The sequence below is a fragment of the Strongylocentrotus purpuratus genome, unplaced genomic scaffold (assembly GCF_000002235.5).
Source record: "Strongylocentrotus purpuratus isolate Spur 01 unplaced genomic scaffold, Spur_5.0 spur5_scaffold_17, whole genome shotgun sequence".
In the NCBI taxonomy this organism is placed as follows: domain Eukaryota; kingdom Metazoa; phylum Echinodermata; class Echinoidea; order Camarodonta; family Strongylocentrotidae; genus Strongylocentrotus; species Strongylocentrotus purpuratus.
Genome location: NW_022145602.1, coordinates 20446498 through 20590676, shown reverse-complemented (window position 1 = coordinate 20590676; position 144179 = coordinate 20446498). Strand labels below are relative to the sequence as shown.

The following is a 144179-nucleotide window of genomic DNA, read 5'->3' as shown; positions in this document are numbered from 1 at the left end:
AATCGACTCTCTCATTTTAATCTGTATATTAAACATCATATCCTTCTTTCATAAGCCCAGACCTTGTAAACATATCACAGCATCAGCTACAAAAAAAACAAATTAATAATCTTTTTAAATTTTGTTTTACAATGAATTAATCATATATAGTACTGCTAATCAATATAAGATTTGTAATATTGCTTCATATAATTTTAACATGTATATTCACTACTCTGAACCATTTACTGGTTTTAACACTCCACATGAATGCTATCTTGTTTACTGATTTAAAACTGTTAATTATATATTTTTTTCTAAATTTAAACAATAACAACAGAAATGAATTTCACTGCATATAGATACAATCAATATGACATAAAAGAAAAGAGAATAACAATATAACATGGGTAATATATCAAGAGAAGTCTTAGCCCATCGCACACTACACGATTGTCCTGCATTTAGATTTTTCAAGAAATGGCAGTTATATTAGATAAGAAAATCTAAACAAACATCATCCTTCCGATTTAGCTTTTAAATAACGATAAGAATACTAACATGAATGTTAGTGCATCAAAGTCTTCTGATCAGAATACAAGCCGATTCGACATCAAATCGTAGACAATCGCATTCCAGGGACCCGTTTCACAAAGCCTTTTTCAATGACAAATCTGCTGATAACCAATCAGAAGCAAGGACTCCAGTAAACATAAACTGTCATTTGTCCCTGATGACAAGTTTTGTGAAACAGGTCCCAGGGCCCCGTTTTACAAAGAGTTGATATCAACCTATTTGCGATTGATATCAATCGCAACTATGTACATAAGAGATAGGAGACTGCAAAGTTGCGATTGATTTGGATCAATCGCAACTCTTTGTCAGACAGCGTCCAGTGCTGGTATGGCGCCACTACAATTCTGAGCTGTTTCTTTTTTTGGTAGCTTTTCCTCTTCCACAGAATCATTAATTCCCTTCAAATTGAGATATTCTTAATCGTATGCCTATTCAGATCCTTGGTCATTCAGACAACTGGTATTCATGTTTGAATATTTCTTTCAAAATCTTTCAAACTCGGATTGTAGATGGATCGTATAGTGTGCTGTGGGCTTTACCGAGACCTAAATGAATTAAACAAAAAGCTCGCCCTCTAGTGTTAGTATTATACACACAGGCAGGTCCACACTGTAAAAGCTCTTCTACAAAACTTGTTAAACTAATCACATAGATGTGTCTAGCACATTCCTACAATATACTGCCTGCAGCGTTTAACATACATGTGCAAATGTCAAAGAGAAATTACCCTTCCCAGAAGTTAACTTCGGTTCAAGATCAAACATAGCACATCCGATATGCGTTGGGCTTTATGGCAAATATACTAAGTGGAGACTGACATCAGTCTCCATAACGCGATTAGTATACTTGTAATGCCCAACGCATATCGGATAGGCTAGATCAAACAGAGAAGGATATAAGTTCAAGTCTGAGAAATAAGATGACAAAGAATAAGTACATATATTTTTAGTATAAAGACGGCTGGTATCTTCAATGAAGTCACTACATGTACAAAGATAACTTTCCCTCATGTCATTTATGCCTCAGTCACAACTTTGCGTATTTGGCTTGCGAATTACCATTGCTTTACAACAGAAAATCATTTCTTGATATCAAGAAATAGGAATAAATGTTAAAACGGCTTGCCATAAATACGCAGAAATACGCAAGCCAAATATGCACAGGTGTGACTGAGGCATTAATACTCTGTACTTATTCTGTGTCAAATTTTTTCACAAATATTCTCCCATTTCAATTAAAATAACAGAATTAATATTCTCCCGTTTCTATGATACAAGATGGGTAACATATCTTTATGTCATGTTCTTGTTGCATGTTTGGTAAGTATATAATGAATATCTTCCACCCAAAGCAAATCTAATATCCAAGACCTTTCTATATTGGATTATCATAATGAATGCATGTTTATATATACATTAATGTCATTAATTGGAATATAAGATGGGAATTAAAAGATCTGTGGGTATTTGAGGGTCGTTTGTACAAGTGAATCTCCAGCTGGTCTATAAACACTTTATATGTAGCTTTCTTCACCTCTCTGCATAGTCATTTGTTTGCTAAACGTGCAATTTTGCACGAAACAAGAGCTTTGCCAAATTACCCATTTCCGGTCTTGATTAGCTCCATGACAACCCTTTTAAAGAGAAGGTTGAGTTCTGGGAAGAGGTAAACAATAACTTGTGAGCGTTATCACTGTTACAATGCAAGTGTGGAAGAACATCAGATAAAACATGTTCCCTGAAAAGCATGGCTCTTCAAATGCCTTCATATTCTAAATATGTCGTGTAACATCGTAAAAATTGGGACGGATTTTTACGCCACATGTTCTTGTAGTCCCATATCTTTCTGTGTACAGTGTTTGTAACTTTAGCAAGACTTGGCCAAAATTCTTATCATTTTGATGATTCCAGAACCTTGCAATAAACATGAATACTTATATGCTAGATAATCAACGTTTTCTGGTCGATTCCACACCGTTTCTATCACAATGCAATTGCATGACCAGAACTCAACTTCATCTTTAACACAGGTATAGATTAATCTTGCAATGGAAACAGTATATATTGATGCCTTTGGTATATCTATCCAAAGATCCATACAATGTATCACCAGGAGATTTTTGCATGTTAAGAGTAAATAAAACCCCTGAATTTTAGAGTAAAAAGTAATAAAGATTATGAAAGGGGGAAAAACAGTAACATAATTTAAGAAATACATGTATATCAAACAATGGAATACAAAATATTTGAAATCACTTTCATTGGTGATCTTTGTAAGATTTATAAAGAAATGCTTGCAAATAAATGAATTGCTTATCTATAGAAATGTTGGTTTACAACCATTCAACTAAATACAACACAGAGTGATTTCATACAAAGCAAAATATTACAAAAAATAATACCTATGTGGAATTACATATTTGTTTGTTTGATTGCTTTTTTATTTTTTTTATTTTGTGTTGTCGCTGCAGTTGTCTGTTTTTATCAAGAAATTAAACTACTGGTAGTCTATTTTTTTTTTTTTTGGGGGGGGGGGGGGTAATACCCCAATAGACTTTATATAGTTTATGACATATCAAGGAGGCATTTCTAAATAGTGGGGTTTGACTCTGACAGGTGCGCCAAGGACAGATGGACGTCCAACGTCTCAGTACGGACCCCAACATTTCAACATGAAACATAGTGCTCAGTGAAAAAAATACATGGAGGCTCGGGCCAAATTAGCCCCCGAAATGCCAAAAAGAGCCCTCGAAAGTCATAAAAGAGCCCCTCAAAATTTGCATAGAGTTCAATGCAAAACGAATTAAAGAGTGTTATTTTCATGCAAGCAAGCTTGAAAAGTAGCCCCCGAAATGTTTAAAGTATTTTTTTTCCTGATAGTGCTCATGCATAGAGACTCCAAATCTGGACCCCCTTCCAAAAGAGTTAGTATAGAGCCCTGCCCATAAACATACAAGCTTGCACTAAACACTGTATTGATACATCTCAAAAGATAACACACTCACACAAATTGTGTAGATTTAAAAGAGAGTGATAATAACATAGCAGATGAATTATATGAGATAAGACTGAATTCAACGGGGCTCAATGGCTCTCGCAGGATGAGAACTAACACATTTTCTGATTCTATCTCAACAAATTCTAAATCCGACATTTCCATTTTTTTTGTTTTTGGTAAGATATCAGTAAATGAAGTTCACTTTGATCTACTACGGTACTTACAATAAATAATGATTATATATGCATTCACCTTCATCCCCAATTCATCAAGAAGTAGAGTCTTATTTATAAATCTTAGGCCTAATACATGTATATACAGTCAAACCTGTTTTAGTGATCACCTGTATAAAAAGACCAACATTTTTGTTTCCCTTAATTAAAGGGATTGTTTAACAATGTTAAATCTGAGATACACGGCCCTACGTGTTATCAGTATCTGTGATATGGTGTAATATTGAAGCCCTAAAAAAAATTGCGCTTCAAAATGATCAAGAAGTGCCTCAAAAAAGTAAAACAAATTGAGTGACCAGTTTTACCATACTCATTTTACGCAAAAGACTGTAGTGTTATGAAAACCGTTTAGCAAACGGTTTTCAAAATTTGTAATTCCAATCATAAATATCTTGAAAATCACACAGGCGATCAGCTTGTAAAAGTTATGGGGTTCCTGACTGACCTAAAGGTATATAATTATCATTGCAGCATGAGCTAAATCAAGAATTTTGTTTCAGAATCTGAGACAAAGTTACCGGATCCCTTTAAATAAGACTTTTCATTGAAACATGTGTTACAGGAAACCTATGTTATATAGATCACCTGCCTGTAAAGACTACTTGAGTCTCCCTGTGGTGGTCTTTATATACAGGTTTCAATTTATTTTTTCTACCAACAGGGAATTCCTTGTACTATGATTGTAAGGAGGAATACATCTCAATATCCATCAATTATTGCTAAAATTTGAAACCAAACCAAGATTTTACAACATACCTCTCTACAGGTTTGGCAAGTACACAAGAAAATGAACTAGAATACCAACACTCATAATATATACATAGTCATGTACATACATATACATGTAGTTGATTAACCAGGTGATTCAAAAATAATACATACTCGTACGCTATTGGTTGGAATTTGTAACGATGTACAGATAGTTATTGCAGACGTAGGACATCCTTTTCCTGCATCTAGTAATGTAAGTTGATATCTATTGTTTTAGTCTTGTCTAAAAGGTAATCATACAATGTCAATATATGATAAATATGATGGTGGTGGTTATTTTACCTGAAAGCTAAGAAAGCAATAAATGCTTGAGCAACCAGAAGACCGACGGCTTTAGGTCCTCTTTGAGGGACCTGCTAATGAGGATTAATGCCTTACCAAAGGGCACTAGCGCATTTCCTTGGTTTCGAACACGGGTCACCGGATAACTAGATCGACGATCGTGCACAGATACAGGTACCGCAAGCAGAGACCTGGGGGGCGTTTCACAAAGCCTTTTTTCAATGACAAATAACAAATCATCAGTGACAAATCATCAGTGACAAATCTGCTGATAACTAATCAGAAGCAAGGATTTCAGTAGCTTATATTTAACACCAATTGTCATTTGTCACTGAAGACAAGTTTTGTGAAATGCCTCACAGAATGATTGACCCGCTGAAGTGCAACAATCGATCCAAAGCGATCATTTGAGAAATATCTTTCCACACCCTTTCAACGGCTAAAAAGTTTTATTCATTGTCGATCCGACGAACAGAGGCAAGGTTGGAATGGTAGGAGGAATGCACTCTCTTGGAAATACAAATATATACACAATTGTCAATCCATGTGATGGTTATTTTACCTGACTGCTAAGAAAGCATAAATGCTTATGAGTAAGCAACCAGACGGCCGACGGCTTTAGGTCTTCTCCGAGTGACCTGGTAGTGAGGATTACTGCCTTACCAAAGGGCACTAGCGCATCACCTTGGTTTCGAACCCGGGTCACCGGATTACGAGACCACTGCTCTACCGACTGAGCTATCGCGCCTCCTGTGAGAAATTAAAATAAAAAGAATAATGGTGTGTAGCTCTAATCCCCATTGCTTCCTCTCTTTTTGAATTCTTTGCAAAGGTTGAAAAAATGCCCCGCCAAGGAATCAAACCCGAGTCACTGGCTTACATATATATATGTATATACATGCACATGCATGCCAAAAACTTGCTAAAAATAAACTACTCATTTTGGTTTCGTGTACAATCAAATTTCCATTTTTAATACCTTGTACTTTTTCTAGAGTATATTTTTACAAATAAATATTCTTCAAGTGTATATTATTAGTTTTGGTGTCAGGATAGAATGATAGAGTTACTCTTCTGCCGTTTTGTCTTCCTGTGAGGTGAGTTCTTTTTCATTAGCTCCATCTCCATCGGTTCTCTCCGACATGGTTGCTGCGTCGGTGTTGTTTGGAAAGATGTGCTCATAGTTGAAGAGTATGGTGGCGATGAAGGAGTTGATCTGAGCCATAGCCGAGAGTGAAGCGGATGCATCTCGAGACCATACCAAGTTAGGACCAAACACGATGGCCAGGTTGGAGTCAGACATTTGGTTTTCACTGCTAAGACAGGATACCTTTTCAAAATGAAGCGGGAGTGAAAAGAAAAGAAGGCATAAGAAATTTGGGAGAACGATCCTATTCAGGGCATATTTCTCCAATGATATTCTTTCAACATGACAAAACTAGATGGATCCGTAGGGATTTTACAAACAAAAACAGAAGCAATATTTCATATTCAAGTTCGTTTTTAACAGGTTCTAAGAATATTGTGATTAAAAGCTATTTTTCATATACAGTACATGTATGGCCCTTTGATCTTTGACCTTAAGACCCAAAAATCTAATCAATTCATTAGCCCTGCAAGATACATATATGTTTTGAGTTTGATGGTAATCCCTCTATTGGTAGTAATGATAATGCGTTCACAAGCTATATTTTTCACATACAGTAATGAGTATAATGAGCCCCATGACCTCAAAATATACTCAGTTCATTGGCTCTGCAAGATACATATATGTTTTGAGTTTGATGGTAATCCCTCCATTGGTACTAATGATAATACGATCACAAGCTATTTTTGCATACTTTACATCTTTCCTGTGACCTTTGACCTCGTGACCCCCAAATCTAATCAGTTCATTGGCTCTGCCAGATACATACATGACCTACGTTTGGCAGGAATCCATCAATTCGTCGCTGTTTTCACGAAGTGACGGTAGTGAACAAAAATTGCATTCACTTTGCGTTATGATTTTCCTCACTACCGTCACTTCGTGAAAACAAGGACGAATTGGTTCTTGAGATAACGCGATCATGAGAAAGGAACGGACGGGCGGACAACCCGCAAACATTATTCCTCCGGCTACTTCGTAACGGAGGCTTAACAAGAATGACAACTCTTACAGATTATTTCTGATCTTCACTAGAACTCAACCTTCCCTAGTATATATGGTAACTTTGGACCATTTATTAGAGTACCTTAGCGAAAGGAAGTGGCATATAAGACATGTCTGGAGGGCAAAAGGCATAATACTTTGATCAAAAGTTCCTTTTTTTGTCAGATATCTGAATGAAAATTGAGGTAACATTAAGCCTAATCGAGACAGAACGTGTCACTATGAACATGACGGACAAAGAGAGCGGACAAAATAAACAGTTCCTCATTCTACCCTCAACAATTGCTATGGTAGACAAAGGAACATCCCTTCACTGCTATTATGTCAAAATCTGTAGAACAGGTGTCACATGCATATTCACCTGTTCCACACATTTTTACATAATAGCAGTGAAGGGATGTCCCTTTGTCTACCATAGCAATTGTTGAGGGTAGAATGAGGAACTGTATATTTTGTTCGCTTTCTTTGTCCGTCATGTTCATGGTGTGTATTTACCAGTCCTGTACCCAAACAATGTGGTTCTACCTCTGTGTAATCAATTTATGGTTTTCATTCAACAATCCCCCATTTTGCGTTACAGACGCATCTTTTAGTGCCACTACCTTTCTGCTATTAGCTACCAAAGTCATTGTAAACCAATGTACCATTCTATGTCAATAGGAAGTGGTGAGGATGTACATTAATACAAAACAAAACTTGTTATGGATGGGGTTGTAGATCAAAAGATGGGTCAATGATATGCTTCTAGCCTATGGACCACATTTTGTCATCAGGACACGTTTACCATCAGGAAAGGGTATTTCATAAGTTCCATAAGGTATGTAATATGAGCTTTCCTCTCTAAGTAGTTTCATACGTTATCTGATATCAGCTTACCTCTTTAAGTAGTTTCATAAGGTATGTGATATAAGCTTACTTCTCTAAGTAGTTTCATAAGGTATGTGATATAAGCTTACCCCTCTTAGTTTCATAAGGTATGTGATATAAGCTTACCTCTCTAATAAGTTTCATAAGGTATGTGATATGAGCTTAGCTCTCTAAGTAGTTTCATAAGGTGTATGTGATATGAGCTTACCTCTCTAAGTAGTTTGTATAAGGTATGTGATATGAGCTTACCTCTCTAAGTAGTTTCATAAGGTATGTGAAATGAGCTTACCTCTCTAAGTAGTTTCATAAGGTATGTGATATGAGCTTACCTCTTTAAGTAGTTTCATAAGGTATGTGATATGAGCTTTCCTCTCTAAGTAGTTTCACAAGGTTTTTTTTTTTTTAATATCAGTTTACCTCTCTTAGTAGTTCCATAAGGTATGTTATGTGACTTGAGCTTACCTCTCTGAGTAGTTTCATAAGATATCTGATATAAGCTTACCTCTCTAAGTTGTTTCATAAGGTATGTGATAGGAGCTTACCTCTCTGAGTAGTTTCATAAGATATCTGATATAAGCTTACCTCTCTAAGTTGTTTCATAAGGTATGTGATAGGAGCTTACCTCTCTAAGTAGTTTCATAAGGTATGTGATATAAGCTTACCTCTCTAAGTAGTTTCATAAGGTTTGTGATATAAGCTTACCTCTCTAAGTAGTTTCATAAGGTTTGTGATATAAGCTTACCTCTCTGAGTAGTTTCATAACGTATGTGAAGATGAGTCTGTTCTCCTCAGGAAGCCTGTCATGGATTAAAGTCTTGCATTCTTCTGCCCTGTCTGTGTTGTCTTGAAGATCTGACAGGAAATAGCCATCATTTCAACATTATTAGCATAGGTGTGCATTGACATAAGATGTAATTCAAACATTTGAATTCATTTATTCACATCTATTACAAAATACAATGTATGCAGAAATAAACAACATTTTACAGAAAGTAGACAAATGTTACAAATGAAACAAAATGTGTACACTGTGATGAAGTGGATGTGAGGGAGTAGCAAAAGCCATTGACCTGTCAAGGCTACTCCTCGTATTAACATTCATCACTCTCACAAATCAAAAGTTACAATATATACATGACTACCGGTAATAAACACAAAATAACAACAATAATAAGAAGAAACTAGACTTTAATTCGTCACTTAGACGAATTAGGTGATACGTATGATAATGGTTTACATAACGAATAATGCATTACACGATATATTATTTTATCAAATTCTTCTCCCATTATGATCCATCCATATGTCAAGATTAAATTGTGTCTCCTTGATCATCATGGATCTAGGGAAGATAGATTGAAACAATGACCTTTGACCCTGTGCAGTAACCAGTTACACATTTGACTCTAATTTACATCATGAAGAACACCTTTTGACGATTTTATCTTATTCAAAGAAATGAAAATGTAATTGATAAATGATTAGCATCATTATGATAATGATGATCGTGATGATCATGATCATGATCATGAGCGCGATCATGACATCTTATTGAAAAAATGAGGGTTGATTTAGATAGCATATAGTCTCAGCTACACCATACTCAAAAATCAACAAAATCCAAGCCGAAATAACGGCGATATTGCCCGCAAAAGACAGGAATGTAGACTCCAGATTTGAGAAAAAGTCATTTCCCATAGGGATTACACGCAAAAAGTAATGGATTAAGTGAAAATAGGGTAATAATAAAGTAAAAAGGGTTATTTATGACATTATTTGCGAATCTTCGTGTTTAAATATTCAAAGGAGATGGTACAGTGAAGGTCAAAAGGAAAAAAAAGTGAAAAAAAAAGTGTTGGAGACACCCGGACTCGAACCAGGGATCTCGAGGTTGGAAATCAAGTGCGTTACCGATATACCAAAACATCTCCCATAGCGATTACACGTAAACGGGAAATGGAATTCAAAAATCCTTCTTTGCAAGTGAAATATGAGCATGATCCCGGCATCTAATCGAAAAATAAAGGACACACTTTTGATAGCTCATTGTCTCAGCGACAACATATCCGAAGCTCAGCGAAAACGAAGCTAAAACAACGGAGATTTTGCTCGCGAAAGACAGGAGTGTAGAATCCAGTTTTGAGAAAAAGTCATGTCCCATAGAGAATACACGCAAAATGCGAAAAATTGACATGCCTCCTTTAATCGCAAAAATACACCATGATAATTTTGTCAAAAACAAAAATTGTGAATATTACATTTGTAGAAAATTGTCTCAGCTAGAACATATCAAAATTAAAAAGAAAATTGATCGATATTTACAGAGATACAATCAATTTTCCAAAAATATGCTGACGTCATAATATGCAAATTAAAATTTTGAGTTTGGAGGCCATTATGATGACGTCATGAGTTAATTGAGGATCAAATGAGACATGAAATCATATTTCCGACTCATAATCTATCCAAATATGAAAAAATATTAGGAGTTTCTATCTATTCTAAAGAGTTACAATGAATTTTATATAGGCATGTTTTTGCCCATGTCTTGTGGATAAAGATAACGCAAATCCGCGCGTGCTGTCAACTTTGACGGACGCTCATTGCGTTAATAAAAGGTGAACAAATTATCAAAATGCTTGGAAAAATGTACCAAATATGATGACAGAAAAAAATCTGCGATTCTATGTTGCAAAATGCCAGTACGCGCGAAAACGCGCGCGCATGCGCGTGTGCGTAATTTTTTTATCAAATGCTCCATATGGCCTGAAACGTATGCAAAAAAAATTTGGGATGATTTAGAGCATTTTTAATTTTTGCGCGCGCGTAAACGCGCGGACGAGCGCGCACGCGCGCATTTACGCACGTTTATTGACCTAAAATTGACCGGACGGATATTGATCTTAATCGTGATAAATATGAATGAAAAATTACTATTCGTTATAAAGATATGATCATTAGTTGATTTTCACAAAATGGCGCCTGGATGACGTCACGATGACTTTGAGTCTTTGAAAATTCACGCAGTTCTAAGTTAGACTAAGATCTATCATCATTGAAAGATTCATAACAATGGCTTCATTCAGTCTTGAGATATCCTGCGAACAAATTCGAGGAAGAATAATAATAAATAATAACTAGACTTTAATTCGTCACTTAGACGAATTAGGTGATACGTATGCTAATTGTTTACATAACGAAGAATGCATTACACGATATGTTATTTCATAAAATGCTTCTCCCATTATGATCTATCCATATGTCAAGTTTAAATTGTGTCCCCTTGATCATTAGGGATCTAGGGAAGATAGATTGAAACAATATATGACCATTGACCCTGTGCAGTAACCAGCTACAACTTGAACTCTAATTTACATCATGAAGTACACATTTTGACGATTTTTATCTTATTCAAAGAAATAAAAATGTTATTGATAAATGATTATCATCATTATGATCATGATGATCATGATCGTAAGCGTGATCCTGACATCTTATTGAATAAATGAGGGGTGATTTAGATAGCACATAGTCTTAGCTATATCATACTCAAAAATCAACAAAATCCAAGCAGAAATAACGGCGATATTGCTCAAAAGACAGGAATGTATAATCCAGATTTGAGAAAAAGTCATCTCCCATAGGGATTACATGCAAAAAGTAATGGATTAAGTGAAAATAGGGTAATAATAAAGAAAATGGGGTTGTTTATTACATTATTTGCGATTCTACGTGTTTTAATTATTAAAGGAGATGGTACAGTGAAAGGTCAAAAAGAAAAACAAAATTAAGGCATATATTGTGGGAGACACCCGGACTGTAACCAGGGATCTCGAGGTTTGAAGTCAAGTGCGTAATCGATATAGCAAAACATTTCCCATAGCGATTAAACGTAAACGGGAAATGGAATTCTCAAATCCTACGTTGCGAGTGAAATTTGAGCATAATCCTGACATCTGATCGAAAAATAAAAGGCAATTTGTGATAGCTTATTGTCTTAGCTACAACATAGTCGAAGCTCAGCGAAAACGAAGCTAAAACAATGGAGATTTTGCTCGCGAAAGACAGAAATGTAGAATCCAGTTTTGAGAAAAAGTCATGTCCCATAGAGAATACACGCAAAATGCGAAAAATTGACATGCCTCCTTTAATCGCAAAAATACAGCATGATACTTTTGTCAAAAATAAAAATTGTGAACACTACATTTGTAGAAAATTGTCTCAGCTAGAACATATCAAAATTAAAAAGAAAATTGATCCATATTTACAGAGATACAATCAATTTTCCAAAAATATGCTGACGTCATAATATGCAAATTTAAATTTTGAGTTTGGAGGCCATTATGATGACGTCATGAGTTAATTGAGGATCAAATGAGACATGAAACCATATCTCCGACTCATAATCTATCCAAATATGAAAAAATATTAGGAGTTTCTATCTATTGTAAAGAGTTACAATGAATTTTATATAGGCATGTTTTTGCCCATGTATTGTAGATAAAGATAACGCAAATCCGCGCGTGCTGTCAACTTTGACGGACGCTCATTGCGTTAATAAAAGGTGAACAAATTATCAAAATGCTTGGAAAAATGTACCGAATATGATGACAGAAAAAAAATCGGCGATTCTATGTTGCAAAATACCAGTACGCGCGAAAACGCGCGCGCATGCGCGTGTGCGTAATTTTTTTATCAAATGCTCCATATGGCCTGAAACGTATGCAAAAAAAATTTGGGATGATTTGGAGCATTTTTAATTTTTGCGCGCGCGTAAACGCGCGGACGAACGCGCACACGCGCATTTGCGCACTTTTATTGACCTCAACTTGACCGGACGGATGTTTATCTTAATCGTGATAATTATGAATGAGAAATACTTTTCCGTTATGAAGATATGATCATTAGTTGATTTTCACAAAATGGCGCCTGGATGACGTCACGATGATTTTGACTCTCTAAAAAGTCACGCAGTTCTAAGTTAGACTAAGATCTATCATCATGGCAAGTTTCATGATAATGGCTTTATTCAGTCTTGAGATATCCTGCGAACAAATTCGAGGAAGAATAATAATAAATAAATAAATAAATAAATAATAATAAAAATCTTGACGAAATCAAAAGGTGATACGTCTACGTACGTATCACCTAAATAGAAGAAAAAAAAAATAACATTACAAAATTGGAGACAACTAAGTGTAAATCCAGGAACTGTCACAACAGGAATATTTCATGAAGTCTAAACAGCCATTCACATTCACTTAGCAAAAACTGATTTTTCTGAAAACTGTGATCCCTCTATTTCACCCATTGCCTTCTGGAGCCGGGTGGCCTCTTTATCATACCTATGGCAATGAATGAACTTGGTAGTCAACAGGCCCACTGCATGAAACTTACCCACATCTCAACCACTCACAAAATCCCTAAACTTTTCAAACATGAAAAGATTCTGGGTGTGCAGTATCTGCAAAGTTTCTATGAACCGATGCCATTATATGAATACACTGTGGTATTGAGCATTTGATAGTTTTCCAACTTACTGTGAATTTTGAGAATGTCATCGTAAAGGTCAAAGGTCATGATTGGTTCTGGAAGTTCTCGAAAGAATGCTTTCAGGAGAAGAGCTGGAACATGGACATCTCCTACATCCGTAAAGTTGACTGGATCACCTTTTTAAAGGAAAGATCAGAAACAACTTGTCCAATCTCATTGCTACACACAAATGTTAATTTGAAATACATTGAATCAAATGTCCAGTTCACTCTTTGAGCATTGCGACAAAAATTCTAAACTTGGCACATTTGTCAAAGTGCCATTCTTCAACTTTAAACAAGTCGTGGAGCCCCGAAGATTTTCCTAAATATAGGAACTGAAACATAAAAGATACCATTCAAAGTAAATGTATGTCATAGACAAACATATTGAGGGCATAATTTGACCAGTTTAAAAAACTTGTTGTTCTCTAAATGCACTGGTAAAAGAAAGTTAGGCTTCCCCCATGACACTGTAGATGAAAACATGAGCAGCCCAGCAAGATTTGCCAGAAACTCCAGCTTACAGCCATCCAGATACTGGAGTGAAAAGTGGTTTAAGCAATGGCATGCACTTTGGTTTGCCAATGTTGGACTATTAAGGAAGTGATCTGATCATGAAGTGTTTAGTGGAAGTGCGTGGTACACGGATAGGTGCATGCCGACATTTTAAAATTACCAAGCGCCATTGTTATTTTTAGTTGTTAAAATTTCACTTAAATTGTATCATAATGTGAAAAAGGATGTCATTCAAAAAGGAAACATTTCTGCAAGGATTTTCATAACAAATGTGTATGAAATCAAATATTGAATATTCAAATATTGATAAAAGAATATTGATGAAAGAATACAAAATTTAGGTTTTCTTCGTACAACAGACAGCCCAAATTTTAGTGGTAGTGGTGGTGGTTATTTAACCTGACTGCTAAGAAAGGATAAATGCTTGTTCGTAAGCAACCAGAGGACCGACGGCTTTAGGTCTTCTCAGAGAGACCTGGTAATGAGGATTATCAATATTTGTCTTCAAACACATTTTTGGGGGAAGAAGGGGAGAAGTGTGTCTTAAATAACATCCTCTTTCACATTTTGATACAATTTAACTTTTGTCATCAAATTTTAGGCGATTTTGGGGCTCCCAACACTTTAGAGGGGCTTCAAGGTATAGCACCACCTTGGGGTGCCTACTTGTTGTTTGTTATCAATTGTGCTGCTATGTTCAGCTCTGTTCTGGGTAGCGCTCTCCCACTCGGGTTCTTCCTCACTTGTGATTTAAAGGGAACCAAAACCTTCATACTAAGTTACTTTTATTTTAAAACAAAACAAATTCTTTTGTTTTCTTCGTATTTATTTGTGTTCTTGATCCGACTTCATAACATGTTAAGTAGAATATCATTTTGCATTCTATACCTTGCTTTCAGGGGAGTAGATTATCTCAATTACAAGAAGGAAAAACATGAATTTGATGTACAAAAGGCATGGAGAGTTGTCCACAAATGATGTCATCAAATTGAATATTGCCCTCTAGTGACTAGTCATTTCAAAAAGCTTTAACTTTCTTATTCCTTGCCAGATTTTGTTCAAATTTTCACTGATTTTATTCAAATATCTTAAACTTTACAATAAAAGTAACTTAGTATGAAGGTTTTGGTTCCCTTTAAATAAAGAGCATTAAAATTGACTCAGGACTGATGTCTCTTCTCCTTCATCGCACAATGGCAGCAGTGGGATACAAACCCATGCCATCAAAGTGCCTCACATGACTTGATTCTCCGACCAATCCTTGAACAACTTGTGACAAAGCGCAACCTTGGCACAACTACTATGTGACATGGAGTGCCCATGACATTGCAAACTGAACTTATGGCACAGCATGGCAAAATTGTGTTATCGACAGTGGTGCATGTCACAAAATGGCATGACTTGGCATTCAAGACGTTTTGGCTTTGTGGAACTAAAATTCCTACAAGTATCCAGGCGGCTAAAGACAGCTGATGACATCATTTGCATATCATTTGAACATGAAGCTTTCTATTCCACTGGTTTCGAACCTGTCTCAGCAGATACATTATTTATGGGGTGTCTAGTACATGCTTACCTCTGTTGTACATTTCTTGGACTTTCTTCACAGTTATAGCATTGGGGCATCGCCTAAACAGTCCCTCCGTTCTCAAACCTGCAGCACAAAGATATTATTGTAATAAATAATGATAATGATAATAATAATAATAATAGTTCCTTCTTATATACCGGTAACGCTTTCCAGGACCGCAGGCCCTCTCAAAGAGCTTTACAGATATATATTATTACCCCGGTCATCGGATTCAGGCTAACCCGCACACAATGTATGCACACTCTCCACTCCTTGGGGAGCATTCCAGCCAGGCGTCATTCTTACAAGCGCACACTTGCTCATCGAACCACATTAACTTTCACATCCTACTGGGTACCCATAAACACCTGGGTGGAGAGTGGCAAATTTAGATCAATGTCTTGCAAAAGGACATTAGTGCCGCGAGGGGACTTGAACCGCTGACCTTGTGATCCACAGTCTGTAGCCATATCCACTCAACCACGACACCTCTACATATAGCGCAGCTACTATATCAATTTGCTCTAATGCGCTGATTACAAAGTATCACATTATTACCCCGGCTGTAGCTGAGCTGCCATAATAAAGTGCTAAAGCATTAAAAGAATTTCTTCCTACCATGTACTCATTTACTAGTATGTCATATAATCTTGCACAGTACTTGTAGTGACACTCCAAAAATTAATGAACCTGAATAGTTATTCATCTAGAAATCGTGCCACTAGCTAAACCATCTTATATATGAACTTTATTCACTAGCTAAAAAACATCTCATATATGAAATATATTCACTAGCTAAACTATCTTATATGAACTTTAAAGAATTAAAATTGAGATTAAAGTTCTCTACTTCATCAGTGTTAAATCATCTTTCAGAGAACAAACCTTCAACCTTCTACCTCTTCTTGACTCGATGAGGAAAATGTGTTTTTTAGTCTAAACTTCTAGCAAAAGATTTAAATACTTGGGTGGAACTTGTAAATATCAATGTTTGGTGTGTAAAAAGCAAGGGCATGCCACAGGAAGCAATCCCAGACACTGCATTTGCCATTTCTCGTGTTTTATCCTGAATATCTTAATATGAAGAAGTGATTAGCATCAAATCTCTCTGTAAAATGTCAGTACTCACTTTTGCATCTTTAATTTGACATTCAAATATCTCAATTCAATTTGTTTATTTCAATTCCAACAAAAACATTGAAAATACATAGGTAAATACATGAAATAGATATAGAGGTCTATACAAGTTTACAACATATACAGTAGGTATAATAAAATACAAATTTGAAAATAAATGGTAGTATGGCAATGAGGATGGCCATAAAAGACCAAGTTGGGGTTTTGTCCAGACGGCCAACAGAACAAAACATAGAGCATTAAATCTCCCTCTCTGATAACTAAAGGGATTTAGTTTCTTCAGAAATCTAGCCATCTGATTGGTCGAAATTGGAGTCCTGATTTTAGCCATTCCCGTAAAGAAAAGAAAAATGCCAGTAATGGTCAATCGTTCATGAGTGAGATTCCCCCAGGATTCCAGTTACCGGGAAAATAGTTAAATTTTGCTGCGATCCCCATTGGTTTACGTGTTAAATTTTTCTTTATGCGAGCGTGAATACCACGCAGTGCTTTTTGTCTGCGATTCCCAATTGATTGTAACATTCAGTCATCTTTCCATTAAAGATTAACAGACAGTGTCTCAGATTTTCTGTGATGTTTTAACCAATCTTTACTCAAGAAAAGGATAAGGTAAGAATTCTTGGTAAATTTTTGTGTCAATTCGGTATATAAAAGACGTATCGACTGCTTTAATATTCAAGGCCTTGGGGATGTGCACAACCCGACGACTTCGGGGTCATGGCAGAATGTGCACGTCCCCTTGAGTCTAAAAGGCTGCCAGGCCTCTCATGGTAGTCGATATTTCTATACTATTTGTCTTTTCTGGAAGCAAATAGTGCTCACCATTTCTCTTCAGGTATTCAACTGTCTCTCTGACAACTTTAGGGATAGCTTCTTCAGCTCCATTCTCTCTCAAGCTGTAGAGAGAGAGAGAGAGAGAGTACAAGTAAAATATCATTGTTTTAAAATTATTATCACAAGTAGCAGGTTGTCAAACTGACTAATCACAATTAAAACATTTCTGTAACTTTGCATGCCCTAGGATGTCTAGCTGTAAAACATTTGGAGGGCGGATGCATAAAAATCTATGTCCACTATCTCCGAAGATCCAGTTGCTTTTGTGTCATGCAATGTCGCCTTTCCCTGAGATAAGTGCATACTTTGATACCATTACCTTTGTGTTCCACAAATTTCTTATGTTGCAAACATGTCTTAGAAATTGTGTTTGTCAATATAATAGTGATACATAACATCATCTGAGCAGCAGCGAACAAATCTGATTGGCCTATTTGAGACCCTCCTTACAGGGACTGCTGATGTGACCAGGGACCTGTTTCACAAAGCCTTTTTTTCAATGACAAATGACAAAAATCAATGACAAATCTGCTCATAACCGATCAGAAGCAAGGATTTCAGTAGCTTAGGTATAACAAAAATTGTCATTTGTAACTGATGACAAGTTTTGTGAAACGCCCCCCAGCTGTCAGCAATTGTCTGTTGATACCTCAACTGGCTTTGTCTGCAATTGCACGATATATATTTTGGTCTAAACACCAAAATCCACAATAACATCAACACAAAAAAGCTGAGGCAAAACTGGTCCACAGTATTTGGCTGAGGGTCCGGTTTCATAAAGCTTGTTATCAGTTACAAGTGCCACATCTCCATGACAAATCTGCTCATAGCCAATAAAATGTAAGGATTTCAGTAGCTCATAACACTCAACATATCTTGTCATTCATAACAAGTTTGGTGAAACAGGGCAGCAGGGCCCTGTTTTTATGTAGTTTGCTGCTGTATGAGGGATCAGAACAAAAATAAAAACAAGTGGGATGTATAGAGTGGTGAAGTGTGACGTCATCAAAAGTCTATTTTTAGAATTTCTCAATTTTTTCTTCATTTTCCGAAAGAGCATCAAAAATAATGTCCAAATGACGAAAACCAATTGAATATGTTAAGTATTGGCTGAGATATGATCATCTGAATGAATACTTTTCCTATAGGAACTCAGTGTTACATGCTCTGGCTCCTAATAACTATGAAGAAAAAATTGAGAAATTCTAAAAAAAGATTGTTATGACGTCACAGCTTTGGTACTCTATGTACTCACAACTCCAACGAGACTCCAAACTGCTGTGTAGGAAGTGTCTCTTTAGTAGGAACTTGACCGTCTGTGCTGGTTGCAGATTTTGGAGAAGCAGTTTGTTTGGCCTTGTAATAAGCAACCAACTGATCATCATGACTATTAAAAATATAGAGAAAAAAAGGTTTAAGTTTATCATAACCCTCATAATGGGCATTTACATGTGTTGTAGTCAAAATGGCATTTGGCTTTAAAGGAATCCGGTATAAACTTTGTCTCAGATTCTGAAACAAAATCCTTGATTTAGCTCATGCTGTAATGATAATTATAAACCTTTAGGTCAGTCAGGAACCCCATGACTTTTACAAGCCGATCGCCTGTCTGATTATCAAGATATTTATGATTGGAATTACACACTACAGTCTATTTGGAAAAACGAGTACCATATATGGTAAAACCACTCACTCAAAGATTGTTAGTTTTTCGAGGCACTTCTCGATCGTTTTGAAGTGCAATTTTTTTAGGGCTTCAATATTACACCCTTTCACAGACACTGATAACACATAGGGCCGTGTATCTCAGATTTAACATTGTTAAACGATCCCTTTAATAGCAAATGCAAATTATGCTACCTGCTCAATCATGTATGTGAGACTTCTCTGGTGATTAATGCTTCATAGGTTCATATGAAAGAAGGGAATATTAGATTTTGAATGATGTGTATATTTAGCGATTATTAAAGGGCAATCCTACCCTCGTAATAAGTTGATTCGTATGAAAGCAGAAAAAATAACAGATACAGAATGGCAAAAGTTTAAAATTAATCGGACCAATAGTTATGAATGGAAGTTATGAGGAAGTTATGAATGTTTGAAATATGAGATCACTAAGTCTTGCGAATCTCAAATTGGTAGTTTGGTCAGTGGATTGTGACGTAGGACGTGGATAACTCTCCCATTTGCTGTGTACAAAAATATCACTAATTTCTGTTTTTCTTGAAATTTCCTTCTCCCTTGGGGCTCTATTCCAAATATATTATAGATATCATATTATTATACGTCCTCTATAAAAGAATACACCCTCCTTTATATAGCCATGATTTTTGACAAATCTAATTTATAATCATTTTACATGTTGGACCAGATGGGCTAGTAGTCCGGCACTACATCACATTGACATTGTACCGCTTCAGCCAATTTGAAGTGTCCATATGTATAGTGATCACAACTTTCAAAATTTCATAACTTTCTTAAATGTATTGTAGAGATATCTACATATGATCCTTGAGACAATGTGGTAATTTCATGGTTCTTTGTTTATTAACACTCAACTGAACTCCAATCAATTCCATACACCGGAATGTACAAAGTAGCAATAGTAGTAGTAGTTTAGTAGGTAAAACAAAGTTTTCCTTCCTTGAATCCGTGCCCACATCATATCATATCTGTAGTTTCCATGTGACAAGCCTAGCTACGTTTGTACAACAATTCCAGTCAATCTACGGTATCCTCAAAACAAAAACTAAATTTGGCTTCTTATATCTTGATCCTTACAGAAATTTCTAACTTTCTATGTCAACAAATACACTGTTTTCAAAACACTTTCTCCCTTTAACCCTATTTGAGTTCTCTCTTTCTGGTATGTTTTATATTAACAAAATGTATCTGATTTTAACTCTGAGGCTAATTCAATCATTACCTTGAACAAATTTTTAACAAAATATTCTCTTTTAATTATTTGTGTACATGTATGTTCAATCATCCTCAATTTAAACATCCCAATTGTGATAACACAAAGAAATATTGAAACTCAACAAACTTACATAATGTACATGTATGAATATAAAACATCAAATTTCAAAACAAACATTTCAGTCATGAATAGCATTTCACAGAGTTCAACTTAAACAGTTTGAAAGTTCACTAGTTCGTTCCAGTTCCAGTTCATATCCTTTATCGTTCTTGCAAAGCATAAACAATATTCGGTGCTGACTTATCATAATTAAATGTCTTAATTTGACATCCTTTCATGGAAGCGTCCTCTCTTGAAATCGCGTAAAACTTTGCTCTCTTGCAATTCGCGTGTTGACAAAATCATCCTGTGTAAATTCGCGACTTGAAATGTTGATCCAATCCAAATTCGCGATTAAACATGTGTTGATCCAATGCAAATTCGCGATTAAACATGTGTTGATCCAATGCAAATTCGCGATTAAATATGTGTTGATCCTGTATTGGCTCATTATCACAAATGATTACCAATTACTAGCCAAAGGGCTATTAATATTTTACTTCTCACTTTAACACAAACACAAAATTTCACTGGCGCTCTGAATTCCACTTGTTCGCTTGATCCAAACACAAATTGCTCCATTTGCTTGATATCCTCCTCCAATAATGATTCAAAGCACATCCACTTAAAGGCACTTTCACATATTATACATATAGATCCTTTCATAAATTTGAGACAAACTCCATTCAAATTTCCTGCTCCAGTAGAATACACAACTTGGTTACTGGTCTTACTAGCGATGTTGTTGCAGTTTTCACTTTCGCTCTGCGGACGAACCCCTTGTTGTCTGGCATAACCTCTTGCACTCGGGCCATGGACCAGGAACATCTGTGCGCTGTTTCGTCTATGATGAGTACAATGTCCCCCACCTGAAGGTTACGACTTGGCTGCAGCCACTTTTGTCGGCGTTGTAGAGAAGGCAGGTACTCTCGCACCCACCTTTTCCAGAATAGGTCTGCCAAGTACTGCATCTGTTTCCACCGCTTCTTTGCGTAGATGTCCTTGTCGTCGAAGATCCCTGGAGGTAGCGTCGTTGAACCCTTCATAGTCAGCAAGCTGTTTGGTGAGATTACATCCAGATCATTTGGGTTGTCTGAACATCGGGTAAGAGGCCTACTATTTATGACGGCCTCCACTTCACACATGAATGTATGGAGCTGCTCCTCATTCTGGTAGGACTTTAGATACTGCTCTCTCATGACTGCACACAGTATTTTTCTGACTGTTCTAATTTGGCGTTCCCATACTCCCCCCTGATGGGAAGCAGCAGGAGGATTGAAATGCCATTTCATGCCATGGTTTGCATGAAAGTTGATCAGCTGGTCTTGATTCAGCTCCTTTAATGCCTGCTTCAGTTCCCTTTCAGCTCCTACTAAATTTGTACCATTATCCGAGAACATCTCTTTCATAGGTCCTCGGCGGCTGATGAAGCGACGAATAGCCTCAATACAGGAGCTTGTGTCTAGACTCGATGCAACTTCAATGTGCACCCCTCTGCAGGACAGGCATGTGAAGATTACGCCATATCTTTTCCTTATGCTTCTTCCACACTTTATTTCAAAAGGACCAAAATAGTCCATGCCAACTCTGGTGAACGCCGGCTCGTCACTCTGAACTCGACTTCTTGGAAGTTCTGCCATTTTCTGATGACCAGCCTTTCCTTGGTTCTTTCTGCAAATGATGCATTTCCTTGCTATGTTTCGTGCTAAAACTCCAGCTCCTACCACCCAGAATTTCTGTCGTAATTCAGCTACCATGTGATTTTGTCCCTGATGACCAACTCTCCTATGGATGTATTGCATTAAAAGAGTGGTTACATGATGCTTCTTTGGTAGGATGTATTGATGTTTAGCACTGCTTGGAATCTGGGCATTCTGCAACCTTCCACCTACTTGAAGTAACCCATTGCTCAATTCTGGATCAAGGTTACTAAGGGTAGAGCGTTTTGGTACTCCTTTCTCTTCTCCGTGACCAGCCAGTCGTTTCATTTCCTCTGGGAATGATTCAAGTTGCAATTGTTTAACAATTGCGACTTCGGCATCTTCAATGTCCTTATTTGTCAGGCTGAACATTTCACTGGAATTGCCATCTATTCCTTTCCCCTTTCCTTGTAGCATTTTCTTGAACTTCAATATCCAGGCAACTCCTCGTTTCAGCTTATCCCAATCAGAATAGTACGACAGGAGTGCACTTATTGGATCCTCCTTGTTTATCATTGTGGCATGAATGTGAGTCTCATCCAAATCTCCTGACATAGTATCATCAGCTTTCTCCATTCTTGCTGGAGCTTTCACACCCTCAGATGGCCATATTTCTTCAGACCGCTTTAGGAATTCTGGGCCTTCAAACCATTCCTTCTTCTTGGTTAGTTCACTGGCATCCAATCCCCTGGATGCATGATCTGCCGGGTTTAATTTGGTAGGAATGTACTTCCACTGATTTGTCTCTGATCCATCTCGGATGATACTCAGTCTGTTTGTCACAAATACTGGATATCTGGCAGTTTCGTTGGCAATGTATTTCAGAACTGTTTGACTGTCCGTCCAAAATACTGTCTCATCCAACTCCATATTCATTTCCCTCTTGATCATACTGTCTTGCTTTACTGCCAGTGTTGCAGCAGTTAACTCCATCTTAACAATAGTGTGAGGCTTCAGTGGGGCAACCCTGGCTTTGGCTGTCAAAAATGCCACATGAACCTCTTCATTCTCATCTGTCTGTCTCAAGTAGGTCACAACACCATAGCCATCCATGCTAGCATCGGCAAAGTGGTGCAGCTGTCTGTTTGTCACTATACCAAAGTTCTTTGGTTTTAAACATCTTTCAGTCTTCACCTGGTCAAGATTTTGTAGCTCATTCATCCAATGTTCCCATTCCATTTTCTGCTTTTCAGGGATTGACTGGTCCCAGTCCAATTTAGCTTGGCACAATTCTTGCAGAATTATCTTAGCCTTCAGAACGAATGGTGCTGCTAGCCCGAAGGGATCATAGACTGAGCTCATTACTGATAGGATGTTTCGGCGAGTAGCCTTTCTTGACATTTCTTTCAATTTGAAGCCTAACTGGTCATTTTCTGGATCCCATCTTACACCAAGAGCTCGTTCAGTTGGAAGAACTTCCCTTTGTAAGTCCAAATCCTTCAATTCAACGGCATGTTCCTCCTTTGGAATGGAATCCAAGACCTCTCGTCTGTTGCTTGACCATTTGGTTAACTTGAAGCCTCCCTTGGACAACACTTGTCTTAATGATTCAGCTAGATCAATGCCTTCTTGGGGTGTTGATACTGACTTCAGAAAATCATCAACGTAAAAGTCTTTCTGAATGGCATCTAGGACTTCTTCCTTTGCACAACCTTCATTGTCCTTTGCTGTTCTTTTCAGGGCATAATTCGAACAACTGGGAGAAGATGTAGCCCCAAAAAGATGGACTAGCATTCTGTAGGCTACTGGCTCTTTGGTGATATCCCCCTCAGGCCACCACAAGTAACGCAGCATGTCGCATTGGTCTGGTGTAACTTTCACCTGATAGAACATAGACTGTATATCTGCCATTATAGCCACTTTCTCTTTCCTCCATCTGAGGAGAACACCAAGCAATCTGTTGGTTAGATCTGGTCCTTGTAGGAGTTCCTGATTAAGAGACTTTCCTTTGTAGCTGATAGGACAATTGAAGACTACTCTAATCTTTCCTGGCTTTTGGGGATGATACACCCCATGGTGAGGGATATACCATACCTTCCCATCATGTCTGTCCAAGTCTGCTTCTGGAACCTTCTCTGCATAGCCTTGCTTTTCCAGATCATTCATGAATGTGGTGTACTGTTCATGGATTTCCTTGTTCTTTGATAACTTCTGTCCTTGTCTTTCCAGAAATCTTTCAGCTTGGTCCTTGTTGTTGGGCATAGCCACATCTCTCTGCTTTAAGGGCAGATCCATCTGATAATGATTGTCTTTCTTAGTGATAGATTTCTCCATTATGTCCAAGAAATTCTTGTCGTCAACTGACAGGCCCTCTCTGTGATCACTTAGTCTCTCTGTAAATTCCATATTGCAGAAGTCCTTGAATTTCCGTTCTAATTCCTCTTGTCTAGGAATGATGGAAACTTCCTCCTGTTTACAAAAACAGACTTTGTGAATATCTGCTTGCTCTTGAGCTTGTATACCATACACGAGCCAACCTAGCCTTGAGCGGATAGCATATGGTTCCTCGATGTCACCAGCTTTGATTTCTAGAGGCATCGATGCTGACGGAACGTTGGCTCCAATCATGAGAGTTACCCTTGGAATAGAGTTGCTGTTACTTATTTCGGGCAATTCTATGTCCTTCAGATGTTTCCATCATTTCAGATCCTTTTGAGTTGGAGCATCTGAAACTGTCACTGGTATACCATCTTTGACATAGACGGGCGGAAGATTGATGAATTCCTTCTCCTTTACTCCTGCGATCTGCAGCTCATCTACAGTGACTTCTGTATCTATCACTTCTTCAAGATTCAATGTCTTGACTATTAGCTTGGTTTTCCTAGTTCTTGCATGCAGCCTTTGGGTAAGTTCTGTGTCACAGAAGACTGTTCCGCATCCATTATCTATGAATGCATAAGTTGATATGCATCTGTCATTTCCTTTGTGCTTCACGATGACTGGAACTATCGTCATGCACGTCGATGTCTGGGGTTTTCCTCCAACACTTTTCTTCACATTGGTAGACCCTGAAGAGATCTTTCCAGCTTCACTTTGCACATCGGTAGATGTTGAAGCATCATTGGTGGTTTTCCTTGTATTTCCTTCTCCGTCTTTCATCCACCTGGGATCATGCATTAGAGTGTTGTGCATCCTGTCGCAGACATCACACTTGATCTGACTTTTGCATTCCTTTTTCAGATGTTTTGGTTTCAGGCATCGGAAGCAGAGGCCTTTCCTTTTACATTGCTCTGATCTTTCTTCAACTGTCAAGGCTTCAAATTTTCGGCACTCGTCAATGATGTGCCTTGAGTTGGTGCCACAGAAAGTACAACTGGGTTCCCTCTTGTCCTTCTGCTCCCTATCCTGTTGTGTAGCTGTACCAAATGCCTTTGTGCTTCTTGATTTTTGTAGTTTTTCTTTCTCATCTTTATTGTAGGAAGCATTTTTCTCAGTCCTCTGATATCCCAATCCCTGTACCATGGGATCGTTAATGTTTCTTTCAGTCTGTATGACGAACTGTGCAAGGTCGTCCAGGGTGGGATTCCTATTGGCAATATCACGAGTCAGGCCTACTCGTGAGATCCACTTCTGTTGGAGATACAAGGGTAGTTTGCTTGCCAGAACTCTCAGAAAACTTGCACTATCCATGCCTCCTAAGTCCCCTGCTGCTCTAACATGTGAGCAATTATTGAGGTATATTGCGAATTTTCGCAATCCTTGCCTATCTCCTGATCGTATCTGCTCCCAGGCAATTGCCCTTTCCTTGTATGCATTTATTATGTTACTCTGCTTTCCATAGTCTCTGTGTAGCATGGACTTGGCAGTCTCATATGCCCTCTTACTTGGTTGTATGTGGGGGCATTCTCGAATAAGCTCATGCGCTTCTCCTCGTGTGTATTTTAGTAGAAGCTCTAGTCTTCTGAAAGGTTCATCAGTTCTCTTTTCAACCACATATTCAAAATTCCTTATAAAGGTAAGGTAATCAAGTGGATCCCCATTGAATGGCTCGAGATCTGGCGATGGTAGACTGTTTTCTGCAGTGAATCTAATCATCTCCCTAAGCATCTGTTTGGTGGCTCCTTCTTCATTGCTCACAGGTTCCTTGCGAAAGGCTTGTTCTTGTTCTTGTCTACGACCACCGACAAAATCACCTCTAACTCGTTCTTGTCCACGATCACGGAAAGAGTCACCTCTAACTTGATCTCGTTCTTGTCCACGATCACCGACAAAATCATCTCTAACTCGTTCTCGTTCTTGTCCACGATCACGGAAAGAGTCACCTCTAACTTGATCTCGTTCTTGTCCATGATCACCGACAAAATCATCTCTAACTCGTTCTCGTTCTTGTCCACGATCACGGAAAGAGTCACCTCTAACTTGATCTCGTTCTTGTCCATGATCACCGACAAAATCATCTCTAACTCGTTCTCGTTCTTGTCCACGATCACGGAAAGAATCACCTTCCACTTTCCATTTCTGTAGCTCTTCCTCTGAGTCTTGTTGTAGAAGCTTCAATTCTGCTTGCAAGAGAATAGCAGTCTTTTGTCTTTCAATCTCCGCTTCTTCATCCTTCAAAAGCTGACTCTTTCTCAAATTCTCAGCCTTTTCTTTTGCAATTCGTATTTCTTGTTCGGCTTGTTCCATTTCATGTTGTTTTTGAAGTGTTCTCAGTTTCTTCTCAAGTTCACTCGTTTGATGTAAGGCTATCAACTTTGCTTTAAGTTGTCTTTCCTTCTTTCTCTCTCTTTCTCTCCTCTTTGCAGTACTGGCAGAAGAGGCCGATGATCCACATAATGACAATGTGGATTCTGAGTCATCTTGATCTTCTTTCCCATTCTCTAGATCTCTTTCTCTAGTAAAGCTCCTTGTTGCACCACTCTCCTTATCATCAACATGATCAATATCATTGCCACTGGCATTGCTCAGTTCCTTATCTTTCACGACATGATCGATATCATTGCCATTGGCATTGCTCAGTTCCTTATCTTTCCCACCTGGGGATTTGGGAGTAGTATTCCCATCCAGCATAATTGCAATTTACTTGATAAACATTCCTTTCAAATCAGCAGTAACGTGTAGAGCTATAGAGTCTAGCCGATTTCACTTCAAAGTTTCATTTCATTCAGCCGATTTCACTTCTGAGTTTCATTTCATTGAATTACTCACTGTGTCACGTCACGTCAGAGACTTTAGTACTTGTGCAGTGTTCGCGAGTATCACGCCCGGGGGCTTTGCCGTGTCGAATTCCTTCATCCATGCAGTATCCGTTGAAGAATCGACTTTGTTTTACTAATGTAGAGATATCTACATATGATCCTTGAGACAATGTGGTAATTTCATGGTTCTTTGTTTATTAACACTCAACTGAACTCCAATCAATTCCATACACCGGAATGTACAAAGTAGCAATAGTAGTAGTAGTTTAGTAGGTAAAACAAAGTTTTCCTTCCTTGAATCCGTGCCCACATCATATCATATCTGTAGTTTCCATGTGACAAGCCTAGCTACGTTTGTACAACAATTCCAGTCAATCTACGGTATCCTCAAAACAAAAACTAAATTTGGCTTCTTATATCTTGATCCTTACATGTATATTTAGTCAGATTTAATTAAAGCTTTCATCAGTTTGCTTCTCTGATTTTTCTGCTTTCTTTTTTAGAGTAGTTGTCTATTTGGGTTGGATTTTCCTTTAATTCTACATCATTTTTAGCCATAATGACCCAAAGGTAACTGTCATCCGCTTCTGACACTGCCACTTCAGGCTTTTGAAATTAGTCATGTGTGACTTCTTAATCCTGATTTTGGTGTCATATGAAAAAAGAGAAATTGAGCTTTACAATCAATGCAATGAAGACAGAATGCTTAAAGATAAGGTTGAGTTCTAGTCTCACGATTACATTGTAAAAGAAACGGTGTGGATTTGATTAAAAAACGTTGATCATGTAGCACATACTGCAAGGTTCTGGAGTCATTAAAATGATAAGAAATTTGGCCCAGTCTTGGTAAATTAACAAGCACTGTACACAGAAAGGTGTATATGGGTCTACACAAACATGTGGCATAAAAGTTGGGCCTCATTTTTAAGCTGTTACTTGACATATTTAGAATATGAAGGCATTTGAAGAGCCATGCTTTTCAGGGAACATTTTTCCTTTGATGTTCTTCCATACTTGCATAATAACAATAATAGCGCTCACAAATTATTTTGTTACCTATGCCCAATACTCAACCTTCTCGTTAAAGCCCAACTGCACCACTTATGGCTTCTTGCGCCCTCTATATAGCAAACAATGCCTAATCGGTACCTGTCGGTCCCCCATGATCCCCTTTTTTTATGTTTAATAATCGAGAGCTGCTTTGATGAGATAACATGTCAGTGACCTTGCAGGGAGGTCTAATCCCCCTGGTCAACCTAGTACAGACAGGCTTTAAGTGGGATCCTGGGATCAAAGCCATGACCTTTGCATCTTCAGTCGAGTGTTCTATACAGCACCTGACAAAGCACCTCGACCTGAAGTGGCTCAGGGTCTACCAGTATATATAATAGGGACTTTAAGATTCTGCATGACGAGAACATGGACTGCCCTTTTAAAGGGATCCGGTAACTTTGTCTTAGATCCTTTAGAAATAATCCTTGATTTAGCTCATGCTGCAATGATAATTATAAACCTTTAGGTCAGTCAGGAACTCTATGACTTGTACAAGCCTGTCTGATTATCAAGATAATTATTAATGATTGGAATTACAAATTTTGAAAACCGTTCACCGAACGGTTTTTATAACACTACAGTCTATTGGGGGAAATGAGTATGGTAAAACCGGTCACTCAAAGATTTTTACTTTTTTGAGGCACTTCTTGATCATTTTGAAGCGCGATTTTTTTTTAGGGCTTCAATATTACACCATATCACAGACACTGGTAACATGTAGGAGCGTGTATCTCAGATTTTACATTGTAAAACGATCCCTTTAAGGCAATGTGACGTCCTTTTAAGGCACTGGCAGTGACGTCACATTGCCTAAAAAAGGGCAGTCCACGTTCTCGTCATGCAAAATCTAAAAGTCCCTTTAATCTCCAATGTTGACATAAATACCTTTGGATAACTGCAGGAATCTCAACTTTCTTCATATCAATTGTTTCCCCAAGCTCTGACAGGAAGTGGATGTATGTAACCTTGCGACTGAATTTCACACTGACGATGTGGCGGAAAATGCCCCAAATCATCTTAACAATTTGAGATGGATGCACAATGTACAAGGCCTTCAAGTTCTTCTTGTACCTACAAACATAAAGGATACAAAAGGGTGCATAAATCAGCTTCAAGTTTAACATATGTTCTTTTATATTGTACTCTCCTCTTGCTTTTGACCAATTTCAACTCTTTTTTCATAAGGGGACTTTCTTTACAAGACCTGGGACGTGTTTCACAAAGCCTTTTTTCAATGACAAATGACAAAAATCAGTGACAAATCTGCTGATAACCAATCAGAAGCAAGTATTTCAGTAGCTTTTAACAAAAACTGTCATTTGTTGCTGATGACAAGTTTTGTGGAATGCCCCCTGCTTGGTCTTTTATGGTACCCTTGATTCCATGTATAATGATGTGAATTTGTGCTGTATTTCTGATTTATATATGCGTTTATTGGAATTACATTAAATTAAACTTTAACTAGAACTTGAAAAAATATATATGCATGCATAAATATGCAATGCATTCACAAATCGCTGACAAATGTGGAGAATAATTATTTTGCAACTGACCTTTTCTGCACGTTATAACGTGTACAAAAGTGAATTTGATGCATGGGGGTTGTTATAACGTGTACAAAAGTGAATTTCACGCATGAGGGTCAAATGAAGCGTAAATGTAGGTGAGTTTTGTCATCCCTCTGGATCCAAATATGGCCGAAAGTATTCTTGAAGTGTATGTAAAGTACACGTATGTAAAGTATATGTAAAGTATATATGTGTACATGTATGCATGCCTGTAATTTGAATGAATCCAATGATTTTTTTTTTGGTACCTGGCTGCTAAGAAAGCATGTGTATGTACATTGTACATGTATGCATGCTTGTAATGTGAATGAATTAAATCTCATATTATTTGTTTACCCGACTGCTATTATGTGTATGCTTGTAAGAAAACAACAATTTCTTGTGTACATAGTTGCTATTGATATCAATCGCCAATGATTTGCAATTAATCGCAACTGTTTATAAGACAGGGCCCCAGGTATGAAGGTATGAACAGTATGAAATTGCTGTATGTTTTAACCATCAAGTCGCACGCAAGGGCGCCTCAAAATTAAAGTCCCATAACAAATAGCAATTTATATATGGTGAAAACTGTGATGAAAAAGTTATACTAGTGAAAGCTGTGATGCCAGAAAAATATAGTATCATCCACCTGTCTCTCATAGCCACCAATGCAAAGCATGTACACAACATGATACCAGCACAAGAGAGGGGACCATGATCACACCCTGACTACACATCAAATAAACTATACAGTGCGTCCCAGAAAAAACGTAACCGAGAATTATCAATGTTTTATCATAACTTAATCACAATTATAATTGACAAATGACACATATTTGGAAAGCTTACTCCTCTTTCATTTGATGCAACTCATATGATGCATGTATTTCAAGCATTTATTAATTATAAATGTGACTAAGTTATGATAAATCATAGATAATTCTTGGTTTCTTTTTTTCTGGGACGCACTGTATATTTACATTCTAAAGTAGTTTCTCGATCTCCAGTTTGTACTTAACAACAAATGAGATTTTAAAAAAAGCTAAATGAGCCCAAGTATCAGTTGACATACATTGTACATGTACCTGTATCTCTTTGAAATTAAATCATAGACTATTAAAACCAAAGATAATTCTATAATAAACCTATACATTCATTGCCCTGTGTTTTACTGTTACACCACAATAACCTACACGAGACCTACACAGGCTACACTGTACCCAAGACAGGTTTCCAAAAGACTGGCCCATAACACTAGAGATGCTAACCTCTTGACACAAAAAACAGACTGAGTATCCTAAAAAATCAGATTTTGAAGAGAAAAATCAGATTTTCACAAAAACATGACACTACTACTGGCCCGTTGGCCTCGGGCCAGTAAAATTTCAGAAAAATGTTTTACTGGTAAGTATGGTCAAGTAAAATGTTTGCTCTTTCATTAAAATTTAATGAGAAAATTGAAAAGCAAAGTTTTTTTTTTTTGGGGGGGGGGTTGCAGGGGTTTACTTGTATGTTTCTCTGTGATTCAGCTGTTTTTATGGGTTTTATGGGTTAAAAAATTAAAAAATTAAAAAAAATGATATGGGATATCGTATTTCACTCTTATTATCGTACTAAATACGATTTAATCGTACTGGTTGGCATCTCTGTAACACCCAGTTGGTCCAATCTTCATTTCGTCCAAGCATCACTTGGACTGATATCTACATGTAGTAGGGCCAATGTCCATTTTGCTATTCGGTCTTATTGCCACTTTGTCCAATCAATATTTTTGCCACTTGGTCCATTACCGCGTTGGTCCAATTGCCATTTTGCATTAAATCAAATGGTCTAAACCCATTTAGTCAAATACCAATTTGGTCCAAGAATCATTTCATCCATAACTCGTTTGTCTTGATCTAGTTGATTTCATTTGGTTCAATAGCAATTTCTTCTAATATGGTCAAAAAACATCGTCTAGTTACCATCTGGTCTGAACACCGTTTAGGCCAAATAAAAATCAATCATGTTTAGCGTCCTGCCTTTTTGAAAAATAGGAAGGAGGAGGCCCCTTTTTCTTTTCTTTTTTTTTCTAAAAATGGCCCCTCGGTACATTTTCCAGACAGTCTGGCTATTTTTCAAGATGGCCGCCTGTGTTTTTCTTCTTTAAAAACAAAAATCAGAAATAGATAATTATAGCAGTATTTTTTTAATGTTCTAATTCATTGAAGAAAAACAAATTATATCCACATTTTTAAAGCTCTGCTTTTCAGTGGATCCCTCCATTTCCACAGGTTTATCTTAACAAAACTTTAAAAAAAAAAAAATGCTGGATATTTATGTACATGTATACTTTTTATTTCATAACTTTAAACTACAGTATGTAAATGTATTATATAGGTTTTCCCGCCCAATTTCATCAGAGTTGTATCCGATTTAACGATGCGATCATTCAATTTCGAGCGAATTTGAATGATCACCGAGATCAACATTCAAAAGCCTAACTTGTTCATTCAATTTAATTGTATTAGCATGCGATTTCATGGTTTTTTCACATAAACGTGTAAAAAGCGCGTTCAAATTCAAAATGCACGTTTATGCATTCAAATTCGCACCTGCACCGCCCCGATGAACGTTAAGGTGTTCAAATTCACGAATAGGCAAGCATTTATAGCATTTGGGAATTCATTTTCTTTTGTTTAATACTGTTTATGTTCTTTGCAATCTGCATTTGTTTGAATAAATTATGCAAACTGTATGTACCTTGAAATGGGACCTTTGCCTTATATTGAAATATCTCATTCCTCTGACAAACCGTCATCGAAGCAAGAGCTCGTACAACTCATTACATTAACTATGGCGGCGGCGCGAGGAGAGTACATGGATATCTCGAATACGGACAGAGCTAGGTTGGCTGAAGCATTTGACAACCAGCAAGATTACCTAGAGCTGGCCGACACTCTGGGAATAAACAGATCTACGGCTAGGTCGATTGTGGCGACGTATGTGGACACGGGGAGGGTCCAAAAGCTACCAAGGGGTGGTGCCCGAAATGTGAAAATGGATGTGGACATGCGCAACCATTTGGAGAACATCATAGATGCAAACCCACTCCTAACGCTACGACAAATGAAGGAGAGTCTTGCGCACAACCTCCCTGACAAGCCCGCAGTCTCAACATCATCAGTAGCCAGGGCACTGGATGGAATGATGTTGACACTGAAAATGGCAGAGGATGTTCCAGATGCCAGGAACGCCCCAAGGGTAGTAGAACAGCGACTGGAGTATGCTGAATGGTTCCTCGAACACGGCGTTGTGGGAAACTGTGTATTTATCGATGAAACAGGGTACAACATCTGGACCAGGCGTACTCGTGGGAGGGCTCCACGGGGTGTGCCGGCTAGGAGGGTGGTGCACGGCCAGCGAGGTCGCAATTGCAACGTGACATTTGCAGTGTCCGTTGCCATCGGTCTTGTCCACCACAGAATCGCATTCGAAACCGTTACCAGGGAGAGGTTCGAGGACTTCCTTGCTGAAACCGTCGCGGAATGCAACCAGATGTTCCCGGCCGATGAACCCATCTACCTCATCTATGACAATGCCAGACCTCATGTCCGCGCCCAGCTGCCCGACGGAGCCAATCCCATCATCCAGACGAAGCGACTCCCTCCCTATTCCCCATTCCTCAACATGACAGAAATGGCTCACTCCGCCTTTAAGGCCGCCGTGAAGAGGACCTTGGCACAGCCAGCGTGGCAGCTTCGTGTTGGGGACAGGCAGGCAGCTCAAGACGCAGGAATCAACCTACAGCAATGGCGTTGTGACATCCTCAGAGATGCTGCTCTCCAGAACATTGACGCCATTACACCCGGAAAGTGTACACAATGGTACAATCACTCTCAGACATACATGTACTTGCCAAGGTGCCTGGCGAGTCAACACATTGACGGGTGAAGAGACTGAGAGACTGTACATCAATTATTATGAATAATTATGTAAAGAAAGAATGTCCCAATGTATCCAACCCCAAACGTGACATAAAGCACAATCGATTACAAAAATATACATACTACACTTACATGTACAAAAATGATGAGTTATAGCGATTTTGTATTTGGAAATTAAGTTAAAAACTGGTAGTGAAGCTTAGAAAGAAAATAAATATATAAAATATGATTAAAATAAACATTATGAAACTTGAAAAATGAAAATGAAATTATATGATTAAAAACAGTTTAAAAAAACGTAAATATGACGTGAAAGAAAGACAGAACTTGTTTATGTTAATTTAATTCGAACGTTCAAACTGCGAAAGTGTGTGCCCATAAATGAAATTGAAATTGGTATTGAGGACGAAACTGAACGTCTATCCAGCAGGCACGAAATTGAATGACAACTAAATTGAACGGACTTCTCTCTAAACTAAATGAAATAAAATTTAAAAGGAATGAGATAAAACGAAATTGAATACTCAAAGAATGAAAATGAACCATGAGAGCAGAGAGTTGACGAAAATCGTTCGAACTTGAACGTCTATTCATGAATTCGAGTGCAACTCTGATGAAATTGGGCGGGAAAACCTATATTATTGAATGTTGAATTGTATAACTGATTTCTTGTCAAAATTACTGTTCTGTTGGAAATGAAAAATAAAACTGAACTGAACTTAACTCATACATGTACATCCTAATCAAACCTGTCTTGGGTAGGTTAGGGTTACCAAATCAAAACCTTCCTCAAAATATATACCAAGAACAAAACCTGTTCTTTCATAAATTATCTTTTGATGATCACAAATTGAACAAAGGCAATCCTTGTAAAGTGTGGACTTTGCATTTTTTCACAAAAGCGGCTTTGGTTCACTCAAGCATAAAATATCTCCAGATATTTTGGTGTGATTCAATAGACCATTTTTGTAATGTAACCAAATTTAATGCACACAAGTCTTTGGAAGTGCCTCGATACAAATTATTTCATTCACCTGATAAGAATAATAGTAATTCAATAGTCAGAATGCGAACTGCATATATCAAGTGTTGCTAGGTAGGTCAAGCCATAATGTTTGTCCAACCTGGCAACAACTAATTTATGCAGTTTGGATTATGTCTATTGAAATACTATTATTCTTACCAGGTAAATGAAATAATTTGTATTGAGGCACTTCACAAAGACTTATGCATTAAATTTGGTTACATTACGAAAATGGCCTATTGGTAGAGATCCTGAGCTTTCCATATTTACATGTATGAAAACATTTACATATATTTATATGTCACATCTACTTCAAACTTTAGTTATGTATCACTACTAACCAATGATTGTAGACTAGAAGTAGATTGTAGCTATTTAAAGTCACATTTGCAATTTCTTTTCATTCTCAATTTTTTTTAATGAAAATTCTATATTCTTTAAAAAAAAAAATTGATATTTTGTTACGTTGTCTAAAGTTGCATTTACACGGCAAGCTAAAACACTTTTTTTTCACATTCAGGGACCCGTTTCACAAAGCCTTTTTGCAATGACAAATTACAAAAATCAGTGACAAATCTGTTGATAACCAATCAGAAGCAAGGATATCAGTAGCTTATATCAAAAACTGTCATTTGTCACTGATGACAAGTTTTGTGAAACACCCCCCTGAATTATCAAACACTGACAATTTCTTAATGGCTTTTTTCAAGTAGTGTAAATGGTACAGTACATGTAGTTTTTAAAAAAAACGATGGATTTTTCAAATTGGTTTTTCTGCAATATAAATATGTTAAATTCATAGACCATTATCCTGTTTTGCTGAACACACAAAGCTGACAATATCTAAAACCCAACATAAACTCTACCACATGGATGGCAAACAAATCAAAATCAAGCAAAATATTAGACATACTCCAAGAACTTTCCCAAATTACAAAAAAAGGCAAAAGTCTATTTATTTCTTTTTTTAAGAAAAGGAAGAGCGTATTTTTACCTTGTATCGGCATGACTAGTAAAGATACAAAACATACATGTATGTTTTATGAAATACTCTCGAGGGACAAAATTCATCCGAGTTGAAAATTAACTGTAATTAATAAACAGCTTTAGAGCATTAACATTAAAGGTAATTACCACAGAAGAAAAAAAAGCTTGATTTTCAGTGTTGATTTGTTCCTCAAATCAAATCAAAATCAAATTGATTCATGGTCGATAGGTTTTGAAGAAAAAAAGGAGTGTAATCAAGTATTTAAAAAAAAATGAAATGAATAAAACAAATAAACACACAACTAGACTTGAAAGCAAAAATATTAAAATAAATAAATAAATAGTTAATAAATGAATGAGAAAAATAAATGTCAAACTAATTACTAAATAAATCAATAGATAACTATAAATAAATAAATAAATTCAATAAAATACACAAATCAATAACAAATTAGTGTTTGACATGTACATGTACTTGTATAGCAGGTGGGCTGGACGAGAACTAACTTACATCGTCAAAATTTCACCTTAAACCATTTATGATTTTTTTTGTTTTAATAGGGAAAGTCCATCCTGATATTTTTATTGTTTTTAAAGAAGCAGAAGTTTTTTTTACAGTGACATACATGTATATTATAAGCAAAAAGTTTGAGCAAGTTGAATACAAAATAAGAAAGTTATATGTATTTTTGAAGTGTTCAACGAGACACAAACTAGGAACTCCATGATGTACACGTACATGTACACATGTTTCTATTATAGTCATCTCTTAATTTCTATTTGCTTAAATTTGTCATAAATTTCTATTTAATATATATTGGTGAAGGAACATCTTTGTAACATACTGTGTCTTGTAAAATCATATTCTCTATTATTAAAATTTAGGGTACATCTATCCTTAAAAGTTTTCTTTAGAGTACCAGTAATTTTTTTCTTCAAATTTTGAGTATAAAGAAAGTGGGGGAGGATACATGTAGGTCACTGAGAAACACATTTTTGTATCATCAATTTCAACTTCAAAGAGAAACAATGTTTTATTTTTTTAATAATAATTTCCTCAAAGTTTAATTGATCTTTTTTGGTAACTATTCTGCTTTTCAACAAATCAACTTAATTGTTCAGATGAGAGAAAATGGTGCTAAGGTACATGTAATGACTTCAATGCTAGATGTGCAATTAAAGATAATCTGAAAGTTTGAATGAAAACAGACCATTATTAATGATAAAAATTGGTAACAAATGATCTGATCAACTTAATTGTTCAGATGAGAGTGCTAAGGAAATGACTTCAAAACTAGATGTACAATTAATTATAATCTAAAAGTTTGAGTGAAAACAGACCATTATTAATAATAAAAATTGGTAACAAATGATCTGATTGATTCCTAAATTCTCCCAACTATATTATTATAATTTTATTGAATTTTAGATGAATGTAAATCGTCATAAAGCAATGATTGGCTCCATACCATTCATAACATTTAAGTGTTGAAACATTTTAAAAGCCTGTTTTATGTTTTATTTTCATGGAAAAAATGGTTGGAAAAATTCAAAAAAGGATTGGGAGAACAGAATTTACGGTTAGAGGGGGTAACACATTGAAAACCATAAATATCTTTTTGATTCGAGAATTTTTTCAGGATTTTTTGCAAGTTTAATAGAGGGTTAGTACAATAGAAGAAGTTTAACTAGTAACATTTCATACAAAAATTATACATTTTTGCATCAACCTTCAACAATGTTACCAGTTCAATTTAAAGATAAAGGCCAGTTATGGTCATGCGATTGCATTGTGAAAGAAACGTTGTGGAATCGATCAGAAAAGGTTGACCATCTAGCATAAAAGTATTGGCGTGTACTGCAAGGTTCTGGAATCATCAAAATGATTTGGCCCAGTATTGGTAAAGCTACAAGCACTACACAGAAAGATGTACAGTATATGGGACTAGACACATGTGCGCGACACATGCATTACATGTATCTATCAGGTCCAAGTAGATATAACATTTTACCAAATATATCAATTAGTAGGCGGTTTCTCGGCAAAATTTGTATGATCACGTATTAGTCAAAACATATTCTTTCACATTATTGGTTATAAGAGCTTCCATTTCATTTTTTGAGAGTGGGGCCTTTCCAAAACTGGTCTTTACCTTTAATATCAGGTTGGACTTTCCCTTAACCCGTTGACTACTGAATTGTATAGGTCCCATAGGCTTAACACAGGGACCACCAGGTTCCCGTAAGCAAAGGGTTAAATTTGTGTGCCCATGTCATTGACTACACTGTACAATCAAAACAAAGTAATTTTCAATGCACTTACTTTCTCTCCAGATTTTTGTATGCCTCAACCAAGAATTTCCATGAGGGCCTGTTCTGTCTGGTCAAGCCATACTGGAAGATCACCAGGCTATAGTCATTCTCCACATACTTATTTAAGGTGTCCTTCATGTACCTGTTGTCATGGTTATAAATGATTAATCAGCCATTGAGTGGGCAACTTGCAAACTTTTCTACACAGAAAGTAAATGTTCTCACAAACAGGAGTCCTACGCATGCAAATCAATAGTATGTCACAAAATTAATTTCCTAGTAACATAAAACCCGCCCCCCCCCCCCCCACTCAGTGTTATTAAGGGTACGCATATGCATGTTCCCTCCTTTTGAAAACACCCCCCAAGTCCGGTGTGTAAAACGGGCTTTTGTGTACTACAAGCCAGACTTTGGTGCGTGAAAAGTACCCCTTTACCGGACATTTTGGTAACACGCATGGTATCCCTCCGATCACGGAGTTGGGGGGGGGGGGGCCGGGGATAAAACACTAGTAATAAAAATGACTTTTCCCAGGGTATGCTGTCAGGCATGTTTATACAGACGAGACTGGGTCGGTGTGAGGCCAGCATGGCAAGATGGGGCTATGCCCATGAAGATGATACTCTCTGCGACTGCTGAGAGACTCAGACGATGGACCACATCTTGCAGTGCGGCGAACGGGTTGCACAGATGAAGACCTGGCCCTTGTTAATGAGACGGCCATCGCAGCAATCGGGCGATGGCAGAACTTAATCTAATGTAATTTAATTAAGGAACTTTAAATAACTATCTTGATCTAAAGAGACACGAACGAAGGATATGGATTATAAAGGATACCGGTACACATGTGTACACTTGAATTATCAAACTGGCTTGAAGGCTGACGTTTGACATTTCGTTCAACTCTTGCTTCCCTGATGTCACTGTATACTGTTAGGAACAGACTAGGTATTTTCAATCGAACATTGCTCCCAGGAAAAAAAAAAAAAATTATTTTTCGGGGGCTACTTTTCAACCTTGCCTGCATGAAAATAACATTCTAAAATTTGTTTTGCATTGAACTCTATGCTAATTTAAGTACGCTCTTTTCTGATTTTCGGGGGCTATTTCGCCCTAAACCCCCGTGTATTTTTTTCACTGATTACTCCACAAAGAAAAGGGTGAGAACCCCCGTCGTTCTCAGTGGATCATTCTTTATAACTTAACGGTTTATGAAAACGTAAAAGCTTAAAAGTAGGACGGTACCGTATGAACATAACCAATGCACTCACCCAAGTAATCTCATCTGGTTGTAAGACTTGCTGGGAGGAAATCGGCTGCAATTGATAAAGATCAGCTTTCTCCCTGCGCTATCGTCTCCTACATTTAGCACACACAAAAAAGGATAATTAATTATGACAATTATAATCTGGATTTATATAGTATTTATTACAAATACCGCCTCTAATGCAGGCAGTGAAAAAAATACACAGGGGCTCGGGGCGAATTAGCCCCTGAAATGCCCAAAAGAGCCCCCGAAAATCAGAAAAGAGCCCCCATGAATTTGCGTAGAGTTCAATGCAAAACAAATTTTAGAATGTTATTTTCATGTAGGCAAGCTTGAAAAGTAGCCCCCGAAAAATAAATATTAATTTTTTCCCTGAATGCAGGCATAACAGTGAAGCCTGGACCCACCCTCTTCAGAGATTGCCAAATATCAACATTGACTCGATGCCGAAGCTTCAGCTCAAGACCGTCAATACATTTGTTGATGTAGTCTCAACGTTCTGTTTAAATAATTGGGTGAAGCTTTCCAATAAAGTTGATAAAAGGTGTGAAGCTTTGTGAGTAATTTGTGTTTTCTGCTGATACTACACCGGTTGTGTCGAAAATATGTCAAAGTCGTGGCGTTTCAACAACTACTGTATACGGTAAGCTGTTATTTTTATCGTACAGATATTTTTTCGCGAATGGCAGGCTAAGAGACATTTTCGCAAGTCTTTGCTTTCGCGAATGATACTACCTCTGCACAGTCTGCAGTACTTCCGTAAACACTACACTGCCTACACTGCCTAGACTCCATGCTACAGCTTCACCTATGGAAAAACATGTAGCTCAAAGATGAAACCTGGACGAACACATTTGCCGATTGAGTGATACTTTGCCTATGTTTTTTGTAAAGCAAATGAAGTGGTGGTGAAATCCTGACCTTATAAATAATTGGCTCAGGTGAAAAAAGATGATGACTTGACGAGGGTGGGTCCTTGCTCCAAATTGACGCCTGCATAAGCACTTTACAGTTATTATTGCCCATGGTCATCAGATTCATTCATGCACAATGTGCACCATCTCCACCAGTATTCCTACCAGATGGACACAGTGGGGTCTAATATGGCATTTAATAACACAAATGATTTTGTCATCCTTCCAGTTTCCCATTTCTCTCCTTGGTATGGAGTGGTAAATATAGATTAATACCTTGCCAAAGAGCTTAGTGCCTTGTCTGGGATCGAACCCTTGACCTTTTCATTTCAAGTCAAGTGCTAGCTTAAACAAGTGGACTACGACGCCTCTACAAAAAACTTCCCAATTGTCAACTAACATAATACTACTTACTCTCCCAATCATTTCAAAATAAATCTCAATTACAAAACAGTTGAATGCAGACAGATCAGCATAAGCTGAAATGAAAGAACAGGAACAAAATTAAGAATATTTTACTTCTGCATGAGATAACAGAAGGAAAGCAAAGGCCTACATGTTATACATGTACATAATGTTAGTTTTCGGCATTCTGAAAAGTTATCCAAGGTGACAGCATTGGTTTGATGGTTTGGTGTACCCGACTGTTAAGAAAGCATGTGTATGTTTGTAAAGTTAAACAACCAGGGGACAGACAGCTTCAAGTCCTCTCCGAGGGACCTGGTAATGAGGATTAATGCCTTACCAAAGCGCACTAGCACATCAACTTGGTTTTGAACCAGGGACCTCCCGGTTATGAGACCCCTGGTCTACCAATGAGCCATCGAGTAACGTCTGCATCGACGGCTCTAGGTGTATGATACCCAGTTATTATGCAACACTCTATACCATGTCATGCAGGTCAGTAGGGCCGGTATTCAATTCAATACTAAGATTAAGTCAGAAATTTTGCCAAGTATTTATCTAAGCTGAAGACTACCGGTAAGTTAAAATAAGATACTCAAATTTCAAACTTAAGTATTGAATTGAATACGGGCCCAATTATACAAGCCACTCTGACATGACATTTTCCTTTTAAAGGGAGGCTTTACTACTTCAGCAAGAAGAGATTAGACCACCCAGTGAGCCATCGAGGTCACTGTGACAGGTGGCTATCTCATTAACTCAGCTCTCATTTAACATAAGAAAAAGAGGATCATGGGGGACCAACAGGCACCGATTTGGGAAGTTTTCTATATAGAGGGAGCAAGTAGCTACAAGTAGGACAGTGTGCCTTTAAGCTGGTTAGAGAAACCCAGAAGACCTACCTCCAACTTGAATGATATTATGTTTGGCTATGTCTTCATAGTTATCAGGTTCCATTGCTTGATCTGCCGTGGCTTCTGTCACCCCTCTCTGCTCCTCAGGCTGATCCACCCCCAATGTTGCAATGGAATCATCCGATGGAGACTGAAGTTCTACATGCAAGGGGAGAATAGTCGAGCCATATTAAACAATTTGGTATGAACCTTGAATAGCATTTTGTCAAGTGTGGTGACAGTGGTGTATAAAAATAATTTTTTTTTTTTTTTCACGACTGTAATAGCCACCAATGTAAAAATAAGCACACAAATTCAGCAAACTCTCTGAGCATCTCTATTCAAGTACATTAAACTTATCGCTATTGTCGTAAAGTCAGCATAAAAAGATATGGCAATGCAAAATCAGACATTTTAGCGTACATCGCATGTGTACCAAGAAATTGGGTATCCGGACGGCTTGTGACGTACCGGAGTCCAGACAGTTGATTTTCAAGAATATGAAGAAATTAATTTGCAATGTAGACAGAAAAGGATAAATATTTACGATAGTTGGCATGGTTGGTGCTGACATAGAAATAGCGCGCCTGCATGTGTGAAGGATCTGAGACATTACCGTAGATAACTCTACACAGGCGCGCGCCCGCCCGCAACCCACCATCGGTATGCACTTGTATTTTGCAGCGGTTTGCCGTGAAACCTGTGAAAAAATGTATATTAATATCAATGTTTTCCCAAAAAATTCTCCAAAAATAACAAGAAAATTGACAAGAAAAACAGGTAATAAATATAACAACTTATGAAGTTATCTACCGTAATGAGAATCTGGGATATTACAGTATATTACTTCACACAGGCGTGCGCCCGCCCGCTAATCCACCATCAGTATGCACTTGTATTCTGCAGCGGTTTGCCATGAAACCTGAGAAAATGTATATTGTTCTTCCGAAAAATACTCCAAAAATAACAAGAAAATTGACACGAAACAGGTAATAAACATAACAATAGGGTGTCTGAACGATTTTTCAATTTTCAATTTGGGATCGTTTTTCACTATTTTTGTTTGATATTTGAATTAAAAATGTAATCAGAATAATATATTTCAAATTTCAAGTCTCACCGATGTTTCTATCAAAAGATACAGCCCCTTCGAAACGCTGAAATATTCATAGCATTTTGCTCAGAATCGACGAAAAAGACGTACACGCAAAGTTATGTTGTTTTGCTAAATTCAGCCAAACAGCTGTATCGCGCGATATGCAAGCGTATGCATAGCGTACGCATGTCATGCGCAACTTGCAGCTTGAGCCACGCTGTCTCTGCGATACGTGCCATTGACTAGTATGGCTAGCCATTCGCGCCATGGAACCCGGAAGTGAATACACGTTATAGTCAATGGCAATATCGCGGAGTCTCCGCGATATTGCCATTGACTATAACGTGTATTCACTTCCAGGGTTTATGGCGCGAACGGCTATCCATACTTTCATTCACTATATGCGCAGATGTTACGCGATGTAACCATGGTTTGGACTGAGCGGAGCTCACGCCTCCCTAATTAGCTGATTCCAAAAATGTGGGAAGGGTATTTTCAAACTGTTAGAACAAATGATCCCTTGGGGCTAGCGAAAAAAAAAGCACCTCGATATTATCCTTACGTCTAGCCCTGCTTAAGCCGCGGGGGCGCAGCTCAGGAAAGTGGCAAATTTTGGAGCTAGGATGCAAACAACATTTCAATCGCTGTTTTGACCAAGATATTTTTAGAATTCTGGGGGTGGCCCCCTATGGGGAATATGGAGAAAAACCTGCTCTTTCATACGACACCTCATTTATTGAGTTTCACCTTCAGGATCATTTGTTTGAATTTCAAATTTTTTCATAAAATCATTGACCAATTTTGCATGGTCACGTAGGGATGCGTATAATCTCTATGGGAAGGGTTTTAGCACACAACATTGGGTGCGCGATCAGACACCTTATTAAAGGTAAAGACCAGTTATGGTCATGCAATTGCATTGTGAAAGAAACGTTGTGAAATCGATCAGAAAATGTTGATTATCTAGCATCTAGCATCTGCAAGGTTCTGGAATCATCAAAATGATAAGAAATTTGGCCCATTTTCCGTAAAGTTACAAGCACTATACACGGAAAGATGTTTATGGGACTACCCTATATCTCTCACAGACCATGAGAGAAACAAATTTACCAAATATATGAATTAGTAGGCGGTTTCCCTGCAAATTTGTTATCATCATGTATTAGTCATTCTTTCACATGATTGGTAATAAGCTTCCATTTCATTTTTTGAAATTGGGGCGTTTCCAATACTGGTCTTTACCTTTAACAGTTAATGAATATTTACTTCATTTTGGGTATTTTAGTAGGGTAACTCCACGCCGGAGTTACGGGTCATATTTTTGATACCTTACTGAACAAGCGCCTGTTTTAATAGGGTATCTCCACGCCCGAGTTATGTGTCAAATTTTGGATACGTTTCTGAAGAAGCGCGCCAAAAAAGTAAGATGATTTGTTTACATCATTCTTCACCAGTTCACACAGGTAAATTGATCCAAATTAAGGCTAGCTCTAGGTGATATCAATATGATATATTGATGAGTTCGAGGGTCTTAGATTTGGTAGATACTCATGATAATAGACGAGTCGGCAGTCAGGTTTGTGATGATGGTGACCATGTTTATTGAACTACGACGGATACCGGATATATCGGATATCGTATATCGTAACATCCCCCTTCCTCTGGAAAGATTGGGAATCAGTGAACATCACTGATCGATGATTAATGACATATTGCTTTGATAACAATACTTTTGGTAGTATGCAAGTTTTGGTTATTTGCTTCCTAATAAACCTTTTCCAATCAGGTTATATAACATAAAATCTTGAATTGTTTTCAATACGTTTCTTTTGTATTGTATTAACGAATGAGTATTTAACTGTCTATATAATTATATCGTTCCACTTTCAACTTCACAGTTGATCTGCAAGATTGAACATAGTTTTGATATAACTTGATTCCTTTATAAAATGAATTTCCAAACGAAACATGTTTGGGCTAGCATCTGTTTAGACTTATAAACATTATGCTTGTCATACCAAAAATACTGTACAATGATTATACATACATATGAACAATAAACTTCTTAGACTACATTAAACTAAGCGTCTTCTGTGTTCTTCTTTATCTTCTCTCTTCTTTGAAGAAATTTAAGAGTTCAGTTTCAATCTTCAAACATGTATCTCGCTGGTGTACGGATGTTGCGTCCATATCTTGTTGTGGTTTGCGAGTTTGATGTTGGTCCTTTAGATTGAATGTTCTGAGTTTCTGGTGTTGGCTGATGGTTGTTGCCATTCTGTTGTGGTGTTTCTGCTTGAGTAGATGAAGTGTAGTCTTCGTCGAACCTAACACGCTTTGGAGTAGGGTTGGTTGACGATGGAATCTCCCTCAGGTGAGATCGGTTTCGTCTCAGGATTCCTCCGTTAGGTGTTGATACTTCATACGACCTAGGCTCGTCGCAGACTTTGGATACTTTGGCTGGTATCCAAGTATGATCTTTGGGATGTAGGACTCTGACTGGTTGTCCTACGTGGAGTGGTGGAAGATCTGGACCCGCATGTCGATCGTGCGTTTCTTTCATCTTACTCTGTCGATTCAAGAGATGATCAGTGGTGGTAGATTCTCTTGAAAGATGATGACTTGGCAGTGTTGTTCTGATGGGTCTTCCAAACAACATCTCTGCAGGTGATCTCATGTGACTGTCAACGGGTGTTGCTCTTAGGTGTGACATAGCCAGTTGACTGTCTTGGCCAGTCTGTGAACACTTTTTCAACAGATTCTTGACGGTACGAACCATTCTCTCAGCTAGTCCGTTGGATCTTGGATAGTGAGGTGAAGAGGTTGTATGGGTGATCGACCACTTCCGGCACATGTCCTTGAAGTGCTTCCCGACAAATTGTGGACCGTTGTCGGATACGATCTCCTCTGGTGGACCAAATAGACTGAAGATTCCACTCATCACGTTGGCTACTGCAGCACTTGATGTGTCAGTCAGCTTGTAGACTATCGGATACTTGGAGTAATAGTCAGTGACGAGTAAATAGTCTTGTCTGTTGAGCATGAACAAATCTGTTCCTAGTCTAGTCCAAGGTGCTGAAGGTACATCATGGGGAAGTAACGGCTCTTTCTGTTGCCTTGCCTGGTGTTCCTGGCATGCAGCACATTGCTTTACGATCTGTTCAATGTCCTTGTTGATGTGTGGCCAGAACACTGTCTCACGAGCTAGTCGTCTCGTGCTCTCGATTCCCATGTGTCCAAGATGAAGTTGTCTGAGGATATCTTCTCGAAGTGTCTTCGGTATGATGACTCTGCTTCCTTTGAAGAGTACTCCTTGAGATACTCCAATCTCATCTCTGTAAGACCAGAATTCCCTGAGGGATGTCGGCAGCTCCTGAAGAGTTTCGGGCCAACCCTGAGTGACTGTCTGCCACAATGACCTAAGAACAGGGTCATTGGATGTTTCCCTCTGGAGTTCTGTTCTCTTGTGTTGTCCGAAGAAGATCAAGTCGATTTGATGAGTGTCTTCTACTTCGGAGCAGATTGATTCCACTCTGATGTCTAGTGGAACATCGCGTGCTTCCTTGGGGTTAGGAAGACGGCTCAAGGTATCTGAAAGAATCATTTCTTTCCCAGGTCGGTACTTGACTTGGCATCTGTATCCTTGTACCTTGATCAATAGTCTCTGTAGACGAGGTGGTGCGCTTCTTAGAGGTTTCTTCCAAATTGTCTCCAAAGGCCTGTGATCTGTTATCACAGTGAATTCCTTCCCGAATAGGTATGTATGGAATCGGACGATACCAAACACTAGGGCTAAGGTTTCCCTCTCTATGTTCGAGTAGTTGGACTGTGCATTGGAGAGACTTTTGGATGCAAAAGCTACGGGTTTGCCATCTTGGAGCAGGCATGCTCCCAGCCCTTTCATTGATGCATCTACCTCAACGGTTGTCTCTTTCTTTGGGTCAAAGAACTGCAGGCATGCACCCGATGAGACTGCGCTTTTCAGGCTGTTTAAGGCATATTCGTGATCCTCGTCCCAGACGAATGGAATTTCCTTGTGAAGGAGTTCACGAAGTGGTGCTGACTTCTCTGATAGATTAGGAATGTATGGTGCTAGGTATGTGAATAATCCTAGGCATCTCTGAACATCTTCCTTGTCCTTGGGTGAAGGCATTGTGTTGATAGCTTCAACCTTGCTTGGATCTGGGAAGATTCCAGATCTTGTGTACATGGATCCAAAGTAGCTGATAGCTTCCTTCTTGATAGTACACTTGGAGCTGTTGAACACGAGTCCTTCCTGTTTCGCTGTCTCCATGAGTAAGTGGAGATTCTTGTCGTGTTCCTCCTCTGTTTTCCCGACAATGGCAATGTCGTCTGCGATACATACGCAGCCAGGCACATTCTGGACGATCCTATCCATGTGTTGCTGGAAGATGTCTTGGCTTGTGCATAAGCCGAAGGGTAATCTTTGGAAACAATATCTTCCAAATGGTGTTCTGAAGGTGGTCAGGTCTTGGCATTCCTCTGCTAGGTGTACTGACCAGTATCCAGCCTTTGCGTCTAGCTTGGAGAAGAATTGAGCTCCTGCGAAGATTGGTTGGATTTCTTCCAAGGTTGGAATTTTGTGTGGACACCTTTTCAAGGCATCGTTCAACCTTCTGGGGTCAAGACATATCCGTATGGATCCATCTTTCTTCACAACGGTGGTCATCGAGCTACACCAATCTGTGTGGTGTTCTATCTTTCTGATGACTCCTTGCTTCTCCATGTTATCTAGTTCGGCTTTGATCTTGTCCTTCAGATGGACACTGCACTTTCTAGGTGCATCTATGGTTGGCTCTGCATCATCTTTCAGATGCAGCATTGCTTTCCCGCTAAAGCTTCCTATGGCATCAAACTGATCTGGGTATGTTTGTTTGAGGTCACTAACACTTGTGATAGGTGTATGTGTAGGTGTGTCCTTGTGCGTTGTGTGGATTGTGATAATCCCGAGATCTGTGCAACCTAACAACCCTAAGATAGCTGGTCCATTCACGTCTGCTACGTAGAATGTATGTGTATACCATTCTGGACTCTTGTATCTACACTTTATGTCTAGTGTACCAACGCATGGTATTGATATTTCGCCATATGCTACTAGCTTTACTGGTGTACGTTTCACTACTTGCCTCCACTTGTCACCATATATTTGTTTGGCTGTGCGTACTGTGATAGTATTAGCGCTTGCCCCAGAGTCTATCTTCAGATATAGGTAATGCTGACCTGATTTCTGTGGGCATATGATGTCAATGTTTGCAAAAGCTACTGTACCCTTTGAGTTGATCACTGTGTGTGTTCCGATCGTGTGTATGGTGTCAAAATGTTCGAAGTTTGATGGACCTGCTGATTGTTGATGTTCATGATCTGTGCTAGTATCATGTTCAGTGTCCATTTCACTTATCGGTTTATACTTTCGACCCTTTGATTTTGATCGTGATTGGTTACCGTGTTTCGGTTGACGGTCATCAGATTTATGGTCATCTGATCTACGATCTGGTTTTCGACTACGATCGTTCTTAGCCTTTCTACAGAACTTGGCCCAATGGCCCTTTGTGTCACAGGCACGACACACATCGTGGTACGCAGGGCACTGACGAGGTTTGTGGATACGTCCACAGTTTCCACACGTCTTTCGTCCCTGGTTCCGCTTGAATGAATCTATACTTTCTTTAGCCGGCTCAAGCGTTTCTAGGCATTTTCTGCTCGCCGCAACTGCCTCGTATTTTCGACCCTCTACAAGAATTGCTTCGATTAGATATCCTTTAGGCTGGTCCAATAGGAATTTCTGGAATTCTAGACTTGGTGTTGAGGTGATGACTACCTCCATTATCCGCTCGGCAAGCTCGGATTCCTCAAAATCGCATGTGTTGGCTTTGTCTCTACATCGAGTAACGAATGCGTCAATGCTCTCATCTTGTCTCTGCCGATATCGCATCAGCTCGAGACGATGGACCCGAAAATTAATGTTTACCTTTATTTGTTTCTCAAATAATTTCCACAGCTCTTGTGGTTTTTCTTGGTCGGCCTCTGATAGCCCAGACGCATTGATTCTGCGCAAACCTTCGTTGCCTACAGCGATTTTGATTTTTATAGCCTTTTTTTTGTTTTCAGTTATTTCTTGATCTGCCAACACGAGCTCCATTCTCTGCTTAAATAGCTTGAACTCTTCGGGTAGGTCTGGTACCTCCCAGTTCATCTCTGGATACTTAGTACTCATTGTATATGTCACGTGTGCGTATTGGTTACGACAGATTATATGAATGAGTGTAAATCTTTGTGTTGTTTATCTTAGTGTGAACAGGTCCTAACCGGCTGGTGTTGATAAGGTTCGTACACGTAAACCTGTGTACGCTCTCACACCTGTGTGAATGTCATTAGGTGTCTCATGCAATGAAAATGTTGATCACTCTCACTCAATATGTCCGACAGTGACAATTCCTCACACACCAGATATTATTATTAATATTATCTGAAAACAGGTTTAATGTTCACACCTCTGATTTAGTTTAATTTTAGATTTACTTTACTAGTTTAGTTATTATGCAGACCCCTGTGTCAGTGATTGAGCACAGTTATAACTTGATTAGGCTATTCTGAGCAGGCTTTATGAACCTTTATATGCTCATACACACATCACCATTCACGTACGAGTTCATCGGGATTATGCAGTAGCATCAGTGTCTCGGTACACTGTGCGGTATGTACGATGCACGTACTATGCATACGAAAAAGTGCGACGTGACAAATCGCTAATCGACGATAATTTTGCTAATTATACTTCCCAACTGTCGTGAACTGGATCAATTGTGTCTTCAAAAATCAAACTTGATTTCGAAGATCCCAGCAGCTGCCACCATGATGAGTTCGAGGGTCTTAGATTTGGTAGATACTCATGATAATAGACGAGTCGGCAGTCAGGTTTGTGATGATGGTGACCATGTTTATTGAACTACGACGGATACCGGATATATCGGATATCGTATATCGTAACATATATCATATTAATAATCACCCAGCCCTTAAACCAGGCTTAACTTTTTAAAAAATTAAGTTAAGTTGTTAAGTTTAAAATAATAAGTCTTAAGTTAAGGCTAGCTAGGTCATCCGTCAAACTCACTCAACACTTTATGTGCATCATCCACAGCGCCACCAAATTCTTCCTCTGTGTCTAACGTAGCTTCGATGTCCGCCCCATCTTCATTCTCAAAAGACTGACCGACAATGTCACCTTCTTTGATTGTGTCTCTGGGCCCATCCCCACTCCCATAAGCTTCCTCAACAACAGGTTTCTCTGTGACAGTGTCCGCCATGTTTATATACAGCAAAACACAGTCTATTATTGAATACCGTACGTACATGTACGTACGCATCCCCGATACGTAATACGTACTGAATGTACGTTAACGTCTACGGCATAGGGAACGTGTATTGGATACAACGCCAGATCTGGCATAATTTTTACCATTTTAGCATTTGGCATTAATATGCCTGGCATAATTTGAGCTTTTTAAGCATAATTTCAATACATTTTCCAACATATTCCCTAAAAATAATTGGACCCAACAAAATATAATTGCTTCTTACACCCCCCCCCCCCCCCCCCCCCCCCCCCCCGCTTATTCAGCGGCCCTGGCTGAGTCGGCGCAAAATATTTCCTAAAAATATTGGACCCCCCCTCCCTCCCCCCCCCCCCCCCCCCCAAAAAAAACTCTCCTCACTCGCTTCTTCGAAGATGATCCCGGCCTGTTAATTATCGGCGGAGCTGGAGGAGCTAGAGTCTTTCAAAGTGGGGGAGGGGGGGGGCACCAACATAAAGGAACCTTACACAGGGGTATACCTCGATCAAAGCGTTATAGCAAATGTCCTACATCAGAGCCCCCCCCCCCACTTTTCAAGTGCCCCCAAAAGTGCCACCTTTACCTTGAAAAGTGCCCCTATTAATGTGTAAGAGTGCCCCCTCCCTTTTTTTTTACCTCTGATAAGTGTCTCTTTTCCCTTTGCAATTATAGTGTCCATTTTCCATTCCCATAAGTAGCTATAGCGACCCTTGTTAATCTCTATAGTAACTGCCCCTTTTCACTTCAGATAATTTCCCCTATTCAAATCTGAGAGATACTAGTTTTACTTTGACAGTGTCCCTTCCCCTCCTGATAAGTGCTCTTTTCGTCTCTGACGAGTGTCCTTTTCACCTCTAATAACTGCCCCTTTTATGTTAACATGTGCCCCCTTTCCTTTCTAATAAATGCTCTTTTTTCTTCTTATAAATGCCCCTTCCCCTTCTCATAATTACCCCTTTTCATCTCTGATAAGTGCCCCGTTCATTTTAACATGTGCCTTAACAAGAGCCCCCATACGTGCCCCCCTTCTCGTAAAAGTCTCCTTTTACCTCCGATCAATGCCCCTATTCAAATCTGATCGGTGCCCGTTCTTTCATGCACATTTTCCTTCGTTAAGTGCCCCTTTTTCTTTCTTATATAAGTGCCCCTTTCTTTCTCATAAGTGCCCCACATCACACAACTGAAAAGAATGACGCTTAAGCAATATCTTGTAAGGTGTATATTGATAAACAAATATTTAGATCATCCCTGATAATGTAATCACAATGTATAAGGTTATATACAATGTCTTAAAACATTGCATATTTTCGCTTTGAAATTTCCCTTTGTAGGTGCCCTTTTCCAGAAAGTGCCCTTTTTGGAAGTCGATCCGCCGCCCCTGTCCTACATTGTAGGGATGATCTTCAAGATTTTAACTGGCTCAGCACACTTTCGAGTCATATGAAGATTCATTTACGAGAGAGCACAGATTTTTAAATTTGATGATGATGATCCACAGCACTTGTATGTCGCCATGTAAATATTCAAAGTCACCCGCTCCTAGCTCTTATAAGGCGCGGATCCAGGATTTTCCAATAGGGGGGGGGGGGGGGGGGGGGGGGGGAGGGGGGAGGGGGGGAGGGGGGAGGGGGGCAGGAAATTTAAAAATTGCGCAGACCATTTTTTTCAAGGTCATATATTAGAAGCACCATACCAGTACAATTTTTGACATTTTCATCCGGGGGGGGGGGGGGGCTATAGCCTCTTGCCCGAAAACGTAATTTTCTGGTTTCACAATTCGGCTAGTGAGCGAAGCGAGCGAGCAATTTTGTGGAAGTGTTATCTATCACCAAAATAAACGAGAAAAGATATCAAAATCTCATTAATCGGGCAGCTCGCTGTCCCCCCCCCCCCCATTAAGCTCGAAGCGCGGAAGCTTTGACCTTTCATTAATTATTAGAGAAAGAAGACTATTTTGTTGCACCATTCTCGACTCGTATTCCTTGTCTGAAATCATTTTTCCCCCTCCCGCGCAAAGCGCAGAAGCTTAACGTTTCATTAAATTATTAGAGAAAAAAGACTATTCGTTGTACCGTTCTCGACTCTTAATCCTTGTCTGAGTTCAGTTTTCCCCCTCCCGCGCGAAAGCTTTTACGTTTCATTAAATTATTAGAGAAAGAAGACGATTCGTTATAACATTCTCGACTCTTAATCCTTGTTTGAAAGCAGTTTTCCCCCACCCCTCTCGCGCGAAGCGTGGAAGCTTTGACCTTTCATTAAATTATTAGAGAAAGAAGACGATTCGTTGTACCATTCTCGACTCTTAATCCTTGTTTGAATTCAGTTTCCTCCCGCCCGCGCGAAGCGCGGAAGCTTTGCCCTTTCATTAATTATTAGAGAAAGAAGATTTGTTGTACCATTCTCGACTCTTATAACTTGACTGAATTCAGCCCCCCCCCCTCTCGCGCGAAGCACGGAAGCTTTGGCCTTCATAGTTTAATGAAATTATTAGAGAAAGAAGATGATTCGTTAATTGTTCCATTCTCGACTCTAAATCCTTCTCTGAATTCAGTTCCCCACTCCTGCACTTTGCGCGGAAGCTTAACGTTTCATTATTAGAGAAAGAAGATGATTCGTTGTACCGTCATCGACTCTTTATCCTTGTCTGAATCGAGTTCCCCCTCCCGCTTTGACATTTCATTAAATTATTAGAGAAAGAAGACGATTCGTATACCGTTCTCGACTCTTAATCCTTGTCTGAATTGAGTTCCCTCCTCCCCCCCCCCCATCCCGCGCGAAGCGCGGAAGCTTTGACGTTTCATTAAATTATAAGGGAAAGGAGACGATTCTTTGTACCATTCTCGACTCTTAATCCTTGTCTGAATTCAGTTTTCCCCTTCCCACGCAAAGCGCAGAATTATTAGAGAAAGAAGATGATTCGTTTTACCATTCTCGACTCCCGATCCTTGTCTGAATTCAGTTGCCCCTCTCCCGAGCGATGCGCGGAAGCTTTGACATTTCATTAAATTATTAGAAAAAGAAGACGATTCGCTGTACCGTTCTCGACTTGTCAGAATTTTCAAAAATGTTTCTTTGTCTGCTCCTTTTTCGTCCTATGTCCTCTCACTGCCCCTACCGCCCCTGGCTACGCGCCTGCTTTAAAGGGAAAATGAAACAATCATGATTGTGATAGCACACAATTAGGTTAGTAGAAATGAAAGGGAAAAAAGATCTATTACACCAACCATGGATAAATCACGGCCAGGAGCGTCATAGTTTTGTGTTGTCGGCCGAGGGCCGGGGCGTAGCGACCAAGCGAGATTTTGCAATGTTGAATGCTGAAATTATGCATTCTAGAAAAATCCCTTAGCCCAATATGTACGTTCTTTTCGCTATATTTCTTTCTAGCTATATATTTCTAAATTTCCTGGGGGACGTATCCCCCTATCGGGCCCAGGATTGCCGCCGCCCCTGTCCATGATTACTACCAACATGAGTTCAAATACAAGCACAAGCGAGTTGGTATGAGCTGAATCCAAATGAAGTGCAAAATAAGAGTTGTGAAGCGGCCCTATACCGTTAATTTGACTGTTGGTTATATAACTTCTATTTAAAAGACATCCACAATATTGTGCCCTTTTCAAATTTCTCACTAAAGAGTGATGACCGCAGGGGCTGTTCTTAACGTTTAAGTTTGAATCCGCGGCTCGAGATTTTATGCGGCTGGCCCTGCCCCCCCCCCCCCCCCTATTCAATAACGATTGCCAAGCCTTCTGGAATTACCCCCAAATCTCCCAATTACAGTTTTCCCTTATTCGTCGTTACTGTCACTTAGCGCCATTTCCTTGTCTTTCCCCCTCACCCGACTTTTCTTTTCCCCCACCCCCACCCACTCAGTGTTATCTAGGGTACGCACATGTATGTTCCCTCTCTTTGAAAGCACCCCTCTATGTCCGGTGTGTAAAGTCAGTACGGGCCGGATTTTTGTGTATTATGGGCCGGACTTTGTTGCGTGAAAAGTAACTCTTTATCGGAAATTTAGGTAACACAAATTCGGTCCCTCCGACCCTGGAGTGGGAGGGAGGGGGGGGGGGGGCTTTCTTCTTTATCTTTTCTCTTCTCTTTTCTTTACTCTTCTTTTTTTCCTTTCTCTTCTCCTTTTTTTTCTCCTCTTCTCCTTTCTTTTTTTCTCTTCTTTTCTTCCTCTTTTTTTTTCTTCCTTTTTTTTTGCGCCGCCAATAGGGGGGGGGGGGCCGCGGCCGTTTCGGCCCCCCCCCCCTGGATCCGCCACTGCTAACTTAGTGATTTCTAAAGTTAAACAACTGTTTATTTAGACACGACTTCAGAATACGGGCCAATATGTCTATCCATGTTCATATGCTGGTCAAAATAGACACCATGAAGATTGCGTGCACTTTCATTAGAGGGGGACAGAAACTTGATCGACCGACACATCCATGGAAGATCTTACTTCTCATTCGAGGAGAGCAGACCCCTGTTACACATGCGTCGGCTTTTAAAGCGGGCCCCGGAGGCGGCCTCACGCCTGCAATTTGAAACCACCTCGAGATAATCAAACCCCTGTTACACATGATCTCGGGCCCGCAATTTTGCGTCTACACATAGGCCGGCCTCACGTCGCCTTTTCACGAGCTGACGTTTGAGCGGACTCCAGAAAGACAGAAAGAGAAAGTGATAGAATGATAAAAACAAAGAATAACATAAGAGAAGTTGATTGAATGATAAAAAACAAAGAATAACATAAGAGAAGGTGATTGAATGATAAAAACAAAGAATAACATGAGGAAAGACGGAAAGAGAAAGTGATTGAATGATAAAAACAAAGAAAACATAAGGAAAGACAGATAGAGAAAGTGATAGAATGATAAAAACAAAGAATAACATAAGAGAAGGTGATTGAATGATAAAAACAAAATATAACGTAAGGAAAGACAGAAAGAGAAAGTGATAGAATGATAAAAACAAAGGATAACATAAGCAAAGACGGAAAGAGAAAGTGATTGAAAGATAAAAACAAAGAATAACATAAGGAAAGACAGAAAGAGAAAGTGATAGAATGATAAAAACAAAGAATAACATGAGGAAAGACGGAAAGAGAAAGTGATTGAATGATAAAAACAAAGAATAACATAAGTGTAACTGCAGCCAATCAATAACGACAAGTTAACAAGGTTTTTACGGGAGTGTTCTTTTATTCTTTGGTAGGAGCGTAGCTTCCTTTCTTTGACTCCTTTCTTTTAACTCTGTTCTTTTCACTCCGTGAAAACTGTGAGAAAACATACAACAAAAAATGGGCATTAATTAAAATGCAATAATAATTACAGGTTCCTTATCCATGTAATAATTACAGGTTCCTTAATACAAATTTGGGCGTGACCCATAGGCATTATACCAAACCTTGCCATTTACTTAACCTTACTATTTCTTTGTGTTTCCTGAATAGTCTTCACACTTCTATAAATTAATACAACTTAAGTTCTTATACACAGATTCATCAACATAAATTCTTATACATGGGCACCTGCCTCAAAGTTATGGCATGAATATCATAATTATACACATATTTCCCACAACTGAAACACTGCAAGCTAATAAGTACTGACCTTCTTGCCTCCTTTTAGTCAATTAACTTGTCTGCAGCTAAGAATATGTTGCAATTAATCATCGATTTCTCATTGTTCTTCATTGATCATTGTTTGACTTTGAAACTCTGTCTATAAAAGTCTGTCGCCGAAGATGGCGCTCTAACCTTTTGGTCGACTAAATCAAATACACTTACATGGCTCCTTTAAATTAGTACAACTAATTTACCATAATAAACTATTTGACATACCTGCGATAATTCTTACGTGTTCTACAGAACTAACATTTCTAACTTTGTATATATACAAAGCACATCTAGAAGTAAATGTAATGCATCTAGCTATACTCACTAGCTCCATTTACTAGCTTCAATCTATAAGTTTAACTGGTTTTACAACTTATAATGTTCAATTCTAATCCTTCTATAACAGACGTTCAGAGATCAAGAATCTAAACTAATGCATAAATTTGACTCTGTAACCAAAACACCATCCATGTATTGTATAGTAATACATGACTTCAAATTTTGTTTCAAATTAGTCTTAGCCCTTAATCTTAAAAATTATTTTATGCATGTATAAATTTTGTTAAATAACATTAACTCCTTAGTCTTGCATCAGACACATAGATATGATTTAATGAGCATCAACCTTATGTCCACAATTCATTTTGCAAACAAATGAAATGTCACAAGGTTACAAGTCTGACTTCAGACCCTAGTAAGTTTACACTGAAATGAATAGTCTTAAATATAGTCTCACTTGACTCTTGGATGTAGTTTTCATCTCAGACACAGATATACCTTTATTAACGAGGGAATAGTTTTATATTCCAAGTTGACCCTTTCAAAAAATAAAGCATGTTTAACCTTAAACATTTCAATTTAGTCTTACATCCAGACTCTAGCATTATGATCAAACCAGTATACATATACATAAAACAAAGCGGCATTTAGAAAATTGAAGGTATTCTCCCTTTCAGACTTTAGAATTTTGGTTGAAATCACATTTATCAAACACAATGTCTGCGAAAATTCAAATTAGTTTCAATTTCAGACACAATGAACAATATCAAATGATAACATAAATTAGTCTTAATTCAGACCCCTTGGCTCCTTGTTATCCAAATTCAACCCCCTAGCCTTGTGGCTCCTTGTCAACCAAGTTCAACCCCCTAGCCTTGTGGCTCCTTGTCAGGGAATTTCCCCTGGTCTTCATGCGCGACTAACAAGATAAGCTTATGTATTGGTCGTTCAAAATAACGTTGTTGGAAGATTCGCTTCCCGCGACTGTTTATCTTGGGGTCACCCATCACCAATTTAACCTTACGCACATGATTGTCCGAGGATGGGTAAACATCAACTACTCTGGCTAGCGTCCATTGGTTTCTTGGATTGTCGTCTTTCATTATTACGACATCACCTATACGGGTTTCACGCTGTGGGCAAGTCCATTTCTGACGTGATTGGAGACTCTGGAGAAACTCTCGCTTCCAACGCTTCCAGAATTCGTTCGCGAGATGCTGAACTCTCCTCCATCTTTTCCTAGAGTACAAGTCCTCTCGTTGGAAGTGTCCTGGAGGCGGCAACAGCACGTTGGTTTTCATCGTCAGAAGATGATTCGGTGTCAGGGGCTCAGGATGTGTAGGGTCATTCAAATTGTCGACAGTCAGAGGTCTGCTATTTACGATAGCTGCTGCTTCGTTCATGAGGGTGCGCAGGGACTCGTCATCAAGCTGCTGTCCAGCTTCATACAGCAATGTTTCTAGCACACGACGTATACTGCGTATTTGTCTTTCCCATACACCTCCCATGTGACTAGCCGAAGGGACATTGAATTTGAAGTGAATATAATCACAGTCTTTCCTCAGAAGAAATTCCTGAATCTTGTCCTGGTGTGTATTACTACCTTCTCCTAGCTCAGCTTCAGCCCCGATGAAGATAGTGCCTCTATCTGAACGAAGCTGGCGCACAGGACCTCTAATGGATAGGAATCGTCGAAGAGCGTTGATGAAAGAGTCGGTTGTCATCGAATTTAGTGTCTCAATGTGCACAGCCCTAGAAACCATACAACTGAAGAGGAGGCCGTACCTTTTCAGTTCCTTTCGGCCTTCTTTGATTACCCATGGACCAAACACGTCCATACAGCTGTATGTGAAGGGTGGTGTAGGCTCTACTCTGTCCTTAGGCAGGTTTGACATCTTCTGCCATTGAGATTCGCCACGTAGCCTACGACATGTGACACACTTCCTTATGAGTCTAGAGACTGTTGAGCTCCCAGATAAGACCCAGAAGCCGCTGGACCTCAGTTGGTTGATGGTCATACCTCGTCCCTGGTGAGCTGTCTGAATGTGACAATGTCGTATTATCAACTCTGTAATATGGTGGTCCTGAGGTAGAATAGCTGGATGCTTACTTTCATAGGAACCTTCAGCACAACTTAGGCGTCCACCTACTCTCAGTATCCCATCAGCGTCGATGAAAGGGTCAAGACGATGAAAGCGACTATACCCTTGCTGCTTACGCCTGTGTCTCTTGTTTGCATTCATCTCATTACCTTTACCAGACTGGTTCTGTATAGCTGTCAGTTCATTACTGAATGCATCTCTCTGTACGGTCTTCAGGATTTCACATTGTGCTTTGTTGAGTTCCCTTGTAGTAAGCTTCTGTAGCTCACCATGGAATGAAGTCTTTCCAGTGGTGGATGACTTGCTCAGACCTCGCTCTCGACATCGCCTTCTCAAATGCGCCTTCAGTCTCATGCAGTTTGCTACTGCCCTTTTAGCTCTGTGCCAAGAGGAAAATCTGTCCAAACGATCGATCTCAAAGGTACAAGGCTTAGAGTGACCATGTACAACGTTTGCATGAGCTTTCTTCACTTCTGGATCATCCAACTTCACATCAAACTTATCACCTTGAATGAACTTCTCTGTGTTGCTCTCCCACAGGAACTTTGGGCCAGTAAACCAAGAGGAAGACAGGAGTTGGTTGACTGTAGCTCCTCGAGAAGCAATATCAGCTGGGTTATCCTGTGTACCCACATGTCTCCATTGTGAGGGGGAAGAGTGTTGTCTAATCTGATGCACACGGTTGGCAACAAAGACATGAAAGCGCTTCGAGTCGTTACTAACGTAGCCCATTACTACATTGCTGTCCGTCCAATAGAACTCTTCAGTGTCTGAGGGTACAAACTCTCTCTGAAGAAATGCACTGACTCTAACTGAAACAACTGCAGCTGTCAGCTCCAGACGTGGTACAGTGATTGGTTTGAGAGGTACAACTCTGGCCTTCCCCATCAGGAGTGTACAATGCACCTTTCCTTCATCATTAGTCAGCCTTAGATATGTGCACTCGCCATAACCAGTAGTACTGGCATCAGAAAAGTGATGAAGTTGCGTTGTCTTTACTTCTCCGAAATGTGCAGGCTTGTAGCATCTTTGTATGGAGATTGAGTCCAGATTATGCAAATCAGCTCTCCATTTCTCCCAGCTGCTTCTCTGTTCATCAGGCAGTTGATCATCCCAGTCTACTGCTTTCCTGCATAGTTCTTGCAAGATCTGTTTTCCTCGCAGTACAACTGGCGCCAGCAGACCCAATGGATCGTAGATTGACATAACTGTGGCTAAGACTCCTCTTCTCGTCAGGGGTTTGTCATGTAGAGTGAGCCTGAACTTAAGTGTGTCGGACTCAACACACCATAGAACTCCCAGAGCCTTTTCCATGGGTGAATCAACTCCCATAAGATCCGTCTTGGAGACTCCCTTCGCTCTATCAGGCTCCGGAACAGATTCCATTACTTCTCTGCTGTTAGATATGAACTTGTGTAGATGCAGTCCACTTTTCTTACACAGTTGTCTTGTTCTCGAAACTAGGTCGATAGCGTCCTTTGTAGAAGGAACGGATTTCAATCCATCGTCCACATAGAAATCCCGATGAATGAAGTCCTTCACATCATTTCCAAATTCGTCTGCGTGATCAGTAGCTGTCTGCTTCAAGCAAAAATTGGAGCAGCCTGGGGAGGAAGATGCGCCAAACAAATGGACAGTCATACGCAGCTCAATGGGTTCTCGAAGAATATCTCCGTCTTTCCACCACAAATATCTCAAGTAGTCACGGTGGTCTTCTCTCACCTTGAATTGGTGAAACATTTCCTTTATGTCGCAACTGAATGCAATCTCGTCTCTCCTGAATCTGCAGAGTACGCCTACGAGAGCATTTGTCAGGTCTGGTCCAGTGAGAAGATAATCGTTAAGGGATTCCCCCTTGTACTGAGCACTGCAGTCATATACGACCCGAAGTTTGTTGGGCTGTATAACACCGTGGTGGGGAATATACCAGACTGGACTATCAGCTGTCTTGATTTCTGGTGCTAACTCTGCGTACCCTTTCTCTAAGAGTGCTTCCATCTTCTCTGTGTATCTACGGTGGTAGTTTGAATCTCTTTCAAACTTTCGTTTGAGATGTTGTAGTCTCTTGTCTGCCATATACCTGTTGTTTGGCAGATCTGGTTCCTTTTCCTTGAAGGGAAGTGGAGTTTCGTAATGTCCGTCTTCTGTTAAGCGAACATTATTCTTCATGATGTTCATGAATCTTACATCATTATGTGAGGAAGGTTCGCTGTTGTCTCTTAGGTCCGAGAAGTCTGCTTCCATTATCCTCAGCACCGATGAAGGACTTATCTCTTCCTTGATGGTGACGTTGTGTGAGAACATCACCTTTTCCTTGGTTGCAGTTTTGCTTTCAGTCAGCTCAGGGAGTATCTCACAGGTGATCAATCGATGACTGAACCCTATTCTGTCGTCGGGGCTGACAGCAAACTCCTTCTGACTTGATATACCCACAACACACCAACCTAGATCTGTCTTCATCCCAAAGGGTCCATCATCATCATCAGGAGAAAGAATTATGCTGCGAGGAATTAGAGCACGTGCACAATCATATCCGATCAGCAATCCTACCTCACAGTCTTGTAGTGGTAGCAGTTCCTCTGCAATTTCAGTCAGGTGAGGAAAGGACATAGCCACTTCAGGCACTGGAATATACTCCCTATTTGCGGGCATGATGTCTCGTGTATAGACTGCAGGGAGATCAATCGTCTTCATACTGTTGTGAGCACGAACCGTGAGTCCTTGAATTTTCTCACTAGGGATCCTCTCATCCTTCTTGGACATAGTAGAAAGAAGAAGATTCACCTTTGAACCTTGTAGATTCATGGCTTCCTTGGTAGATTCCAGCAAGAATGTGGTGTCCGACTGAGTATCCAATAATGCATATATCAGCCTTTCATCAAATCTGCCCTTCTGTGATATCCAGACTGGAACAACTGCTGAACACTTTACAGCCTGTTTCTTCAAGGTCATGTGGTTTACTGTTGTGTGAGAACTCGATGACCGGAGTTCTTCTGTTGCGTTAGAACTCTCATGATCAGACGATTGGATCTCCATTCTCACATCTCTCTCTTGTACTTGATTACTCCGATTCCAGTCTTCATGAAGAGAAGTGGGATGTCGCCGTTTGCAGACACTGCATGTGTCTCTCCTTCTGCATTCTCTTGATGTGTGTCCTCTTATGAGACAACCATAACACAGTCCATTGTCTCGTACGTAGGTCTTTCGCTCCTTCAAAGTCATTGAAAGGAACCTTTTACAAACTCCTAGTTGGTGGTTTTCCTTACAGAGCACACATACATACTCCTGCTTCTTTCCCTTTCTTGGATGCTGAGGGCGTTGATCTGTCGAGGCATACATGGATGTTGCGCCTGGAATCGTCCGCTGCTTGTCTACCTTCAGCTCCTTTACACTATACAAAGAGGTAATTGGGTCGCATGCGATATTGGCCTCCTCCTCAATGAAGTCACTGAACTCATGAAATGATGGGAAATTTCCATGAGTTTTCTTCCAATGAGCAACTTTCCTACCCCAACTCACAATCAGGTGGTCTGGGAGTTTAGCCAAGATCTTCCTATTTTCCCTCTCATCATTCAATTGAGCCAGATTTCCGATGGTTGTCATTGCTGTACAGCACTGTTTCACAAAGTCAGACAGCATTCGAAGACCTTGACCATCTCTGTTGCTGATTCTGGGCCAAGAGTCCAATTTATCCCTGTAGGCGCTAGATAGGACAAAGGGATCTCCGTACCTCCTTTCTAGGGCCATCTTCGCTGCAGCATAAGAGTTGGTATCACCTAGCAATGCGTATCCTTGTACCAGTTGCAAGGGTTGGCCCTTTATGTACTTCAGAAGATAATAGAACTTATCTGCTGCGTTTATCTCTCTTCTTTCTATTAGGAGGTCGTAGCTTCTTTTCCAAGTTGGATATTGGAGGGGACTTCCATCGAACTGAGTGGGCTCTGGAGGGGGCAGGTGACTTATCCTCATCTGGTCCACTAAACTCGCTGCTAACGAGTTTCCCGTTTCAATGTCCTGAGCTCTTGGGTTAATCTTCTCCATCGTAGGTGGGTCATCTTTTGGTTCGGCGTTGACCCACTCTTCACAATCATTCTGTCGTTTTGGAGAAGGTTTAGAGGAGTGTCTGGATGACGTCGATTGGGTTACAGAGCCTCCTTGTAGAACCTTCACTCTTTCGTGGGTTTGTTTCATCAGCTCTGCATGCTGCTCCTCCACCTCTTCAATCTTGTCGAAGCTGTCATCATGCAATTTTAAGGACACCTTAATCTTGCTGAGAGAATCCTGAACTACCGTTGCCTTGTCCATAGCAGCTTGGACTTCATCTCTCTGTTGCTTGATGACCAATACGAGTTCTTCATCACTTAAAGCAGCTCTCAACTTATTGGCCGCTTGACGCCAACCTCTTAATGAATAACGAAACTCCAGTTCACGTTGGTCGTTTTGGTGCTGGAGTCCAAGTTCGGTTGGCTTCGGGTCGGATCTCGTTCGCTTAGCCTCTTCTTCCTCTGGCATCTTGTCGACAGTGAACAGTAACCAATCTTAGAGCCAGAAGTTTTCACTGTAACTGCAGCCAATCAATAACGACAAGTTAACAAGGTTTTTACGGGAGTGTTCTTTTATTCTTTGGTAGGAGCGTAGCTTCCTTTCTTTGACTCCTTTCTTTTGACTCTGTTCTTTTCACTCCGTGAAAACTGTGAGAAAACATACAACAAAAAATGGGCATTAATTAAAATGCAATAATAATTACAGGTTCCTTATCCATGTAATAATTACAGGTTCCTTAATACAAATTTGGGCGTGACCCATAGGCATTATACCAAACCTTGCCATTTACTTAACCTTACTATTTCTTTGTGTTTCCTGAATAGTCTTCACACTTCTATAAATTAATACAACTTAAGTTCTTATACACAGATTCATCAACATAAATTCTTATACATGGGCACCTGCCTCAAAGTTATGGCATGAATATCATAATTATACACATATTTCCCACAACTGAAACACTGCAAGCTAATAAGTACTGACCTTCTTGCCTCCTTTTAGTCAATTAACTTGTCTGCAGCTAAGAATATGTTGCAATTAATCATCGATTTCTCATTGTTCTTCATTGATCATTGTTTGACTTTGAAACTCTGTCTATAAAAGTCTGTCGCCGAAGATGGCGCTCTAACCTTTTGGTCGACTAAATCAAATACACTTACAATAAGGGAAGGTGATTGAATAATAAAAACAAAGAATAACATAAGGAAAGACAGAAAAAGAAAGTGATAGAATAATAAAAACATAGAATAACACAGGGAAAGACGGAAAGAGAAAGTTATTGAATGACAAAAACAAAGAATAACATAAGAGAAGGTGGCAAAGGGCGCGATGTATTATGTTGATTTATGATGACAGGTCACGTCACTTCCGCTTATAAGCCGGCCCCGAGTCCACTTTGGTGTTACACCTACTGATTGCGGGACTGAGGCCGGCCTCTAACCACATCCAGAGGTGGACTGAGTCCACCTGGCCTCAGTCCGGTTTTTCAAAAAAGTTGGTGTTACACATACGTCGAGCCGCCTCCGGGGCCGGCCTCAGTCCACTTTCAGACTGACAGTTAGATATTCTGTCTGATCGCTATTCATGACCATTGTAGCTAGGGGCGTAAATCCCGGGGGAGGGGGGGGGGGAGGGGGGAATGGGGGATGGCCTGTTCAAATATCCCCCCTGAGATTACCGACAAAAAGAGAGAAAAAAAGGAAGAAGAAGAAGAAAAAAATAAATGTGATTGTCTCAATTTCAGCATAATGCATGAGAAATGAGTTATTTTGTTTAATGTATGTATAACTGTATAGCCTACACGTATACAGTATGTCACAATCGTTAAGAGTAATCAGAATAATTTTTTTGTTATTTTGCAAGGTATTATTATAGCCCAGACGTAAAGTGCGCCAGTATGTACAGTAGATGCCCGGCTCCCCCCCCCCCCACTCAGTGTTTTTAGGGTACGCATATGCTCGAACTCCCTTTGAAAGCACCCCCCTATCTCAGGACTGCCAACATTTCTGAATCCCCCTTTCGCCGGCTTTTCGCTGGCTTTTCCTGCCTGGGAGACCCCCCCCCCCCCCAATCCGGAACACTGCTAAATGTACCACCCCCCCCCCTAATTTCAGGTGAGCTCTAGTCGATCGAGGGGGACCGGGGGCCAATGTTTTTACTTTTCAAAATGAAATAATCCTGAATGAGCTTTCAAAGCTAGCAGGAATTCAGGAATTTGATCCCGGGACTTGATAAATTTTTCTATGATATTCAAGATATTTTATAACCTCCTTTTTACATTTCTCAGGAGTCCAAAGAGAGAAAGAAAAAAAAAACCACCCCCCCCCCTTTTAAAGAAATCTCCGGGTGAAAAGTCAAATACTCCCCCCCCCCCCTTTTTTTTAACAATTCTCGGGCCGGATTTTGTTGCGCGAAAGAGTACCCCTTTCCTGGGGATTTTAGGAACGCGCATGCGGTCCCTCCGACCCCGGAGTGTGTGTGTGTGTGGGGGGGGGGGGGGGGGGAGAGTGGGGTAGATGAAGAGTGAAGTTCCAGACCTGGCGTGTTCAAGACTTACAGTGGCCGTTTGTCTCTTCAGTTATTTCAAGGTAAGCCTGCAAGGTAAGTCCTTTGAGAAAGGATTTGGCTGAGGAAATTAAAGAATTCATTAGATTTAATTAATAAACACAGTACATGTATCATTATATGAATTCCAGAAACATTTTTAAGAGGTGTGAAAACTGTGAATGCATCTGATTGAGAGTGATAAATAATACGGTAACTGTTGCATTGCCCAAGTCCGACTCGGTGGTTGTCATTTGTCCACACCTAAAACTTAAGGGACGAGGGGGTGATATTTAAGGGCTGCAATGCATGTGATGTTTATGTAGGTCTATGAATGAATTAATTTGTTGTTTATATTGAATGAATTGAATTGAATTCAGATAAATAGGTATTAATAAGAGTCGAAAGCGGTGCAACGAATCGTCTTCTTTCTATAATAATTAAATCAAACGTCTAAGCTTTCGCGCTTCGCGCGGGAAGGGGGAAACTGAATTCAGACAAGGATTAAGAGTCGAGAACAGTACACCCAATCGTCTGCTTTCTCTAATAATTTAAAGAAACGTCAAGGCTTTCGCGCTTCGCGCGAGAGAGGGAAACTGAATTCAGATAGATAGGGCTTATTAAGAGTCGAAAACGGTACAACGAATCGTCTGCTTTCTTTAATAATTTAATGACTCGTCAAAACTTCCGCGCTTTGCGCGGGAATGGTGAACCGAATACAGACAAAGATTAAGAGTCGAGCACGGTTTAACAAATCGTCTACTTTCTCTAATAATTTAATGAAATGTCAAAGCTTCGAGAGAGGGAGAAACTGAAATCATACAAGGATTAAGAGTCGAGCACGGTTCAACGAATTGTCTACTTTCTCTAATAATTTGATGAAACGCCAAAATTTCCGCGCGGGAGGGGGGCCGGGGGGGGGGGGGGGGGACTGAACTCAGACAAGGATTAACAGTCGAGAACGGTACAGCAAATCGTCTTCTTTTTATAATAATTTAATGAAACGCCAAAGCTTTCGCGCTTCGCGCGGGAGGGGGGGGGGGGGGAATTCATTCAGACAAGGGTTAACAGTCGAGAACGGTACAATAAATCGTTTTCTTTTCCTAATAATTTAAGGAAATGTCTGAGCTTCCGGCGCGGTAGGCGCTCTTTGAGTGATTCGCCTGCTCACTACCGCCCCTCCCTAAAATGAGATCCTAGCTCCGCGCCTGCATTAAAATATATAGTTATGATGCTGACTAAGTTGAAGAAATAATTCGGATATTTATGTCGTCGAGGAAAATGCATACGCAAGTACTATAGATTGTCCGTAGGAAAAACAATCTAGCCTTCGGCCCCGGGTATATAGGGTTAAATTTGTAAACATTGGGACATTTAATTTTGTCGGTAATTGGGGGCTAGTTTTGTCGATAATCGTTGGCCTCTACACCCCCCCCCCCTCCCACTAAAAAAGGTCTGGCGACGCCCCTGACCATTATACATCATTTTCTAAGTGATGGGACTCAAAATAAAGACTTCGCATCTTCCTGACGAAATACTCAATCTTTTTGTTACTACTTGAATGTGTGTCGTCTTATTTCGGAATTCATTATAATAAAACACTACAGTTTTCTGCTGTCAGTATTTCGAAATATGTCCAATTCTTTTACTTTATGGTTGTCAAATTTGGCATGTGCGTGCCTGCATGTATAAATTTATGTACATGTGTTTGGGTAAGTGTGTGTTTGCTGTTTGTTCGTGTGTGTGCGTGGTGTGTGTGTTGTGTGTGTGTGTGTGAGTGCGTGAGTGCGTGAGTGTGTGAGTGTGTGTGTGTTGTGTGTTTGTGCGTGCGCGATCGCGCGCGCTTGCGTAAATTAGTGTGGGCGTGTGCTCGTGCTTGTATGTGATGGCTATCGCCGATCATCCCCCCCCCCCACTCGTCGGTACGGATTTACGCCCCTGATTGTAGCATTCTGTTCTCTGCTTCTCGGATCAGTCGGATTTTCCAATACAAATGGGGTGTTAATATAAGCACATGCAGTCTCGTAATGAAATAATAAAATAGACCTTTAATATATTTTTTTAATGAAATAGACTTATAGGATGCGAGCGAGTTTTGGGGGTCAATCCGAGGGGGTAAAATTGCACTAGGTCGCTTTAAAGAAGGAGCATAATGCGGGGCTAAAAGATATTAATTGCTTCGGGAGTGATTTAGGATAATAACAACATTTTGTTATAGCATGTATGGTAAGTATGTTTATAAAAAACAAACATGAATGACATTTGGAAATGTAAATGCAATTGAATTTGAAAGCTCCTTCATTGCCTAAACCAATCCTTTCTTTAACAAAGAGCAGTTAATTACCTTGGTATTTTATGAAGTTCTAGTGGGTTTAAAGCATGATTGGTTGGAAGCAGGGGCGTCAATCTTTTTAAACGAATGTGGGGGGGGGGGGTACACAATCAAGTAAAATATAAAGTGGCGCTGACGCGTCACTTTCCGCTCTTGCGCAGACAGGGGTGTCTGAGGGGGACGTGGGCCCAGTGGCGGATCCAGGGGAGAGGCCCCCACCCCTGGGAAAAAACGTGTAAAAACACGTTAATTTTACTTTTTTTTGGAGTTGAGCCCCCTCCCCTGGCGCTCAAGGGGGGGGGGGGGGTCGATTTTTCAAATTTTCCAGGGCCCCCCCAAACAAAGTTTGGGCTCACTCGGCCGGCTGTTTCGCAGCTAAATATTTTCTCAACTCATTTTGGTCGATTTGGTGCATATTTTTTAAAGTAATATTTGATTGAAAATCATCGACTACATTCCAATTGATGTTTTTTCCTAAAAGGTAAATATCTTATGTTACTATTACAAAGACAAATAGGCATATTGCTATACAAGCTTATTATTGTCGGTATTATGTGAAATGAATCCATGGAGTAACTTGATAACAACAGTTAGGTTTAAAATTAGTTACTACGTGTACCTGCAATTGTTATTCATTATCACCGTACGTTTTGGTACACTTTTATGGTATATTTCAAAATATTTTTTTCATCACTTTCGTCAAAACATTGAGTGTCTATCCATTGTGCCACGGTGTAAGACATAACAACACAGGCAACTTGTAAGTGATAGCTGTAATTGAAGAACAGAATAACGAAGCAAAGCAAAAACATTTGGTTCATACTTTTAACTCATCAAGACTACCACTAACAAATGACACAAACAATGTTTCTCAAATAATCAGTTTTATTAAATGCTATGAACTTGAACATGCATGGTGCAAAGTGAAACACTATGTAACACATTCCACTCGCCCCATCCACTTTGCCCAGAACAAGTGAAATTTTACAGACATGTATTACTTCACTCGGGCCAATGATTACTAGCGGTGCTAAGATGTATAAAGTTAAGCTGAAGCCCATGATCCATCATTAATATTGCTTTCGTGATAATTCGGCATGAACTCAGTATTTTAGCAGATAATAACTATCGTTTTTTATGTATGAAAATCGGACATTTTCCGTAAAAAGTACACTTACATGACGTATTGCGCTTTATACTATAGTAATATTATTCATAACATTTGAGATTTCTTCAAATCAGTATATTACCGAACATGTTTGTTTAAAATAAAATACACACAGATAATACATCAAATAAATCAAGGATTCTTTTAAAGTGCAACGAACGGTTTTGACCTATGGCAGTGACAATTCGAAATATTAATGCTGAATTGTAATTCAGATCATGTCTATAATCTACAAATGAAATACAATTGCAAGTACATATTATGCATTTCAAAACGTTTTCTGTGTTATCGTTTTCTCAATAAAGTGATTCAATTAAACAATCCCTCTTTCAAACAAGTATCTATCAAATATATAGTTTTTCCATGTATACATATATTCCGATTATTAAAAATAATTGGATCCATAACCATCAAAATATTTTAAATCCCCACTGCACTACTTACAGCTACTCGGCGCCCTCTATAAAGCAAACAATACCTAATCGGTGACCATTCGTCCACATTATCCTCTTTTTCTTATGTTAAGTGAGAGCTGATTTTATGAGATAACCGCCTGTCAGTGACCTTGCATCTCTCCTGTAAACTAGTAAAGATAGGCTTTAAATTATATGTCTTTTGGCATGCTTGCAACATTTCCATACAGTACGGTGGAGTATCTAAAACGATTTTAATCTTTTTATATCATAATCACATAAAAAATAAATCTACCACCCACAAACTGTAAGCAATAATCAGAAACAATTTCCATCCCAAATTTTGTCTCTCCAAACAAAAGACATTTGATCCACACATTTCAAAATTAATCTTTCTTAATCCTCCAAAGTCATAATACTGATACAACATTGGCCGTTTAATTCTACATTTCCCCCTCCATATAAACTCAAATGAAATTTTTGCAACTTCTTTGAATACCAAATGAGGGACAATAACGAAAGATGAGATATTCACTGTTGGTCATAATTGATTGATTGATTGATTTTTATTCGACAAGCTTCCAACATACAACAATTTACAATAATAACAGATCAAAAATAAGTCAGCTTGAACAAGATAACCCACGAAAGCTCGAGAGCTTATTTCCAGTGGGGTCAGTTACAGACATGTATAAAATTAATAAGTTAAAATAGTAATATTTACAGACAGATAAGAAAATTAAAAGAACTACTTATTAAAGATAATAATAATAATAACAAAATAAACTGATGATATAAATGATATTAAGTACAAGAAGAAAAAGAAGAAGGAGAAGAAGAAAAAGAGGAGAAGGAAGAAGAGGAAAATAATGATGAATTTGTAGAATTTCTATAACGTACGAAAACATAAGTATATACAACATGAACAAGTATGAACCGACAGAAGAATAAAAATTTCAATCATATAACATGTCATTCACTTCTCTTCTCTGACTGTCAAGTATTACGTATTCCTTTAATTTCCTCTTAAAATGATCATAGTTTCCTATTTCTTTTACACCATTGGGAAGGGAATTCCAATGTTGTATGGCATTGTAATAAAACGAATTTCCAATACTACCTACTCTTTCTGGTAAGTTAAAGTTGAATCGGCTATTTCTTGTATTAAAATCATGTAAGTCAGTAACAAGATCGAAGTTGGATCGAATATAATGATTCGACCTAGTATGATATATTTTATGCACGTGATGCAATACGAGTTGTTTTGATCTTTGGTCGACTTCAAGAAAACAAGCTTTAGAAAGTTCGCTGTAGCCAACATGAGTTCTTGGACCAGAACAGTTGATAAATCTCACCATTTTGTTCTGTTTAATCTTCAACTTCTTTTGATCTGACTTGTTTATGTTACTATATGATGCAGGGTTAGCATAGTCAAATAAACATTGAATAAGAGCAAAACAGAGTGTACGTCTTGCTTTTAAATCCATACAACTTTGATATCTGTACAAAAATTTCAGACGAGAATTTGCTTTTTTTACAACTGATTCTACTAAAGATGAAAATGAAATTGCGCTAGCCAAATCAATGCCTAAATACCTCACAGACTCTTTTCTCTTGATTGCTTGATTATTGTGTGTCACTTTGAATTCAAATGACTTTTTAGAACTACTTTTAGAACAAAATAAAATGCTTTCTGTTTTTCCCAAGTGTAAAGAAAGCTTATTATCAGTCATCCAATCGACACACGTAGACAGCTGTTCACTGAGCAGTCAAATGAATTAGACATGTTTCAGTCGAATAATCATGTCGAAAACCAGATTGATATTCATAAATTATATCATTTTCTTTGAAGTATCTTTCAATTTGAACACAGACCGATTTTTCTAGAATCTTTGATGCTACGCTTAAAACACTAATAGGTCTATAGTTGCTAACATCAGTTTTATCTTTCTTTTTATAAAGTGGAGTCACTTTTGCTATTTTCATATCCTCTGGAAAAGTACTCGTCAAGATAGATAGGTTCATTAAGTAACTTAGAGGCTTAAATAAAACCTTCGCACCATCTTTTAGAAATTAAGCTGGAATCAAGTCTAACCCAGTACTTTTTGATACATTCAACTTACGTAACTCTTTTGAAAACAAATTGTTCACTGATTGGTAATAACTCGAAGCTGTTTTAAATGGTGGAATAATTATTTTTACCCCAATTTATGGAATGATTTTGACAACGATTTATTCCTAATAGATCTAGATATTAGTATACATTGTCAGATTTTATTTAATAATAATTTGTGAGTGTTTGTTTCGCGTGACTGCTAAAGCATGTGTATGTTACTATGGTAATCAACTAGGGGAACTACGTCCTTAAGTCATAACTGACAGTAATGAGGATTAATGCCTCATAAAAGGGCCCTTATATAGCTGATCGACACGGTTTTGATCCTGGGGGCTCACAGTAATGAGGCCATTGCTATAAAGCCACTGAATCATTACTGTACTCAGCGGGGGCTAGGGTACGTCGCCGCCCCACAAAATACAAAAAACAAAGAAAATGCAATAAATTATCAATAATTCATTGCATTTTGCCCCGACCCCTAACATAACAAAATCCTCTATGTGGGCATGCCTGGAACCATTATGCATGGCCCTACAGCGGAATTTGTTATTACGTAAAAAGAAAAAAAGCCGGTCAGTCACTCAATGGTGTCTGACAGTGAAGTCTAGCAAGTAAATGGGTTTCCTTGCATAATTTGAATATTAGGACACTGCTAATGTTTAAATTTCACAGATAGAACATACATGACATATTCATAATTCCTGCAAAGTTCTACAGAATTTGTTGTTGACTGCAAAAGGTATCCATAGCTTTTTTGAAGGTTGATGAAAATAATGTGTAATTTTCGTATAGAATGTTACTCATTATATTCCTTCTGCTGTACTAACCCTCTGGCATGCTAAATATCCTGAACAATTCTCAAACCACAAAGATATCTATGGTTTTCTTTGAAGGCGTCACTGTGCATCTAACAGTAAATTCTCCCAACCATGTTTGAATTTTCCCGATCGTTTTTCCATGATAATAAGACTTAAGACAAACATCTTTCAACACTTGAATGTCTGGAATGGTTTATTCATTGCTTTGTGACTTTTTACATTCATCTAAAATGTAAGTAAATGGTAATAATATAGTTGGGAGAATTAAGGAATCGATCAGACCAGTTTTTCCTAATTATTATCATTAATTATGGTCTGTTTTCACTCAAACTTTCAGATTAATGTTAATTGTACATCTAGCATTGACGTCACTACCTTACAGCACCATCCTCTCTCGTCTTAACAATGTTACCAAGTCTCTTTATATTCTAAACGTCTAATATTTCTTCTCGCATAAGTCGGTGTGAAAAACGTTGTATTGTTCATTAACCGTAATCTAATCTAACTATAATTATATATCCATGAGACCCGATTTTCTACTGAATTATTCATGTCTAGACCGCATAGATTGTGTGTGTGTGTGTGTGTGTGTGTGTGTGTGTGTGTGTGTTGGGATTGCCCAACTAGGCTAGTCTGCAAGCACAGACCCTAATTTGACACTTTATCAAAAAATCATTGTGCCTTGAGAGATTACTTTTAACAGTTTGAAGTGACTCGGTAACATTGTTGAAGGTTGATGAAAAATTGCATAGTTTTTTCCTTGGATGAAACGTTACTTATTATGTTCCTTCTACTGTACTAACCCTCTAACAGGCAACAAATCCTGAAAAATTCTCAAGCCACAAAGATATCTATGGTTTTCTTTGAAGGCATCACTGTGCAACACACTCTAACAGTAAATTCTCCCAATATTTTTGAATTTTCCCAACCATTTTTCCATGCAAAAAGACATAGGAAAGGCCTTTAAAAATCTTTCAACACTGAAATGTCTGGAATGGTATAAAGAGTCAATTCATTGCTTTGTGACAATTTACATTCACCTAATGTCCATGGGATAATTAAGGAATCGTTCAAATAAGTTTTTCCTAATTTGTATCATTAATAATAGTCAGTTTTCACTCAAACTATCAGATTATCTTTAATTGTAAATCTAGCATTGAAGTCACTACCTAAGCACCACTTTCTTTAATCTGAGCAATGTTACCAAGTCCCCTTAATTATGGCATCACCAAGTTACTGATTGATGTGCGCCGCTTCATGGTACAACTCCTATTTTAAAACCCGGATTTTTCTCTTTTTCACGTTAAATAGGGGGTCAAACATAAATCTGGGCTAGATTTTATTTTTAAACTGGAGCAGCTATATAGTACTATATCGATTAACCCTTCTATACGCATTTAATACTCGATGCCTAGTGGCAAACCACGCCCCTTTACCTTGTCCCATTTTCATGCAGTTGAGACTACAGCTAGACCTTGAACCGAAAATCCGTCAGAGATACGTGCACTGGGGTTCCTGAACGTGACAGATCCGATCCAACATCTGCTCATTATCTTTAATTCCGGAGATATTCTAACAAACAAATAAAAGCTGACAAATTCAACACAGTTTTCAGGCATCTGTGACACAAACAAGTTGGTTATTTGAGTGACCTTCCACTTGTAAAGCGGATTGTTTCTCGTTTTAAATTTTGTGCACCGGATGAAAATAATATCATTTAAATATTATTAATTTTTCCAAAGGTAGAATCTATTCAGGGCGAAATATTCCTACATAGGTGAATTTTGCTCAATTTTCCATGCTTGGGGTATCATTTATAACAGAAATTGTGAAAAAATAACACTTTTAGCCGATGGTAAACAAGAAGAGCCTAGTTATACACTAGCAGGTCTTTGTTGCCTTTATTTTCCACTCCATACCTAAACAAGAGAAATGTGGACCTGGTAAGATGACGAAAGCCTTTGTATTAGTAATTGCCAACTGCCCTCATCATTGTGAGCGTATGTTAGGAATATTTCCCCCAGTGGTGTGGAGGTCGTTCACACCTTGAACGGGTCAAACGAGCTTATTTGATCCCAGGGTTTGAACGCTTTTGAAAACGTCACATTCTTTTAATAATAATAATAATAATAGCTCACATTTATAATGCGCCTAATACTTTGTTTCTAGGCGCGGAACATATTATTACTCCGGTCATCGGATTCAGGCTCACCCGCCCACAAAGTATGCACATTCTCCACTCCCTGGGGAGCATTCCAGTCGCCATTTTACAAGCGCCATTGCTAATCAAACCACATTAGCTTTCTCATCCTACCGGGTACCCATTTTAATACCTGGGTGGAGAGTGGCAAATGTAGATCAATGTCTTGCCAAAGGACATTAGTGCCGCGGCGGGACTTGAACCGCGGACCTTGTGATCTACATTCCGGTGACATAACCACTCGTCCACGACACCTCTACAAATATGAATGTGCAGATTAAAGATGTTGTAGAACCTGATAACAAAATTATGCCCAGTGACATATCAAGGGGTTGGGGGTATTCGCACCGGACGGCTTTTGTATGGGTCCCAAAAATCACGAAAGAGAGAAAGAAAAAGGCAAAAAGGAAAACAAAATATAGTCCTGAAAGATTATATGGGGCCCCAATGTAGTGCAAAAGGCACGACAAAATAGTGTTTTCAATGGCTTAAAATGCGAAGCTATTCTATAGATCGTTCGCTTTGCTCCCTTACTTACTTAATGTTTGTTTCAAGATTTCGCCCTCCTTCCTTTATGTAAGATATAGTGCATTGGAAACAAGGGTGTAACTTTCGAAAAAATTATAACCCTCGCTCCCAAGTATCAAGTTTCATCAGTACGTTGTCAACATTGCCCCCCGAAAAGAGGACTTGCGATTGATTTGGATCAATCGCAACTCTTTGTAAGACGGGGCCCTGAAGTCAAAGAGTTTTTCTAATTCTTATTTTCTAACTAATACATTTTGGATGGGGAGGGGTGGTGTGTATGCTTACGCCGCCCTTCACCTTACTTGCAAAGAAACGAGATGTTTTTCAGATCAAGTGGAGCAATTACGTCAAAAGAATAACACTAGTAATTGATATGAAGCAAAAATATACGAGGAAAAAAGATTAGAGACAAAAGAACATCTGTGGGGCAAATAGTTTATCTCCTTGCTCTTCAACCACGCTGACCCTTCAACTATTCACAAAACAAACCTCCAGTTTTTCACACTAAGCTCTCCATTCGCAATATTGGTCGGTTTAGATTTGTTGTTCTGGGAGGCGTTTCACAAAGCCTTTTTTTCAATGACATATGACAAAAATCAGTGACAAATCTGCTGATAACCAATCAGAAGCAAGGATGTCAGTAGCTTATAACAAAAATTGTCATTTTCCACTGATGACAAGTTTTGTGAAAGGCCCCCCTGGTCTTGGTGCTTCCAAAATTTCAGATATAGGGAGTGATGTCACGTTTCCATCGGCTGTTTAGACAATCATCCAAATTGACGACAATTTTAGGTGTTCTCAATGCCCATGAAAAATATAATATGTATCTGGAAATATTTATCTGGTCAAAGCCGTTAATAATGTGCAAAGTTTTATACACGAAATGTGATATGATACGATTCATTGTTATTTAATATCTTGCCCTTTCCCCCACAAAGTAGTAGCTAATTTGGACAGATCGTATATTATTATTTTTTTTGTATTGAGTGATTTTATTGATCATAACAAAATATTTTAAACGATTTTATTTTCCTTTTTCATAAATGTAAGTGGAACATACTATATAAATAATTGGTAATCAACTGGTACATACTCTTTTGTGAACATAGTAAACAAATTGTTTCTCTTATGTCTAAGTGCTACATGGGACATTACAAATTAAATTTGCATACAAAAACAATCACAGGGCATTCCACTTTAAAAAACAAAAACTGAACTCGGGCGAGGTTTTATAAAGTACAGACAATTCAAACAGACGGAAAAGACACTAACGAAAACAACAACGATAACAAGGAAAACCATTAAACAAGAAATAAATAAGAAGACAAAAACAAAACAAAACAAGACAAATTAAAGTAGATATTCATTGATTTTAAAAACTAACTTTATTTTCATTATTGCAAAGTTGAAAATTTGATTCGACAAGGTAATCAAAATTCAATGCTTGGAAACATTCGAAGTTATGATTATTATAAATTACAACACGCTTAAATTCAGCCCCGGCATAGCACCTGAAGAGCTCTCCGAACGCTGCTGAGATGTGTGAGATCACAGGATGAACATGATTAGTAAGCACTTGTAAGCAAACGATGTCCCATGACATCTCACACATTTTCAGTGCCTGTTTTTTATCTTCTCATGGGTTCTTTCTCTTACTTCACTACCGTCAGGCTAAATGTACAGTGCGTCCCAGAAAAAACGAAACCGAGAAGTATCGATGTTCTATCATAACTTAATCACAACTATAATTAATGAATGATACATATTTGGAAAGCTTAGAGTCTCTTCTTTCATTTGATGCTACTCAGATGATGCATATTTCATGCATGAGTGATTAAAAGCAATTTGAAGGAAGGAAACCAAAAAGACATTTGGCGGGCGGTATCTGAATTTCGAAGAACAATTCACATTTCTAGAAAGTTGAGTTTTGCTTGCATTTCCATAATTTTATTAAACGAATTCGTTTTCACTGGCCGCCTGCCGTATCAATAAACGAAATCAACAAAAGACTTAACTCCGTTACGTTGACAATCAGCCGTAGACGAGAGTCTTCATGCATGGCTGATTGTCAACGAAACGGAGTTAAGTCTTTTGTCAAATCTGCTTTTTGCTACGGCAGGCACCCAGTTAAAACGAATTCGTTTGTTAAAATTATGAAAATGTAAGGGCTACTTTAAACAAACAGAACTTTGTTATTCCTGGCTCATTTTTCTTGATTGAGGTATCATATGAAAGAGCAGAAAATGGACTTTCTAGAAATATGAATGTTTCTTTGAAATTCAGATACCGCCCGCCAAATTAATTTTTGGTTTCCTTCCTTCAAATTGCTTTTAATCACTCATGCGTGAAATATGCATCACGTGAGTAGCATCAAATGAAAGAGGAGACTCTAAGCTTTCGTTTTTTCTGGGACGCACTGTATAATATATTGCCGTATTTTTTCGTGTTTTTCGTAACTCAAGAATGAAAAGTGAATTTGTTTAATTAGGGCCTTTGTTGAATACCTCTAGATGTAAACATTAATTATGTCACATTTTCCAGAATCATAAATTGGGACAAATCAAATTGTCACATTCTTAAACAAATTATAAGTACGGGAGCCAGCAGGGGTTAACCTAGCTGTAAAGGTAACCAATTTTCATATTTATAACATGATTCCCTATCTATTACAATAAGGAATGGGGCGTCTGGCATATCCTAGCGGGTGGGTGTGGCAATGGGGGTCCTAAAAAAGGGGTCCCCAAAAATGAGCTGGATCAGCTGGAAAGGTAAACCTATGAAGCGTATGCGGACATTTTCGGCATAGTCCACTGTTATATAAATGACCATTGCCAGACATTTTAAGTGGTGGGGCGTAGCCGGCAGACGACCCCAATCGAGGCCCCCATAACGAGCTAGATCAGCTGGAAAGGTCACCTCATGTAAGCAACAGGAAAATGTCTGGTATCGTGTACTGGTACATGAATGTCCATTGCCAGACATTTTAAGTGGTGGGGTGTACCCGGCAGACGCCCCCAAAAGCCCCGACCCCCATACTTTAGCTAGATCAGCTGGAGACCTGAAGCATATTGGAAAATATAGTATCAGGTCGTTTACTTTACTGTAACAGTGTTATATGAATGAAATTTGTCATAATACATATTAGAAAAGCTACTTGCATTGGTGGCATTTCACCAACAGGCACTCATAAAGAAGCAGTCGATCGCAAAATAGCAGCGATGTCTTCCGATGTCATCTACAATGTTACGCGGGGGACTGTAAAGCCATTCCAGGGGGGCTCAACTTTCAGGGGAAGTGGCGTAATGAGCAAAAAACGTTTAGGGGAGCAGAAGAAAAATCTGCATCACCACCAGTCCACCACTTTTACATGTTACATGCAGGCACCGCGGAACGTTTTTCAACATAATAACATAATAACGTGCAGAATCGGGCAGCCAAATCTGGTATAATCTTAAAGCTTCGACATCACAAAAAATGTTGGTAATAAAATTTAAGCGAAAATCCCTGGAAATCCAAACATTTCCTCTGGATTTATAAAAAATAAATCCCCAAACATGAGTTTTGGCGCACTTTGGTTCCTCCCTGGCCCACTGTGCGCCGCTCGCAGACTTTTTTCGTTCGAGTCTTGCGCATCTTTTAATACAATGTTTTTAAAAATTGAACGTACAGTTACAAAGTTACGTGACATTTTGTCGTTGCAAGTTTGCCCGAAAATCGCTCATTTTCGTGATTTGTGTACAAAACATATGGAAATGTCATTTTTCCTAAAAAGAGATAAAACATTAGTTTTGGGATCTTTAGAGTAAGTTTCGGTGTTTGTTTTGGTAGTAAAAAAAGTTGAGTTGTAGTTAAAAATGAAACAAAACAATAAAATACATAAGTTGAATAAAACAATGAAATATATAAGAAATTATCAAAACAAGAGATAAAATAAGGAATAACCTGCAGTGGCGGATCCAGGGGGGGGGCACAGGGGGCACGTGCTCCCCCCCCCCGGTCCCCCAAAAGTGTTGAAATCAGCCCCAAATTCCCAAAAAAATTACTGGCAAACAGGGACGTGCCCCCCGGCCCCCCCAAAAAAAATTATTGCTCTTACCCCCCTCCCCCCGCTTATTCAGCGGCTGGCTGAGTCGTGTGCTTCCCGTGTGCCCCCCCCCCGGGAAGAATTCTTGTAACCGCCCCTGACCTAGCTCTTCCAAATTTGGTGTATTATTTTTTCAAATGGTCTAACGTATACATGTAGTGATAAAGAATGCTAAAAATACAAAGAATACATGATTTATGGGTAAAAAGGTGAGTTTTATGACCTTATTTGCATAAATTATCATAAATATGCAAAAGAATGAATTTCATGATAGGGGTAGAATTAATGAGCTATAGTTCTAGATGAGTTGGCAAAAACAAATCTACTAAAAATGGGTGGGGTTCAGGAGTGCAGAGATATTTTCTTAATTACTAGATTGTGTATTGCTTATTTCTTGGTGCATTTGGGTTTAGCTAAAATGTGTAGAAGGATCATGGGTGCTTGTGCAAGGGATGGTGGTGGGGTGTGTGTGTGGGTGGGGGTGGGGGTGGGGTGTGTGTGTGGGTGGGGGGGGGGGGGGGTGGGGGTGGGTGATTGCAATATGCAGGGTATTACACTCAAATCCAAATAAGTGGTTGCAAGCTGGTTGGTTGGGGCATATTCCCCCCCCCCATCACCCCCATCACCACCACTATGGCGTTGATGAGCATTCTTTCAGGCTACCTTCAATTTGATGAAGCTATAAAATATTGGGGATCAAGGGCTTTGGGGGCATCTGCCCGCTACACCCCACCGCTTAAAATGTCTGACAATAGTCATTAATGTAACAAAAGACTATGGCCAACTTTCTCCAACTTTCTCCAACTGTTTCAAATGTTACCTTTCTAGCTAATATAGCCCAATTAAGGGGTCGGGTGTTTTTGGAGGAGTCTGTCAGATACACACTACCACTTAAAATGTTTGGCGATGGTCATTCATGTAATAGTAGACTTTGGCCAACATATTCTCTAACTGGCTTCATGTATGATGCACTTCTCATTTTTGGATTTCAGATATTCATTCATGTTGAGGAGCATGCTGCGGGTAGCTTGCAGGGCTCCCTTGTGCAGCAGGCACTCCGTAATTCGACTAACCTGTTTTTTCAAGAAACCATATTAAATGAATAAATAAAAGATTAAATAAATAAAATTAAAATCTTCAAGTAAGGCAGTGTATAGTCCAGCATGAGAGCTTTAGCTGTGCATAGCTTTCTACATAAGTGGTATATAGTCCAGTCAATATAGTGCTTGGCCCACCACTAATTGCCAATGAATGCACTGCATTGCATTTCAGTAAGGTCCCCCTAAACACCGTATTAAAAGTCTCAAGAAATCCCACTATGGGATATTTGTGAGAAAATATATTATATCAAATAGCTGTTGTCACACAAAAAAGGAATAGATAACATCACGATAATGCCATGAAACTGCATCTCGATGCTCGATTTAAATAATTCAGGTATTGAAACCAACTTTCCCGGGGTCATTTAACATGATAAGCACACTGTCACAATGGCATTTCATATAAAATTTGCATAATTTCCATATTTTGCACATTAGCATCAAATATAAAGGAAAATTGAGGGTAAATTATATTTTCCTCAAGGATATTGTATGTATGTAGGTATAAAGCAAAACAATCTAACTGTATTTAAAAGGAATTTGTAGCTTTGCAAAATGTGAGTAAATCCGTTCGAAAGGGACCGAATGGTGTAAGATAATATTGCTTTGAGTATAATTAATAACATCAATAAATGAGGTTCTGGAAGGAACATTTTGACCGAACTTACTGCAGATCATCCAATATGGTTGGGGTTACTATATACATGATGAGTATATTTCAGATTATTAGCATCTGCCATAGGGGAAGATTAAGGGAAATACTTTCCTCATAAAACATATAATATTTTTCATGGGCATTGAGAACACCTAAAATTTTCGTCAATTCTGACAACCGATGAAAATATGACATCACTCCCTATATCTGAAAGTTTGGAAGCAGCAAGACCAGACCCAAAAATCTAAACCGATCAATATTGCGAATGGGGAGCTAAGTGTGAAAAACTGGAGGTTTGTTTTGTGAATAGTTGAAAGGTCAGCGTGGTTAAAGAGCAAGGAGATAAACTATTTGCCCCACAGATGTTCTTTTGTCTCTAATTTGTTTCCCCGTATATTTTTGCTTCATATCGATTACTAGTATTTGTTGTGTTCTGTTGACGTAATTGCTCTACTTGATCTGAAAAACATCTTGTGTTTTTGCAGGTAAGGTGAAGGGCGGCGTAACCATACACACCACCCCTCCCCATCCAAATGTATTAGTTAAAAAATAAGAATTAGAAAAACTCTGAATTCAGATATTATGGTACTGCGTAAAAATGAATTTATGGACTTGTGTCATAGAGCTTGATAGTCAAATGTTGATGCATCGCTATATCAGCGATGTGTAAAACACGGTAGCATTTTCAACTCTCAAAAACGCTATTTTTAACGCATTTTACCCAAGGAAAAAGACTCACGAAGGAAGCATTAGCTGCAACCAAGTAATAAGGATTCTTTCATGGTTTTGAACAAGGCAAAACGCTATTCTGAACAACTGTCTTTTATAATTTCAAATTTCTTTCGAATGTTAAAAGCACTATTTTCCCACTTTCCTCCTCTATTCGGGGGAGCAATGTGGACAACGTCCTGATGAAACTTTGATACTAGGAAGCTCCGTAAGGGTATGAATAATTTAGTTGACAAAGGGACAAATAAATAGTTAATAAAGGTAGTTTTGTCTTGTAATGTTTGTTAAATAAGATTGCTGCTTACAACTGAAAGACTTGAGTTGTGTATTATCACTGAATCATGATTGAAACCTACAGAAAATCTTACCGCTCTTCATAAAGCTAGCCTAGACAACAATCACCGTTTTAGCCTTATTAATTTGTTAGTTAAAAAAAAACTAAAAACATATCTAAATATTAAAATATATACCAGGCATTTCAAGGGTAATTCGTACAAAGTATGAAGACTAAAAGGGACCATTATAAAAGCCTCTTGAGGCTTGACAAGGTTGACGGTTCCAAGAATTGGCAGGTAATAACACCATTATTTCGGCGGAGCAGAAAAGTAAGTTTAAAAAACACATGTTGGGAGTATTACGTTAGTCTGTAAATAAAACTGCTAATAATGATAATAATTGATAATTAGTTCAATTTAGATAGCGTAGCTACTATACAAATATACTCTACTATGTTGTGATGAAAACAGAACTCTTTACAGTGGTACTTTACAGACATACAATAAAATGATAACAATCTATTGATAAAATCATGTTCTAATGTCTTGATGAATCTTTTAATTTGCAATGTTTTGCATGCCTGCCCTTCTATCTGTCAATACCAAATCCAATCGAGGAATTTGTAGAGCGCCAACATCTGGTTGCCTAATAAAACGCGCCAATGAAACTGAAAAAACTACTGAATATCTGGTCATGATTCACCTTAAAAAGACGAGTAGTGAATATTAGGTGTAAACATGGCGTATTTATGTAGGTATAGGTATGTCTTTAGCTAGGCTTTCAAATTGGATAGCAAGGTCACAAGAGCGATGATACCGAAGAAGACTGTTCGACAACTTTGGTGCAGAAGACAGTGAATGATATATATCCCATATATATTGAATATGGGAATAAACAATCAAATAAAACCAATGAAGTCAAATTTGTAAAAACCTATATTGCAATTAAACTTGTCACATATAAATATATATTCCAAGATTCAGTTTACATGATTAAACCTAAAAGTGCAACACACCTGCATTGCTCCATTCATAATCACATTTCGTCTGTTGGTAGCAACCATCCATATTAGTCTATTTTGACTCGATTTAATTTGACTTGCTTTGATTACTTTGTTACATAGACGTTGCTATCTTCGCACATGAACTACACGATTATTACATGCTATATTCATTTTAAAGGGATCCGGTAACTTTGTCTCAGATTCTGAAGCAAAATCCTGGATTAAGCTCATGCTGCAATGATAATTATAAACCTTTAGGTCAGTCAGGAACCCTATAACTTTTATAAGCCGATCGCCTGTCTGATTATCAAGATATTTATGATTGGAATTACACATTTTGAAAACTGTTTGCCAAACGGTTTTCATAACACTACAATCAATTGGGGAAAACGAGTATGGTAAAACCGGTAACTCAAAGATTTTTACACCATATCGCAGACACTGATAACACGTAGGGCCGTACATCATAGATTTAACATTGTTAAACGATGCCTTTAATGTAATGGGTGATAATGAGAAAATGTTTGTAGTGATGAAGAGGAGTGAGTGTAATATAAAAAAAGAGAGAAAGAGAAGAAGAGAGAGAGACAGGGAGAGATGATGATAATAATATTAGTAATAATAATGATACAAAATAATAAAAATGATGATAATAGTAGTAGTTATGATAATAATGAAAATGATAATATGATAATAATAATAAAAATAATAATAATAATAGTATTAATAATACTAATGATGGTGATAACAATGATAGATACTTGTAACTACGTTTATATTGCTTATTCAATTGAATTATCCATCACAAGGGAAGCGCGAGGTGCCTACAAGTAAAGCCCAGCATTCAATGAATAATTCCAATCGAATACACCTGGGAAGAGAGTGGCAAAAGTAATTAATGATGATATTAGAGATAGAGATGAAAGAAGCATTGGTAGAAAAACCATTGAATATCGCTTGTTACAAGGCCTAGATTAGTTCATGTACAATCATGGAAGTTACATGACATGAGGGGAGTACGGGAAAGGTGTAAACAGCTTCTATGAATCCCAGTTTAGTAACATAATAGGTCTATTTGTATAGCGCAGCAACTATTATGAACTCTACTGCGCTATTACCCCGGCTGTAGCTGAGCTGCCATAATAAGGCGCTAAAGTATTCAAGCAATTTCTTCCTACCGGATACCCATTACTTCACCTGGGTGGAGAGTGGCAATACAGATTAATGTCTCGCCAAAGTACATTAGTGCCGCAGTGGGACTCGAACCGCGAACCATGTGAGCCCTAGTACGGAAGCAAATGGTCCTCAAGAAAAGACAGTCATAGGCAGTGTCATAAGCTACACGAGGGTATAGAGGCACACGCCCCATTCCACAGGCGTCGCTTGAGGACAGGGGGGGGGGGAGGGGTAACAGTCACCCATTTTTCGAAGTACCCCGGCCAAAGTTTCCCTCTTCACCACGGAGGACGGCCCTTTCCCTCTTAATTACTGCCCATTTCACTAAGTAATAATTTACTATTTCTCCACTTTATTAGTGCCCCCTTCCTCTTCTAATAAGTGCCCCTTTTCACATGTGCCCCTAATTTAAAGTGAATGAGACCAAATATGTTGTTTTCCAAAGCTCGCTCGCCCTACGGAAGCTAGCATTTAATTCATGTAATTATGTATCCTTAAAGGTATTAGCCGTTCCCCAACAGGAATATCTATTGTCTCTACACTAATCTGTCAAATATCGTTAAATGTTTGGACTCCTTCTACACCCTTCCTATAATCATCTACCTTGTTAACATTATTTTCATACACCAATTAAATAAGACTTGTCCCCATCTCCTTGATATCTGGGCCCCATCACTGTCTAGACACCACCAGGCCACTGGTCATAATTATATGCAAAATAATTTCAGATCAATTTCACTTGAGAAGTTTTGGATAGACCGGAGTTTTGAAAGTTGATTACATTTTCCTAATTTTCACGAATACATGGTGAAGGTGACGTCAGTGACTTTACCCCAGGGATGTGACCTCGAGACTCGAGAACTCCGGATCTTACCATAAAAGAATTGTTGTGCATTGACACTCGATTGTATGACCATCTGATGCCCCGTTACTTCCTGACAGCTGGTGATGTTAGTGTTAATACGCCAGCGTCCCAGTCCATCTGCGCATGCGCTGATGAGTGGCAGTGCGGCTTAGCGAACCAATGAAAAGACAGCATCACACTACAACGGAGGATTGATATGTCACGATCACTAACCTGTTTCTTCATTCAGGCTAGTTAACTCCAGTCGAAGACAACTTGTTTTTCTGTTCCTCTCATCTGGTTTTAGACTGAGTCAGATTTGCCGATTTCAGTATGCGTTGGTTCCTTTTACTAGGCCTCGTGTGCGTGGCCAAAGCCAACTTGATTGTTCCAGGCAAGTATCCACATCATTATTAATGATAGCTTCTATCAATTTCCTATAAATTGTTATTTCAATGTATTCTTATTTAACCAGTGTAACGTTTTAAAAACAGTTAAATAAATTTTGCAACAACTGAAATGTAATCTACAATACAATGTTGATTTGAAGGGCGTTGAAGGGATTTTCACTGTAAAAAGTCCATAATGTTGTAAAATCATAATTGAAAACTTTCCTAAGAGTATGGTGAAAAATATTCATTATTAGAAAAATAACAGTCATTTTTCTTTTCAAATTAGAATTTTGCAACTGACGGTGTTTGATTCACTCCATCTATTGTTAACGAAATTGAGGCTTCAATTTTCACTCATAGAGAGAAAACCACATAAGCCTATTTTTGGGGTCTGAGATTTCGCACATACTTTCAATTATTCTTCTTGCTACTACAAATACATTTTCAAGATAATTTTATGAAGGTTTGCTAATCCATGATAAAGGCTTTAACCAAGTTAACTGGCGATGATGTAATGTATAATGAAATGATGGTGAAGATTGGATGCCGTGGGTGGACTATAAAAAATATACATTCGAATTAAATCATCTTTGAATTTAACTCAGATATGTCGCATAGATTCCTATAGTTTTACTATGATAATACCACAGACGGGTTTAGGGGCCGTTTCCACCCCTTCCTTTTTATCCCTTTTTAATATATATATATATATTATAGATAAAGCTTACTAGGACTCAAATTTATGAGCGGAAAAGGAAGTATATATATATATTGGATATATATATATATATATATATCATTGTAGTAATGGACTCCGTATCACTTTCTATTCATTTCCCCGTTCTTTATTTTCCCCCTAATATCTTGGCTTTCTCCCTCTCTCTCTCTGTCGTATTATCTCCACGCTCTCTCTTTATGTTTTCTTCTCACTTTACTGACTTGTTTATTTATGTCCTCTCCCTTGAGCTTCCGTTCTCCGTCTTCCTTTGGTTTCTTAATGACGTATCATTACACCATACTTCTTTCCTACGAGTCGTTTTTTACTTCCTGCCTTGTTATTTCTTTGAGACGTAATCATTCCTGTCCTTTCTCTCTTTGATCATTTTATGGGGATAGGGTGCTCATATTTTGACGCGTAACAATTTTGAAAGTCAAATCAAGTCATTATTATTTTGACGAAGCCCCAATTGGAAAACAAATTTCCCTTTACGGAGGATCATCAATAGTGTGTTTATATACAGTGCGTCCCAGAAAGAACGAAACCGAGAAGTATCGATGTTTTATCATAAATTAATCACATCCATAATTAATGATTGATACATATATCGAAAGCTTCGAGTCTCCTCTTTCAGCTGATGCTACTCACGTAATGCATATTCCACGCATGAGTGATTAAAAGCAATTTGAAGGAAGGAAACCAAAAAGTAATTTGGCGGGCGGTATCTGAATTTCAAAGAAAAATTCATATTTCTAGTAAGTTCATTTTCTACTCTTTCATATGATACCTCAATCAAGAAAAATGAGCCAGGAATAACAAAGTTCTGTTTGTTTAAAGTAGCCCTTACATTTTCATAATTTTAACAAACGAATTCGTTTTCACTAGGTGCCTGCCGTAGCAAAAAGCAGATTTGACAAAAGACTTAACTCCGTTTCGTTGACAATCAGCCATGCATGAAGACTCTCGTCTACGGCTGATTGTCAACGAAATGGAGTAAAGTCTTTTGTAAATTTCGTTTATTGATATGGCAGGCAGCCAGTGAAAACGAATTCGTTTAATCAAATTATGGAAATGCAAGCACTACTTTAAACAAACAGAACTTTGTCATTCCTCGCTCATTTTTCCTGATTGAGGTGTCATACGAAAGGGCAAAAACTCAACTTTCTAGAAATGTGAACTTTTCTTCGAAATTGAGATACCGCCCGCCAAATGTCTTTTTGGTTTCTTTCCTTCAAATTGCTTTTAATCACTCATGCGTGAAATATGCATCACGTGAGTAGCATCAACTGAAAGAGGAGACTCTAAGCTTTCCAGATATGTATCATTTATTAATTATAGTTGTGATTAAGTTATGATAGAACATCGATACTTCTCGGTTTCGTTTTTTCTGGGACGCACTGTATATATATATATAAACCATCCTCAAGCAGCTATTGTAATGATGTCCCCTAAAATCCTCCTAAGTTTCACTACAAAGTTATGTATGTTTTTGTCAGACGTACCATTTATACCTGTCACTTCTACATTTCACGACAAATGTTTCCATTGAAGGCATTCTAGCTCTCACATGGTAAAAGTACCTCTGACATAGTAGATTGATATTTATTTGTAAAGTGCAATAAATACACTGTTGGTCATAATGGTGGAATAATTATTTTTACCCCAATTTATTGAATGATTTATTCCGAATAGATCTAGATAATAGTTTACATTGTCAGATTTTATTGAATGACAATTGGTGAGTGTTTGTTTTGCGTGACTGCTAAAGCATGTGTGTGCTACTATGCTAATCAACTAGGGGACCTACGTCCTTAAGTTATAACTGACAGTAATGGGGATTAATGCCTCCAACCAGGGGGTACTATCCCTCCCCCTAACATCCTAATAACAAACCAACGCTATGATCTGGTCATAGTGTTGTAAGATGTATTGAAACAAACGTAGACGCCGCCCATCATAGGAAGGTAGACAGATACAAACCAGACCTGTCGTAAAAAATTATACAAACCTGCTATCTGCCTATTTTAAGAAATGTATCTGGTAGAATTGCAACTTTTCACTTTCATGGTTATGTCACTACTTTGTTTGTTTTTCCCTCTTTTGTTCTTTTTTCTAATTATTCATACTATGTTTAAAAGCATTCTGGCAGATATATCACTTGGCATCTTTGGTTGAACTTTGACCTGAAGAGAGTCTTACAACGCTGCCGTAAGAATCTGGAAGCTTTTTTCGTGACTACTTCTCTTACGATTTTATTCCCCTACTTGTAGAATATCGTGGTTTTACAATGTGAAGTGATTTTAAAGTCAATTATCATTATTTCTTCTAGCTTGCGAGGATCCAGGAGAAATCGACAATGGCAACAAGCAAGGAACCAGCTTCTTTATAGGCGACAAAGTGACGTACAGTTGTAATGCAAACTACCGGATGGACGGCAAAGCTGAATTGACCTGTTCCGAAGTCGCTAAATTGACATTCGAATTCCAACCAAAAAAGCCGTCATGCGAACGTAATATATCTTCCTCATTATCAAATTACAATTCAATTTGTTTACAAATGGTAAAAAAGCACCCATTTACCAAATAGTTGATTCTTTTTTAACCATCATGATTTAACGTGAACACCCATGTACTATTGTATCTATATTCTGTAATATTTAGACGGTATATAAAGATCAAAGACCCACTTGTAATAGAAATATACACCGTCATAAGTGGCCAACCTATGGTATTATTTCCCAATAAAATAATAGGAGGAAATAAATGCACTTTTGATCATTGATAAACTAATAAAATTTATACTCGTATCGAACTGACTTAAAAACGTAAACAGTTTTTCACACGCTAAACCCTCATAAACCATTATAATTCCAATCACCAAATAATCATACAATTTATTTTCATCAATTTCATCAACAACTTTGTCGAAACTATAAAGTAATATATGAATTTGTTGAAGGTATAGTGTATCCCTTTTGCAGCCAACATCAAATTATGTAGAACTTTGCAGGAATTATGATTTTTTTCACGAATGTCCTATTTGTGAAATTTAAACGTTAGCAGTGTCCTAATATTCAGATTATGCAAGGAAACCTGTTTACTTTCTAGACTTCACTGTCCGACACTATTGAGTGACTGACTGACTCCTTTTGTTCTTTAGTAATAACATACATAACATGGGCTGTAAAGGATACATGAGCATTATTTTGTCCACATCAATTACCCACTTCTTGTAATGGCCAAAGTTAAGCTGATTAAATCTTTGCATAGCACAATACGTACGTCCATTCGGTACAAGGGTCTGATAATCAGACTATTTGATTAAACGACTGCAGTCGCTATTTTTTTCTCGACAACTAACGGTCGTTATTTTCACACAAAAAGACATTTTCGAGCCCTTCTGTTTTGAGGGAAGTTCTGAATTAGTATTATCTTTCAAATGTCATTGGAATTTAACCTTAATCATTTTTTTGGCCTGCAAATGGGACATAGTACCATTACCTATTAAAGAAAGCGATACAATTCACTTCATATGAATTTGCGTACAGTAATTAACAACTAAATTATTCATTCTCTTATACCAAGATTTATAATCGAAGAAGTATGTACAAATTAATTTGTTTTTCTCAATTTATGTTTCTTGAGAATGTGACGTACTAAGCTTACATCCAGTAGTATTCAACAAAGGCCCTAATTTAACCAAATTTACAAGGGATATGAATGTACTCTCACGCGCCAAGTGTCCAGAAGGTTTGTAATGTAACATCAATAGCCAACTACTCTTATAGAAAGCAGAAAAAAAGAGAAGCAGAATAGCGAAATTAACAAAGTTTATGATGTCTCTGTACACGACAAACAGGAGAGTTGTCCGTGCATTTGCCATTCTTTTTTTCTTTAATTTTTTTTTGCGCGCATTCAAATGAACTTATTACAAGAGATAAAAAGGGCTTATTTTGAACAAAATTTAAGGAAAAGACGTTTTGTACGTCTGTCATTTATATCATGTGAAAGACTAGGAGAATTTTGAAATGTTAAAATTCCCCGGCAAATTATAATGCACACAATTTTCCCTTTTGATTTTTTTTTTAAATATCAGAGATCGGTTTTGGGAAGGGTCTGAGATTTTAATCTACAAATCGTGATTATAATGCACACAATTTCTAAACATTAATAGATAAACACATCTTATGCATGTATATGAGGATGGGGGGGGGGGGGTTGGGTGCACAAACAAATAAATAATGGAGTTATTATGCCCTCGGAAATGATACAATGCTCAGATATCATTTTGCAAGATATAAAAAGGATAAATCCTGGTGAGATTCGAGAACGTTTTGTATTTGAGTCCATGTAGGGTATAATGCCCTAAAACTGTGTGTCTTAAAAAGGTGCCAAACAGTGAGGGTAGATGTTTGCCTCCATCAAGAGGGGGGGGGGGGGGGGTTAAATAATGTTTGTCCCTTCACAATACCAACGGGCCCCATAGGAAGACAATAGAAAAACTAGACTTTAATTCGTCACTTAGACGAATTAGGTGATACGTATGATAATGGTTTACATAACGAATAATGCATTACACGATATATTATTTTGTAAAATGCTTCTCCCATTTATATGCTTCTCCCATTATGATCTATTCATATGTCAAGATTAAATTGTGTCTCCTTGATCATCATGGATCTAGGGAAGATAGATTGAAACAATATATGACCTTTGACCCTGTGCAGTAACCAGTTACACATTTGACTCTAATTTACATCATGAAGAACACCTTTTGACGATTTTATCTTATTCAAAGAAATGAAAATGTAATTGATAAATGATTATCATCATTATGATAATGATGATCATGATGATAATGATCATGATCATGAGCGCGATCATGACATCTTATTGAAAAAATGAGGGTTGATTTAGATAGCATATAGTCTCAGCTACAACTTACTCAAAAGTCAACAAAATCCAAGCAGAAATAACGGCGATATTGCTCGCAAAAGACAGGAATGTAGACTCCAGATTTGAGAAAAAGTCATCTCCCATAGAGATTACACGCAAAAAGTAATGGATTAAGTGAAAATAGGGTAATAATAAAGTAAAAAGGGTTGTTTGTGACATTATTTGCGATTCTACGTGTTTTAATAATCAAAGGAGATGGTACAGTGAAGGTCAAAAGGAAAAAAAAGTGAAGAAAAAAATTGTTGGAGACACCCGGACTCGAACCAGGGATCTCGAGATTGGAAGTCAAGTGCGTTACCGATATACCAAAACATTTCCCATAGCGATTACACGTAAACGGGAAATGGAATTCTGAAATCCTACTTTGCAAGTGAAATATGAGCATGATCCCGGCATCTAATCGAAAAATAAAGGGCGCACTTGTGATAGCTCATTGTCTCAGCTACAACATATCCGAAGTTCAGCGAAAACGAAGCTAAAACAACAGAGATTTTGCTCGCGAAAGACAGGAGTGTAGAATCCAGTTTTGAGAAAAAGTCATGTCCCATAGAGAATACACGTAAAATGTGAAAAATTGACATGCCTTCTTTAATTGCAAAAATACGCCATGATGCCTTTGTCAAAATGGAAAATTGTGGATTATTTATTTGTAGAAAATTGTCTCAGGTAGAACATATCAAAATTTAAAAGAAAATCAATCAATATTTACAGAGATACAATCAATTTTCCAAAATTATGCTGACGTCATAATATGCAAATTGAAATTTTGAGTTTGGAGGCCATTATGATGACGTTATGAGTTAATTGAGGGTCAAATGAGACATGAAATCATATCTCCAACTTATAACCTATCTAAATATGAAAAAATATTGGGAGTTTCTATCTATTCTGAAGAGTTACAAAGAATTTTGTATAGACATGTTTTTGCTCATGTATTGTGGATAAAGATAACGCAGGTCCGCGCGCGCTGTCAACTTTGACGGACGCTCATTGCGTTATTAAAAGGTGAACAAGTTATCAAAATGCTTGGAAAGATGTACCAAATATGATGATAGAGAACATTCGGCGATTCTATGTTGCAAAATGCTAGTACGCGCAAAAAACGCGCGCGCATGCGCGTTTGCGTGATTTTTTGTCAAATGCTCCATATGGCCTGAAACGTATGCAAAAAAATTTGGGATGATTTGGAGCATTTTAATTTTTTTCGCGCGCGTAAACGCGCGTACGAACGCGCACGCGCGCGTTTGCGCACGTTTATTGATCTGAAATTGACCGGATGGATATTGATCTTCTTCCTGATAAATATGAATGAAAAATTCCTTTCCGTTTTGAAGATATGATCATAAGTTTATTTTCACAAAATGGCGCCTGGATGACGTCACGATAATTTTGAGTCTTTGAAAAGTCACGCAGTTCTAAGTTAGACTAAGATCTATCATCATGGCAAGTTTCATGATAATGGCTTTATTCAGTCTTGAGATATCCTGCGAACAAATTCGAGGAAGAATAATAATAAATAAACTAGACTTTAATTCGTCACTTTGACGAATTAGGTGATACGTGCTATTTTGTTATCATGAAAGTGTGCCGATGATGATCTAATGATAATGATCATAAATACGATAAAGACCATGATTAAGAGTGGTATAGCGCCCCCTTCAGGTATTCGATAGAGATTTGTAGAATCAGGATTTCAGAAAAAGTCGCCTAACACGCAAACTAAGAAAATTCTGACATGTCGCCTTTAATTGAAATTTTCACTATTATGATGTCATCGAAATGATAAATGATGTACGTCAATATTGTAGATAATTTATTAGCTACACCGTATCAAAATTTGGAAGAACATAGAATACAAATGAGCTAGATAGTGCTCAAAGATCAATGTCATGAAGATTTATGATTTGAACGAAATTCACCTTCCTTAGGCATAACACTCCAATTAAGAAAATTCTGAAATGTGGCCTTTAATTGAATTTTGTACTATGATGACGTCAATGAAATAAAAAGTAGTGTGTCTTTATCTTGAAGGCAATTGCCTCAACTACAAGATACCGCTATTTGAAAGAAAATCAGTCAATATTATGAGAAATACACTAAATTTTCCATAAATATAATGACGTCATAATATGCAATTTTGTATTTTGACTTCCAAGGCCATTATGATGACGTCAAGATGTATTTAATGGCCAAGTGAGCTATGAAATCATATCTCCGACTCATACTCTATCAAAATATGAAAAAAACTTGGCAGTCCTTATTCATCCCAATGGACTTTTTTATAGGCATGTTTTTGCCCATATATACTATGTAATACATGAGCTCGCGCGCACGGATATTATCTTGAACAGACGTTCATTCCGTTATTATTAGTGATAAAGAGATGAATATGGTATCAAAATGCCTGGAAAAATGTGCTCAACATGATGACAGAGAAAATTTGGCGATTATATGTTGCAAAATGCCAGAACGCGCAAAAAACGCGCGCGCATGTGCGTTTGAGTGATTTTTTGTCAAATGCTCCATATGGCTTGAAACGTATGCCAAAAAAATTAGGGATGATTTGGAGCATTTTTAATTTTTGCGCGCACGTAAACGCGCACACGAACGCGTACGCGCGAATTTGCGCACGTTTTTTTATCTGAAATTGACCGGAAGGATATTGATCTTATTCATGATAAATATGAATGAAAAATTAGTTTCCGTTATGAAGATATGATCATATGTTGATTTTCACAAAATGGCGCCTGGATGACATCACGATAATTTTGAGTCTTTGAAAAGTCATGCAGTTCTAAGTTAGAATAAGATCTATCATTTTTGAAAGTTTCATGACAACGGCTTTTGCCATTCTTGAGAAATCCTGCGAACAAAATTGAGGAAGAATAATAATAATTTCTTCTATACAGACACAAAATAAATACTAGACTTTAATTCGTCACTTAGACGAATTAGGTGATACGTATGATAATGGTTTACATAACGAATAATGCATTACACGATATATTATTTTGTAAAATGCTTCTCCCATTTATATGCTTCTCCCATTATGATCTATTCATATGTCAAGATTAAATTGTGTCTCCTTGATCATCATGGATCTAGGGAAGATAGATTGAAACAATATATGACCTTTGACCCGGTGCAGTAACCAGTTACACATTTGACTCTAATTTACATCATGAAGAACACCTTTTGACGATTTTATCTTATTCAAAGAAATGAAAATGTAATTGATAAATGATTATCATCATTATGATAATGATGATCATGATGATAATGATCCTGATCATGAGCGCGATCATGACATCTTATTGAAAAAATGAGGGTTGATTTAGATAGCATATAGTCTCAGCTACAACTTACTCAAAAGTCAACAAAATCCAAGCAGAAATAACGGCGATATTGCTCGCAAAAGACAGGAATGTAGACTCCAGATTTGAGAAAAAGTCATCTCCCATAGAGATTACACGCAAAAAGTAATGGATTAAGTGAAAATAGGGTAATAATAAAGTAAAAAGGGTTGTTTGTGACATTATTTGCGATTCTACGTGTTTTAATAATCAAAGGAGATGGTACAGTGAAGGTCAAAAGGAAAAAAAAGTGAAGAAAAAAATTGTTGGAGACACCCGGACTCGAACCAGGGATCTCGAGATTGGAAGTCAAGTGCGTTACCGATATACCAAAACATTTCCCATAGCGATTACACGTAAACGGGAAATGGAATTCTGAAATCCTACTTTGCAAGTGAAATATGAGCATGATCCCGGCATCTAATCGAAATATAAAGGGCGCACTTGTGATAGCTCATTGTCTCAGCTACAACATATCCGAAGTTCAGCGAAAACGAAGCTAAAACAACAGAGATTTTGCTCGCGAAAGACAGGAGTGTAGAATCCAGTTTTGAGAAAAAGTCATGTCCCATAGAGAATACACGTAAAATGTGAAAAATTGACATGCCTTCTTTAATTGCAAAAATACGCCATGATGCCTTTGTCAAAATGGAAAATTGTGGATTATTTATTTGTAGAAAATTGTTTCAGGTAGAACATATCAAAATTTAAAAGAAAATCAATCAATATTTACAGAGATACAATCAATTTTCCAAAATTATGCTGACGTCATAATATGCAAATTGAAATTTTGAGTTTGGAGGCCATTATGATGACGTTATGAGTTAATTGAGGGTCAAATGAGACATGAAATCATATCTCCAACTTATAACCTATCTAAATATGAAAAAATATTGGGAGTTTCTATCTATTCTGAAGAGTTACAAAGAATTTTGTATAGACATGTTTTTGCTCATGTATTGTGGATAAAGATAACGCAGGTCCGCGCGCGCTGTCAACTTTGACGGACGCTCATTGCGTTATTAAAAGGTGAACAAGTTATCAAAATGCTTGGAAAGATGTACCAAATATGATGATAGAGAACATTCGGCGATTCTATGTTGCAAAATGCTAGTACGCGCAAAAAACGCGCGCGCATGCGCGTTTGCGTGATTTTTTGTCAAATGCTCCATATGGCCTGAAACGTATGCAAAAAAAATTTGGGATGATTTGGAGCATTTTAATTTTTTTCGCGCGCGTAAACGCGCGTACGAACGCGCACGCGCGCATTTGCGCACGTTTATTGATCTGAAATTGACCGGATGGATATTGATCTTCTTCCTGATAAATATGAATGAAAAATTCCTTTCCGTTATGAAGATATGATCATAAGTTTATTTTCACAAAATGGCGCCTGGATGACGTCACGATAATTTTGAGTCTTTGAAAAGTCACGCAGTTCTAAGTTAGACTAAGATCTATCATCATGGCAAGTTTCATGATAATGGCTTTATTCAGTCTTGAGATATCCTGCGAACAAATTCGAGGAAGAATAATAATAAATAAATAAATAAATAAATAAATAATAAAAATCTTGACGAAATCAAAAGGTGATACGTCTACGTACGTATCACCTAATAAATAAATAAATAAATAATAAAAATCTTGACGAAATCAAAAGGTGATACGTCTACGTACGTATCACCTAATAACTCTGAAATAATTTGTTCATGTATAATGAATAATAGCCTTTATTTTGCTCTTAAACGCAAAGTTTCAACATTAAAAACTCAACATTCACTCGTTTAATCGATACACTCCCTCACACATGAAAGCATCATTTTTAGGCTTACATTCGAGGAGCCTTCATTTGCCGAGGCCCTGAAAGTGTGAGGATTTTATCAAGGCCCTTTTATCAAGTGGAAGAGGCCAACTCGTTTCGCCTCCTTTCATGCACAAGGTTTTTACTGTTCTGCAATAGATTTTCTACATTTCGGAAAGCAATATCAATATATATATAGGGGGAGGTGGGATAAGTCCAAGGAGTTAGGGAGGAGGAAAGGAAGGGGGATTTTTTTGGGGGAAATTGTGATTTAATAAAACAAAACAAAACTCATGATTTCAATTCTGTATAATGATACCATGGGAAATATGAAACTCATTTAAAAAAAAGTATTCAGTCTTATCCTGAAGAAAAGAGCAATGCTTGTTCTAGTTTTTTAGATGTTATAACTGTGTAGTGCGATAATACTTTCCTATTATGTAATTGTGATATATTTTAGTTATTGTTCATTCTCATTGTACTGTGCTGTGTGTTTCCCATTCCTATTCATAGTACCATCGCGTTAATCGGATTATCTCAACATAAATTTGGCACGGGGGGATTTGTAGCTTGGCACTATGGGGATTAACCCTGTGGCATGATAAGTGTTAAAAATGAATTATGTTGTATTTATGTTGATTATATAATGATAAAAAAGCTTTGTTATAAGTATTTTGCAGTTTTGTATAAATTAGGACTATGGAGAAATATTTTGTTTCTATGTTGTGTACGATAAAAAATTGGAGTTTCAAGAAATAAAATCAATGAATACAAAAAGGTAAGTAAAGATAGATTTAGCAGAAGAGAGCGCTTTTGAAAATAAAGCTTGTTAATTCAGGCATGAAAACCATAGGGAAAATGTACAATCAAAAGTTTAATATATAAACAAAGTTTCAAAGCAATCCAAGTCTTAAAGAAAAAGTTATTAGGAAAACGGAATTTAGATGAGTGACCAGTCATTCATTTAAGCTTGTAAGGCAATGGGCTAAGATAAGGTTATAATATCCAATACAAACATCAGATAAAGGCAATATTTAATACAGATTATAATGATAAAGAAATTTGGCAGAAACAGGGCCTTATATCAGTAAGCCTGATAATTTATGTGTGAAATTCGTAGAATACATCGACAATCATTAGGAAAAGATATGAGCCAAGTTTCAGAACAATTCAAGCCTTGGTTCAAAAGTTATTGTTAAAAGGGGGGGGGGCGGTGGCGGCGGTCGTCCCAAAACGCCGGCCAAAAAAGAAAGAGAGAGAGAAAAAAATGAAGAGGACGTACGAAGAAAAAGGAGCAGACAAAGAAACATTTTTCAAAATTCAGACAAGGATTAAGAGTCGAGAACGGTACAACGAATCGTCTTCTCTGTTGCTCTAATAATTTAATGAAACGTCAAAGCTTCCGCGCCTCGCGCGGGAGGGGGAAAACTGAATTCAGACAAGGATTAAGAGACGAGAACGGGACAACAAATCTTCTTTCTCTAATAATTTAATGAAACGTCAAAGCTTCCGCGCTTCGCGAAGGAGGGGAGGGGGGAGCCCCCCTCCTTAGCTTCACCCCTTAAAATAAAATCATAGCCACGTGCCTGCCGTAATGCACATCTAGACATACATATCTATAAGCCTAAAAACAATTTGAAGGAGATTGATGACCAGGTCTGACGGGGCCAAAAAGCGAAGGCATATATTCGTATTTCATGCGTATGATACACGAGTGTTATCGCAGTTGGTTAAAGGAGACATGCAAACAGAATAGTTGGTTAACATTAAATGAAACCTAACCCCAATGCATAACTTTAGTTGTTCTGAGAGATTTATTGCATCCTTGCCCATCAATCTACAAGATTCTCCACCTAAGTGTATGAGAAAGGCATAAACCAAGTACAGTTTTTCAGCAAGACATGGGCATTGCCATTTTCTTGTTAGCATGACGCACTATATTATGCGAAGTCGTTTATCAAATAAATGTATTCAAATTTATGGATGCTTCCTTCCCAGGTGTTTGTGGTGTTGAAGCATTTCATTTTACTTGCGATTATCATTTGTACTACAATTGCTAGAACGCACAATCAGTTGGTGCTGTTCTAGGGTAAAGGTATCGCATAAATAGAATTGATTTTCAACCACTATATTTTAGTATTTTTAAACAAATTAGTTAAAATTGTTACCCTAATGTATATTTTTCACCAAATGTTATTTTTACCTTCCCGGCTAAACGGTTTCACAATGAAAAATAAATTATGTTTTTGAATTAAAAAGTCTTTCCAATTAAAGCTTGATGCATGATACATGTACAACTCCGCCAGCCTGTTACGTCACGTTTTCAAGAAAATGGCTGCGCTCATGTCATGCTAAAAGGCATTTCATCATGAAAAGATATCTTCATTTATATATCTCTTGTATACACGTTCGTAAGATTTATTGTACATCAAAAGGTAGGAATTCATCTTGTTTTTCAGAATACCTACACTTATTCTTTGGGGTTAGGTTTCCATTAAGGATTTATAAACTCTTCCAAAAACAGTTTGGAAACTCACATATATACCTAATTGATTATCATCGTTAAGTTTTGTATAAGTAAAAAGCGTGGTTATTCTTCTTGTTAGTCATAGAACTTGCTATACGTCAGTATAAGGGGCAATGTCAAATGGGAAATGTTGTAAAATGACTGCTCTTGTTCGGCTGTGCATTCTTCTATAAATTCTTTGAAGAGTGTAGGGCTGCTGTGTAGTACAGTCCTGTACAACCGAATACCAGTGCTTACCAGTGAATTTAGCAACTGTTCACTTTTGACCTTGCCCCTTTTCTGATGGACTGCTCATTCCATGGCTGCAAACCTTTTTGATGGGTTTACATCCTCACCGTGTAAGTAGGTAGTCATCTAGTGCTATTGTTAATTTTGTCTAGATCAAAATGAACTTTGACGAGAATCATGGCCATGTTGTAAATCACGTATATGATGTTCATTCAGTGGTAACACATTTATGTAGAAAGACCTTAAACAAAAATAACAAAATACTCAACTTAATAGTCTCCAGTGATTGTAAGATATTGGTAAATTTAGCCTAATTTATTGATTGTATTAACTCCAGTAGACTGTTGAAAGTGTTTGTTAAAGGTACTATATGTCCCATTTACAGGCCAAAAAATTACAAAGGTTAAATTCCAACGGCATTTGAAAGACAATACTAATTTAGATTTTCCTTAGAAACGAAAGGGCTTGAAAATGGCTTTAAGGGGGGAAATGATGACCATTAGATGTCGAACCGACTTAAGTGATTGCAATAACCTAAGTACACGTAAAAGTCTGATTTTCAAACCCTTTTACCGAATGGTCCTACGTTTTGTGCTGCACAAAGATTCACTCAGTTTAAGGTTGGCCATTACAAGTAGTAGGTTATTAATGTAGACAAATGCGCATGTACCTCCCAATAAACAAAATCACGTGAAAATCACGTCAATATCAAGGTATCGACTTGAGGAGAGTAACGTTCTTCAAACACCTGACATTTACGTAAATGTGTTAATACGTTTATTGCACTAGGTCACTTAAAACACACGTACACTAAATAACGCAATTGTCACTGCAATATCACCATTATAATAACGTGATTATCCCTACCTTGGAGACCATGGTTTGTAAACCTGATACTCCCGTTTTTGTTTGGTTAGGAAATTACATCTTCATAAACGAAATTATCACATTCTTTAGAAGTTTTAGAATCGCATCACAGAAACAAGTGAAGCGTTAGTGATAGTTTTAGTCAGAATATCTGCGTGAAATTCACGTGAATATTACGAGGCTGACTTGAGATGAATCATCTTCTTCATTCACGTGAAATTTACGTCGAAGAGGAAATATGTTACTGTAACCTGCGTTCAACCCAATAATTACGCAGATTTTACACAATAAATGAACCAAAATAATGACGTTCTCATCCCGTTTCTGAACATCGTGTTTTGGATCTTCCTTAATTACGTCCAGGCGCGCCGGAAGCAGTTTGGGATTAGAGGGGGTGTGTGTGTGTGGGGGGGGGGGGGGGGCGGGGGGGGGGGGGGGGGGGTTGGGTGCAAACATCCCAGAAGAGAAAGCTAGTTGCAACTGGTCCAGTTGATGAACCAGTTAATGCCAACTGGTAACCCTGGCAATTGAAATAGGCTAAATGATCCAGTTGATCCAGGCCAGTTAGAATTCAACTGGTCTAGCTGAGCCATTAGAACCATTTGGTAAAACTTCCAACCAGTTGAACGGCAACAACACTGCAATACTGGTACGTCTGTATTCCCAATGTAAAGGCATTGGTAATAAGTAGACTTACATAATTTAATTAATCGAAATGTTTTCATATACTTATATTTTATTGCAATCATTTTAGTTCATAGTTAATGTTTTCCTTATTCATGTTTAATTAAATGTAATTTATACGAAGTAGCGAAATGTCCCCATTACTGGTAATTAATATTTGTAGTATTTTCGAAATGAATTGCATATAACTAAATCATCAGTAATTAAAAAATATGCTGTAAATTCAGATAAATTGTTTAAAAACATTGATCTGCACGCACCCCATATTCAATATGCAAATTATTTGGTGTCAGCTGGTTCAACTGGAAATATGCAAACAGTCAGTCATCAACTGGTGCAACTGGAAATATGCCAACAGTCAGTTATCAACTGGTGCAAATAGAAAAATGCAAACAGTCACGGGATTATCACCACGGAACTTAAATGGTAACTGTGAAACCATCAAGACACCCCAAAATAACTCATTGTTCACACCTAAATATCACGGATTCACAGCTTAGAGTAGTAATCAGTTTGAGTCACGAGATCATCACCACGGAACTTATGGTAACTTTGACCACCATTTAAAAGGGTGTTTTCAGACACCTAAGAATTACTAATTTTTCACACCTGGAAATCACGGATGCCCAGCTTATATTAATAATCCGTTTGAGTCACGAGATCATCACGGCGGAACTTATGGCAACTTAGACTACCATTTAAAAAGTTGTTTTAAGACACCTAATAATTACAAATTTTTCACACCTAAATACCACGAATTCACAGCTTAGAATAGTTAGTAATCAGTTTTAGCCACGTGATCATCACCAAGAACGTTATGGTAACTTTAAAACCATTTAAAAAGGTGTTTTAAGACACCTAATAATGACTAATTTTTCACACCTATAAAGCACGGATGCCCAGCTTAGATTAATAATCCGTTTGAGTCACGAGATCATTACCGCGGAACTTATGGCAACCTTGACTACCATTTAAAAAGGTGTTTTAAGGCACCTAATAATTACTAATTTTCACACCTAAATATCACGAGTTCACAGCTTAGATTAGTAATCAGCTTGAGCCACGTGATCATCACCAAGAAAGTTATGGTAACTTTGAAACCATTCAAAAGAGGTGTGTAAGACACCTCAAAATTACTTATTTAATACAACCAGAGATTCACGGACAGAACAATAAGACGATTAGCCGGTGTAAGTAACGTGATTATTACCATCAACCTTGGATAGCCTGTGAAACCAATCGATAAAGGTGCTTAAAAGACCAAATAATTACCTATTTATTACCACCATCGGTTAACGGAAAAAAAACTCGTTACTTGGTCAAGTGGTTATTTGGTCATAAACACTTGATTTACAGAGGTAAGTGGAATCACGTTACTCCAGTCGCGTGATAAAACTGTTGTTTTTAGGTTAGATGAAAACGTGAACAGGATTACCTTTTTTGTTTAAAAGAAAGCACGTGTCGATAATGTTTAAATCTAGTTCAAAAGTCACCATACTTTAAAATCACTTAAAATACACTCCCAAAAGAGGTTATTTTTTAGTGTTCTGTTTATTGGGCTGTAACAGCTCATTTTATGTTATTACCAAATAAAAAAGTCAGTCAGTCACTGATCAGAAGTCTCTGAGAGTTGAAGTCTAGAAGGTAAACAGGTTTCCATGCATAATTTGAATACTAGCACACTGCTAATGTTTAAATTTCACAGGTAGGACATACATGACATATTCATAATTCCAGCAAAGTTCTACAACATTTGATATTGGCTGCAAAAAGGAAATAGTATCTTTAAGAGAAAGCGGTTTTAAGAGCAGAGGCGTGATCGTTCAAAACAATTTATCTTTGGAGAGAAAACGTTGTTTTGTAAAATGACCATTAGAAAATTACGTCATGACAAATCAAATTTGTGTGTATGATGTGCATGCACACTACTAAATCATAATATTCCTGTTTTTCTTATTTACTCAATGTACATTGTAGTCTTATCATGTGGCGACGCACCTGTTGTAGAGAACGGAGTGGGAAAACCAAGCGCCACGCCCTCTGTTCCTGGTAGTACTGCATGGTATGATTGCGATGATGGCTACAGGAGGGATGGGCCAGGAGACATTAGCTGTCAAGATGACGAAACGTGGCAGACGGCACCAACATGTATCCGTAAGTAGCTTCTCTATTCCTACGATAAGATATGTAAAGCCATATTTACAACTGGCCGAGCATCTACGTGTCAATAATGTGTCCTTGCTATAACACAGTTGACAAAGCTAGACAGTACATCAATGTTGAAACTTTGTTATGTGGATGACACATTTGGCACCTCCTTTATTCTTTACTACCCCTAATGATGTAATCTGTCACAGTATTTTACTGAAACTGTTCGGTGCAGGGTATGCTATGATTTTCGTCTAAAAAGAAGGTCATAGCCCGTAATTTTGTAAAGACAACCCAGCTGGTCTATTGTAAACCAAGATTCTGATATAGCAGCGATGTCAACACTGTTCAAAGAAGGAAATGTCTATATATTACAAAAGTCATCAGTAAAGATAGATTTAGCAGAAAAGGGCGCTTTTGAAGATAAAGTTTGTCAATTCAGGCATGAAAACCATAGGGAAAATGTACAAATCACAAGTTTAAGAAATGAGCACTGTTTCAGAGCATTCCAAGTCTTAAAGAAAAACTTATGATAAAAACGGTATATAGATGAGTGATCAGTCATTCAATAAAATAATAAGGCAATGGGCTAAGATTAGGTTAAGATCTAATAAGAAAATTAAGAGAAAGTCAAAGTTTGATACAATGATTGTAAGATATTTGTAAATTGAGCCTAATTTATTGATATTGAAAACTCCAGTAGACTGTTGAAAGTGCATGTTTAAGCTACTATGTCCCAAAATTTGCAAATTTGACCAGAAAACTGAATCGTATAACGAGTAGAATTGAAATGTGAAATGGAAAATCTTCTTTTAAAAGTATGGACAGAGGTAATCATTTTAAAAGTCAAACTGATTAATTACTTAAGTGCTACAGTTTATGCATACCTTGTCTTCACCCTCATTACGTACCGATGTTTCTTATCTACGCCTTTTCCCTCCCTCGTGCCAGCGCACCCTTAGATCAATATACACCTAGCTATAGGTGTATAATGTTCCCCATTGGAGTGTAGATTGTGCATTGTAAAGTGCAGAATCGGCATTGAATCCAGTGACCGGACTAATGATACTGTAAGCTCTTTGGTCGGCTAACTTGTAAAGTTAAACTTGTAACTTGTAAAGTACTTCATTACTATTGCTGTTAATATTATCGAATATACCAACATGATAGGATGATCAATTTATAACGTTACTGAAAGTTACAATTGAATGGGGTTTTTTTTTATACAGAAAAAACATGTGGCGACATCGATGTTGTAGTTAATGGAGCCTACGCGGCTGATACCATTCCTGCCACTCCCGGAACCCAGGCAACTCTTTCGTGTGATGCTGGATACGAAGCAGTTAACTCAAGCCCCATTGACTGTGAAGCAACTGACGGAGGTAATGGCGATCCATCATGGACAGGTGTAAGCTCTTGCCGATGTAAGTTCACATATTACTCCATGCCGAGTATCAATCTATTCATTACAACACGGAGTATGAGAAACAATCGGCCAAATTCAAACCTTCAAGTGCTTCCATGCACCCTAAGTTTTATTGCATATTCCCGACTTTATATATTGCTTGCTCCTCTTCCTTGCAATGATTTTACTAATGACCGGTCATTAGCATTTGGTAATGACCAGTCATTATCAAAATTACGTGTTAGGCAAAATAAATGCCTGGTCGCGTGAACGCTCTCAACCAATCATTTGATTAGGATCCGCTTCATCACCTTATAAATCGCTTTGTTTGGTATGAGTAGAAAATGTGTGTATTCCTCTTTAACATGATACCCATGTTATGATTTTTTAGTCATGGAACTTGCATTACATCAATATAAGGGGCAATGTCAAATGTGAAATGTCGTAAAATGACTGCTTTTGTTCGGCTGTGCATTCTTCTTTAAATTCTTTGAAGAGTGTAGGGCTGCTGTGTAGTACAGTCCTGTACAACCGAATACCAGTGCTTACCAGTGAATTTAGCAACTGTTCACTTTTGACCTTGCCCCTTTTCTGATGGACTGCTCATTCCATGGCTGCAAACCTTTTTGATGGGTTTACATCCTCACCGTGTAAGTAGGTAGTCATCTAGTGCTATTGTTAATTTTGTCTAGATCAAAATGAACTTTGACGAGAATCATGGCCATGTTGTAAATCACGTATATGATGTTCATTCAGTGGTAACACATTTATGTAGAAAGACCTTAAACAAAAATAACAAAATACTCAACTTAATAGTCTCCAGTGATTGTAAGATATTGGTAAATTTAGCCTAATTTATTGATTGTATTAACTCCAGTAGACTGTTGAAAGTGTTTGTTAAAGGTACTATATGTCCCATTTACAGGCCAAAAAATTACAAAGGTTAAATTCCAACGGCATTTGAAAGACAATACTAATTTAGAACTTCCTTAGAAACGAAAGGGCTTGAAAATGGCTTTAAGGGGGAAATGATGACCATTAGATGTCGAACCGACTTAAGTGATTGCAATAACCTAAGTACACGTAAAAGTCTGATTTTCAAACCCTTTTACCGAATGGTCCTACGTTTTGTGCTGCACAAAGATTCACTCAGTTTAAGGTTGGCCATTACAAGTAGTAGGTTATTAATGTAGACAAATGCGCATGTACTGTAACAGCTCATTTTATGTTATTACCAAATAAAAAAGTCAGTCAGTCACTGATCAGAAGTCTCTGAGAGTTGAAGTCTAGAAGGTAAACAGGTTTCCATGCATAATTTGAATACTAGCACACTGCTAATGTTTAAATTTCACAGGTAGGACATACATGACATATTCATAATTCCAGCAAAGTTCTACAACATTTGATATTGGCTGCAAAAAGGAAATAGTATCTTTAAGAGAAAGCGGTTTTAAGAGCAGAGGCGTGATCGTTCAAAACAATTTATCTTTGGAGAGAAAACGTTGTTTTGTAAAATGACCATTAGAAAATTACGTCATGACAAATCAAATTTGTGTGTATGATGTGCATGCACACTACTAAATCATAATATTCCTGTTTTTCTTATTTACTCAATGTACATTGTAGTCTTATCATGTGGCGACGCACCTGTTGTAGAGAACGGAGTGGGAAAACCAAGCGCCACGCCCTCTGTTCCTGGTAGTACTGCATGGTATGATTGCGATGATGGCTACAGGAGGGATGGGCCAGGAGACATTAGCTGTCAAGATGACGAAACGTGGCAGACGGCACCAACATGTATCCGTAAGTAGCTTCTCTATTCCTACGATAAGATATGTAAAGCCATATTTACAACTGGCCGAGCATCTACGTGTCAATAATGTGTCCTTGCTATAACACAGTTGACAAAGCTAGACAGTACATCAATGTTGAAACTTTGTTATGTGGATGACACATTTGGCACCTCCTTTATTCTTTACTACCCCTAATGATGTAATCTGTCACAGTATTTTACTGAAACTGTTCGGTACAGGGTATGCTATGATTTTCGTCTGAAAAGAAGGTCATAGCCCGTAATTTTGTAAAGACAACCCAGCTGGTCTATTGTAAACCAAGATTCTGATATAGCAGCGATGTCAACACTGTTCAAAGAAGGAAATGTCTATATATTACAAAAGTCATCAGTAAAGATAGATTTAGCAGAAAAGGGCGCTTTTGAAGATAAAGTTTGTCAATTCAGGCATGAAAACCATAGGGAAAATGTACAAATCACAAGTTTAAGAAATGAGCACTGTTTCAGAGCATTCCAAGTCTTAAAGAAAAACTTATGATAAAAACGGTATATAGATGAGTGATCAGTCATTCAATAAAATAATAAGGCAATGGGCTAAGATTAGGTTAAGATCTAAAAAGAAAATTAAGAGAAAGTCAGAGTTTGATACAATGATTGTAAGATATTTGTAAATTGAGCCTAATTTATTGATATTGAAAACTCTAGTAGACTGTTGAAAGTGCTTGTTTAAGCTACTATGTCCCAAAATTTGCAAATTTGACCAGAAAACTGAATCGTATAACGAGTAGAATTGAAATGTGAAATGGAAAATCTTTTTTTTAAAGTATGGACAGAGGTAATCATTTTAAAAGTCAAACTGATTAATTACTTAAGTGCTTCAGTTTATGCATACCTTGTCTTCACCCTCATTACGTACCGATGTTTCTTATCTACGCCTTTTCCCTCCCTCGTGCCAGCGCACCCTTAGATCAATATACACCTAGCTATAGGTGTATAATGCTCCCCATTGGAGTGTAGATTGTGCATTGTAAAGTGCAGAATCGGCATTAAATCCAGTGACCGGACTAATGATACTGTAAGCTCTTTGGTCGGCTAACTTGTAAAGTTAAACTTGTAACTTGTAAAGTACTTCATTACTATTGCTGTTAATATTATCGAATATACCAACACGATAGGATGATCAATTTATAACGTTACTGAAAGTTACAATTGAATGTTTGTTTTTTTTATACAGAAAAAACATGTGGCGACATCGATGTTGTAGTTAATGGAGCCTACGCGGCTGATACCATTCCTGCCACTGCCGGAACCACAGCAACTCTCACATGTGAGCCTGGATACGAAGCAGCTGACTCAACCCCCATTGACTGTAAAGAAACTAACGGAGGTGAAGGCGACCCATCATGGACAACTTTGAGTTCTTGCGAAGGTAAGTTGACATATTAATCCCTGCCGATTTATAGAGGCCAGTTTTGTTCTCACGATGTATGGCCTGTTTGGAGATGTTCAACCAGCGATATGAGAGTTTAAAAAAGTCCTGATCGATGTTTACTTTATGATTGCTTTCACTTGCTATTCAAGCTTAGACCAAAGTATGATATTGATATAAAGATATGAATATTCAAGTTACATAGTCAAACGGATTGATATACATTTTTGATTTGATTTGATTTTGTATACATTTCTGTTTTAATATGAATTTGTTTTTACATGTACAAAGTACATATGAATTCAATAATGACATAAAACAATGAAATAAGATTGTATAGAAGACAAAATAGAAATTTTGAAGAACTGAAAATGATAACGAAACACTGTTGATTCAAATGTCAACAGTGAAACTGACGGGCAGGCTATAAAAATTAATGCTTTAGGCCCATACAGAGTAGGAATTATAAAATCAAAATCCGGTGATTAGAGATTAGTATTAATAGGAAAATAATGTAGCAAATTTGACCAGAAAACCGCATCGTATTACGAGTGAAATTGACATTTGAAATGGAAAATCTTCTGAAAAAAGTTTGGACAGAGGTAATCATTTTAAACAGTCAAACTGATAAATGACATGAGTGATACAGTTTATGCATAACTTGTCATCACTATCATTACGTTCCGATGTTTCTTATCGTCGCCTGTTCCGTCGCTCGTGCATGCCAGCGCACTCTAAAAACGCCGAGCATTATACACCGAGCTATAGGTGTATAATTAATAATATAATTGGAGTGTAGATTGTAAAGTGCAGAATCGGCATTGAATCCAGTGACCGGACTAATGATACTGTAAGCTCTTTGGTCGGCTAACTTGTAAAGTACTTTAGAAGAAACATTCATTACTATTGCTGTTAATATTATCGAATATACCAACATGATAGGATGATCAATTTATAACGTTACTAAAAGTTACAATTGAATGGGTTTTTTTTAAACAGAAAAAACATGTGGCGACATCGGTGTTGTAGTTAATGGAGCCTACGCGGCTGATAACGATCCTGCCACTGCCGGAACCACAGCAACTCTCACATGTGAGCCTGGATACGAAGCAGCTGACTCAACCCCCATTGACTGTAAAGAAACTAACGGAGGTGAAGGCGACCCATCATGGACAACTTTGAGTTCTTGCGAAGGTAAGTTGACATATTAATCCCTGCCGATTTATAGAGGCCAGTTTTGTTCTCACGATGTATGGCCTGTTTGGAGATGTTCAACCAGCGATATGAGAGTTTAAAAAAGTCCTGATCGATGTTTACTTTATGATTGCTTTCACTTGCTATTCAAGCTTAGACCAAAGTATGATATTGATATAAAGATATGAATATTCAAGTTACATAGTCAAACGGATTGATATACATTTTTGATTTGATTTGATTTTGTATACATTTCTGTTTTAATATGAATTTGTTTTTACATGTACAAAGTACATATGAATTCAATAATGACATAAAACAATGAAATAAGATTGTATAGAAGACAAAATAGAAATTTTGAAGAACTGAAAATGATAACGAAACACTGTTGATTCAAATGTCAACAGTGAAACTGACGGGCAGGCTATAAAAATTAATGCTTTAGGCCCATACAGAGTAGGAATTATAAAATCAAAATCCGGTGATTAGAGATTAGTATTAATAGGAAAATAATGTAGCAAATTTGACCAGAAAACCGCATCGTATTACGAGTGAAATTGACATTTGAAATGGAAAATCTTCTGAAAAAAGTTTGGATAGAGGTAATCATTTTAAACAGTCAAACTGATAAATGACATGAGTGATACAGTTTATGCATAACTTGTCATCACTATCATTACGTTCCGATGTTTCTTATCGTCGCCTGTTCCGTCGCTCGTGCATGCCAGCGCACTCTAAAAACGCCGAGCATTATACACCGAGCTATAGGTGTATAATTAATAATATAATTGGAGTGTAGATTGTAAAGTGCAGAATCGGCATTGAATCCAGTGACCGGACTAATGATACTGTAAGCTCTTTGGTCGGCTAACTTGTAAAGTACTTTAGAAGAAACATTCATTACTATTGCTGTTAATATTATCGAATATACCAACATGATAGGATGATCAATTTATAACGTTACTAAAAGTTACAATTGAATGGGTTTTTTTTAAACAGAAAAAACATGTGGCGACATCGGTGTTGTAGTTAATGGAGCCTACGCGGCTGATAACGATCCTGCCACTGCCGGAACCACAGCAACTCTCACATGTGAGCCTGGATACGAAGCAGCTGACTCAACCCCCATTGACTGTAAAGAAACTAACGGAGGTGAAGGCGACCCATCATGGACAACTTTGAGTTCTTGCGAAGGTAAGTTGACATATTAATCCCTGCCGATTTATAGAGGCCAGTTTTGTTCTCACGATGTATGGCCTGTTTGGAGATGTTCAACCAGCGATATGAGAGTTTAAAAAAGTCCTGATCGATGTTTACTTTATGATTGCTTTCACTTGCTATTCAAGCTTAGACCAAAGTATGATATTGATATAAAGATATGAATATTCAAGTTACATAGTCAAACGGATTGATATACATTTTTGATTTGATTTGATTTGATTTGATTTGATTTGATTTTGTATACATTTCTGTTTCAAGATGAAGATATTTCAACATGTACAAAGTGCATACGAATTAATTAATGACATAAAATAATGAAATAAGATTGTATAAAAGACAAAATAGAAATATTGAAGAGCTGAAAAGGATAACGAAACACTGTTGATCCAAATGTATACAGTAAAACCGAGGAGCTTGCTAAAGAAGCAATGCTAATGTGGCGTAAACCCTAAAACTTAGTTCCATAATGATAGAAAGAAGTGGTCAAAATGGAAATACAAATATACGGTATGCCAATTACATGTATAATAACATAAGGAGAGAGATAGAGAGAGGGATAGAGAGAGAGAGAGGGGGGGGGGGAGGGAGAGAGCGAGAGAATCACAGAGTGTGAGACTGGAACGTGAAGATCGGGGACAAGAGTGAATATGGGATCGTTATGCACGTGTTCAAAATACCAACCCCCCCCCCCCCCCAAAAAAAAAAAAAAAAAAAGTGACCTATTATTACGTTTGAAGTAGGTCGGTCCAGGAGATTCTTACATTTTTATGAGAGAAAAATAACGCGTTATTTTTGTTGTTAATAGCAATTAGTGATTATCATTACCTTGCCTAGTTACATTACCTTGAATAATTATGTACAGTGTTTTTCTTGTGAAACATATCGGTAAAAATGGAGGAAGGTCATTTTTACCTGATTTTATACGCGAGTTGGCCTAGTTAAAAAAACAATAGGTATTCTTCACCTTGAAAGTTTGTATTTAAACAAAATGTATCCATATGAGATCTGTAGTTTACATGAAAAACAATCCTTAAGATTTTGTTCTGTAGCAGAAGTATCCTGCTTAAATGTGCTCGTCCCGCACAGCCCCATGCCAGTGTTCAATAATTTATATATGGTATATCAAGGTATGATATACAGTGAGGAGAGCAGAAGAAAGGAGGTATTAAAGTTTATTAATAGCTCCGGTGGTTCATGAGAAGGTTTTACATATATATTATGGTACTGCGGATTCCAAGATGTGACGGACCCCTAAGAATTGAGTTGTAGAAACATTTTGACGAACAGTATTATCGAATAAAATGTTATCTGGAAGACTAGTGATTCTGTTGCTAAACCGCATAGGCCTATAATTAGTTTTCTGCATGTAAAGTTTGTTTACCTTGATCCGATCTGTTGCTTCTGTAAATAGTCTAATAATACAATATAATTGCTTTGATGTAGCGCAAAATCCAATAAAATATAGCTCTAGGAGTCTATGTGATTTCCATGGTACTTAATGCTAAGAAGTGTGTTTGTATTAGACTGGGAGTGAGAGATGAAAAGGTTGGAGTCATCTGCAAAAAATATAAATGAAATAATACTCAAGGATTTTTGAATGCCCTTAAGTAAAGCCTCGGTCACAAATGCCTTTACGAACTGCTACGAACGCCGTATGAACGATTTTCAGACAATGGAAATTCGGGAAGACAATGGAAAAACAGGGAGATTCGTACGAAATGATCGTTCGTACGAACTTTTGTGACCGTAGCATAATTCAAAGAAGATGACCTGGGAAGCTCCACCGTTAACCGGAAGTGTAGAGGAATTACGATTTTCCTATTTTACAGATACAAATTGTGTTTTATTTTGAGATAATTCCTGAACCACTTAAAGGCCTTTCCTTATTATACCTTAGTGTGAGAGTTTATGAAAAAGAATTTCGTTTTTGATCAGTGCACTACTTGAATTTCTTACAAGTTCATGAGAGATACATATACGATGTGTATGGCATCGATAAGTAAAAAACAATTATGCGCCTTTTATTTACAGATAAAACATGCCCCGCCTTCGAAGCGCAAGAAGATATCACAATAAATCTTGCTGCTGGTGAAAATTACCGTGAGATCAACATTTTTGCGATGACAGCCACCGACGAGGGCAGTGGACTACGTGATGTTATCTGTACTCCTGAGCCTGGGACATACCCCGCAGGAGCAGGGCCGTGTGTTGTCTCGTGTACGGCTACAGATAACGCAGGCAATTCCTGCGATGGATCTTACACTATCAATCTTGTAAAAGGTAAACTAAAATACTATTCTTGAATTCTTATTTTTTTTCAAACAATAGATTGCAGGACCTATGTTACCATCAAAGCTGATGAAAAGCGACCCGTTAATAATACCCTAGTTATATTTAATTTCGAATCAGGTGATTTAAAAAGGAAAAGGAAATTAAATGTACAAAATTATTGAATTAAACTATACTCATTGACATCTTTCATGAATCTGGCCATGTAATTAAATGCAAGGGGAAAAATCAAGGTTGGGAGGGAGTTCCATAATCGACATGACCTTGGTATGTCAGCAAAGTGATTTGCGAGAGCTTATATCCTTTATCGATAATAATTTAAAGCCAACAAATCTCTTTTCACACCAACATATATAATCAAAATATCAAATAATTTATTCGCCACTGACTTTGCTCGTGCTTTTCATTCAGTATCAAGTTAGAACATTATTGAGGAGAAAAATGCAACACTATGTGATTGTGCTCAATATCATATATCACCCCAGCAAGTTTAAACATCTCAAGAAAGTTTGTGTAATGTAAGTGGGTTCAGAGAAATAATAGTTTTCAGGGCTGATAGTGCTGGTGACTGAATCGCCACTCGCTTCCTGGTCCAGATGTAGATATTGGTGGGACAGAATGAAACTTTATGTCCGACTTGAAAGGCTTAGCTAGATGCAATTGAATTCAATTCAATTTCGGTTTTATTTTTTAAAAATGGACATGGCAATAGCCCAGACTAAGAATTGTCATATTTAAAGTAAAGTACAAGATAACATGAAATAAGGTTATATATCTAACATTAAAATATAGTAGTTCAACAACAACTAAACGGAAGAACAGGTAACTATCATGGTGAATTCAATCGGATATATTTTTTAAAAGATTAGGGGAATATATAGTGGATGCTGGTAGTTTTCATGACAAAAGACAAACAAGTACATTTATAACAATTACAAATTAAAATACAGTGTAGATCTAGTTGATACATGGAATCATATATTTATCTCACCAGTTCAAAACAAGATTTCAGGAAACAAATTATTCCATGCACATGAAGGACTATGATGAACCTCCAGCCTCTGATGGGACATGATCATACATACAATAGAACATCCATCTTGGCTCACAATTCTCGCAAATCCACTCTAGAGGCCCCGTATTATATACAGGGGCGATTGACTAGGTACCACACAACTTGGATAACCAGCCCCCGGCCACCCACTCAGTGTTACTTAGGGTACACGTATGCTTGTTCCCTCCCTTTGAAAGCACCCCCTATCTCAGGGCTGCCAACATTTCTGACCCCCCCCCCCCTTCGCGGGCTTTTCCTGCCTTGGAGACCCCCCCCCCCCCCTCCCCCCTAAATCCGGAACACTGCTCAATGTAACCCCCTATCTATGATATTCAAGATATTTTATAACCCCCTTTTCAAATTGTCAGGAGTCCAAAGAGAGAGAGAGAGAGAGAGGGAGAGGGGGGGGGGGAGAAAACACCCCCTTTTTGAAGAAATCTTAGGGTGAAAAGTTAAATACGCCCCTCTTTAAAAAAAAAATTCTCGGGCCGGACTTTGTCGCGCGAAAAGTATCAATTCAATTCAATTCAACAAGGGTTTATTCACATGACGTTCTGGCAGCTGAAGCTGAATTGCAGGTCATTTACAATGTAAAATACATCATGATGGTTAAAATACAGCATTTTACATGTACACATCAAATAAAATTAATGACATATAAAAGGATAAATATACTAGATATATCCCGTCACTCATCCTCTCCAAGCGCTATATAGTTCTCCTTAAAACTAGAAGCTAAGATAACCAACAGTCCTTTTCAGGACTACAAAACCCTCAAGAAAGATTACCGAGAGTCCTTTTCAGGACTCCTCAAACCTCCCTCTCTCTCACATGGTGCACCCGCAAGCCTATTGTATAGATACATTCATACGCATAATAAGCAGCATCATTAAACATAAAAATATACAAAATGCATGAAGCTTACTTTTTTGAATAATAATCATTTAGTGAGATGCAAACAAAACAGGGAATAGAGCTATTTTTAAATCGAATGGTTTTACAAATAAATTTAGAATATTTCTGTACACTTCGTTAATTAAAATTAACAATTCTTTGACTTAATAGCCATATAGAACAAAATTCATGCTTTTCTACGTTAATAGCGAAATTAAAATAAAGTTTATTCCTACGTTCTTCCAACGTTAACAAATTCCACAATTCTAGAGCATGATTATATGTTTCATAATTAAGTCCCAAAATAATTCTACATGCCCGTGTTTGTATTCGTTCAATATTATCTATTTGTTAACGGCTTTACGCGTTAGGTTGGAATGAAAAAGTGGTGCACAATACTCTAATATTGGTCTTATGTATCCAGTATAAACAATAACGAGATCACTAATAGGCAAATTAAAACGTTTCAAGGTACGTAACATATATAACTTTCTATTGCACTTCTCTAACGTTTCCTTTACTTGAGTATCCCATTTTAAATCACATTGAATATAAACTTTAAGAACTTTGATTATATTTTCTCCATTTAAAAGTGTCTAATCAATATACAACAGTTGGTGAGTTAGATTTTTCATAAAAGAGACCGTCATAGCAATGCATTTAGTTGGGGTTAGTTTTATATTACTGAGTAATAAAGACCCCTTTACCGGAGATTTTGGGAATACGAATGCGGTCCCTCCGACCCCGGAGTGGGATGGGGGGGGGGGGGGGGGGGGGAACCCGCCTTGTGAAATGCCTTCATTTGAAGAAAAATAAACGCTATAACAGCTAGCGCTTCAACTAGCAAAGGTGACCGTGAGAAATATCTGGAACTCAAGAATCACCAGCAAACAAGCCTACAATAGGTACATGAAAGACATTGTCAGCTCACCTGTAACCCAAAGCGTTTCTGGAGTTTTATACATTTTTTATATATTCTTCAGGTGTGGCTTCATTGAAACCGCGTGATGAATTAACTTACTCGTTCAGCCTCTTAATGCCGAACATCCGAGTTGACAGTGAAGACATGACCGACAAACGGTCAGATTAACACTCACACCACGAATCACATACTATCTCTCCATTAGGGGTTTCGAAAAATTCTGTCCGAGCTTGGAGTTCATAAAGCCACTATGGCCCTGACCATTTCAATGCCTGACTTCTGAAGGGATATTCCGCTGAATTGGCACCTGTGTCCACTGCATTCTTCCAAGTCCCCTCAATCAGGGAGTTATACTAGGTGTGTGGAAGATGCCAATGTTGCTCCCATCTTTGCCGAAAAGGGACCGTAGTATGCCGACATTGGCCCGATGCTCCTTTTCCGCTTCATCGACGATTTACCAGAGTATCTCTCACCAAATGCAACCGTAGGCTCTTCACTGATGATTGCAAGCTTTACAGCAACATCAAAGCAAGATGCCCTACATCTCCAGGGGGGTATTATACAAAGATTCCAAGTCGAACCTAACTCTAAGTTGGACTTAAATATTATGGAGAGCCTTTTGTAGCTTTATAATGAAATATATTACAAATTAAAAAAAAAGCAAGTATTTTAGACTTTTCATAAATTCCACAGTAAGAACATGAAATCTCTCATGATAATAGAAAATATGAATGATTTAAATCAACATTTTATGCTTTTTTAAATAACGCTTACCAAATATTTTCAAGGATGCTAATGGCTTTCCATAATTGTTAAGTCCAACTTAGAGATAAGTTCAATTTAGGATCTTTGTGAAACACCCCCCTGGAGGATCTTGAATCGCTGCAAAGCTAGGGGCGTGATTGGCTGAAGGAGTTCAATCCACTGATATGCCGGGTTCCCCAGGTTACCAAGAAACGCAAACCCATCATCAAATCCTGCTCCATCTACGTACAGATCATAGATGACAAAAAAATACATCAACGTTTTAGTAGTTGAGTTGCACAAGACCAAATACAACTGGAACCAACACGTCATCATTTTTACCGAAAAAGCCAACTCCCAGTCGTGCCTTTCTTCAGAAGAATGTTCGACCATGTCCTAGGAAGATTACAATTTCAATGTTTTACTTTGTTTCAATTTTTCATTTGCGAACATTGACTAGATCATCACATGTTTGTATGTTTTTTCCTCAATTGTAGCCGCGGTCAAGTCATGTGGGGTTCCACCTCAAGTTGATAATGGAAAGGTAAAGGCAAGCGCTGAACCCTCTATTGCTGGAAGTACTACTGCATGGTATGATTGCAATGACGGCTACAAGTTGGAAGGACTAAATGACATTGAATGTCAAGATGATGCAACATGGCAGGAGGCACCAGAATGCATCGGTAAGTAGCTTTATCTCTATTCCTACAATAATATAGTTTTTGGATTGATTGAGAACGATCAGTAAATACAAAGTACTACGAAAAAGGGCAAAATTCGAATTAGTAATAATTCTGATTAGTAATAATATTAAATGTTTATAAAGCGCTTAATACAAATGTCTCTAAGCGCTTTACACATATACTATTACCTTGGTCAATGCTTGCCCGCACACAATGTTTGTACAATCTCCACTCCCTGGGGAGCATTCCAGCCAGGCGTTACATGACGCTCAAAACTGTTTGACCAACAATGACGGTCGCATCCTACCGGGTACCCATTTAACACCTGGGTGGAGAGTAAGCAAGTGCAGGTTAATATCATGCCAAAGGATATTAGTGCCGTGTCGGGATTCGAACCCTCGACCTTCGCATCTCCAAGTCAAGCGCCTTAAACCACTCGACCATGACACTCCCACGACACACCAATAATCATGACATTCATATTTCGAGATGTAAATTGGAAAGGATATCTTGAGTGCTGGAGTTAGATGGGGATAGACTACACACGTAGAATAAAAACTCTGCAGACACATTTATAATCCCTAACAGTCGCATGTGGCTGACGGGAAATCACTCAAGTGATGTGTATTCCACGAATGTAAGCATTTAAATAGGTAAAAGGGGCGGGCAGATGATACGCCCTCTCGTGTTCATCCTGTGTCTTTATAGATCACAATAATTATAGCCAGTTTTGACACTCTTTACAGAGAATTTGTGCTTGGACTCGGTGGGGTTTAGTGATAGGAGAGCAGTTATTTTTAACCTACCAGAATTATCATTTGAGATGAAGCCATTACGAAATGAAAGGAGGAATAGAAACTCAAATTTGAAAGAACATAATATTTAAATGACAAAATCATCTTTGAACAAAATCGGTTCAGAGACGGCTGAAATATAACGATTTCTAATACTTGTGTACCACCACAAATATTAGATATTTTGAAAAATTTGAAAAAACCGGTAAAAAAAACGAAATAACGCCTTTTTACGTCGTATTTCAGCCAATGCCGATGTTGGCTTTTTTGTTGGCATTTTCGTGTTGCTTATATTACCCACAATTAGCTGGCTCATGTTTTGTTATTTTTAATTAAATAATTAATCAACGGTCACCATGTTTTTTTGAAAGTGGAGCTGAATTGGTAAGATCGTATTGGCTAATTTCACATATTTTGGAGTCTAAAATTACCTTCATAGCAATTTTAAGTTCTAAAAGGGTACTATAAATGTGATAGATAAGAATAAGAGCAATAACCATGAACTTTGAAGGCATTTGCGGTCGGAAAACAGAACTCAACTAACCCTTTAAAACCTACAATGACCTCAAGCCTCAAGACTGGAAGAGAGAATTCATGTATGGAATTTTATTTTCCTTATATTTTACTTCCCCTTACCGAGCAAACTGGACGTGTAATAAAGTTTATCCTGAGCAACATTTTTGATAAAGTTTCAAAATGAAACAAAAAAATTTAAAATGTTGTCAATTTGTCCACCTAGTTTAATATACTTTCCATCATCAAACAGAACCGTACATTGCATAATCCTGAAAAACAGTGGAACCTTCCTTTAAAAGTGAGGCAATCCATGAGCCATTGATGTTAATTGCATTTTTGAAAACAATTCACTATCAGAAGGTCTTCTTTTTTTTAACCAATACTTTTGACCTGATAAAAGTTATGATTTTTACGTAACTAAATGCGTTTTTATATTACGGAACTGGTGACAAAGCGTCCCTTTTTCAGAATGGGTGAGACATCGCCCCGTTAGGGCACTTTATAGAGAAAAGAGGATCTACAACATCGGGGCAATGCCATCGAAAATGTTCGCTAGCCAAAAATTAAAAAAATGGCAATGGGTGGTATTCTCATAAGTTAAGCTGGGACTAAGTCCAGACTAAACAATAATTTTAGTTCACACTTCTATGGAATGCTAGGTTTCATCTTCCTCCTTCAATATTCATGACAAAGATAATCTACCAAAGACTTTGTTGAAATTCAGGTCATACTCATATTATCTTTTTCTTCCCATTTCATTGCAAAATTTATTTTTTGGACACTTTTCATTGAGGGATTAAAATAATCTGTACAGGGTAAATTAGTTTGCAACAGGCACTCCATAAAAGTGTGAACTAACTAAGTACGCGCTAACTTAGTACGCGCTACCGGAATACCACCCAATGGGTGGTATTCTCATAAGTTAAGCCGGGACTAAGTCCAGACTAAACAAGAATTTTAGTTCACACTTCTATGGAATGCTAGGTTTCATCTTCCTCCTTCAATATTCATGACAAAGATAATCTACCAAAAACTTTTTTGAAATTCAGTTCATACTCATATTATGTTTTTCTTCCCATTTAATTGCAAAATTAATTTTTTGAACACTTTTCATTGAAGGATTAAAATAATCTTTACAGGGTAAATTAGTTTGCAACAGGCACTCCATAGAAGTATGAACTAACTAAGTACGCGCTAACTTAGTACGCGCTACCGGAATACCACCCAATAACTCTAGGATTATGTGTTCCAATGCGGCAAGTTAAGTACCACATACAAGAGCTCAACAAATGTTTTACTTTTAGTGGTTTATCAGTAGAAATAAAATATACCGAGGCACGACATTTTTTTGAGGGCAAAATTGTGTAAGAATTATATTCAAAACACATAATCTTTGGCTATTATTATTGCAAACGACAATTACTTTAGATTCGATTCGTTGGTAATAAGTTCTGAGGATTACTGATTAGAGTTTCCATAATACATACCGAACGTGTTAAAAGCAAAACTATATAGGGGTGGTATTCTCGAAAGCGGACTAACTTTCGTCCATGGTTTAATCCACCGACTAAGTATGGAATGCCAAGTGTCCTTATTATAGTCTCTAAATTACTATGATAACATAATTATGTAGTGGTACGCTCATTTGGGCTAAAGGGGGCGCTAGAGCCATAGAAGAGCCGGGAACGGGTAAACAACCCCTGGTTTTGAATTCTTGCATTAGATTAAAGTGTTCATTTCAATAAGCACGTTGGAAATGAATTCCTGCATCAAGATGTACAGGTGTTCATTTCCAATAACACGTTAGACAATAGACTGTTTTGCCGGGGACGCGACATTCTCGCGAAGATATAGACTCCTCCCATATTTGTCGGTGACTAGTTCAGATGACACTCATCTATTATGCTTTGTCATTGGTTATAATTAATTAAAGGTATAACTCCTCTCTTAATTCTCGCTACCCCAAATAGCGATTCTGCCGAGATCCGGGGAAAATCCTGAAAACGCGCATTGCATTATGGGATAGCTTTTCGACATTACAGCTTCCTGTGCAGGCGCTATATTACTAGGCGCGATAGCGCAAACGTAAAACGCCGTCGCCACACAACGTGTATGCACCGAATATGTCGTCTGCTCGGTCTTGTTTTTTTTTCGCAAATATTTCAACGTTTATTTGAACATTTCATTCGTTGTTTTTTGCGTCTTTTGACATCAGTGACGATGGTTTTCTTTTGTGAGGCTGCACAGTGCTGGGCTCACGATTTTAGCGTGCGTGAAAACTCTGCACAGCGAACACAGGCGCTAGCGCCAGCGGGATGGGACTCTATACCGGAAGTTGTAGTGACGACCCGAGAGAGTGAAAATTACCTCGTCTCGCGAATTTCGAGATTTTCGTACCTATTTAGGGTAGCGAGAATTGGTCGGATGACCTAAGGGTAATTTGATATATCCCGTCTTGTAATTGGTTGGCTTCGTAAGAGTCCTCCTGGTTGGCTGGCAATATCATGTAATATCTAAGCCTCATCGGGTGCCGCGGTATTTAAATGCCAGGTGCGGGATTTTGAAGTCAGTTTTTAGTTGATATTATTTGAGAGTATATTATTTGATAGTAGATATTATTTGAGAGTTTATTTCATTCCGTTATCATGTTTAGGATGTGCTGCTAGTTTACTGTCAATATGGCTGCCCAGCCTCTGAGAGAAGCAGCTTATTTACAATGTTTATATAATAATAATAATACTCTTCGTTTGCAACGATTGGAACTTCGGCTGACTTATATATTTAATAAAGTGGACTTTAACTGTAATTCCGAGCTTCTTGTGTTTTCATTTATATTCGAACTTGTCATCTTCAACTCATTAACTGGCCCACCACAATTATATCATAGTTATATACTTTTTTTTTTTTATTGATTATGTTATTACATTTTATTTTAATTTAGTGACAGGTGAAATTATTCAAAAACATATTCATATGGACACTTGGCATTCCATAATTAGTCGGTCGATTAAACCATGGACTAAAGTTAGTCCGCTTTTGAGAATACCACCCTAGGGGCATATAAGAAGCAGACAACGGAGTCATGTCTGTTACGTTTGATCTGTCATGTCCGGCCGTTACGCTACATTTATCAGCTTTTACGAGCAAATGTATAACACGATTGTTCTACAACGTAAATCTATGTTAAGCGTGTGATTATAAGCTTTTCTTACCTAAATAAGATCTTTACCCCCCCCCCCCCCCACCCATTTTGTGTCATGTCCGCTACGGTCACAAAGAGTCATTCTTTGTCTTCAAATGTTGTTGTCCAATGATCCTATTTGTTTTGAGTATAATCAATAACATTTGAATTAAATTAAATTGAGTTGAATTAAATTGAATCAAATATTCAGTGCAATACTGTGAATGTTGCTATACATGTGATTGATAGTTAAGTGTGTCTAAATCACAGACTGGAATATATGTGTTTAGGTCTCTCAACTTTGTTTAAAAGTGTCTTAAATAACTAAAAAGGATTCTGAATGTCATGTTTGTTACGCTGGAATTGCCTTTGAATTGAGCTGAGGTTTTCAGACCCCTATATATACATTAACATCTTTATACGACTTAATTTTTTTTAAATATAAAAGTAAACAAGTGATAATAGGTGTATTGCCATGTTTTGGACACGATAAGCTGGTAGTCTTAGCTATTTGCAAACGAGCAAAGCGAGAGAGTTAGATAGGAGAATGGAGGTGACAGCACTATTGCATTCTGTCTCCGTTAATAAAGCTCTATCGGGATTATTGGATTTTGTTAGTAAATAAGTAACTAAAGTCGTGTTGTATTTTTTCTGCCACCAAGCTATTAAAGGCAATACAAAGTTTTTGTATTGGGTCATGAATTTGGTTCAAATAAATATATAAGAAGCATATGCAAGTTTACAATAGTCAATGATCGTTGTAGCGGTTCAAATCGAGTCTAAAGTAATGAAATTGTAAATAATAAACATGTTATGTTGTGTAGCTCACTATAGCTTTACAAAAAAGTTTCTTGACTACAATACACCGATTTGCTATTCCCGTTTGGAAAATAATATATCAGAACTGCATATTCTGAGATTGTCATGGTCGCAGCTACTAAGGAATGGCCTTAGGCGCTATTTGAGATTTTTGAAATTTACCGAGAGCACCGGTAAATTTTTGATTATTCAATTTCTCGAAAGCAGAAGTGTTTTAGGAATACGTTTTCTAGTGCTAATAATACATTTACAGGGGCATCCAAATATATCAATATTTTAAAGAATTACTATCCATCCAATTTTCAGAATTTCCCAAAACTTTGCATTACCTTTCATCAAACTGATCAAATTTATGATATTTTGAATAAGAATACCATATAAAGGGACCATAGTGTCGTTGCTATACATTTTAATTTCTTGTTTACTTCCTGTAGCCTACAAGTATTGATCCAGTATTGATGGATTATCATTGATGAATGTGAATTTTGATCTTCTCATCACATAGCTGTAGCTGAGTGTCCCCTGGGATTTATCAGGGACGGACCATCAGGCAGATGTTTCAAGCTGGTAACTGACCAATCCTTCTTCGACGCTGCTTGCAAGGTAAAATCTCATTACAGCTCAAGATTCCACTATAGCAAGCAATATATTTATTTATTTATTTTCAGTTTAAAGATATTATGTCCCTTTTGCAGCCATCATCAATTTCTATAGAATTATGAATATGTCATGTATATGTCCTATCTGTGAAATTTAAACGTTTAGCAGTGTCCTGATATTCAAATTATGCAAGGAAACCCGTTTACTAGCTAAACTGCACTGTCAGACACTAGTGAGTGACTGACTGGCTTTTTTTCTTCTTGTTTTGTAATAATAATAACATACATACAATGAGCTATAAAGGGTACATGAGCATTTGCCTACATCAATAACCAACTTCTTGTAATGGCCAAAATTAAACTAATTGAATGTTTGCGCAGCACAAAACGTACGACCATTCGGTACAATGGTCTGGAAATCAGACTATTACTTACTGTATTGCTATCACTTAATAAGTCGATTCGACAACTAATAGTCATTATTTGCCCACTCAAAGACATTTTCAAGCTCCCTTTTTTTGATAGAAAAGTTTTAAATTAGTATTATCTTTCAAATGCCGTTGTAATAAAACCTTTTCATTTTGTTTGGCCTGCAAATGGGGGGGGGGGGTAACCTTTTCCACAGCACTGTATCGGCAAAGCAAGATGATAAGGAAAAGAAGACAAGCCTTTGTATGTTACACACACTCACATTATAGTTTGTCATTTTAGTAACGTTTCATTTCTATCTTTGATCTAGATTGCTCATTCTAATTCAGTTCCAAATTGGCTTTAAAACATATTTTGTAGGGTAATTTTCATTCATGTGGTCCATTCAATATACGGTTTCATGTTTTAAATGATGAAAGAGTGGAAAATGACCAATATGAGAAAGAAAAGGTGATTCATTGAGACCTTCGGAAAACTCTATTTGTGACGTCATTATACTATATTTATAACCTTTTTTTAAAATTTTACCTTATCCTTGTAGAGATGCAAGGCCGAAGGCGGGTTCCTAGCCCTGGCTTCAACCACGGAACAGGCTCAAGAAGTGACAGCATTCCTCTCAGCTCAACAGAGATCTGCCAATCATTGGATCAACCTTAACCAACTCTGTGGTTCGTGGCAGACAACTGAATTCGCCGAGTAAGTAAAGCAGCCTCTTCCTCTCACTTAACAACCAAAATCAGATAACAGAATAGGCGCTCCTGGGGGGGGGGGGGGGGGTAAAGGGTCACAACGCCCCTACTACTAAAGTACCCCTAACGTGCCCCATTTTACTTTCGATAAGAGCCTTTGAGAAGTGCCCCTTATCACCTCTGAGAAGCGCACCTATTACATCTGACAATTACCCCTTTAATTTACTTTGACAGGTTCTCCTTTCTAGTAAATATCTCTCCCCTTCTGAAAAGTGCCCTTTGCTACTAAGCCGTGTCTTCTTTTTCTAATGTGATGAGTATCCCTATTAAAATGCTAAGAATGCCCCATTCCAAATATGACAAGTTCCCCCTTTCGCTTTGGATAAGTGTCTCTTTTCATTCAAATAAGTATTCCTTTTCACCCATATTTTCCATAATTGCTTACAAATTCCTTTTTTGGTCATATAAAGAGCCATATCTGCCTACAAAGAATCTGAACACCTTGGTGTATTAATAGGCACCTTATTGCTACCAGCACAAATGTAAGGCGCTCGAGCCGCGGGGATGCACGAGTGCAGATGCACATGTAAGGTCAAATACCAACTGATGGAATTCAAATCAATAATTGATTGTTAACAGAGCAACTGAAATCGATGCCTGATATGTATTTTGCTCCAATTCAAGACCAGAGGGGTGTTTCACAAAGACTAAGATCGACTTTAAGTTGGACTTAACTATGGCAGGCAATTCATGCCACTAGTTCCTATTACCATTCCTGGCATTGGTTTATCAAGGGACGTACAAATCATGGTCACGAAACTACAGAATTTACCTTTTTTGATAGTTCATTATTCAAGTTAAAAATATTATCTACAGATCAAAGATCATAATTGAGAGACCAATGGTGAGAGCAACCAGTGGCATGAATGGCCTGCCATGGTTAAGTCCAACTTAAAGTCGATCTTAATCTTTGTGAAACACTCCCAAGTTCAACGTCATTTTTGCGCAATTCGGTTTCCGCGAGTTTGTTTATTATTAGCCAAAACTCACTCAAGCAAATCATACTGTCAACACTGTTAGTGCCATGGATTGAATAGACCCTTTGCCATAATTTCATTATCATGCAAATGTCGTGAAATTATCAATTTAGGCATATTTTCAAAGTTAATGAGTCAATAACGGATGTTACTGATTGATCATGATTTTATCTTATTCAGACAAACATGAATTTAATTGGTTGTGTTATTTATTAAGCAGAAGAATAGTAGTGGCTACATAAAAGAAACACCAATCAACACTAAATCGTTTAGGTGAATATGGTATGCTCAATGCCTGGAAGCGTTTCGCAAATAATACCACTAAGATCATGATTAACATCTCCACTCCTTGGAGGAGAGAATTCCCGCCAGGGCCTGTCTAATACTAAACGGGAGTTCAAGTAGCTTCATAGTGCAGCACATTCGTGAGAAAATGATAGTTTAGCCATTTGCATGTGGTGGATCAAAACTTTGGAACGCTCTCCCAGTGTCGCTACGCTCAATGACTGACGTTGAAGTTTTTTAAATGAGCGCTGAAAACTCACCTTTTTGATGAATGCTTCGAGTAATTATTATGTAAACGTACATTGTACATTGTAAAGCGCCTTGAGAGGGCCATCGGTCCTGAGATGTGCTATAAAAGAGCGAACTATTATTATTATTATTTTTGTTCATGTGCATGCATGGTAGTAGGTTATAACCTGCAAGGTATCCCCTTCGCTATAGGCGTGGAAGAATGGCACACTTGGTTTGAAGGGTCCATGCAATGTAGGCCAAAGTTTACAAGTCGGCTCGGTGTAATAATCAGGACCCTTGTTTCATAAAACTTGCTATCAACGATAAGTAACAATAACTGTTATAAGCTACTGAAATAATGGCATCAGTCCTTGCTTCATACAAATTGCTATCAATAATTAGTTACGATAACTGTTATAAGCTACTGAAATAATGGCATCAGTCCTTGCTTCATACAAATTGCTATCAATAATTAGAAACGATAACTGTTATAAGCTACTGAAATAATGGCATCAGTCCTTGCTTCATACAAATTGCTATCAATAATAAGTAACGATAACTGTTATAAGCTACTGAAATAGTGGTATTTGATCGGCTGAGAGCGGATTTGCAGAAATTTAAATTTGTTATTGATAACAAGTTTTATGAATCAGGGTCAGATACGCTGCCAATCCTTCTAACTTATTTTGAAATGCATAAAAGCGATTCTGTTTACATTACAATTCACATGATTTACACCATTAGCTGCGATATTAATAATCATGTATTGAAATATAGAAATCACTGATGTACGCTTGAGCTCTGATAGTAACGTGAATGCTGGTATCTTTACAGAGTCAGCTCTTCAATTACCTGGCGCAACAACAACAACGCTGATTGTGCTGCTTCCAACAGGAGTGGATTGGCACAAATCTGCTGCTGGAAGAGACTTCCAGCTGTTTGCGAAGCTTCATAGGTAACAGAAACTTATTTCTTGTTTTCTTCTAGTATTTGTATTATTTTTAATATTTCAAATAGCTGTTATATGAGTTTTATTCAACGATATAATACTTTCATGTCATCATCCATTTTTCTCTTTTCTATTATGTTTAAACGGTCTTACCTTTAAATTGAATATAATTTTGTATAATTGTGCGGTGTCACTTGGTATGACAATTGTATTTCATTCCGGAATGTAATTACCTACAATGTATAGTTTTATCAAAATGCAAAAATTATTCAAAGAGGTCATAATTGAATTAGATGCCAATTCACTGCCTGTCACTATGAATAGGCATTACAAATTTACATCTTCAAATTTGGCATTTGGTTGAATACAGTTATACGTGTATAAAATGAACCAACATTCACAAACCCTCTTAGGGAAGAATAAAATACCAAACAATTACATTTCATGTTTATCTACATGCCTACAGGCTTACATATAGTAATTTTTTTTTTTTTTTTTTTTTTTTTTTTGGGGGGGGGGGGGGATTTCGGAGTTCTGTAAGCCAACTATATTTTGTTGAGATAGTATACATGTATACACAATATAGTATATTTGATTTTATAAGATGATGACGTGGATCCTAATAAAATGATTGGTTCAAAGCGTACACTTGACCAGGCATTTATTTTACCATACGCGTAATTTGGATAATGACTGGTCATTATCAAAATCATGTTATAAAACATCATTTTATAAAACGAATAATACACATCATTTTGTTCGGTCTTTAGTAAAATTACCCACACTCGGTACCTTCGAAACAGTCCAAACACCCTCGGATATCACCTCGGGCGTGTTAGACTGTTCCAAAGGTACCTTGTGTGGGTAGGTTTTGTAAAATGCTTGTATATAATTGTAAATATACAAAACAAAGCAATTTGTGATAATTATTGCTTTGTAGGTTTACCCTCTACTGTGGTTTAATTTAGTGTGTACTTGTAAGACACAAATACACAGTTATAGAAACTATGAATGCAGGATGAACGATAGCAAACATCCTTTGATCCTCTGAACCTCTTTTTTTCTTACATACAATCAGTCTGCTATACGTAATATCAAATCCTTTTGTATTTTCTCTGTCATGTTTTTTTTTTTTTTTTTTTTTTTCAAATTTTTATTGATTTTCGAAATTTTTTGTAACATTACAAAAACAACAATCATACAAGAATTAAATAATTGTATAACATTAAAAGAACAATAATCAAATACGAATCACTGTAACAATTACCCAAAAAAAACAACAACAATCAAACAAACAAACAAACAGACCTGATGTAAAAACTAAAAAATCAGTCTCGGGTGGTTTGAACTATATCATTATCAAAATATAATTATGGATAATTAAAATAACTTCTCAATAGGGGACCATTTTCTATAGTGCATGTTTTCTTTGTGCTTTTGTTTAGCAATTACCAATTCTATATGTCTGATTTTGCAAATGAACGTTTCAAAACCTATGAAACTTACTACTAAATTCCTGCATTTCTGAATATAAATGTATCTCTTCAATAAGATAATTAAGTGATTTAATAATATTTTATGTGGTCCCTTCCAATCCTTTATGAATCCAAACATCATTCTTTTCCTAGATAAATCCTCATATCTGACAGATAGCTTTAGACCAATTTTATCAACAAAAGCTCGTCTTAAATCTTCAGCAACCTTACACTCATAAAAAAGGTGTAAAGGAGTTTCAACAGAGGTCTCGCACAATGTGCAAAGTTCTGTCTGAACTTGCTTCATTTTAAATAGTCTCTCATTGGTGTATAGAATATTATGCAAAATTTTAAACTGGAAGACTCTCATCTTAACTTCTATTGTGCATTTAAATGGGAGTAGATACATTTGTGGCCATTCCTCCTCTTCTATCCCATATTTAGTGGAAAATAGGGGTTCACAGACAGGTCTACATGTCAATTTACTAACTAAATCAACATAAATATTTCTAGTTTTTAGTTTTTGAATTTCTACTGTCAAAAGGTCAGACTGATCATGTTCAAAATCTATTTTCTCCAAGAACATTTGTATCAATAATTGATTAAATGAACTTCCCCATTTCTTCCTGACTAGCGATACTATTGCCAAATATATCATGTAGTATTTACCTGGTACTCCTCTTGCTTTCCAAAAATTAAATTGCACAATGTTTCCATGTAGATCAAAAAGTTGATATACATAACATAGACCTGCCTCATGAAAGGCCTTACAGTAAACTGATTTATTATCAATAAGAATATATTGATTGTTCCAAACAATTTGACTAAGTACACTTGCTTGGGCTCCTTGATCATCAACAAATTGATTATACTCCTTTGTCTTGGACCATGCTAACAACAAGTTATGATAAAATATGGGAATTCCAAGAGAATTCAACTGGTTCATAGAATAATTACTCATAAAAATCAATTTTCCACCAAATCGTTTACTATAGTGGTCAAAGAACAACTTCCAATGATGATCTGATTCTGTATAATATCTCTGAATCCACTTAACCAGCTGTGTCTCTATCATGCATTTTAGTTTCGGGAATTTAAGACCACCTTCAGTATAATCTGCAATCATTGTTGCCCGTGATATCTTATCTGGACCTTTCCATATAAACTGAAACATCAACTTTTCAACCTCCTTAACAAAATCATCAGGTATTTCAATATTGGAAACTATATACATAATCTTAGACATAACAAATGTTTTCAACAGTTGAATTTTTCCTATTAAAGTTAACCCCCGATTCTTCCATCTTAAGAAAGTACATTTTATTTCATCCAGTCTCTTATCAAAGTTCAGTTTCCTGACTACTTCCTGATCATATGAGAAATGAATGCCTAAAATTCTTATGCTTTTGTCTGCCCAATGTATATCATTTGTTTTTTCTCCATTGTGCCTATCTTTCCCAACCCATATACCTTCCGTTTTTGTTTTATTCAAATAAAGACCTGATATGATTGAGAATTCTTCAAAAACTTTGAAAACCATCTTCATTGATTGTATATTCCTACAAAAGCAAGTTATGTCATCAGCATATGCTGTATACTTTATTTGTTTTCCACTAAATTCAAAAGCCTGAATATTATCATTATTATTAAGTCTTGTAAGAACAACTTCCAAGCTCAGTATAAACAGTAAAGGAGCCAGAGGATCACCTTGTCTGACTCCTCTAGACACTGGAAAATATCCAGTGGTAAATCCATTCACCAATACACAACTACTTATATTAGTGTGCAATGTTCTAACCCACTGTATGAAAGATGGTCCAAAATTGAACGCTTCTAAACAATTTAGCATGTACCTGTGGCTTATTGAATCAAATGCTTTTGAAAGATCAAGGGCTAGCATAATACCTCTCAAATTCTCCTCCTTAGTATATTGTAAGAGGTCTGATATTAATCTTATTCCTTCCCCTATGTATCTGCCTTTAATAAAGGCAGTTTGTTGACTATCTACTAACTTTCCTATCACCTTAGCAACTCTCTTTGCCAAGCATTTAGAAAGTATTTTAACATCTACATTTAAAAGAGTTATGGGACGCCAATTGCTCAGTGTGTGTTTATCTCTATCAGGCTTAGGGATGAGTTTAATTGTACCTTGTCTTTGTGACACAGACGTTACACTATTTTCATATGCAAAATTGAAAGAATCAATAACTTCTTTTGATATCAAAGGCCAAAACATCTCATAAAACTCCACAGTTAACCCATCGTTCCCAGGTGTTTTATTTCTAGCCATTTTTAACAATTCTGCCCTAGCTTCAGAGCAAGTGATATTTCCTTCACATGAATTTCTTTCTTCGTCTGTGAGTTGCTTGATGTTACTCTGACTTATGTAATCTTTGCTCACCTCATCTTCCACCTTATCTTTGTTCTCAAACAAAGTTTTATATGATTTCTTAATGAAATCCTGTATTTCAGACTGTTTATCAATACGTCCTACATCTGAAATCAAAACATCAATATTGGAATTTGCTGCTTGACCTTTTTCCAATGACAAAAAATATTTAGTACTCTTTTCCCCTTTCTCATACCATGTACACCTTGACCTCAAGATTGCCCCATCTGCAAAATAGTCGTATATTTTAAACAACTCCTGTTCTATTTCCCTTTTCTTTTTCATTAATTCTTCATCTATATCTTCTGCTGCCATCCTGTCATCTAATTTTTTCAATTCTTTTTCAAGAGCCTTTCTTTTCTCTTCCCTTTCACATTTCTTCTTCTTAGAAAATGGTACAGTAAATTCTCTAATTTTAAACTTTAACCAATCCCATAGCCCTCCTTTATCATTACTATCTGTAAAATCACCAATCCATTCTGAGTATTTATTAGCTAAAGCATTAACATAATCCACCTCATTCAATAGACTATTGTTAAATTTCCAGTAGGACGGACCAGAATTTTTTGTCTTAATTTTCATGTGCAAACTAACATGATCATGATCAGACAAAACACACGGTATGATATCATTTTCACTAATTGTATTCTGTAAGGATTCATGGATTAACCAAAAATCCAATCTAGATTGCACCAGTGGGTTATACCTTCTCCATGTAAATCCTTTTTTGCAGGGGTTTCTGATTCTCCAAACATCAACCAAACCAAAATATATTTTCAGATTTTCTATAAGATTCACAGAGTGCTTCCAAATGCTTTTCATTGAGCCACCTGCCCTGTCCAGATCGAGGTTTTGAATTAAATTAAAGTCCCCACCAATTATTAGAATTTCCCCATTTTCAACGTTATCTTGTATGGTCAATTCTACCTTCTTAAAAAACTCAACCTGATCCTTCTCATTATTTGGTGCATATATGTTGCATATCACATAAACTTTCTTCTGAATTTCAACTTTTACCAATAAAAATCGTCCCATTATATCTTTAATGGAGTCTAACAATTTAAAATCAGGTGTCTTTCTTAATATAATGCATACTCCTCTGCTCTTAGAAGTTCCATGACTGAAAATAATATCAGATCTGACTTGATTTCTCCATAATGATTCTTCCTTTTCTACAGAATGGGTTTCCTGTAAAAGGATAATATCTTTGTTCTGTTTAAGCATATAATTAAAATAACGTTTCCTTGCTTTAAAGTCCCCCAATCCGTTAACATTATGTGTCATCAGCTTCAAATCCATAGTTGAGATATGAATTACTTAAAAATACCACCATTATAAGATCAGGTTTAACATATATTAAACATTCAGGTTCAACAAACAAACAACACAAAAAACAAATCATAACAAAGGCTAGTTCTTCTGTATGCCTTAGGGAGATCAAGGTGGCGCTCTACATCGTGGTCTTTCCTTTTATCCTTTGAGTGCTTTTTCCACATATTCACCTATAAAAGTTCACTCTCAGAGTTAAGTTCTTGTCATTAACCTAATCTAAGTATTCCTTTTTCACTTTTCTTCTTGTTTTTAAGTAGGCAAGGTAAGTCCAGCTCTATAACATTATTCATGTTTTTTTTTTTTTTTATGTTTCCAGCATTTCGATGTGGAATGATAATATTTTCTTTCCTTTGACGTTTTGAGTTATTTCATCTTGTATTCTTTCTCCTTCCCGTCTTTTCCTTCTTTGTAGAAGATGCGAGCAGGATACTTGAAGTACACTGCTCTCCTTGTATTTTCCTCTTTCAGCTTCTTCTTGATGTGAATCAGCTTCTTCCGTTGTTCACGAATTTCCTTGGGCAACATTTCATCCACGTAAATAGGATGCTTTCCATTGTGCTCAAAGGGTTTCTCCTTCAAGAAGCGACGTGCATTTACCAGGATCATACTTTTGGTCGAGTACCGATTAAAGGCTGCAATAATCGGCCTTGGTCGAGGTGATGAGGTGCTTCCGCTGCGATGTGCCCTTTCGATGATTACTTCAGCTTCAATCTGCAAATGCGACTTGGCAAATGACTGGATCAAATTTTCACAATTCTTGTTCTCAGCACCCTCTGGAAAGCCTTGGAACACAAGTGTGTTTCTCATTCCCCTGGCGGATAGGTCTGTCAGACGTTCGCGCAACTTCTCATTCTCCTTTTCTTGTGCGTGCAATTTCTCTTTGATTGAACCAATGTCAAACTCAATCCCTTCTTGCTTTTCCTTCACTTCTTCTATCTCTCTCTTATTGTTATCAATCTGAGTAAGGGATAAGTCTAATCTGGCCACTATGTCATTGAATTTTGAGTTCCTTTGATCCATTCTGTCAAGAAGCTTTGCTAGTAAATCTTCAGTGGTTGTACTTGCCTGCACCTTTTGATCTCCATTGATCTTTCGCTTCTTCTCTGCCCGCGGTTCGTCTTCGTCTTTTTCCTTCTCCTTTCCCCGACAGCTTGTGGGTGCGACTCCTGCGAGTCCTGGCCTGCTTCGCTGGTTCCAGTAAGCACTGACTGCTGAGTGAGATTTTCAAGTTGAATGTCCGAGTTTTCATCGATATCCATCTCTGTTCTGCCTGAAATCGAGCCAGAAGGGGTGAAGTATTGGGAAATCCTTGGTGAAACGTCCATTTTGTCCATCTGTCTTTTCTTTCCACTCATTTTTAAGTGATCTTACAGAAATTTTCCACGATGAGAAAAAAATACGGTTTGACTTAGTAGGGCGCCATCTTTCTCCCTTTCTCTGTCATGTTACATATCAACTTTTTTCCCATATACAATTAAAATGCGTTACTGTTTTGGTTTATAATTAAATAACGTATCTTTTATGATATATATCAATACCAGGATATCTGTATTTGCTGTATCTATGCATATTAAGTTACGTGAAGTTGTATTTATAATGTGAGCAAAGGAAATTTCCATTGAACAATACAAAAATGAAACTGAAATTGATATTCACACTGAATATAATATTTGCAATCGTAACAGTGTTGAAGGCAAATCAAAGACAAAGAGAAAAAAAATGACTTTTCTTCTCATTACAGATACCATCTACTGGCGGTTGCTGTGCATTACCTGTATTGGTCCCACTTCTGATTCAACAAATTATCAATCTTTAATAGATGCATCATAAGAAATAAACCACAATTTATTATGAATTGTCTTCCTCATCATGAATGTATAAGGTACTCTACCAGATGAATAGTTTTCAAAACTTGTATCTCTTAATCCCTAAAACACAAGAGCGTCATGAAGCTCGATACTGTAGTGGTTCTGACAGTGGTTTTCAATACCACCTCAAACGTATGTTTCACTCCCCTGAGTTGTCTAGTCTAACTTTCAATTTTAACAATGCAGCACATGTACAGCAACAATTACACTTGCATTCCAGGACAAGATACGTCTTGAATTATCTTCTTTTCAACTGGACAAACTTTGCTAAATCTTATGAAACATTTATGTCTAGAGGATTCCATGCATTGTTTACCAGCCTTTATCTTCATTAATGTAATCACTCTTAACTATTAACAAATCTTTTGGAAATTGACATGCCACTACGTGTGTTAATTTGTCAAAAGATAATTGGTTCTTTGGGAGACTCTACTTTATTTCAAATTAAAGCTGCTGCTATTAACTCTTAACTAAGTTAACTTGTATCTATCATAATGGTATTGTTTAATCTTTCTTTACATGTTAATGTAATCACTCTTAACTAAAAAAAAATCTTTTGGAAATTGACATGCCACTACATGTATTAATTTGTCAAAAGTTAATTGGTTCTTTGGGGAACTCCACTTTATTTCAAATTAAAGCTGCTGCTATTAACTCTCAACTCAGTTAACTTGTATCTATCGTAATGGTATTGTTAATCTTTCTTTACATGTTAAGCATTGGAATATATGCCGACGTCAAAACAAGGAATCTTCTTAATTTAATTTATGAAGTCTATTATTAATTGCGGATAATATAAAAGATTAACATAATTTTTCTTTTTGTTCAATTAATTCATTACTAGAAAGTGTCAATGATTCACAAGAATAGGCATGAGGGGGGGGGGGGGTAATTGTTTCATCTTAATTATTCTTCTAAAAGGAAATATAAAAATATTATTCTGTTCTTAGTGTATTTCATTTTTCAACTGCATTAAATGCATTTCTTTATTTTCGGAAAAAGTAGTTTTCAATCGCGTTTTGTCGTATTCAATGAGTTGAGAACAAAAGAGAGCGTATATCAGACTGTACACGACAGGGACTGGAAATCATTCACAGTGGTGTATCGAGGGATTATAACGCCCGGGGCAAGTGATAAACTTGAACCCCCCCCCCCTCCCTCCGTCAAAACTTATCAGCTGAAGAAAACAAACTATAATAATTCCCACTTTGTATTCAGAAATTATGGAACTATGTTACAATGACATCTTGTTAATGTATTTAAAAATCGAGTGGTAGTTACATGTTTGATAATAACTTTTCAATCGAGGTAGCAAGAAAACAGGGTGTTTGGTTTTGTTTGTATTTTCAACTCCCCTCAAACTCAACTTCTCATTCATAATACACTTCAGAGAAACGCGCAGGAAATTAGAAAGCGATTATGATTTAAAGTTTCTTTAAAAAATTGACAAATGTTATTTATTCGATATAACTATTCGAGAAATTTCATAAGTTGGACTTAAAGTCTGATTAGAGAGAGTTTTCTGAAGGTTTAACCTCAAACTGAAATGTTTCGTTTGGTTTTATTGATGCACTTTAGGCTCCACAAAAGAGCAAAATTGAACAAAATCCAAATTAATCTTTTTATGCACGGGAAGCTGAGCAGCCAAGCTTAAAAGATATTTTTTACATTTCAATCCTTTAAAAACACCTTTTTTGGTGCAATTAAACCTAACTGAGGGAGCATAGTTCCCTTTCCCTGTTTCCCCCTCCGCCCCCCCCCCCCCACACATTTCAATATTAATTAACAATTTATTTTTGAAGTACGACTGATGAAAGAGGGAGAGAGAGAAAGAGAGAAGGAGAGAGAGAGAGAAAGAGAAAAAGAGAGAGAGAGGGAGAGAAAGAGAGAAGGAGAGAGAGAGAAAGAGAAAAGGAAAGAGAGAGAGGAAGAAAGAAAAAAGGGAGAGAGAGAGAGAGAGAGAAAGAGAAAAGAAGATAGAGAGAGAGAAAAAAAAGAGGGAGAAAGAGAGAGAGAGAGAGAGAAGGAGAGAGAGAGAGAGAGAGACCCAGGTGAGGGAGGGAGTAAAAAGGGAGGGATAGATAGAGAGGATATGTAGAGAGAGAAAAAAAACGGGGAAGAGAATGAGAGATAGACGAGGAAGTTGGAAAATAATGATAGAGAGAGAGAGAGAAGGGAGGGGGTGAGACCAAAAATATAAGGATATATATAGAGATAGATCAAACATTTTGGACAGAGAGAGAGAGAGGCTAGGGTGGGGGTAGAAGGGAAGACAGAGATGATAGATATGAGACATATATACGTGGCGATTCACGATATAAGACTAAGAGACAGAGATAGATGATATTACTTATCATCTGTTTAATGCTCAAAATTGGACTTAAAGTCGGATTAGAGAGTGTTTTCTGAAGGTTAACCTCAAACTGTAATGTTTCGTTTGGTTTTATTGATGCACTTTAGGCTCCACAAAAGAGCAAAATTTAACAAGATCCAAATTAATCTTTTTATGCTCGGGAAGCTGAGCAACCAAGCTAAAGAGATAATTTTATGAATTTCAATCCTTTAAAAACGTTTTTTTGGTTGCAATTAAACCTAACCGAGGGTGCATATTATCGTTGGAAGTTTCCTTTCCCCGTTTCCCCCTCCGCCCCCCCCCCAAAAAAAAATACGACTGATGAAAGAGGGAAAGAGAAAAAGAGAGAAGGAGAGAGAGAGAGAGGGAGAAAAGAGAAGGAGAGAGAGACCCAGGTGAGGGAGGGAATGAGAAAGGAGGGGTAGAGAGAGAGAGAAAAAAAAAGGGGGGAAGAGAATGAGAGATAGACGAGGAAGATGGAAAATAAAGGTAGAGAGAAAGAGAAGGGGAGACAGAGATGGTAGATGGGAGACATAATATAATAGGTGATTCATGATATAAGATTAAGAGACAGAGATAGATGATATCAATTCTCATCTGTTTAATGTATTTTAAGCGTCTTAAAAAAAGTAAACAAAACAATCTTCAAAACTGAATATTCTCAAGCCGATGATACAAATAAATGCCAATGAGCGTTCAATATTTCCAAAGATGAATCCACATTTTATTTCAAATTGCTTTCATTTCATGATACATGTAGTTTGAACAAAAGAACCTTAATTCGCAAAGGGTGGTTAGCCCCTAATGCAGGGCTCCCACTTAGCCGAGTTGGAGCCTCGAGTTGTGGCGAGCTGGCTCGATCTTATGGCAAGCCGTTTTATCATTAAAACATATTTCTTGATATCAAGAAATCAATTCTTGATATCAAAAAGTAATTTTACGTTGTAAAGCAATGGTAATTCGTGATAACAAGAATATGATTTCGTGATATCAAGAAATATGTTGTAATGATAAAACTGCTTGCCACAACATCGAGCCAGTTCGCCACAACTCGTTGCTCCAACTCGGCTAAGTGGGAGCCCCTAAGGACATCACACAAGCAAGCAAGCTTATGGTAGGAAAGAAATCGCGGGTTCAGCCTTCATCATATAATTTTTTCATTATTGTTCTTTAATTATTTTATTTATGTGTTGATATAATCCGTTCTAATACTGAATTTTGTCCCAGTAACATGTAGTTTCACTACTAAGGAAAGGGATAGATGGGTATCCAAAACAGACTGGAAAACTGTTGAAACTATTTTGTCTTAAATTTACACAATCCACTACGAAAGTTAGTCAATGTAAACTGTCTTGACACAATTAAAAGCCTTTGGCTTGGATGGCCGCCGCGTGATGAAGTTAATGCAATTGAGATAAGAATATACTTTTTTTGGTGGACAGTTGCTAAAATCGATTTTGATTTATCATTATTGATTTACCTTACGTCATGCACAGGAGCGTTGCTGGAAGGGGGAGGGGGTTAACACCCCCTCTCAATACGCCACCTCTGTCAGCAAAAGGTGGGGGGGGGGGAGAGAGAAAAGGACGAAAGAAGAAGGAAAAAGGGAAAAAGGAGAAGGGAGAGGAAGAAAAATAGAATGAATAAGGAAAAGAATAGGCAAGGGGTTAGGCTAATTAAAAAACTTACGAGTTTCTCGCCCCCGCCCGCCTCCGTTTTCCCATTCAGAAGAAGAAGGAAAAAAAGGCTGTGATGTACATTTTTAAATAGCTAATTCAAGCTGAACACATGAACATTTTCACCGTTTCTGAATTTCGAAACTTGCTTAGCAAGTGGACTAAAATGATACAAATCATTTGTTTTGTGATACATTGCATAAGTATACTCAAATAGCACAATATATGTGAACAAATAATATACCTTGGCAGCCATGTTTAGCATGGCAGCCATCTTGGAAATAAATGGCAAAAAAATGAAAAATAGTAAATAGTAAAGCGCTGTCTCTTTGTAAAGAGTCCGGACGAGAAACTGGTCATTTTTTTTAAAACTTCAGTTGGCCTTATAGGAAACAAGAGGAAAGAAGGAAATACAAAGTAGCCAAGAAAGAAAGATATAAGATCGAGAGGAATATGAAAGAAAATTGAAAGGAAAGAAGAATGTGGATATGAGATAAAAGAGAGAAGTTTAAAAAATGAAAAACTTAGAAGAATGATGAAAGAAAAGGGAAAGGAAATGAAACGGGGGGGGGGGGAGCAACCGAATAGAGAAGAAAAAAATCAAGAGGGAGGAAAGGGGAAAATAGAAAGAGATATGAGAATAATGAGGAACAACGACGCAAAAGTAAAATTACTACTAAAAAGTTGATCTGCAAGATTAAGACAGCACGTAGTTCAACGCCGAGAAAACAAAGCAAAAAAAGAGAGGAGAAGATAGGGAGAAGAAAAGTAAATACAAGAACAAAATAAACAAGGAATAAAGAGAATCAAAGGAGAAAAGAAAGTAAAGCAAAAATAAAGAAAAACTGTCATTTCAAGTTCTCCCTAAAGATTCCGTTGATATTTAAGAAGTAAGCTCCAAGCGCCCTATAAAGTGAGTCAAGAAAAAAAGTATTTTGTGATGACAAGAGAACGTCTTCAAAGAGATCTAAATGGCTAAATTGGCTGCTAAGCATTTGTTGAATAAACTCTTTTTTAATTGAATTTTGAAATAGTAGTAGTAGTAGTAATAGTATTAGCATTAGTAGTAGTAATAGTAGTAATAGTAGTAGTAGTAATTGAAGTAGTAGTAGTAGTAGTAGTAGTAGTAGAAGTGGTATTAGTAGCAGTAGTAATACTAGTATTAGTAGTAGTAGTAGTAGTAGTAGTAGTAGTAGTAGTAGTAGTAGTAGTATTAGTATTAGTATTAGTAATAGTAGTAATAGTAGTAGTAGTAATTGAAGTAGTAGTAGTAGTAGTAGTAGTAGTAGTAGAAGTGGTATTAGTAGCAGTAGTAATACTAGTATTAGTAGTAGTAGTAGTAGTAGTAGTAGTAGTAGTAGTAGTAGTAGTAGTATTAGTATTAGTAGTAGTAGTAGTAGAAGTAGTAGTAGTAGTAGTAGTAGTAGTAGTAGTAGTAGTATTAGTATTAGTAGTAGTAGTAGTAGTAGTATTAGTATTAGTAGTAGTAGTAGTAGTAGTACTAGTAGAAGTAGTAGTAGTAGTAGCAGTACGAGTAGTAGTAATCTAGTGATTCGTATATAGGGATTGTTCAAACAAGTTCGGAGAAGATATAAGCTTTATTTTTATACATACGAGCCTCTTTTCCCAGATAATAAAATCAGGTATTTGATCACCTTTCGTTGACCGAGTTTAATATTGCTGGCATATTGCTTTTCCTCTGTACAATATTACGTCACTCCGCAGATGGAAAATAAGGCCAAAAAAAAAAAATGATTTGGTTGGCTTCGATTGCTTTTCCGGAGTAGGGGGGGGGGGGGGGGGGGGGCGGGCAATTTTTTTTTTAGGAGGGGGTTCCCTATTTTTTTCGATTTAAAAAAAAATAAATAATTGGGATGTCAAGCATTTAAACAAACGAAGTCAATAAAACACTTTAATGTGGTAAAAGACTAGTTAAATGTCCAATGAATATCAAGACCAACTCTTTTTGCTTTGAAATACAGCACCTTTTAAATCCCCACTGTACTACTTGTGCCCTCTATATAGCAAACAATGCCTAATCGGTGACCATTGGTCCCCCATGATCCTCTTTATCTTATGTTAACTGCATGAGAGCTGATATGATGAGATAACCACCTGTCCAGTGACCTTGCAGGATGGTCTAATCCCTCCTGTAAACTAGTACAGATGGGCTTTATAAGGAGTTAAAGAATGCTCAGAACCTGATTTGAATGAACAGAATTTTGACATAGAAAAATAAAATTGGCAAGTTTAATAAAGACAAAATTGCTTACTGAAAAGACCAAATTGGCAACGGGACGGATTTTGATCCTTGCAATTTGCATAAAATGGTATGTTTGGCGTTTAAGATTGTATATCATTTTAATCTTATTATTTGATTTGTGTCTAATAAGACTTTCACTTTTCACCACGTTGAATTCAAAATGGTGGGTGTGGTGTTAATTGAGCCGACGTGTGTGTGGTTATAGTTTAGCCAGTATTTGCTAGTGTGTTTGTGTATGTGTTTTTCTGAAATTGCGTGTGTGTGTTTGCATGTGTGTGTATTTATTTTATTCAATTGTATGCTTTTGTTTGTATTACACTTTTGGAGGAATAAAACAAAATTACAACCAAAAAAAGTATCTCATTTGTACACAAACATGGATTTATGCCACTAATCTACACGGCATGGCTCAACTATGCTGACACCCGCCTGGCTCAACTAACCATCGTGTTGATGTTAATCGAACCACTTGACCCCTTTTTAAAAATCTCCCCTGGCTCTAAAATCAAAAGTGTTTGTGATATAATATGCCTAACATACTGCTCTTCTAATCCCACCCCAAACATCCTTACGAAACATGCACCAGGTGGCCTTGAGTAAAAAGTGGCTCGACTACCTAAGTCTCCCCTAGATTAGGGTGCAACATATTAACATAAAGGCAAATACTAAGATTAAATTAGTTTGGACGGGGGTGTGCCGCTCAAGCCTCGAAACCCCTATCCATGCGGGGTCATGTCGGATCATTTTTCTCGAGAAAAGACCCATTTAAATAAATTTTCGGGTGCTTTTCAGATTTTTAAAAAAACGGACCCTTTTTTAATGGTATTTTGGTTAAAAGTGGGACCCATGTTTAGCGATTATTGTGAAAAAAATGACCCATTATTGAGCACCACCGTATGTCCTAATATGTGAGTATAATATACACCCTCCCCCGCCCTCCCCCCCCCCCCCCCCCCCGCCCCCCGGGCATCTGGTGATGAGTACCGCCTTTTCTTTCCATTTGGATCTGAGGACAAGGACCGTGATGAAGCCAAGTTTTCTCTTAATGTTCATAATTATTAGTAGTTCCTTTATCAATTAAACGGAAGAATGAAGAAATAACGCGTTGATTAACCCTAATAAGGCCGGGGGGGGGCCATTATGCCCCCCCCCTCCACAATTTTTTCGATTGCTCGGGAACGCATATGGATGGCGCCCCGCCGCTCGCTGACTTTTTTCTTTCGAGTCTTGCGCAACTTTTAAAATAATTTTTTTGAAAATCGGACCTACGGTTACAAGGTCACGTGACCTTTTGTCTTCGCATGTCAGCCTGAAAATCGCTCATTTTCGTGATTTGTGTACAAAACGTATGGCAAAGTCATTTTTCCTAAAAGCAGATCAAACATGGGTTATTGGGTCTTGTTTAAAGCTTAGGTGGTTGTTTTGGGAGTCAAAATAGTTGAATTGTAGTAAAAGATAAAATAAAACAACAAAAACAATGAAATACATAAGTTAAAAAAACAATGAAATACATAAGAAATTATCAAAACAAGGGATAACATAAGAATAAGCTGGCTCTTCCAAATTTTTTGTCTTATTATTTTTCAGAATGGTCTAATGAATATATCTAGTGAAAAAGAATGCTTAAATATGAATAATATATGATTTATTGGTAAAAATGTGATTTTTATGACTTTATTTGCATAAATTACCATAAATATGCAAATGAGTGAATTTTTCAAAAAATTGAAATGATCATATTATTCTTTACACTTCACTTGACATGCGTGCAAATTTTCGCGGCGATCGGCCGCTTCGCGGCCGAGATCTTGAGGGGGGGGGGGCCATAATGGCCCCCCGGCCCTACTAAGACTTCAAATAGCCCGGCATTATTAGGGTTAAGAATATGTGTATTTAAAGTGCGATATAAGACAACCGGTGCTGTTGAATAAAAAGAAAAGAAAAGAAAAGAAAGAAGAAAAAAGAACGAAAATAAAAACGAACAAATATAAAGGAAATTAAGGGAAAAGGCCGACAGGGGGAAGAAGATTGAAGCTATAGAAGTTAGAACGAGAATTAGGCGATGAAGGAGGAGAAGAAAAAATTGATATGGTGATAACTCAAATTAACTGAAGACTAGCTAGAAAGATATGATTATAATGTACGGACCCACACAATACAAAACTAGTCTTACATGTTTGGTGGCTGACATGCAGTCCATAAAAGTAATTAACCAATCACAAGATTGGACGAGCAGTAAGCAACCAATAGAAAGGAAAGATAAAGTGTCATGTGCCTATAGTGTGCTGGGTTGAATTGCTAAGAGATAGGAAGTGTGTGTGTGTGTGTGTGGTGCTATGGCAGGTAGGCCTAATGTGAATGAGGATGAATGAATAGGGACAGATCAATAGAAGCCAAGAGCTAGAAGACATCAGAGATTGAATGTAGGGGGCAGGGGGGCATTTGCCCCCCCCCCCCCCAACCAAAAAAGTGTAGGTGGGGGGGGGGGGGGGCAAAACGCATTTTTGCACCCCCCCCCCCCCCCAACAACAACAAAATAAATAAAAATAAAAAAAAAACACCCCCCCCCCTCCAAAAATAAAATAAAGCAGTTTAGGAGTAAAGATGGTTTGTAATTTTAACCAAAAGAACATAACAATAATAAAAACCTGAATTAAAATCATATATAAAATTCCCGCATTCAAAGAAAAAAAAGTGAACAGGAAATTAATTTCCTAAACATTTCGCATGCCACCTATATTTATTAATGGAGCTTTTTATAATAGCGATACGCGCATATCGTGGAAATATTGTGAGAGGATGGGAGAGCATGTGTGTTTTTTGTTATAGGGGTGAGAAGACATGAGACCCTGAACGCTGGCGTACTGATGAGGGGGGGGGGTATTCCTTATTCGATACCAGTGATTTACAAATGTTGCTGAAATGACATGATTTTCCGGTATGTTTGCTTAATTTTTTTTTATGCGTATGTCGAATAATTAGAAATTCCCAAATTAACAGTCGGGCTAAAAATATGCTTATTTAGAAGCCTTCATGGTTGGGCCGGGTGCTCGAGCCACCCTCCCTTTTGTAAAAAGTATGTTACAGAGAAAAAGAAAGAAAGACAGAGAAAAAACAAGTTACCTGCCAATGTCACAAATGAGATATATGCTCATCTGACCGTAATTAAATGCCCCAAAATCCAGAGCTTACGCCCTGAGGCGTGCCCCTGAATGCTCATCTTACTGTAATTTAATATCTAAAACCCCTGAGCTTCCGGGGGCTCTGCCCCCTGGACTCCCCGCCAATAAGTGACCTGCCATTGTCACAAATGACGTATCTAAACATGCTTATCTGACCATAATTAAATACCTAAAACCCCAGAGCTCACGGGGGCTCCGCCCCCGGACCATAAGGCGGTAGCTGGATGCTCGCGATATCATCTGACCGTAATACCTAAAAACCCTGAGCTTCCGTGGGCTCTGCCCCCTGGACCCCACCACGGGCCCTAAGGCGTGCCCCTGGATGCTCGCCTGACCGTATTTAAGTATCTAAAAACCTCTGAGCTATCGGGGGCTCTGCCCCATGGACCACACCAATGGCCTTAAAGAGGGCCACTGGATGCTTATCTGACCGTAATTTAATGCCTAGAAACCCTGAGCTTCCGGAGGCTCAGCCCCTTGACCCCCTGTAGGCCTACAATTCCTTTCTTTTTTGTAAGAAATATCAATTCGTCAAATTAGGGAAAATTAAACTGTTTAAAATGAAAGATCACATGTATAGCAAATACCAAAAAATGGTATGCTTTCATCTAAATCAACGAACATCTTTCAAACAACTTCCTTACTTCAACGCGTTCTATCTTTTTTTTCACCCTGAAATTCCAGTCGGATGATCTGTAGACACTAAATAATCTACCTTTTTTTCCCGTCATGAAATGACCAAATATCAAATATTTCATACCCAATTTGGCAACTTTATTTTTTTTTACCAAAGACATATGGCAATAATGGCTTCCCCTAAAAAAATATCACTTTTTCGTAAATCACTGTTAGAAAAGTTTGGAATAATTAAGTTAGCCAAATCAATAATTGAATACCAGGGATATGAGAGTACCTTCCTGCATCACAGAAAATATGCATGACATTCCGACATAGGCCTATATAGCCTAACTCTTTCAAAACTGTCTCAGATGAGTCATTATTATACAAACAGTGTTTATGGTCGAATGTAATGGGGAAACAAAAAACATATCTTAAGAATTCATGTATCGAGGATCTGTCTTAAATCCAAAATCGAAAAAACATCAATATAGGTCACATGACTCGAAATAATGTTCAGAAAACAATAAACAATCATTAATGTTAATTCCCAAGACGAAAATCCAATTGAAACCAATTGAACACCAATTGAATTTTTAATTGGTTTCAATTGGTCTCAAAAGGCTTTAACAGGTTTCAATGGGACTTCAAAAGGACTTCAGATGGTTTCAATTGGTCCAAATGGCCTATTGGACCAATTGGACCTGCATTGGCCCCATTGGCCTAGGCCCCATTAGACTTTAATGGGACTCGCCCCCGGGCCTGAAGTTGGACTTCAATTGGTCCACTTGAAACCAATTGAAAACCTTTTAAAGTCTAATGGGGCCGATTGGTCTAATTGAAATCCTATTAAAGTCTAATAGGGCTAATTGAAACCAATTGAAACCAATGGGACCAATGTTAAATAGAAACCCATTGGACAAATAGAAAGCAATTAATAGAAACCAACAGATATATGCATCTCATTCTTATTCATTATTACTTTACACGTGTGACAGAAAAATACATTTATCAAGATTTGTTAAGCAAATTAAGACAAACATGCACATCATTTTTGTGATTTCTATTTTCCTTTGGCAATTATTAACCAATAGATTATTTAATTTGTCTGATCATTTTACAATTACATTCATGTTTTAGCAATAGATGATTACTAACCAAGAAACAATATACATATTTAGTATATATAATTGTACGAGCCTGTGTCACTTTAAATGTTACTCTTGAATACACTTCAAATGATCCATGTGGTGGAGTTAATACAATTGAGAATAGAATAAACCTAATTGGTGGACAATTGCCAATATCGATTATGAAGTATCCGTTTATCACTGGTTCTTCTACCTGGATCGATTTACCAATTGAATCGCCATTGAATCGCAATTGAATACCAATTGGCAATTTGGAGTACATGGAAAGTGAAACAATGTCACCAATTGCCAGTTGGCTTCAATGGGGACTTGCCAATTGGTTTCAATAGGTACCCATTGTTTCACTTTCCATGTACTCCAAATTGCCAATTGGTATTCAGTTGGGATTCAATGGGGACATTCAATGGGGATTCAATTGGATTTTCGTCTTGTGGGATATAATCTCATCTCAATTCTAAATTTTGACACATATGCAATTCTTCTTTGTAAAATAATTTAGGTCAACCCTGCAATCTGAATCTGACATTCCTTTCTTTTCTTTTTAACTTAAAATTCAGCACAATTGCACTTGCCAATTGGTTTCAATGCAGTGGCGGATCCAGGGGGGGGGGCCGAAACGGCCGCGCCCCCACCCCCCCCCCCCATTAGCGGCGCAAAAAAAGGGGGGGAGAGGAAGAAAAGAAGAGAAAAAAAGAAAGGAGAACAGGAGAAAAAAAAAAGGAGAAGAGAAAAGAAAGGAGAAGAGAAAGGAAAAAAGAAAAGATTAAGAGACGAGAATGCACTGTTAGAAAAAAATTAAACAAGTTGTTTAAAATGTTAAACAACACCGATTTAACCGGTGAATCGCTCAACTGTTGTTTAAAAATTAAACAAATTAAGGTTGTTTACAATTTGAACACTTAGTTGTTTAAAAATTAGGAAACCTTTTTAACAACAGTT

General features: G+C 37.6%; 3 protein-coding genes and 2 long non-coding RNA genes across 7 annotated transcripts; 1 reads left to right on the top strand and 4 right to left on the bottom strand.

Annotated features, from left to right (window-relative positions):
- Nucleotides 1-5530: 5530 nt before the first annotated feature.
- LOC115918720 (rho GTPase-activating protein 8-like) lies at nt 5531-50119 on the bottom strand. 2 transcript variants are annotated; one of them, XM_030987892.1, is made up of 12 exons: nt 49866-50119; nt 41647-41796; nt 39430-39517; nt 38169-38300; nt 35853-35867; nt 29244-29429; nt 18704-18835; nt 17437-17510; nt 15484-15561; nt 13398-13526; nt 8600-8709; nt 5531-6168 (listed from the first exon to the last, which is right to left on the bottom strand). In XM_030987892.1, exons 1-12 carry the CDS (start codon nt 50116-50118, stop codon nt 5905-5907), a joined length of 1611 nt encoding a protein of 536 aa, XP_030843752.1. In that variant the 5' UTR covers nt 50119; the 3' UTR covers nt 5531-5904. The 2 variants fall into 2 exon arrangements, with proteins under 2 accessions (XP_030843752.1, XP_030843753.1); XM_030987893.1 differs by lacking the exon at nt 35853-35867 and having other exon boundaries at nt 5532-6168; nt 49866-50117.
- Nucleotides 50120-55257: 5138 nt separating this feature from the next.
- LOC115924938 lies at nt 55258-56195 on the bottom strand. Its single transcript, XR_004064491.1, has 2 exons — nt 55689-56195; nt 55258-55351 (listed from the first exon to the last, which is right to left on the bottom strand). It is a non-coding gene; the product is annotated as an uncharacterized LOC115924938 (long non-coding RNA).
- Nucleotides 56196-56841: 646 nt separating this feature from the next.
- LOC100890944 lies at nt 56842-62586 on the bottom strand. The gene has a single exon (XM_030988297.1). It carries the CDS (start codon nt 62584-62586, stop codon nt 56842-56844), a length of 5745 nt encoding a protein of 1914 aa, XP_030844157.1.
- Nucleotides 62587-62671: 85 nt separating this feature from the next.
- On the bottom strand, nt 62672-63273 carry LOC115924940. Its single transcript, XR_004064492.1, has 2 exons — nt 63103-63273; nt 62672-62765 (listed from the first exon to the last, which is right to left on the bottom strand). It is a non-coding gene; the product is annotated as an uncharacterized LOC115924940 (long non-coding RNA).
- A 21076-nt stretch (nt 63274-84349) lies between these two features.
- LOC585529 (sushi, von Willebrand factor type A, EGF and pentraxin domain-containing protein 1) lies at nt 84350-132673 on the top strand. 2 transcript variants are annotated; one of them, XM_030987890.1, is made up of 14 exons: nt 84351-84498; nt 87544-87723; nt 101607-101783; nt 103007-103201; nt 104809-104985; nt 106209-106403; nt 107403-107597; nt 108597-108791; nt 110850-111098; nt 115219-115404; nt 121220-121317; nt 122284-122438; nt 124819-124939; nt 131871-132673. In XM_030987890.1, exons 1-13 carry the CDS (start codon nt 84438-84440, stop codon nt 124937-124939), a joined length of 2184 nt encoding a protein of 727 aa, XP_030843750.1. In that variant the 5' UTR covers nt 84351-84437; the 3' UTR covers nt 131871-132673. The 2 variants fall into 2 exon arrangements, with proteins under 2 accessions (XP_030843751.1, XP_030843750.1); XM_030987891.1 differs by lacking the exons at nt 107403-107597; nt 108597-108791 and having other exon boundaries at nt 84350-84498.
- The last annotated feature ends 11506 nt before the right edge of the window (nt 132674-144179 follow it).

Coding starts and splice junctions, on each gene's coding strand:
- LOC115918720 (XM_030987892.1), bottom strand. CDS start 50,118: ATGCGTACGTACATGTACGTACGGTATTCAATAATAGACTGTGTTTTG. Junction 18,836..29,243: donor ATTCCTGCAGTTATCCAAAG/GTATTTATGTCA, acceptor TATTTTTAATAG/TCATGATGATCAGTTGGTTG. Junction 13,527..15,483: donor CCAAGAAATGTACAACAGAG/GTAAGCATGTAC, acceptor TCCTTTAAAAAG/GTGATCCAGTCAACTTTACG.
- LOC100890944 (XM_030988297.1), bottom strand. CDS start 62,586: ATGCCAGAGGAAGAAGAGGCTAAGCGAACGAGATCCGACCCGAAGCCA.
- LOC585529 (XM_030987890.1), top strand. CDS start 84,438: ATGCGTTGGTTCCTTTTACTAGGCCTCGTGTGCGTGGCCAAAGCCAAC. Junction 87,724..101,606: donor AAAAAAGCCGTCATGCGAAC/GTAATATATCTT, acceptor TGTACATTGTAG/TCTTATCATGTGGCGACGCA. Junction 108,792..110,849: donor AACTTTGAGTTCTTGCGAAG/GTAAGTTGACAT, acceptor TTTTATTTACAG/ATAAAACATGCCCCGCCTTC.